This window comes from Primulina eburnea, chromosome 6 (genome assembly GCF_022965805.1).
Source record: "Primulina eburnea isolate SZY01 chromosome 6, ASM2296580v1, whole genome shotgun sequence".
Lineage (NCBI taxonomy): Eukaryota > Viridiplantae > Streptophyta > Magnoliopsida > Lamiales > Gesneriaceae > Primulina > Primulina eburnea.
Genome location: NC_133106.1, coordinates 24,305,259 through 24,440,361, shown reverse-complemented (window position 1 = coordinate 24,440,361; position 135,103 = coordinate 24,305,259). Strand labels below are relative to the sequence as shown.

Below are 135,103 nucleotides of genomic sequence, written 5' to 3'. Positions count from 1 at the left end.
GACAGTTAAGCTCATTCTCCGATAAGTTTAAACTCTTAGTTTTTGAAACTGCCAAAACTTAGTTTCCAACAAAAAATATTTTCCCTGTATATCCCCGATCTTCGTTCCTCGTTCGAGCGCGAAATGCAACTTAAAATCCTAATATATGAAACTTTAAATAAACCATGAATTAAAATACATATTTATGAAATAAACATGAACTTAATATATTAAAACAATTTAATAAAATACAAAAAAAAATTAATTACTTGCACGCATGTGGTTTAAGTAAACCTTCAAATTTTCGAATCGTTAGAATACGTGCATGCTGAGAGAGGGAAATCGAGGGACTTGGACTCCTACGGCTAAATGGGGATGCATGGTGCCCTAGACATGGTCTGTAGGGTTGGTTTAGAGTACCAAAGAGGTCAATCAAGGCTTGGATGGGCTGGAGCACCCCTTCGGCTGTGCGTCTACAAGCTGCTGTCGTGGGCTGTTTTGGGTTGCATGTGGTCCAAGAGGCTAGGGGACGATGGAAAGGGCCGGGCCAGGGGATTGGGACGTGCATTAGGGTCCTGGTGAGGGGTTGGTGTGAGCCAATAGGCAAACAAAGGGGCTATGACAGCTTCTGGATGTGAGAGGACAACTATTGCGCAAGAGACACGAGTGGAGGGCTGCAGTTGCGAGGGGTTTAGGGCTTGAGGCATATGGTTTGTGTCTAAAAAGGTCCAATAATGGTCTTTTTTAGGGTCTAAGGAAGAGGTCTAGGGCCTGGTTTGGGGTCGTTTCAAGCCGTGCTCCGTTCGGGGTCGTAATTTGTACGAACGTTTCAAAATAGGGACGAATTGAGCCTAGGTTAAAATTTTAATTCAAGTTTCAGTTTTGGCTAGGGCTTGGGAACTTCCAACAGCTTAAATTGGGTCTTAGGATGTTAATAAAGGTCTGGTATTGGGTTGGTTCAAGTCAGAAGGGTAGTTTTGTCATTTGTTTGCTAGAAAATGCGAAAACGGTGGTAAGCGAGTCATTCAGTAAGAGAACCGAGTTTTTTTTTTTTTTTGAAACTTAGGTCCTAACATTGAATTTCCAGCAATCTAATGGATATATTTTGTATTTTCAAAGCTTTGAAATCGAGTCGTTTTCGTTAAGTCGGGCTCCGGGGTCGTCCGGGTACGTATAGCGTTGAATCGTATGCGATGAGTTCAAGGAAAGTCAAGGGCGGTTTGCAACTTCCTAAAACAATTTCACATCATGTAAAATATTATCTTTAGAAGTTTTAAAGTATATGCATGATATATGAAATATTTAGAAGTTTTAATGTATTGCATGTATATGTTATTTTTAGCAATCTCCACGTATACGAATGATATGAGACATTTTTGGAAATTTTAAAGAATGTGGAAAGTTGTGATTGTTTTATGAAATATTAAAGTAAAGAAAAATATTTTTGAAGAATGTGAATTGATCGTGACGTAAAAGTAGTAAGAGATTTGTTGAAAACGAGAATGGTGAATTTGCAATGAAAAGGGAGTGAACTGTCGAAAACGGGGGGCATGTAATGGATCCATTGAAGAAGTGAACGGTAAAGTTATTTTATAATAGTCAGAGGGATCGTCGAAGAAGTGGAAGTTGAACCCGGCGGCCTTGTGTTATGCTTTATAGATTGACTAGTCGAGTGAATGTTGTCACTTTCGAGGATCGGACTTCACCTAAAAATGATAATTTTAAATAGAAAATGTTCATATATACGCATGATTTCAAAAGTTGCATATTTTTTAAGGTTTCATGTTTGCATGAAAAAAGACTATTTTTAGTAAAAGTAATTTTTATAGATGCTATAGTATATGTACGTACTTGCTATATTAGGTTTGAGCATGCTAAGTCATTATACTCACTAGGTATGAATGGTTGCAGGTAATGATGATGTTGAGTCGTGAGGTGCGGACTATCGAGTAATCCGGAAGGCTCAATGCATACCCGAGGACCTGGAAATTCCGCATATGTTAAAGACTTTTGATGATTTTATGAATTATCGCTTTTATTTATTGACTGTTAGGATGCTAAAATTTATTGAGTTAAATTTTAGACTTTATTGTTTATTTTACTTATTCCGCATGAATGATTATGGATAATTTGGAATTTTGTTATTTGACTATTTATGCTAGTTTATTTATGATGAATTAATTATGCATGGTTTAAGAAACAAAATCTACTTTAGTAAATAAATGAAGTTAGAAGTAGGGTCGTTTCAAAAAACCTTTCCAAAATGCACATGTCTTACTTTGGTCAGAGATTCTTTGCACTATTAAATAATCAAATCACATAGGATATCATTACTCGTAGGAAAACGGTGATCCCCCGAATACAAAGTATCAACTCCAACGTATTTTGAAACTAGACACAATCATGTCACATGATGACGCTCAATGGATCCGGTAAACGGATCAAAGTGCATGTTAGTACGTAAAGCTTCTACAATGTCTCTGGTCTAAGAGCTAATGGTGTACAACCATAATTGCGGTCTAATCCACTCAATAAGTGATAGGCACTTGGACGGTCCGAGAGAAGGTTGTTCAGTGCACCATCAAATGATCACACATCTGTACGAATGGACATCTCTATGCCCTTACCAACGAAACAAGACGTTTACATCACATATGCTAGTCTCAAACTCAACCGACCTTTATACTTATTTAGGCAGCTGATTCGAATACGAACTTGTTTAGAATATATGGTACAATTCTTAATAGAAGCAGACCTCATTGTACCTTTTGCATATTCAAGGACTTCATCTATGCAGCTTGCATAAATATACATCTAAAGTAAATGTCATGATTGGATAGAACTATAAAACATTATTAAAATAAATATTTTTTTTACATAAAAATCAATAAAGCCCAAGCCACAATTTGGCTCATTGTGTAGCTACACTAACAACGACAATGACAATATTTGTTTTTAAAATCTTCATCGGGCCATCTGAGATGATAAACCACATGTTATCATCTTGAGGACTAAAGTAAGGCTACATTCTAGTCTTCCAATCATAAAAGTCTTCGTTGGAGAACATCAGGATTTTACTAAATGAGACCATTTGACTGAATAATCTTCAAAGACAAGAATTAACCCATTCTGATACCACTTGTTAGGATCGTAAATATATTTAGAGATGGTGAATAATTTTATCTCAACAATGTAACAAATATTTCGATTGAGTTAGCAACACTGAAATATAATTCTTGTCAGATGGTTTCTTAGTAAGTCAACAGTGAGAACTGTGCAGAAATAGACTAACTAAAACTTGCTTGAACAAAATTACTTGTCAAAACTTAGTTGGGTTATCAAATGAGAGGTAAAGAAGGTATATTGAAAAGTAAATTGGCACTAGTTTATTTTTTGATGTTCGTAGACTTCAATACTAATATGTCACCCCTTCTTCCTCACAGAATGATTGCACTAAAAGACTTTAATAATTACAAGTAATTTGAAATTACCCGTTTCAACATAATTTAACACTGCCTAACTGAAATTCTTTGTAAACTTCGATCTAAATCAAAATGAGCAGCAAGACTTATTACTCTCAATTACACGGATTTCAAAAATAAATTCTAAGCACAAATTAGTTCTTTGATGATCAGGTAATATCTTATTGGTGTGTGCTTGCTTTTATTAGTTTCGATCGCAAAAAGCTTTTCCAAGAAAAATGATAGATTAGTTAATTCAGAGAGTTGGAGAGCTTCAAAAGCTTGTCAAACTGATCTATTTATATTTTTTATATGCAACACTAACCTTTTAAAATCATATATTTGTTTCCAAATATAGATGTCGTTCTTGACCTATCATCGTCTTTTCTGACATATTCTGGTAGTGCGCATGAATTCTTACATTCTGTTGAGAATCAGTTACTGTTGGTACGGAAAACTTTATCTGATATTTCATTGAACTCTGATTTTTAATAACTGATTATACTTATATTCTTCAGAAAATATTTGGATTTAAGCTGACTGATCAGCTGAAATAAAAAATCAGTTAGGCTTCATTAGTTGTCCTTACATCAGTTTTTCTATCAGTATCTCTCTAACACAATCAATTTAGCTAGATAGTCCGTTGGACTTCTTTAGAAAACTTTTGCATGGAAATATCATGTTTTTTTTCTTGAACTCAGTTAAATTAAACTTTATAATTATCTGTCGTATTAGCAGCTTTGTTAAATCACTAAAACTTAAAATTTTTAACAAAGTAACTTAATTATTTTAAGCTTCACTTTTCAAAATTTTTTTCCCGCTGGTAAAACCTTGAAACAATGTATGAAATAAAAATTAAATAAAATCGACAGCTTTTGGGCAAAAACTTATGTGGGACGGTCTCACGGGTCGTATTTTGTGAGACAGATATTTATTTGGGTCATCATGAAAAAGTATTACTTTTTATGCTAAAAGTATTACTTTTTATTGTTAATATCGGTAGAGTTGATCCATCTCACAGATTAAGATCCTTGAGACTGTCTCACATAAGACTCACTCCAGCTTTCGATAAACCTTAGTTTACAAATTTCACTACCTTACTTTTCAATGTATTTACCAATAACAATATTATAATTATTAAGAGGCCAATCAGATCGACCCAAACCCAACCCAACTAAGCATATTTTTTTGGATTTGATTTCAGGTCCAACCTGAACCGACCTAAAAATTCGAGTCAACACGGATCAAATTGACAAATTGGGTTCGTTTTGTTCACTCCTTCATGTGGCAAAGTAATACCCAAAAATAAAAGGTATCATCGACTGTAGCCCAATTGAATGGCCAAGTGGCAGAAAGTCTGCTCACACGTGTCAATTTCATAATTCCGTTCAATAAACGGTGTGAGGACTCTTCTCTAGGGTGTAAAGATTCAAATCGAGCCTAATAATAATAAAAAATTAAGGCTTGAGTATGGCTCGAATTAAGTAAATTCTAGTTTGAGCTTGGTTCGAAACTCAAAAATTTTAAACATTTTAGCTTGAGCTCGGCTTGAAATATTCGAAACTATTCGTGATTATTCGAACTATTACTCGGATATTAAGGTTCGAAAACATTGGTCGAAAGCTCGAAATGTTCGAAATGTATATATATTTATTATACAATTATATTATATTATATTAATAAAATGTCTAACTATTGAACAAAATTATTTTGATTCGAGTTCGGCTCAATGTTCGAATATGTTCGGGTTCGATCGAGTTCGATAAGTTCAAATACAAATCAAATATTTATCAAATCACCTCGATAAACTTGCGAACTAACTCAATTCATTTACACCTATACTCTTCTCCAAAATTAAATGTGTTTCTTATATTATATTACTATTAGTTGTTGGCATCAAATTTTAATAATTTTTTAGATTTTAGACTTGCCAAGATTGTTAGATTCGATAACTTAATGGTATATAATATAAGATGTGCGAGATACCTCAACTCTCAAGACCTTTTTAACAAACATGCATATCAAACCCAAAATTTGATTTACAATTTTTAAAATTATGATATTTTATAGTATTTTTATACAAGGAGTGATGAACTCATTTATTTTTTTAAAAAAAAAACAACAAAATTTTTTGCAGTACATTGTTGTATATCAGTGAAGGTTAATTTCATAATTTTTTCAATATTAAACAATACACAAGGAATTACGAAGAACGAGAATTTTTTCTATCATGACATCAAATTTAAATGCCTTTTTTTACATTCATTTACTCTATATTTTATGTACATTTATCTCATTTACCAAGTGTAAAAATTACAATTTGTCAAAATAAATAAATTCCAAATACATAAAATTTAACCCAAATTTAAACTCTAGAACTCACCCCTCGGTGCCTTGGCAAGTAGTAACATAATGGGAGCACATATAATTTTAGCAACAAATGAATTAACCTCAAAATTTATAAACAAATATTATTTCTTTGTTGCAAGTCAAACTTTACTTACAATGACTAAATATAAATGAGAATAAATGTCCCTAAAAAAATTATATGAATTAAATTATTGAGATACAAAACATAAGAATCCAGGAGAAAATACTCATCCATATTTCACCAACCCAATGCATATACCACCAGACATCCACCTCCATCAATGAACTTCCAATGTATTGACTGAATAAACCACCATACGTATATATATCTATACATGCGTGTATCATATTCTAAACGTTCGATTAGCCAGCAAATATCTCCGCCTCTATAGATCGCTATTCGTTTCTTGAAAGATGATGCGCCGGGATAGGGAGTAGCGGGTCAAGTTGAACCTCATATGAAGCAAGTCCAAAATGGACTACGGCGTAAAAGGGTAGACAAGAGCAACGGAAGAATGAATCATGAATGAATTAATTGGTGAAGAAGAGCAAAAGAGCTAGCCTATGTAGGTCTGGTTATAGTGTTGTAGCTCGAAGAACTGTTACAAGTAACTTCATGTACAAGGGTAGGCAATTTTGCAGCCATGTGGTATACCATGATCTAAGTACTATAATGTCTCACCGATGACTCCAAAACCTCGGTACTAGGAGATACCATTTCCTTAACTCGATTGCTGTTTCTGTATATCTTGAATGTTGGTACAATTCTAACATTTTCGGCATGAGCAATGGCAGGGCTCTCTTCAATATCCACCTTTGAATCAAATATAAAAATAGATTTTTAAAGAAACTGATTGATGATACAATGTAAGAGATATTGAATTAATAAAACAATCAAGTCAAAAGCATGAATCCACTACACTTCATACTTCTTCTGGTATTGAAACAGATAATCAAGAGCATTTCACTACAGCGAAACATAAAATCTGTAACAATGCAACTCAAATTTTTTATATTTTACGTAGGCTGACTATCTTGCTATATCGATAGACAAATGATGGTAAATGGTAACGATGCAAATCAGATTATTAAAACCTTAAATTACCAACTGTTGTATATAGATCATTGTGTCACATATGAAAATTTAGATTGTTGTACTATATAAGCACACATACATAACAATAAGGCCAATTATTGTTTTCCCACAAAAAATTCAGTCGGATGACCTGCAAATTTCAAAACCAAACCCAAAAGAAAAAGAAAGCCGAAGGTCGTTACCTTGAGAAAATTTACAGTTTGAAACTGGCAGCATAATGTATCCAAGAATGGAGATATCTGCTTGCATTGCAGGTTTGAACTATCTTCGAAATGGACAACAGATGCACCTGAAACAATTTTTTTCTTATGATGATCATTAACTCATTGTGAGTTTATGAAAATATGAATCAACACACTTACACTGTGAAGAAATTGCAGCTCGGAACTGCTCTAAACCCGAAACTTGCTCTACTTCCCCACCAAATTTCATGTTATGAACGTCTTCTCCCTGTGAAATCTTCAAAGCAATTTGGGCATGAAATAGAGATTCAGCCACCTCCTTGTCATCCGGGAGTTCCTTTCTCAACATCTCGTAATCTTTTATAGCTTCCTTCCAATTTCCCAACTATAGTAATAATAAAGCCAATTAAACATAAATAATCTATTTCCAACAATTCTGGATTTGTAAGGGGCACCCATTTGGTGCAATTTTACAAATTAAGAAAGGTTTTTGAAGTGGAATACGTACCTTGCCATTTGAAGCGGCCTTTCGAAGAACAGCTTTGACATAATGAGGCTGGAAACGGAGAGCTATGTTACAATCATCCACCGAATTTTCCCACTGCCCAAGCTTAAACCAACAAGCTGCTCTGTTGCAGTAAAGAACGGCATTCGACGGAACAAGCCTGATTCCTTCCCCATAAGCTGAACTGGCTTCAGTAAACCTTTCCGATTTGAATAGATCATTTCCACGAGCTCGAGCTCTGCCCACCAATCTTATATTTTTAAGTAGAAGCGAAATTTCAAAATTACGAGGGTCTATCTCCCCAGCTTTTTCAATGGTTATAAGTGCCACATCAAACCTGCAAAGATTCATCATTCATCACATATTCAAGACCCTTAATTTCTTTTTTCTTTCAACTTATGGAACCCAATTTGTTCGGCCTCTCACACTCACCTCCTCTTCACTCAAAATTCGTATATTTTACCTATTTATTTGTATAGAATATCCCTCGTCTTTAATAGCTTTAAATTTTCTATTTAATCATTATATCCCATTTGAAATCAACAATTCAAAAGGCAATCACTACAAAATCACACAATTTTTCAACCAGTAATTAATTTAATTTACTTTCACTCAATTATCAGAATGATATCAATTTCTTACATACATTTTAAAAGTAATTAAATCCACATTTACTCAGATCTTGTGAGTTAATAAGTTGATAACCAAACCAAACATCCCCGATGTTTCTAAACTCACCTTCCCCTGGCCAACTCAATTTGTGCACCAACAAAATAACTGTATGCCTCAAAAAACATCCCAAAAATCTTTGAATGCAATTGGGGACTGGTGGAGGGTTCAAACGAAGGGATTTTTGGCATGGCTATGATAGCGTCTTCTAGTTTGTCGAGCTTCAAGTAAACTTCTGCCCTACAGGCAAAAAGCTGTAAATTCAAAATTCAACCAGTTCAGAATCGGAAAATCGGCGTGCTTCATAATTACTGGTCGAAAAGTTATAAGAAGACAAGAATGATGGAAAGAAAGAGGACCTGAGGTGCCGCATCAACTCCAGAAGCTATGACAGCATCAGCTTCCCTCAATGTGCTTATCCAATCGCCAACTTTTCGGGAATCTGCACACCTGCTTAGATGCTTCTCCACCGATTCCAACATCTGCATTTCAATGGGGTCTGACTGATTTCCTGGAAAAGATATGTGCTTCTTGGCATTCTCAACCTGTCCTAAACTGTTCACATTCAAGGAATTAGACTGATCATGGAGTAATTGGGGTAAAGTACCAAGAAAATGAGACAAAACCTATTTATTAACATGAGATTTCCGCAAATAACCGTTCAATAAGAATGAAAAAAAAAATGCCACCATGTACATTATACATGACGTTTCACAAAATAGAATCCTCCTTGACCAAATTAAAATAACATGCAAAAAGAATCCCAAGTTAGTATAGACTGTCTAGTCAGATTATTTGAGTTTAGAAAGCATCCAAACCACATAAATCGACAAGGGCCTCCGTCCTGTAACCGCAATTGAAACCACGAACAAAAGGAACCCCACAAAAAGCATTCCAATAAGATCATCGAGAACAGATGTTAAACAAAACAGTAAAACACATATAAAGAAATCCAACCTGAACCAGTTCTGGCTGAAATAAACAAAAACCATTTCCGAATTACGACTGAATGACAAAAAAAATTCAGCGATTCAGGTAGGCATCACAGAATTACAAACACACAAACGTAAGTTACAACTAAGGGAACAGCAAAAGCTACCCAAATCCCAATACATACGAATTTTGATAATCTCGTTAAAGATTCAATCTTATATAACATTCTCACCGAAGCAGCAAAGATCCTAAGCGTTGGTGTGCCCTTGCGTATCCCTGATCCAACTTAATGGCCTCCTCACATTCCTTCACAGCATCAGGCAACCGCCGCAGCCCTATCAAAGCAGCTGCTCGATTGCAATGATATGCAGCATTGCCGGGAGATATTGCAATGGCCTTCTCATAAAGAGTCAAAGCCTTTTCAAAGTGACCTTTCTTGTAACTATCATTTCCCATTCTCTTTAAATCATCCGGATCAACACCACTACATGATCCCATTTTCCTCTCCGATTCTCCGCCAACCGTTACACCTCTGGAGTAATTAGCAGCCCCGGCATCGGCCGGTTTAGTCGCTCCATGGCCACGCACTATACTTCCATGTCCGTAATTCCCCGAACCAGACCCCAAAGTATCAGACTTGGTAGCTCGGCTCGCCATGCCGGTTCTCACGATCCGGCTAGAGAGGCAAATGTTCCCCGTTGGAAGCACAGTCGGGGCCGGCGAGCAGACGGACCCCACTCCGCTGGAAGTTAGCTGTTGGGACCCACAAGACTCCGAACGGGAATTCCCGGACAAGAAGGTTCGGGTCGCCGTTGGGGAACTCTCCGCCGAAAGCTCCCCAGAGTGGCTGTTGGGATTTGAAACTGACTTCCTGGGGACATTCGGGTTGAACCCAGAAGCGCTCCGACCCGAAACCGATCCAGATGAACTGGAACTGCTACTGGTGGTGACAGCGCCCGAGCCGGTTCGAGCCCTCAGCGGCGAAACCGGAGAACCCAGATCGAGCTCCCGGAAGTCCGTCTTGTTGACACTAACTTGCTCACCCCACCCATCATAAGCCAATGTATTCCTCATCCTATCCGACAAAGTCTCCAATCCTTGCTCCGACATAGATTTGAGATATTTAAAAATATAACCTCCATTTGATTGTCACTTAGATATATAACCTTATTTTTTTAATTAGATGGTTGTTACATCTTTGCCCTTTTCATAAATCCAATATAAGATATATGACTTTATTTTTTTTAATTAAGTTATTGTTACTTCTTTACCATTTTCACATAAATGCAATAAGAACATTTTAACATAAATCTAATAACAAACGAATGCCGTCCCAAATTTACTTGATTATTCTTGCACACAAAAATCCTATATAAAACAATGTTGACTGACTTAAGGTTCTGACCCGAAGACTTCCCAACTCATCATCGCATCTTTCTATTACCCCGTTACATCCAGAGGGTAGTATCCGACAACAATCCCACTTTTTTCATTCATTTCATTTTCATGGGATTAAATGTTTTCTGCAGTGCCCATTTGTTAATGTCATAAATCTGCTACTTCAAGTAAATCTGGGACGGCAGTTCTGGGAACATTCAGAAATGTCTAAGATTTTGGTCATGTTTTGTTTCATGTTCTTGAGTTTTGTCAGTGGTTCAAAACTTGGGTTTTTTGTTCATAAGATTTCAAGTTTTCACATGTTTATAATGTTGGAAAAGACCATTTTTTTGTTTCCATTTGTCGTGATAGAGGACTCATTGTTCTCCCACCTCAACAATGACTCTGGGTTAGTACTCTTAACAATATGGTACGTGCTTTACTATCCTATTATTTGATCATACAACAAGATAAGTTAAAGACCAGGTATTCAATTCAAAGCTGTTAAATGGGTCACTGTTCGGTGGCTCTATAGCCTGTTGATGCTATAATAGGCAATCATCCTAAAGAAAATTGGAAAATCCTAACAGACAAATTTGGTTGAGGGAGACTCAAATGTCTACTAAGAAGGCGGAACATTTATGTTTAGATATTTTTTTTTATTATATGAGTATGGGCTTTTGAGCTGCTATTCCCCACTGTGTTTGCCTCATGTACTCAATATCTGGTTCCAGTACTTGCTCAAACACATGCTGCGTGTATGTTTTGGCTTATTTAATAATTAGATGCCAAAAATACCAAAGAAATTGAAAAAAAAATAACAACTTCCAGCGTGTATGTTCTTCCCCATTAGCTCAAATGTCAAAGGAACATGTCATTGAAACAAAAGAAAAATATGAACGTGTAAGTTCCAAAATACCAACTTAACAATAATTAAAAAATTAAATATATATATTAAACTACTCATTTCTTCTTTCTACTTTTAAATTCACCAATGGAAGGAATCCTCTTTTTCTTTGTTCTCCCTTTGTTAACTCTAACCTTAGGAGGTAGTACAATCAGAGAATCAATGCCAGCAGGTATGTTCCATTCTTCAGAGGGGGGAATAGGATAAATAGTTTCCGTATATGCCAAAGCCCATACATTCAGTGGTATAATAATGTGAGCACAATTCATATATGTCTATACCATGGTGACCAGCAGCAGCAATAGCATGTGCACACGGAAGTCTATCAATATCGAAAACTCGACAACGACATGTTCTTCTATTTAACTCTACGACTGCATCATGACCAACTCCAGTGACGTGATATTCAAAAGTATTCATCTGAATAACTTCCATTTTCTGTGACTCAATAAATCTTGATCGCAAGGTCGTCTCAGCCCATGGAGTAAGATGTCGTGTTGAAGCAACGGCAGCTTTGCGGTGATTATTAAACCACGATGAGATAAGACTTTGAATTGCATCCAACAAAGCAATCATTGGTAGCTCTCGTGCAAACACCAACTTTGCATTGATTGATTCCGATCCATTTGTTGTCATAATATTATACCGAGAACCAGGAAAGTATGCTCTTGCCCATTTTTCTCTATCAATACTGCCCTCGAGATATTTTGTGATACCTGGATAGCTGTTTTTCATCTCCTCATACAATTCATCAAACTCAACCTGTTTATAAGCTTTAGCAGCTCGCATAAACAACGCAATTCCACCTACCTTGGACTTTGGCCCTAACTTGATGTTTTGTCCAAGATGCCAAATGCAATGCCCATGTCGTGCTTGCTTGTATACAGAGGCAAGACCATTGATGATTCCTTTATGTCTGTCAGAAATAAATACTAACTCAATATCATCAGATATCAATTCATGCAACTTTTCAAAAAACCAAGTCCAAGATTCTTCACATTCTGAATCAACAACTGCCCAGGCAATAGGATACTGGTGGTGGTTTCCATCTTGTGCTGTGGCTATCAGTAAAACACCTTTATATTTTCCTGTCAAATGAGTACCATCAACTGATATCACCTTCCTCATATATCTAAATCCTGCAATACAGGCACGGTAGGCCAAAAACATATATTTAAAGCTACCATCTTCGTTGACCTTCAAATGTGTTGTTGACCCTGGATTCACTTGTTCAATCATGTACAAATATGCAGGAAGTAATTTGAAACTTTTGACAGGATCTCCCCTCAGTTGATTTATGGCAAGTTGCTTCCCCTTCCAAGCTTTAAAGTAACTAATCTCGACGCCCTTATTTTGCATCATTGTCTGTATTGATTTCAAGGCAGGCATTTTTTGTTGTCCTCTGAAATTTTCCACCAACATATCTGATACTATAGCTGCACTTGCTTGTCGGTGCCTCCTTTTTCGATTAGTCAGATCACAAGTATGCTTATTGCAATAAGTTCGAACCGAAAACCGTGATGATCCTTTTTTTTGTGCTACACGCACCTTCCAGCTGCAATTATCATCTACACATCTTACTGAATACAGAGTCGTGGTGGATTTTAAAACTCGCATCTCAAATGAAGCTTTCACCGCAATATTATACAATTCTCTTTGAACATCTATTTTACTATCGAACTCTTTACCAACTGACAAATCAGACTCATCGGTAAAACTGTATACCTGCTCACTACTAGAACCAAGCAATATAAATTTTTGGCTATCATTGGCCACATGTTCACCATTGTCAGACTCCAATTCAACACGTTGTGTTACTCTACAATTCACATTCTCGTTCATATTTTCCACATCATCAGTTTTTTTATGTTCACTTCCACCATTACTTACTATAAAGACGCCATCAAAGTGTTCATCTCTATAAAGTTCTTCACCATTAGCATAATCACCGAGATCATCACAAATATTACCACCAAGATCATTATCTCGACGTATACTGAATTCAGAATCAACAAAATCATCACGACAATTGTTATTGATGTGTAAATGAAATTTAGAACCACCAGAATCATCATTACCATGTGAATATTCATTATCAACATTATTGTCACAAATAACTTGAACTTTCTTCTCAATTTCCACATGAAGTAAAGGCCTATGATGTGTATCACCAAGCAATAGATAGGTCAACAGACACTTTTCACTTCTTAAATATATCGGACCAAGAATATGATCACAAATATGTGTTGAGTAACTGAATTTTAATTCAAGCTCACTTTTGTTCAAGCCACAATTCTCGTATACTTGATCTTTCAGCATTGACATGGTTACTTCAGCGTCATCAAAATTTATGGCTCCATATCCACCATTCAACCCCGAGCACCATTCAGGTTCTTCTCGCTCATTATTTTTCCATTTTCCATCATATCGGAACAACACAATGATCTGCGCCATTTTCTTGTAGAAAAAAGAAAGAAGTATATTATTAAGTAAAATAAGAAAGATGATAGAAGGTACATTTGAGAGTGGCTTCCCATCGAGTTCTGTGGCTTCTATAAAGTCATTGATCGAGTCATTAAGCAACAATTAGGTGGGCATGTTCTATGTTATATGCGGTAAGATAATATAGTGAAATATTGAGTTTCCTATGTATACAAAAAGGTACTGTAATATTGAGTTTCCTATGTAAATTTGTAACTTTTCTATGTATGGTTGGTAACAAATATATTTGAATTTTTATGCACAGAAAAATGTTCCAATCTCTAAGACAATGAGATGCTGCTATTTTCAAAGGAAAAAATAAACAAAATGAAGCAAAATCAATACCAGCAAACCACTGAATTTGTGTCGATGTTCCGATATAGAAGCCACAGAACTCGATGGGAAGCCACTATCAAGAACCTTCATCACTATAACATCACTACATATCTTATTCTTTTAAAAATAAATAAATATAAAATCAATTCACATTCTTCTACTTTTTTTCGCTTTTTCACATAGTTTGCAGACAAATGAACAGAAATAACATTAATGATCAAAAGTAAACAAATAACAGAAATTATACATATAATCCTTACCCGAGATAAGCAAATGATATCGGACTGTTTTCTTTTTCGTTATGAAAAATATGTAGAAGAAAGCATGAGAAAGAAAATAATCTAGAATATGAGAAAAGAGATAATGATATAGAATAGGAGGGAAGATGCCTAAAAAAATATATCTAGAGGAGGGAAAATCAATATTTTAGATTATAATAAATGAGTAATTATGTTAAAATAATTATGTTTGACTATGTAAGGGTATTTTTGACCAAATTCATATAGAAACTTTAAATAAAGGTTAGTTTACAAATTAAAATGGTTAGAAGGTCAAAAATCTAAAAAATTATTATATGAAGGTTATATTTCAAATTATCCCCATAGATTTCCCCGAACGCGACATTTTCATCAGCAGCCTTCAATCCACACTCCAAATACAAAACAATGCTGACAAACAGAACAAGAAATGGAGATACAAAAAAAACCCAAAAGAAAAGAAAGAAGAAAAAGAGACGGGGATCTCGTGAACCCAAAAGGAAGAAGCAAAGAATGAATGTGAATGCAGAGAAGAAAGAGAGACGCAGATTAATTGAGGAGAGAGATGGTGGAAGTTTGACTTACAGAGAAAGATAAGAGAGGAGAGGAGAGGAGAAGAGAAGAGAAGAAAACTCTTTTTATACCTTTTTTCTCTTTACTTTGATTTACACTTACAGCTTCACGCGTCAGCCCCCCAGACATGGCGCACGGAATAGCAATGGGCCAAGTTTACTACGTCTTGGTATCAGAGATGACAATGGGTGGAGTCAAATCCAACTTTGTGTTAAACCCATTTCAACAAGGTAGATTTTGATCCGCTAAACAGAGTTTGCGATGAGGCCCGGTTTTAGCTATATAAATTTTGAAAATAAGTAATGATTAATTAAATAAATTTTTATTTTGTATTTGAAAAAAATTATAAAAAATAAAATTGGCGAGTTCACATGTCCAATCACTTCACGGGTCGAGTGGGTCGGGTTTCCGGTTTGGCCAAACCGGTCACAAATACGACTCATGGTCATCCCTACATTGCATACTATTGTCTTCAACCGAACATAAAATGGATATGATGTAGTTGTTTTCTTCTTTCTAATTGATTATTATCCATTTAATTTTTTAGTATAAAATAAAATGATAGAATTTTTTTAAAAAAATTTATTAGATTGTCTTACCTATCAATTTTGTGAGACGGATCTCTTATTTGACTCGACTACGCCGACTCTTGAAAAAATATCACTTTTGATTTCGAATATAAACCAGGTCGACTAATCTCACAAACATCTCACAGATATAGATTTTGAAATTCATTTGATAAAAGTGTATGGCATAATCATGAAATCGAGGAGGTGATTTGGGAACGAGATGAAGAAATCACACAAAAATATCATGAGCTATGAGACACGTCAAATTTCGAACCAGTTGAGCCAGTGGTAAAAAAAAGCCCGTTCCAGCAGCCTGCAGAATTAGTGCATGCGCCCAAGCAGCTAAAAAGACTCGCCCCAATGCCTGTTCTACGAAATTTTAACTTAAAATATGAAAGCTTCAAGGTTTTATTCATTTCTCACATCCCCTATACTAAAGGTTGAGAGAAATTCTAGGGTTCTTCACTTTCTTTCATTCAAATCAGTACATAATCCATCTTTATTTCTAATCGAATGAGTAGTAGCGTTGTACATGGAATTTGCAAATTAAGGCGGTAAGTTTTCTTCAATTATTAAGTGCAGGTTATCTAGATCATAGAATGTGAGGCCCAATAAGTTAGCCCAGCCCATTTACCATTTTATTTAATAATAACCCAACCCATTTCATAGAAGAAATCTGATCGCACTAATCCAGAAACTTTTCCCCAGCCTTGCCCGTCGTTTCCTTTCTTCTGCAGCGAGCGCACATCGTTTCCATCGGCCAGAGATTTTGTGCAGCAGCTTAGCAAATCTTCTTCCTCCTTTCTATTAGAGTATTTCCTACCTTGAATCGGAAGGTTTCAAGCTCGATCGGCCCTGTTTCCAGCAGCTGTGCGTGAGCTTCGATTCGGATTTAGGTAAGGTTTTGAATTTGATTCTTGGTTGTTTTTGGTGGATTAGTTTGTATAAGTGAAGTCTTGAGCTTTTCCCCTAATTTCCAGCTAGGTTTCCGGCGTGAACAGTATTTCCGGCGACTTTTCCGGCGAACCATTTTTCGCAAGATCACCGTTGTGTGTTTAAGCTTCGTTTCTTGAGGTTTTATCATTGGACGAGTTTCATTCGATAGCCTTTAAGATTTACCGTGGTATTGTAAGTTGTAATTTGAGGTACGCTCAAACCTATATCATTATGACGGTTATATTGGCGTGTACGAATATTCGGTGAATGTTGTTTGCTATGATGTGCATTGACTGTTTATTCTGTTGCATTCATGCATAAATTTTATTGGCATAACATATTGAGCCTTGACTCCTTTGACGGCTATTTATGTTGATTCTGTTGAGATATATTGAGTCATCAGAGGGACGAGTGGATTAGGATTAGCCACATTCCCAGATGACAGCTAGGGACGAGCGACTTAGCTACTCGCATTCCCGATGCTACGTGCATGGACGAGCGGCGATTTGATGCTGCATTCCTGGCACGGGTGGCCACTGTTACTGTTGATGATGCTATTCGTTTGGACTCCATTTGGTATCCATTATTCCGTTGTTACCATTCATGCATCGCATAGCATTGCATTTACTTGATATTATTACTTGTCTTTTATTTGCGTCGTGATTTTACTGGTTTGTCGTACTGGGGTCCGACCCCTGTTTTCTTTTGATGTTGTTGTTGTTTTTGATGCCATAACAGGTCACTCCAGGGGTTTTGACGCGTCTGGTGGAGCGTCAGCGAGTGGAACCCAGTAGTCAGTCGGTTTGTGTCAGAGTTCCCAGATATTTATATATTATACTGGTTTGATACATTTGCCAGGGAGATGCCCTGTGTAGCTGTATGGTGATGTCTTTATGTGGTTTGGATTTTATTTGTGGTTTGTTGTGTCTAGTCCTGGCCAGTGCGGCTGTAGGATATTTGTTTGGATGGTTGTGAACTCGACGTTATTTTCGAGCGTATATTACTGTTGTTGTGTTTTGAAATTTTTGGGATGTCCTACTTACGGGGAGGTCATGCCGAAATTTCTGTAGGCCCAAATGAACGTTTTAAAGTCGTTTTCGCTGTTTACACCATTTAATCCTTGTTGTGTGGTAATTAAATATTAATTAAGTGCACGGGCCCTGACATAGAATATGAGTGAATGTTGAGAATTTCCTTGAAATGATAGTATTGAGTGATGTTAATGTAATTGTGATAGCGCAGGATAAAGAAAACCACTTCAACCATTGTTCCTAAGCTTTGAGAATAAGTCGGGCTTATTGATGTAATTCATGAGCATAGTAATGAATTTTTTCATGATTGTCAAATAATTCATGTGTTTTGAAGATATATTTACATGTATTATATATTTAATGATTCATAGTACAATTATCATTGTTATTGTCTGTCACGAAAATTGCGGGACGTGTCAGGCACGTGTTCATGCCAAATGTGAATTATCCGATTTCGTTTACCAAGTGTTGCGAGTCTCGATTCGACCGTTAGTTATAGTTCCTTCGATATGACATCAAAGCTAAACGTATAAACTGAGGAAAATAAAGAAATTATAGAGAGAATCCATGAACAATATCAAACTTAAATATGCTGATATGAATATGGATCAACATTCTACAATAAAGTTGAAGAAATGAGAAAATAGACTGCTTGGAAAATAGAAAATGAGCGAACAATTAATGATAGAATTTTGCAGATCTTTTGCTGTAGCTTTTTTGTTGGATGTGTTTGTTGGTTTTTTTTATTACTTCTTCTACTTTTGTCACACACCACGGGGGAGTTTCAACCACATTCCACGATCACTCACGTTGGGTCATGGCTCAACTTCTCGTATCGTGCTTTTCTTGGTCCAACTGCCTGCAACTTTTGTGGGCTTGGCATCTGTTGGGCTGTGGCTTGGAATTCTATGGTATTCGGTAACTCTTCTGGGCTTGGCATATTTGGGCTGTGGCTTGGAATTCCATGGGCTTGTCTATTAGGTTCTTCATGTTTTTTAGGGCTTCCATTGTTAGTGGGTTTCAAATGATTTGAGATTTGCAAAATATGGGATCAACAATTGCCCTTCGTAGCCAATTTTGCATATGTGCCAATTTGGCTAATTATATGTTTAGCCCAGTTTGGCTCATATTCAAAACATGGCATGAAGACCACATTCTAGATCACAATATCCTTCAGAGTTTCCCAATAATAACCTTTACCGTGAAATTTTTATTTTCTACTCTTTCCATTCATTCTTCAAATAGACAAGCCGAAACACACATCAATCCTCAAAATTTCGCCTTCACATAAACAAACTTTGATTCCCTCATCGTGTTCTCACTTATCAGTTATCGATTATTTGCTATTTGCCACCGGATCGTGGAGTGACCTGGACACCATTCAACTTTCAATTAAATTGCCACCCTCAAACTCCTTTGCATTCAGCCATACCATCTCAAAAAGGCAAGTAGATTTCTATATTTTTTCTACTTCTTCATGACAAAAACATTGTAGAATATGTCACATTTCGTGTTGCACTCAAGGTGTTTGTGCATATGTCTGAATGAGTTTTTGATGACTAACACCTTGCAACACCCACTGCTTGCATCTCAACAGGGCGGCTCTCTTGGTGTGCAAATTTAGAGCTTGGTTTATAGCTTGTGCAACTTATGTAATCTTCCATGTGCTTATAAGAAATGCATCAACACGAGGAATTGTGATGCTCCACCAAATTCACTGAGGATGAGATCCCATTTTCTGGAACTTTGGCAAGCCATAAATTCAAAAATGGCAATATTCATTCCATCTCACAAAGAAGTGACGCGTGCCACATCAATGACAACATATAGCACACACAAAGCATAATTTTGTTGATCAACACTCCATTATTTCTCATGTGATCACATTTATTTCGCAGGAACATAGTTGGAGAAATCGAGGATTTATCTCAAAGGCCAATGCAAGCAGTACCTTATGTGGGGACCCGGGCTCTAACTCAATTCTTTTGGGATTTAATTGGATCTTTGCTCGAAAATGTGGGTCAAAAATTTGCTTTTAATATTAATTCAAATGTATAACTAAAGCATATCATGTATTTAACTGAAATAATTAACATAATGTACATACATGTCTGTCTAGTACAACCATACACCAGTGTTTAAAAGTTTCGGTACAAGTCTAGTACAAACAAATAGTAGCTGCAACGCCCGAGATCACCACTCTATCAACAATCTCTCATCTTCCTCGTGACCCAGATCCTGCCCCACCTGTTGCCATGCACACATACAGACACGACAACAGCCGGATAACTCCGGTGAGAACATATCCCAGTATAAAACATGGATGCATGCAATGTCATAAATCATGTACAAAAGCATAGCATATATCAATTAACATGAATGATAATCTAAGACATGTAAAAGAATACCAATCTGTATTCAACATTTAAAACTTGACTCGACTCATTTCTAATCTAGGGATCCCGGTGTGAATAAGACGGTCTGTCACCTACTCAACCAATCGGGGCGACGGTACGTCTTATTCCTAGACTTCGGTCAGCTCTGTATCGAGGGTCTACACATAGAGCAAATCTACTCCTATGCGTCGATACACCGAAACGTCTAGTTTTTGGCCAGTCTGCCAATATCTCCTATCTCAGGACTCGACTATAAATCAATAAACAAAGCATTACATAATGAAATGTAATAACAATCTAGTATGTGATTTAGGGAAACTCGTATCAAATCTGAATCGAGTTGTGCAATCCCGTGACCACATGAATTATACCTTTCGTCGCACAATGTCTGTCGAGATCTTGAAATCGGAATGTCGAGTCTGACAATAATAACTCTGAAAGGCAATGTAGACATACATTCTATCAATATACCATTCAAGCAACTCATATACAAATCAATACTCGGTTTTGATATAACTTGACGGCATAACGGCGTAGTCTCGCGATACCGCTAACTCAAACAATAATAATCTCTCATCAAAACCCAATGTGACATGCTCAATTCTTCCCAACCAATTCAATATACATGCTGGAATTTCGAAATAACCACGTACGGTATCCGAAAATCAAACCGGTAACGAATATATCAAACTCAACATGTCAAGAACACATCTTTTCAACACAATCATAATTTCTCCAACACATATATTTCGAAACATGCTGTAAATGAATAATACTTACATCCTTTGCTAGTTCTTATTGCAAGGATCACAAATCCGGGCTCGGAATTAAAATCAGATGAACAAATCTTGCACAATCTCAAATCTAAAATGAAAAAGCTTGAAGGAACAAGGCTTGCTCTCGGTTCTTGTTGTCTGAATGAAGGAAAATGAAGACAACACATTATATATATTGCATGTAATCTCATACGTGTCTTCTTTAAAATTTTACACCTTTCAGGCGGCGCTCGGGCGGTAAGAATGTACCGCTCGGGCGCGAAAGTCTCTGTCCAACACTTTTCGAATGACACTTTGGCGCTCGAGCGGTCAAAATGTACCGCTCGGGCGCGGAAGGTTCTGTCCAAAGCATAACATTGTTGAACAATGGCGCTCGGGCGGGACTTTTCTACCGCTCGGGCGCCACTGAATCTGTTCCAACATTGTACCCTTCACATTTTTAACATTTCCGGGCATTACACCTTAAATACCAATGGAGAAGAAAAATATTGCCTCATGGGAGTGCCGCCGGCCAATCCAAATAAATTTCCAAGCTTGGATGAATATCTTTGCAACTGACTGAGCATATATGTATGAAGTGTCATACACATTGAAAGGAAATAAAATACTTAGGCTAGGGACATTAGGTTTACGTTTTTACATTTGTGGGCCATGATTTGGCAAGTGTCTTTTCTGATGTGTAGAGTTGAGAAAGTGGCTTGAAAGCCAAACTTTGTTGTTGGAAACATGTTGTTTACCTTATACATGTTGCTTGGGATTTGTTTACATGTATTTGTATTTTTGGCATTTCACATTTACAAAGGAAACTCTGCCAAATTTTTTTAAAAACTAAACAAAAGGCAAAAAGCATGTTTTCTTCAACATTGATGCAAACATGGCGGGTCAACACTGCTTGTTATCAATCAACTGTTAAACAACATTTTTCAAACAATACTCCCCAAGGTTTCAAGATATGTCATAAACAAACTTCACTTTTTCATTAATTTGGCCAATCAACACAACAAATATTTCTCTAAAAATACATCAGCTACATCGGATTCCATGAGCAATCAGTTTATTTATCACACTGCTCCATCATTATTTACAAACAAATTCAGCAAGGAATGGCTTAAAATCATACTCCTCAAATATTTACAGAAAGTTCTTGTGAGTCAATATTACAAAATTAACCAAAGTGTCTATCCAGCCTACTTTGTACAATACTTCTTATCTATTTTATCTTTATTAAACATCTATCTCTGGCTGTCGATCTTTCATCTGAGCCGGAGATAAGATTTAAATCCTCAATTTGTGACTCTTTTTCCTTGCTACCTCCATATTCCTCCTCAAATACAACTTCAGCCCCATCGGTATCCCACAACTCCTGAGGCTGCACTTCGTTCACCAGCTGCTGCATTTTGGCTTTCCTCTCGTAAGTTGCAGCGACTTCCATCTCTTGTTTAATGAACTTAGTCATCGACCTCCTCGATAATAGGTCAGACCATAGGTCTAGGAGAGATCATGGCGGTGGTTTGAGAATTTTTTCAAATGTTTCTCTCATTTTTTTAGTATCCATGTAGACTGTCCCTTGCTGTCCATTCACCTTGTAGTCACGAATTTTAATAGGACCGAAGGCTCATTCATAATATCTAGCCTCTACTGCATTGGAATTAGATTGATACGGCTGTGAATCAGCCTGTACCACTTCCACCTCATCGCCTTTCCACATCAACAGTAACTGGTGCATGGATGATGGTACACAATGATTGGAGTGAATCCAATCCCTCCTTAACAAAGCATGGAATCTAGCACTGGAATCGACCACGAAAAAAGCTGATAGCGAGGATCTGGATCCTACAGTAACATTTGCTGGTAACACTCCCAAAGTTTTTGTAGATTCCCCAGTAAAACCCGCCACAGAGACTTCGGTAGGAATCAAGTCTTCCACATTCTTTCCCAACTACTGAAGGATTCTGTGGTGTAAAATATTCATAGCAGACCCATTATCTATCAATACCCTAGACAATGGCTTCCCATTAACATGTGCTATAATATATAGCGGTTTGATATTTTTAGTCATCTCATTGGTAGGTCGCTTTCATCAATACTCTTTTTTCTTCATCAACAAGAACACCAACGCAATCATTCGAAATGTTGGTTTGAATGGATTCTGTAACACTTTGGTTTCCAGTGGATACATCGTATTCAAACATCATTTTGAGTTTAAATTCCTCTGAAAACATTAACGAGCCAGTAGCACACTCGAATGAAACGAGAATCTGTCCCACCTTGAAAGTAGCCTTCTTAACTAGTTCATTGTCTTCCTCTGATAACAAGTCATCATCTTCTTCCTCATTATCCTCGGTGGTAGCCTTCCTCCCAAATTTTTTCTTCTCTTTGAATGACTCATCCATCTTAGATCTGCGCTCATCAGCTTTTTCTCTCAACACGCGTCGTTTTTGGGTCCGAGAAAGAGGTTTTGGGAACTTTGGATGTTCTATCCGCTTCCATATACCGTCGGGGGTCGCTTTGGGAGGAACAAAAAAACGAGGTTTCCTTTCATATTTTTTATCAGAGCTTAGAGGTGCTGGCCTCTGTATTATCTTTTGGACCAAATGTGGGTCCCTTCTTCTCTCACCATTCGCCAACCCAGGAAACGAGCTCCTTTGAGGTACTGGTTCTCTGGCATTTTGGCCATAGATTCCCTATCATACGTCATATTCCTCCCACTATAATGCACACCACTCCCCCTGTAATAGCGGTCTTTCTCATGAAAAATTTCTGTTTTCTTCTCCTTAACCTCAAATATCATTTTCTGAGACACCCAACACTTCTTTGAAGTAAATCTTGGCCTTATGGACCTGTCCTCACCTCCACTTTTTCTCCTCTCATTGATTAAGAAACGCAAGTCAGTACTACTCACATTCACATTTGCTACCCGGGGAAAATGATCTTCATCAACTATCATTGTTTCTTTTTTCTCGGGAAATTTCAGGACTCCCTTGTTGATTCTTCCCTGCAAGACATTTTTGAAAGCCCAACAAGAATTAGTATTATGGTTGAAGGAATTGTGATACTTCCATTAATCTCTTCCTTTCATCTCCTTCCTAGTGGGTAGCTTATGATCTGGGGAGAACGTTATAAAGTTTTCCTTCACCAAGTGATCAAATATTTCTTCCGTCTTTGACGCATCGAAAGTATATGGTGTTTGCACTGGAAGAATTTTTTCTTGGAAATTTCTTCATTCTTGCGTTTTAAGAAAGGACAGTGCGTGATCCGAAATTTACCACTTCTGTCAAGGCGACTTCCTCCACATCTTGGAAGTAAGAGCCCACTGTAGATTTTCTTTTATAACTCTTTTTCCGCAACAATTCCTCATATTCTGATACTTTGGCAGCAAGCTCATAAAAATCACGGAATTCCATCCCTTGGAACTTCTTTTGGAGTTCAAAATCCTGCCCTCGCTGAGCCATTTTCACATACTCTGATTCTGGAATGAAAACTTTTCACCTCTCACTCTTTTGAATTCGCAAATGAAATCATTAGAAGATTCTCCCGGCTTCTGGACCACTCTCGACAATTCGGCTATACTGATCTTAGGTACTGTTCTAAAAAAATGTGTATGGAACTAGCATTCCATGTCATGCCAATTCATAATAGAATTCCGAGGTTGTGTGGCATACCAAGTAAACGCAGTACTAGTCAATGAATTGGGAAACAGATGTAACTTGTAATTGGAAAAATTCTCCAAATTTGCTAATTCCCAACACTGGATTGTAAACCTTGCTACATGTTCCACACTAGATTGACCATCTTCTCCAAGAGTATAAAGTGAAGTCTGGAATGCGGTATCCTCGTGGATAAGGGTTGTCACGATCAATAATATCAGAATACGGTTTGTGAAACTCTAGTCGGTTGATTGGCCTCACTCCTGGGCCATACAACTCTTGAATAACATCACGTACCGTCTCAAAATCTAACACTGGAGTTTGTCGTAACTGGTGTGGAGAATAGATTGCCCCCCGAGTGTTATTCCCTGCATTTGGTACTGCATAACCGCAGCATTCCTCTATCACCATACATCCCCGGATGAAAGTTAGGAGACGTCACAGAGAATATATTACCAGCCATTTGTTTACTATTACCGCAATTTTTGCATTTCAACCCCAACTCCTCGTTCCTTTTTTGCGGAGGAGTATATCTTCCTTCCCTGGCAGATTCAGAAATCTGTGCTTCTCCCAAGCGGCGATTTTCACCTTCTTGAGAAATCACCGATCCCTGGCCTTGATCATTAGACGGTCTAGTGTCAGCTTCTTGAAGTTTATCATTTTCTGGTGTAATAATCTCGCCTTGTGCATACTTTCTCAATTCCTTTACTTCTGCCACAAATTCGATCATGACAGTAGTGAAAGTTTTGGTCATTTCTTTGAGATCACTGCAGGATATTTCTCTTCATGGTTAACATGAAGTTTGATGAAGCCCCATCGCCACCAGAAACTGCCAGTCCTTCCTTCACAGCCTCTTCTTCGGACTAGTGTACGAGACTTTCAACTGCTCTTCCATCTGCATCAGTTTCTTCTTTCTGTGAACAAAGACTTTTCCCCTGTGATGGAGGAATTCTTTCATTCTTCTCAGTACGCTTTGTAGGCATTGGGTCCCACTGGGCGTGCCAATTTGTTTGTCACGAAAATTGCGCGGCATGCCAGGCACGTGTTCGTGCCAAATGTGAATTATCCGACTTCGTTTAACAAGCGTTGTGAGTCTCGATTCGATCGTTAGTTATAGTTCCTTCGATATGGCTTCAAAGCTAAACATATAAACTGAGGAAAATAAAAAATTATAGAGAGAATCCATGGACAACATAAAACTTAAATATCATGTTATGAATTTTGATCAACATTCTACAATAAAGTTAAAGAAATGAGAAAATAGACTGCTTGGAAAATGGAAAATGAGCGAACAATTAATGATAGAATTTTGCAGAGCTTTTGCTGTAGCTTTTTTGTTGGATGTGTTTGTTGTTTTTTTTTTTGATTGCTCCTTCTGCTTTTGTCACACTCCACGGGGGAGTTTCAACCACATTCCACGATCACTCACGTTGGGTCATGGCTCAACTTCTCGTATCGTGCTTTTCTTGGACCAACTTCCTGCAAATTTTGTGGGCTTGTCATCTGTTGGGCTGTGGCTTGGAATTCCATGTGATTTGGTAACTCTTCTGGGCTTGGAATCTTTGGGCTGTGGCTTGGAATTCTATGGGCTTGTCTATTGGGTTCTTCATATTTTTTAGGGTTTCCATTGTTAGTGGGTTTCAAATGATTTGGGCTTTGAAAAATATGGGATCAACAGTTATATTGATAAAAATGCATATTGAAAGCAAATGATATACTATGGAAATGAAAACAAGTTATATGATAAAACGAGTATGTTGATGAATGAAATCAAATCTATTGGCCAATCATGATTACACACATGGATCATAGGATCCATCATATGAATCTAAGAGCATAATGGATCGTATGATCAACCACAGTAGTATACGAACATTGTAGTATATGATCAACCACAGTAGCTTAAAATACCATATAACTTGATCGTGATTTTCATATTATAAATGTACTATGTTTCCAAGAATTCATATTTTATAAAAATTGAATAGTATACCCCTTTATATGAATTGTGAAATGTATAAAGTCCAATTTTCCGAGTTTATAAACTCACATAGCTCATGTATTGCAGGATCAGGCAATAAGAATAATTAGGATGTCGATTCACAAGTGGATGTTTGGCATGTGTCTTACTTCGACGAGGACCTGGGCATTACATGGACATCGTTTTCACTATGTATATGTAAGACGTTTCTGCTATGTATACATAAAACTGAAGTAATTTGTAATGTGTGAAAAGAGTTCTTATATGTTTAAGGTTGTGGAAATGGATATTATTGATATTCCTACGATGAACGAATGTCGTTTTACATGTATCGTGAGGGAAATATGTTTTTGTAAATTGAGTATTAGGTGATATGATATTTTAAACTTCTGATTATGTTATGGGATAGGCTAGAACACGCAAAAACTCTGCTGAGATTTTATAGAACAAAAAAAAAATTTTGAGTATTTTTTTCCTATGTTGGTTTATCCTATAACATATAGTTGTAAAACTTTATTTTGATTATGAAACCAAGTAAAAGTCCAGTCATGTTATGGGAACATGCGCCACATCTACGTTTAGAAAAAACTAGAACCTAAAAATATAAACATCCCAAATTTGCTTCCACTTAAGTTTTGCAATCTTTCCTCAGCATTACATCCACTATCATTGAGGGAAATATATAACACAAAGACAATGCTGGATTTACCTCTGATTTCTTCCTAATATTTGATTTTTACTTCTCAACCAGGTTTGCATGATCAAAGCCTAGATTCATCAAGGGTTGCTTGCGTATCTTCACTTTTTTTTGTTGCACAATGGAAAAGTTTTTCAGAACCTTATGAAGATTTTATGCCACTTACCATGGACGTTAAATCTCTCATAGGTTGATGTTGACCATCTGCACAAGCAGGATCATAATTTTGGTGCATGTTGTCTCCTGCTAGAGCATTATACGTTGGGGATAATCCATAAAACACAAAATCTAACATACTAAATCATTAAGAATTTGACCGAAAACTTAAGCGGAAGCGTAACTAAATACCTAATTAGGGGTGTCAATCGGGTGGGTTGGGTCGGGTTGCGGGTCAACCCGCGATTTTTTTTTTTTTTTTTTCAACCCGAACCCAACCCGAACCCGAAGCAACCCAAAACCCCCCAACCCGAACACGAACCCGTCTAACCCAACTCAACCCGTCTAACCCGTCTAACCCGATTTTTTTTTATTTTTTTAAAAAAAATTAATAAAAAAAATCGAAAAAATAAAAAATAATAATAAATATAGAAAAAAATATAATCGTTTAGCTGCCTATATAGCGACGGTTTTAATAAAACCGTCGCTGTATAGCGACGGTTTTTATTTAAACCGTCGCACATGAAACCGTCGCCGATTTATATAGTTTAGGGTTTAGGGTATTAGCGACGGTTTTAGCAAACAGTCGCTAATAGTTTAGGGTTTAGGGTTCGGGGTTTTAGCAAACTGTCTATAAATTGTCGCGTTTAGAGTCGTTTTTAACATTTGCACTTAGTCATCCTGAGTGTTTATTAAATTGATATATCCGTTATCCTTACAATCAAAAAAAATGTCAGAACAAACCATATTTAGACGAAATTACAAACAATTTGTGGTTCCTAATAAAAAGTACAAAATTGTTGATGTCAATCGAAAAAAGAGTCTCGAATACTACGAACCATTTGTATTTCCTACGCAAGTCTCGCAAGTTGTGTATTTGACTTATCCAACAACAAAGAGAGCAGAATCAGATTGGATGCATGTGAGTACTCTACGTAGGCGAGCTTATGTCACTGATGTTGAGCCAAATACTGAGCATAATCAAATTGATGCGAACGATGCATTTCAAAATCATGGGAGCTATACGTTCATACACATCAACATGCAGATGGATCTTTCGTTGACACGCGATCCCGCCTCCTCCACGTAAGTTTATTAAATTTCGTTATTTTCATCAACGTTACATTAAAAAAAATTCAATTTGATTCATTTTAAATCAACATCACAGGAGGAGATGGAGCGTTACATGGCTGATTCATTTTGTATGAAACACTTGTATTATTATTTACAGATTAATAATATGATTACATTTCTCAAATTTTGTTAACTTTTTTTGGATTATACAGCACAATATATTTGTATTTCAGATTTAAATAATTATAACATTTAAAAAAAAAATATTTGCGACAGTTTTTGTTGAAACCGTCGCAAAATTAGCGACATTTTATACAAACCGTCGCTAAGTAGCGACAGGTATTAATAAAAACGTCGCCGATCTTGATCGGCGACGGTTTTGTTAATACCCGTCGCTATTAGCGACGGTTGTAGTCAAAATCCGTCGCTATTATACTCTGGGTCTAGAAAATAGTTATATAAATTGTAAAATTTTTTTAAAAAAAAAACATGATGGATTGGGTGGGTTGGGTGGGTCGGGTCATTGTGTGACCTGATATTTTTTTCAGGTCAACCCGGGGCAACCCGAACCCACCCGAGAAATTTTTTTTTTTCGGGTTTGCATTCAGGTCGACCCGTTTCGACCCGAACCCGAAAACCCCCAACCCAAACCCGATATTTTTCGTGTCGTCCCGTGTCAGGTTAGCGTGTCGGGTTCATTTTTGACACCCCTATACCTAATCCTAAATTCTTTAGAACATACCATGATTTTCCATATCTACGTGCTATTTTCATTGAAAGAATCCTTTAGTTTTATCTTCTAAACAATGTTCTTAATATGGGAGAGAATTGGAAGGTGATTGCATGTGATCTAAAACTATATCCCATATATAGATAATGTTTATCATTATCTTTTGATATTTTTGTTTTACTCTATCACAAAAGTGAAATTACACTTATGTCTATACACATTAAAGACCTACAACCTATTAGATACATTAAAGTTCAATAACCCGAAACATTAGTTGACAACTTTATATTGAGTTTAGCTTAATAAACAAACCACAACACATAATTATTCACATATAAGCTCATATACATAAAATTGATCCAGAAATCTCTCACTTGGGCTATATTTGTGACCTTATAATTATGTTTATGACCTTATGATCTCAATGATCACATATGCCAACAGAACTAAATGACATGGATCATGAATTGAATGTGTAGCACGGAAATTTCATGCAATGTGATCAGTACATGCCTATTTACAACTGGTCTTATTTAAACCTTACTGAAATCAAACTTTAAACTATAATTAGAGTGTGACTTAACTTGAAATTTATTTCTACACAATCAAATTATTGAAAGTTTCTATAAAACATTTAAAGTTACAAACTTCCACTGAAACTGAATATCTTTAATTGACCAAACACTCATACAAATAATTTAATGTATACCTCTTAAATACTAATATTTTTTTCTTTGAAACTATGAACGAAAATACTCAAATTCATAAACATATAAATAAGTTAATCATGCATTTTAATAGTCATCCAATCACTGAATAAAAATAACTGCAGTTAAATAAAATCTTAAAATGTTACTTCATCAAAGGAGTTACTGTTTAAAAATGACCACCATCGAATATCTAGAAATCTGACAATCACCAAAGCATAAAAATAAAGAACATTTTGAACTACTCTTTAAATCCCATGACTCCTAATCATATTATGCGGAAGAAATGCAAGGTCCTCAGGTTTCTTGTACACCACAAGGCCTAGTCCACTCAGTCCTCAGCACCTCCAGTATCCTCATCAACAAACTGTTCACCTGCATCAATCACACATAGTGAGTATAAAGACTCATCACACTTGAACTGTTATAACAAGTACACATACAAATTATACAACAGTGAAAAGTACTATAATTAAAATAAGTTTCATGATCTTTAAAAGTATGAATTTAAACATAACATAAACATCTTCAAATAATGTCCCATCATATCATCATATACGTGTTCATTTTCCTTTATCAAATTGAGATCATTAGTTGTGATTTTTGTATCAGCTCTAAGTCAATGGATCCATCTATGTATAACTGCGGTATCTGATGGTGGGGAGATCAGTGACAGTTTTATCTGTCCACTGAGCCTTGGCCTTACATATTGGTGTTCGTGTTCGTATTAGTCACAACCAACTCACCTTCTTCAAAAACATGTCATCATATTCATCACTTGTAAAATTCATGCATATACATACATTTCCTTAAAACCAAGCATGCAACGTGTTTTCCAGCATTAATATAAAAATGCATGTTCATAATAAACATATACATTTTAAATATGCATAAACAGTTGTCAGGGCACTACCATGACTGCTAACATAACTCGAGTGCAAAATGAACAATTCCCAATCAAACTTAACAAACGCCTTAAAAACATATTTGTAATCATTTCTTAGATGTAAACTCGAGCTCAGACTTTAACTTCTATAATCAGATTAAAACTTAGACCGGAGTCCCGGTTTTAACCCGAACCTACCCGAAACTTAACCATAGTTCAGAGACTCCTAACCAAACCCCGTATGATCCAATTAAACTCTAAATAACCTCGGACACAATGACATATCAACACCCAAAACAAACCATGTGTACTAAAATATCTAACCCTCAAGTACAGGACTAGCGCCTAGGCGCACTGGCTGTGTAGTGCTGCGATGCTTGGTTAGCACCTAGGCGCCAAGCACCAGCACTACGGTGCTACAAGGGCCAAAGCTCGAGCGCTATGGCACAAAAAGGGCGGTGTTGCGATGCCACACCTGCGAGCAAAAACCTCAATTCAACTTCGAAGCAAAAGTCTACCCTACTCCCAACCAGCCCAGAACAGACTCGAACCAACCTCTTCTAAACCACCACTGCTCCTTTTGAACTGCCCTAGCTGTGACCCTCAGCCCCATGCACTTGGATACACGTGAACCACCCGTACGCCCCAAAACCGAGCCACAAACTTGAAATTTGATCTGCCTCATACCAACGCAATCCACCTCTGAACCTAGTGCTTAACATTCTCAACCAGATGTGAGTCCTCTAACCCTCGATCTTGGCATCCCCTTGCAAGACATGTCAAAACGTGATATACATGAAAGCAAAAACCATATACATGAAGAAAAACGTGTAAAAACCGAGTCGAAACATTCGATCCGACATGTATCATGCATAATCACTCCAATAACATGTATTATTGTGTGAAAAGACGAGAAAAAAGGAATTGGGCGTGCCTTAGTATATAAACATTAAACACTCAAATAAATCGAACCAACGAAGCGAGGGACGAGCACCAGAGAGACGGGACAAGCTTCTACTGAAATTTTCTTGCAAAAAGTGAACCAAAGCTACTGCAATTTTTGAGAGGTGAGTGGTCGAGAGAGGGGAGGTGGGGGTGCGGTTTTGGGGAGTGAAAAATTGGTATAATAATTAATTACGATAATGGGCCTATGTTTAAAATATTAAAATGTAGAGGTCTAGGCCCAAAAGCCCAATAGAACAAGCCCATTAGGCCCAATGACACGTGCTTAAAATATTTCGTTTAGATATGTTTTCAAAAATATTAACCGAACCCTCAAAATGTCCTCTGCTTAGCTAAAAATCAACATCGGTTTAAAATAGGTTCGTTGCGTAAAAATATCTTTAAAATGCTCATTTTCGAAAATTCAAATTAAATACACCATATATTAAATAATTGAAGGTAATTATTTAAATAAAACATTTTTCTTAACTGTCACCGGTCTCTGTTCCTCGTTCACGCGTAAAATACTACTAAAAGCCAGTATAAATGAAATCTAGTAACTCATGAAGTAAAAGCATATAATCATGTCCTAATCGTATTAATGCATTAAAAATAATAAGTCAGACATTTTAATAAAACCCTAGATTTGCATTCAGTCAGATTACATCGTTCGAATTTCTAGACCTTACAATTCATCCCTTTTTAAATTGATTTCTTCCTTGAAATTTAAAACTTACCGAAAAGCTCTGGGTATCGACTTCTCATCTCAGCCTCGGTCTTCAAGTAGCCTCCTCCTCGGAATGATTCACCCACTTAACTTTGACCATTTGGATCACCTTATTCTGGAGTCTCCTCTTCTTACTGTCCGAAATCTGGGTAGGTATTTACTCGAAAGACAGGTTCAGCAGTCATAATTCAGCATATGTGAAGGGATTTGTAATGCCCGAGATTTTATCATTTTATTCCGAGATTATTTAATTTATGAATTTTGGAATGTTGAGTCATATTCCATGGTTTTACAATTCCATAGGATTGAAATTGAATTAAAAAGAGTTGTGAGGACCAAATTGCAAATAGTGAAGATTTCAGGGGCTTAAGTGCAATTAATGGGATTTGAGTAGGACACTTTGTCTACACCATGCGCTTTGATATATAAATGTACAATCCTTCATTATTACAGCCAAAAAAATTGAGAAAGGCTTCAGAGAATTTGCAAGTTTTCTTCGTACCTTAGATTTGTGATTTTGGCAAATTCGATTATCCGATTTTTAATCCGAACACAGTACCGTGCTCCTCTCGTCGAAAACTTCAAGAATATGTAAGTTTTCTTTATTTTCAGTATGATTTGAAATTATGATATTGGAGGAATTGTGATATGATTATATTATTATGTGTCCTGGATATATTAGACATTGTAGATTCGAAACCGGATTTAAGAACATACAGTCTATGAAATTGTTATGATTTTCCAGCTATTGGATTGAGATTATTCAGATTTTGAGGTTATAGATTGTATTGGCTATTGGTTGTGATTTGTAAACGATATCTATTGCTGTCTGAGTTGACGGGGATATCGAAATTGTACTGTTATGCCGTCGATATTGAATTAGATTGAGTATTGATCAGAACAGACTTGAGTTGAGTTGAATATTGATATTGTACCTGTCGAATATGTCATTTTAGATTGTATTGACAGCTTTGAATTCAAAACTTCCATTTCTTCAGACCGAGACTACGAAAAGAAAGGTAATAATCAATGATTGAACATGGAGAATGACTCGAGTGAGATGTAACTTGAGTTTCCCTAAACCACATACTTATTTTTATTCATTTGATATATTTGAATTCATTGAATCTATATGCTTGTTATATTGATTTATAGAAAGCATGATTTAGACGATTGATTTGAGATAGAGAGTCTTTGGCAGATGTGCCAAGTCGTGACAGAGTTATTGGCAGAGGTGCTAGGTCACTGGACATTTGGTTTATATCGATGTTGCTTAGAATGCAGATCAGCTTCTATTGCAGATATTCGATATAGTGTACCAAAGTCTGGGAATAAGAACGTACCACCATCTAGCTGAGGAGAGTAGGTGAGTTGTTGCGTTCTTATTCAACCGTGATCCCTAGACTAGGCCAGATTGAGTCGAGTCAAAGAATAAGAGTCAGAGCTTGATTTACAGACTTGTATCGATTATGTTTCATAGATTATGTTACATGTTTGTATCGAATTATGTTTCAGATTATGATTCATGCTTTTAATAAATGTTTATGATTTTATACATTGCATGTCTACATTGTTTATACTGAGAATTCTATTCTCACCGGAGTTATCCGACTGTTGTTGTGTTTGTATGTGTGCATGAAAACATGTGGGACAAGATCAGGGTCAAGAAGAGAATGAGAGATGATGATTAAAGTGGTGATTCCGGACTTAGACGTAGAACTAGTCATGGTTATGTGATTGAGATGACACTAGTTTATTTATGATTGTACTTTGAACAGATTTTGTACTTTAGATCATGTTGTAGATATTGCACTGATCGTGTATTTAAATAAAATGGAATATAACTTGTTGTGTAGATTTGTACACTTGTTTATACAGAGCCCAATTTTAAAATTTTTTTTAGACCCAGTTTAATTAATTGATCCAATTATTCTCAAAGAACGATTAAGAAGATGATTAGCGTCCGGGTCCCCACAGGATTCGACATGTACTTCCGCATCATCGAGATGTTGAAAACATTATGAATTCTCGCCAGATTTGGCGGCAATGCAACTCTATAGGCTAGTGTCCCAACTCTCTTGAGAATTTCAAATGATCCTATGAATCTAGGACTGAGTTTGTCCTTTTTCCCAAATCTCATTACACCCTTCATAGGCTCAACTTTCACAAAGACGTGATCACCCACTGCAAATTCTAGATCTCTGCGCCTGCTTATCTGCATAACTCTTCTGTTGGCTCTGATATGTCTTCATCATATCCATGATCTTGACTACTAGCTTTGCAGTCTGTCTGAAGAAATCTTAACCCAACTCTGCTCTTTCACCTACCTCATCCCAATACACATGTGATCTACAATTTCTCATATAAAGTGCCGCGTAAGGAGCCATACTGATAGACTCTTGGTAACTGTTGTTGTATGTGAACTCCACAAGAGGTAACTTCGGCTCCCAGCTGCCCTGGAAGTCGATCATACAAGCCCTGAGTAGATCCTCCAAGATCTGAATCACTCTCTCAAACTGACCGTCGGTCTGAGGATGAAAAGCCGTACTGAATAACAACTTGTTAACCAATGCCTGATGGAGACTCTTCCCGAATGCAGATCTAAACCTCGGGTCCCTATATGACACGATGGACACTGAAATTCTATGCAATCTGACTATATCTCTGATGTACAGCTCTGCCTAATGAGTCATGGTAAAAATCTTCTTGATCGGTAAAAAATGAGCTGATTTAGTGAACCTACTGACATGTCAAGCACTCAGACACAAAGCGCAAAATATCTCGCTTCATGCCAGCCACCAATACAAGGATTATGGATCCTTATACATCTTTGTACTCCCTAGGCGAATAGAGTACGGGGTGCTATGGGCTTCCTTCATAATGTTTTCTCTCAGTGAATCACTACTAGGAACCCACAGTCTGTCGAGATATCGAACTACACCATCCTCGACAGAATACAATCTCAGACCCTTAGATTCATCCCTCATTCTCCACTTTTGTAATTGCTCATCAGAAGATTGACCTGCTCAAATCCAGTCCTTTAGCGTCAATTGTATTGTCAGGGTAGAAAGATTACGAGCATCGCCCATAGCATAAACTGCAAGATCAAATCTCTAGATCTCTATCTACAATGGTATCTGAATAGACAAATTTGCAACCATTGCAGTCTTCTTACCCTGTGCGTCGGATACCACATTAGCCTTGCCCGGGTGGTAGCTAATGTCGTAATCATAGTCCTTCACTAGCTCTAACTATCAGTGCTGTCTCATATCTAGATTTCTCCGTGTGAAAAAGTACTTCAAACTCTTGTAATCTATGAAAATTTTGCACTTTTCCCCATATAGATAGTGTCTCCAAATCTTCAGAGCGAATGCTATTACTGCTAACTCAAGGTCATGATTCGGGTAATTCTTCTCATGAAACCTTCAGTTGTCTGGATGCATAGTCTATCACTCTTTCATGCTGCATCAGAACTGCGCACAAACCAAGCTTCGAAGCATATGTGTATAGCACATACTCCCCTTGCCCTAATGGCGTTGCTAGAATTGGCATTGAAATCAATGTTGTTTCAGCTTCTCAAAGCTCTCCTAGAACTCTGGTCCCCAAATGAATTTAGAATTTTTCTTTGTCAAAGTGGTCATGGGTACCGCCATAGAAGAAAAGCCCTGAATGAACTTCATGTAATACCAAGCTAGACCCAAGAAATTGTGGATCTCTGTCACACTCTTAGGAACTGGCAAATTTCCGATTGCCGCAACCTTGCTGAGATCAACCACTACTCCATCCTTGGAAATAATATGGCCTAAGAACGCCACCACTACAAGAAAATATGCATTCAACAACACATCAAAGACTAAAAAACCGTTGTGTTTTTTTCTTTCAAGCAACAGTTTAATCAAAAACCGTTGTCGTAGCCTAAAAAGACCCGCTCATAGACAACAATTTTTTAAGTACCGTTGTCTTTGATGTGTCTACGACAACGGTTTTCTAAAAACCGTTGTCTTTTAGCGTTTTATTGGGGGAAAAAGACAACGGTTTATAAACTATGAACCGTTGTCTATTAGCGTGTTTTTCGGACAAACAACAATGGTTATCTTAAACTGTTGAAATATTTTGCGATGATTTTATCTTAAAATTAGCGACAGTTTTTGATAAAACCGTCGCTATATTTAACGACAGTTTTTATAAAACCATCGTAATTTTTAAATTAAAATTTTTGCTAAAACCGTCGTTAATTTTAAAATTGGGACGATTTTTTAACAACAGTCGCTAATAGCGACGAATTTAGCATAACCGTCGCTAGTAGCGACAGTTTAATAATAACCGTCGCTAATGGTTAAACCGTGGCAAATTTTATATAAATATACACGTCCTCAGTCCATTTCCTTCACACAAAAATTTTTCTCTCTTAGACGATTTTAATTTCGAAATAGGATAAGTTTTTTCGCTTCAATTCATGGGTAAATTTCTAAGTGTTAGTTAAGATCATAGATATTACTAGCTTAGTCAGATTGTAATTTTTTTTGTAGATTTATTAATTTATAAAAGTAATTTTTTTATTTTACGTAAAAAATGGCGATGGATTTAGTCAAAAACTGTCGCTACTTAGCGATAGCTTATTCAATAACCGTCGCTAATTTTTGCGACGGAATGGCCTAAGACAACGGATTTTATCCATTGTCGTTTAGAGTTTTTCTTGTAGTGCACACTGTCGAGCTAGAATTCGCACTTGCTGAACTTGGCCTATAACTGTCTGTCCTTAAAAGTATGCAATGCGGTTCTCAAGTGTTGACTGTGCTCCTCTATGCTCTTCGAATAGATCAGTATGTCATAATAAAAACTATGATGAAACGATCCAAATATGGCTGAAATACACGATTCATGAGATCCATGATGATCGTCGGCACGTTAGTCAAACCGAAGATCATCACCATGAACTCGTAAAGCCCATAACGCATACTGAAAGCCTTATTGTGCACATCAGACTCTCTCAACTTCAGTTGGTGATATCCTGATCGAATATCTATATTTGAAAACACTGATGCACGCTGAAGCTGATCAAATAAATCTACGATCTTAGGCAGAGAATACTTTGTTGGAAACTAAATTCTGGAGTTTGACAAAACGAGAGATAATTGATTAACAAAATATGAACCAACTGATAAGCACAAGAAAATTCGGTCAACAGAAATCAGTTGATACAAAAATACAGAAGTCAACTGATAAGCTGGAACTGATCAGTTAAAACAATTCAGCTGAATGCTTTAAAGTCAAGCATCCCTCAACTGAAGACGTCTCGGGAAAGAACAAAGAAGACATAATAAGATTACAGAAGCAACGCACAACAACCAAGGTTGCTTAGAACAATGTATTCCAGACAAAGCAATTAAGACGCCGAATTTCAATAAATGAAGCAAACAAATGTTGAAGGAACAATAAGTGGAAACCAACGGATATCAAGAATTCAAATTTATCTTAAGTTACCGTTGGAAAAGAAGAGTATAAATATGGCAGAAGAAGGAAGGAAGAAGACAATAGAAAACGATCAAAAAACTTGCTGTTACTTTGTCAAAATCGAAGCTCACTCTTACTTGATTTATTCGTAGCAATCAAGGCTACAAGTTGAGCAAATTAGCACTATGTAATATTTGATTAATTCAGTAGTGCTAAGATCAGTTACGCACAGAGATCATTTTGTAATACTAAGAGTTTCAGTTTAGGCAGTGGATAAGTCCTAACTGAAGTGGGTCTGTACAAGTGTTGTATTGGATCAAAGTCTTTTAGTGGAGATCCTATCCTTGTGATAGAAGGGGTGACATAGGAGTAATTGAATTCTCCGAACATCCAGAAACAATTCTTGCGTATTTCATTTCAGTTCTGTATTCTATCTGTAAGTCAGTTATATTCCGCAACTACCTTAGTTTAACTGATTGACATTGACCAACAAGATTCCGAGGATCAGTTTGTCACCAAACTAAACTCAAATTCTCGAAAAGAACAATATTAATTGAGAGTGTTTATTCAACCCCCCCTTCTAAACACTCTTGACTCGTCAATCGATCCTATCAAGTGGTATCAGAGCAGTTGAATCTTGTTCTTGAATACTTCTAATCTATAAATCTGCCAGCATGACTTCAGTCAATAAAATTCCTATAGTTCTCAAGAGAAGATTTCGATGACTGGAAAATCAGAATGCAGGCTCACTTAGCTGCACAAGATCATGACATGTGGTATGTCATAACAGACGGACCCATGAAGATTCTGAAAGCAAATACAACAATTGCTATAACTGAAGGGGCACCACAGAGAATTCAAAAGCCCAGAGAAGAGTGGACAACTGAGGACAAAAGAAAAGCCAATCTTGACAATGTGGCCAAAGATACTCTATATAAAATACTGGATAAAGCAATGTTCAACAAAATAAAGATGTGCAAAACAGCAAAAGAAATTTGGGAAAAGTTGATTCAGTTATATGAAGGAAATGACCAAACAAAAGAAAATAAACTCTACTGTTGCTGTTCAGAAATTTGACAATATCAAAATGAAGGTTGGAGAATCAATGAACGAATATGATGAAAGGGTGAGCAGTATTGTGAATGAATTAAATGCACTCGGAAAGGTATATACTAACAAAGAGGTTGCACTAAAAGTAATGAGAGGTTTTCCAAAGGAATGGGATGTCAAAACTATGGCTATGAAAGAATCTAAAGACTTAAACCAGATCGAACTTCATGAACTATTTGCTGATTTAAAGGCCTATGAATTTGAAGTTGCAGAGCAGAGAAGGAGAACCACTTACTCCTACAACTACAACTGCTCTAGCAGCTAGAAGAACAGAACCAACTGGTTCAGTCGAGAAATCTGCCGATCAGTTAAGCAATGATGCTATGGCATTCATTATTCATCAAGAAGTTTGGGAGCTTCATGAGAAAGAACCAAGGAAACTTTCAGAAGCAATACCAGAGAAACAATTCCAAAGAATAAATAAATGCTTGCTACAATTGTGGCAAAACAGGTCATTATATTGCTGATTGTCCTAAACCTAAAAAGGACAATCAAGGATCAACTGACAGAAAAAAGAAATCATATGAGCATAAGAGAAGACCCAGAGATGATAAGAAAACCTACAGAAAGAAACATGAAGTTCTATTAGCTGAAGAAAACAAATCCAAATGGGCAGAGACTGATAGTGACGAATCAGAACCAGAAAGCTCATATAGCTCAAGTGATGAAGAAGAAGTCAAATGTCTAATGGAAAATAATACAAAAGAAGAATTTACAAGTCAACAGGTATTTGATTTCAGTTCAACTGATTTTACACGAGAAGAACTCATTTTAACACTGCATGAAATAGTAAATGAGTATCATAAACTTGCATCATCATTTGAGGAAATAAAATCAAAGCAAAATGATCCCATGGACAACAAAACCAAAACTGATGAATCAGTTGATGAGTTGAGTCTAAGAAGGGAAATTGCTGAGTTAAAAGCAGAAAGAAAGAAAGATCAGTCACTGATCCAGAAATTGATCCTTGAAAATTCAAAACAGACTGAACTCATTCAATCTTGGAATAAGTCATCTACTGCACTGAATGAGTTGCAGAATTCACAAAAATCAGTTTCTGATAAAACTGGTTTAGGGTTCAGTAATCAAGGAGAAACGCTTTCAAATGATACTCAACCAAAGCTGACAATGAACAAAGGGAAGTATATTCACTTTGTCAAAGAAGCAGTGGTACAAGAACAAACTGAGCCCAGCAAACTGATTGAACAACCTACTGAGAAGTTGAACAAGGCCAGAAGATATGGGATTGGCTATAGCCAAAAGCTTTCAACTGATTCACAAAGCTGGTCATAAAAAAGATTTCACAAAAACTGTTCGAATGGCTATGTCAATTACTATAACTGCAAGCCAGTTCAAAAGAGATACAGATTGAACAATCAGTTGAATAGGACTAAAACACATACTGTATCATCTGTATACTATTCACCAAGCACACAAAAGCCGAGAAAAACCACTTGATATACAGCTGCTGGAAAGTCAGTTAGACTAATCCAAGTATGGGTTCCAAAGGGACTAATAAACTTAGGACCCAAATAAATATGGGTACCAAATCATATTATGTGTGTGCTTGCAGGCAACAGGTACAGATAAAAATTCAATATGGTATTTGGACAGCGGTAGTTCACGACATATGACAGGAGATGCAAGTATGCTATCTCAACTGACCAAATATAGTGGTCCAAACATCAGTTTCGGAGATAATTCCAAAGGTAAAACCGTGGGTAAGGGTAAGCTTATCCATGGTAATTTTATTATTAAAGATGTTTTATTAGTAGAGAATCTGAAGTATAACCTGATTAGCATCAGTCAGTTATGCGACAATGGATTCTCGGTACAATTTGATAAAAACTCATGCTCAGTCAGAACATCAACTGATGAAATCATATTAACTGGCAAACGATGTGGAAACACATATAAAGTCAGTTGGAATGACTCATGCACCAGTTTGCTTTATTGCTTCAAAATCATCTCAAAACTGGTTGTGGCATAAAAGGTTGAATCATTTAAACTTTAAATCCATTGCCTATCTAACTAAGCATGAACTTGTAACTGGTTTGCCCAAAATAAATTTTTCAAAAGATAAACTTTGCTCAGCATGTCAGTATGGAAAACAAGTACGATCTTCTTTAAAAAACAAGGGCTGTAAATCTTCATCCTGATGCTTAGAACTATTGCACATGGATCTCTTCGGTCCAATACCAGTCATGAGCTTAGGGGGAATGAAATACACCTTAGTGGTAGTAGATAATTTTTCAAGATTTACTTGGGTTATCTTTCTCAAATCCAAAGATCATACTGCTGCACAACTGATTAAACTTTTTAAAAGACTTTTAATTGAAAAATCAGTTGGGATTTATCGAATCAGATCTGATCGAGGAACTGAATTCATCAATCAAACACTTTTCAAAATTTCTTGAAAATGCTGGAATCAAACATGAGCTCTCAGCAGCAAGAACTCCTCAGCAAAACGGTGTAGCTGAGAGAAGAAATCGAACCCTTAAAGAAGCTGCTTGAACAATGCTTGCTGATTCTGGTATCTCTCAAAGATTTTGGGCAGAGGCAATAAACACTGCATGTTATACTCAGAACAGATCAATGATTAATAAGAATCAGATGAAAACACCATATGAGATCTGGCATGGAAGAAAAAGTATAATCACTTACTTCAAAATATTCGGCTGTAAATGTTTTATTCATGATAATGGTAAAAATTAATTAAAAGCATTCGATGCCAAATCTGCAGAAGGAATATTCCTTGGTTATTCATCAGTTAGTATAGCTTATAGAGTATTTAATGAGAAAACTTTAAACGTTGAAGAATCTGCGCATGTTGAGTTTGATGAAACTGAACTAACTGATAAGCCAACTGATCAAGTTGAGCTAGCTGATCGATTTACAAATATCAGTTTGGAAGATGATGACAAAGATGAAAGTCATAATAAACAAAACATCTTTCAAACACCAGAACCAGATATATTAGAACAATTAAATGAGCAAGAAGTCAATGCTGACAATTAGTTATTAAAGCAAACTGCTAACATTCAAACACCAGCTGACGAGGCATCAATTGAAGCTGAAAACTACATTCAGTTACCAACTGAAGAAGTTTCTGATGCAACAAATGCAGAGTACAGATGGAAAAAATCACATCCACCACAACTGGTAATAGGAAATCCATCTGATCCAGTAAAAACTCGCAATCAAATGTTAAATTTATTTATTCATTCAGCATTTGTCTCACAAATGGAACCAAAGAAAACTGATGAAGCTCTTGCTGACCCTAACTGGGTAAATGCTATGCAAGAAGAGCTAAATCAGTTCACTCACAACAATGTCTGAAATTTAGTTCCAAGACCAACTTTAAAAACTGTTATAGGAACAAAATGGGTATATAGGAATAAACTGAACGAGGATGGTTCAGTTGTACGAAACAAAGCAAGATTAGTAGCACAAGGATACAGACAGGAAGAAGGTATCGACTATGATGAGACATATGCTCCAGTTGCAAGATTGGAAGTGATCAGAATATTTCTTGCTTATGCATCTCACAAAAACTTCAAAGTTTACCAGATGGACGTGAAAAGTGCATTCCTAAACGGTCAGTTACAAGAAGAAGTATATGTTGAACAACCTCCAGCTTTTGTAAACTACAAACTTCCTGATCATGTATACTATTTGAACAAAGCATTATATGGTCTTAAACAAGCTCCCAGGGCTTGGTACGAAACTCTTACGAAATTTCTAATTGATCATGACTTTTCCGTAGGATCAGTTGATAAGACCCTATTCAAATTTACTAAGAATAATCACATTTTATTGGTTCAAATCTATGTTGATGACATCATATTTGGGTCAACTAACCCCAAATTGTGCGAAAAGTTGGCTAAATTGATGCAGGACAAATTTGAAATGAGCATGATGGGTGAACTGACATTCTTTCTTGGACTGCAAGTGAAGCAACTGGAAACTGGTATATTCATTAGTCAAACAAAATATACAAAGGAGTTGCTAAAGAAATTTGGTATGGAATCATGCTCAGCTGCAACTACTCCCATGAGCTCATCAGTTAAACTAGACACTGACGAAGGGGGAATATCATTAGAGGCGACATTATATAGAGGACTAATAGGTTCATTATTATACCGAACAGCGAGTCGACCTGATATTGTTTTTGCTGTCTGTATGTGTGCTAGATTTCAAGCAAATCCCAAGCAATCACATTTCTCAGCTGCTAAATGAATTCTGAGATATCTTAAGAACACGCAAAATGTTGGGCTATGGTATTCAAAAGACTCCACCTTCAATTTAGTTGGATATTCAGACGCAGACTATGCAGGATGTAGGCTTGATCGTAAAAGTACAAGTGGATCTTGTCACTTCTTAGGAGACAGACTGATTTCTTGGTTCAGCAAGAAGCAGACGTCCATAGCGACCTCAACAACTGAAGCAGAATATCTTGCTGCTGGTAGCTGTTGTGCACAACTGATCTGTATTCAGCAACAACTGAAGGATTATGGAATCAAGTCAACTGAATCGCCCATATTTTGTGATAATACAAGTACAATTGCCATCACTTACAATCCAGTTCTTCACTCAAGGACCAAGCATATAGATGTCAGGCATCACTTCATCAGGGATCATGCGTTAAAGAAGGATATTCGACTAGAATATATTTCAACTGAACAACAAGCAGCTGACATCTTCACAAAACCATTACTCGAGGCTAAGTTTTCTTACTTTAGAAATATTCTTGATTTAATTGATTTATCTTAGAAATTATTAGTAATGCTGTTATGCTAACAGAATTATATGCAGAAAATAAAAAAAAAAAACACAACAAACTGAAAATAACATTTTATTTAGAAAACCAACGTTCCTATCTTACAGTAGATATCATGGAATCAACTGAATCTAACCAAGCCCTAACCCAATCATTTAATTCATAAATTCAAACTCTAGCAAATGCCCTAGACTTCGAAATTTTATCAACAACATGCCACTCCTTCCATAGCATTGCTTCCAAAAGACATTGGTCCTCGACCAAATCTCTAACATGCCTAACCTCAAAACGTTCAAGGTATTTCAGAGCTCTTGCCACCTGAGCACGAGTAGGAATGACACCACTGTCACTCACCATTTTCAACTCATGAATTTTTTCCCATGTTGTCAATACCTTCTGAAAAACATATCTTTCCATCTTTCTTTTAATTTCTATTAAGCGAGGGCTGACTGATCAGTCACATGAACATGAGTGCTACTACATGCATCAGAATCAGACATGTTATAATACTTTTGAACTGATATGGAATCACATTTTTATCACTATTGTCTTATTTATAGAAAAATGACGTTAGAGAAGCTGAAGAGTCTCAAGTCAATTAAAGCATATCTCACATTTACCGAGGATCTTTAAGATATCAGTTGTTCATTGTCAACTCACACCAATTTGAATTTTATTAATGAATGTTTAAAAGTATCAGTTTATGATCAACTTAGGACAGTTAGTTCCTCATCAATTCATTTAATTATTACAACTAATAAGATATAACATTTGCAGAAAAAAAAAGTAAAAATTTTATTAATTTCGAATAGTGGCTTGGATTACATCATTATACTTGTCTTCCACAACAATTATCAAAATTTCAGCCAAACAGATAAAGAAGAAGGAGCAGTCATGAGAAAGCTGTGAGAATGAGCTATGCGCCTCAGGATCTTCAATTCCTCGCGGAGCATCAGCTGATACATGTGACCGTCCTTGAAGACGTCCACCCACACAACAATATTCAAATGCTTTCGCACTTGATTCAGCTCTGCCATCAATTCAGGAGTGGTGGCCTCCCCAGAGTTGTATAAGAGCTCAAGCTCCTGCAATCGCTCCCAGTAATGCAGACTCTCATAGAAGACCTCGTCTTCTATCTCAGCCTTTCTAGCCTCCACAGAACAAGGAGAAGGACTGGAATCACTTGCATCTGCCATTTTATGATATTTAAGAATATGACATAAACTAACCGTATCACTTCTATTTATAGCAGATTATCAAGAAAGCTGAAGGGTCATTAACGCCTCAGCAAAACCGATAACCTCTCTGATTTTAAAAAATTACCTTGCTAATATACTTTATCTACTTTAATTATTAAATGCACCAATTTAGGGGGAATGTCAGTTTTTAAGAAGTTAACTGAGAAGACAATCATTTGTAAACTCTCAGCTGAATTAAATCAGTTTCCCAACTGATTACTCAGCTGAAAATTTTACAAATCTTCTCACATAAGTTAACAAATTAAAAACTTATTATATTTCAAATCAAATGATGTGACTGAACTTTTACGACGTGGCATATTTTAAAACCGTTCGTTATCATATACACACGTTCACAGCACACGAGCACACGTTTCTATTCAAATTTTTTTTGGGCTAACACGTGTCCAGAATTTGAACAGTCACGAACAAAAGTATTTTGCCCGCTTCAATTCAGCTCAATTCCTTACGATTGACATCGGTTTCTAAGAACATACAAATTTCAGAACTTACTTCTTCAACTTGCAGATTACCACACTTTTGGAAATGGCTAACCAGATCCCAGCCCACATTCTGAATGCTATGGTCATCGATTTTAACTCAGTTCTATCCATTCAAGAAGAAGACGTTAAGAATGTATTTCTAAAGCTTGAGTCGGCAGGTCTCAGGATGTTCTTGGGACAATCCTCTCAGAAAATATATCTCAAAGAAGTCAATGAATTATATCGGAAGGGATTTATCACTGCTAATAACACCATCTCTGTAACTATCAACGATCAGTTGCTACTCCTTTCAGAAGAAGCTTTCGGTGAAATATTTTCCTTGCCAACTGATGGTTATGTCAGTTTTTCTGAAGTAAGAACTCCAGACATTGAAGAAATGCAGTCTCGATTATCTGCTGATGGACGGAAAATTAAAGTCTCCGATCCAAAGAAGGAACTGAAACCAGAGATTCAGTTGTTAGCTGATATCGTGGCAAAGGGAATATTAGCAAAATCTGGTTCTTATGCTGCCCTCACACTTGAAAAATTCCAGGTAATGACCGTAATCATGGGTGAAAAGAAAGTAAATTGGAGATATATTCTTTTCAATATCTTGAAGAATATGCTTAAGTCATCCAAACTAGTCATGTGGCTTTACCATTCAAATTAGTTATCTGCTAAAACTGAAGGGGTTGATAGCTGAAAATGCTGAAACATCATCAAAATTCAAGATCTTTACTGCCAAAAATACTCTGCCATCAAAAACCAAACTAGAGATCGCACCATCACCACTTGTTTCAGAACCAGTCAAGAAAGCCAAAACTTTGGGCAAACTGAAGACAGCAAAAAGGAAACTGATTCTCAGTGAATCAGATTCAGAGAAAACACCTTCCCCTAGGCTTATTAAGAGACTAAGAACTCAAAGAACAAAACCAACAAATACAGGGGAAGTCATTTCAACCGAGAAAATTGTTCAGTCAGCTGCTCTATAGCCCATTCATGCTATCCCTTTGCAGGTAGTCTCACCTGATGATTCAGCTACTAAAGCAAAGGCACCAGTTAAGGTGAGAGCTCCCTTGACCCTCGTAAATCTTCCTACCATCTTGCCTCGAGCCAGACCTAAAGGTGTAATATTAAGGGAACCAGTGGATTCCACACATTCAGGAATGGATATTCCTCACATTCTATCAACTGACAAAGGAAAAGGCAAACTGGTTGAAGAACCCCGGCCATCTAATGTTATTCAAACACATATTGACCTAATTTGGGAACAGGTCAATGAATTTGCCACATCACGATTGAAATCTTTTGATTGTTGGAAAAGCTTCAGAACAGAAATCTTTTCTAAAGAGCTGAAGCATAGATCTCAACTGAAAAAGTTCATCAAACTGGAAGCAATTGTGATGAAAGTGGTCAAAGCTGCTACAATTCCCCAGGCATTAGAAAGGCAGAAATATTTTTTTGATCAAATTCGTGCTAAAAAGCTAGCAAGAATAGGTAGCAAAACTGAAGTCCAACTACAATCCCACAAGCCCAACTGCCTACAATGACAGGGCTGTGTTTACTCAACTGGACACAGATCTTAGAAGCCTGCAGGGTGAAATCAGATATTGGGAAGAAGATCAGGAACTAGTTCTCCATGACAAATCCACTAATTCAAAAACTGAAAAATATTTATCTTCCTCTCCACAAAAAGAACCATCCCCAATACAGGCAACTGAAGAACCAGTTAAGGGAATGCATCAATCCTCTCAGAAAGAACAACAACTATATTCTGAAGCAGAACTATCCCTGGCAAACATTGATGAAATCATTCAAGCTGTTTCCTTGGAAGCTCAGCTAGAGGAAATACAATCAAACTCAGTGGCCTACTCAACTGAACAACCGGAGCAAGAAATTAGGATACCATCTGAAGCACCAGCTGAGACACTCATTGCTGAAATACTTGTATCCGCTCAAACTGAAGATCAAACTGAAGTGCCAAACCAAACTTCAGAAAAAGATATAACTGATTCAGAAAAAGCTCAAACTGAAGCACCAGTTAACACAGAAAATTCTGCCACACAAGATCTTCAAACTGATGAACAAGCAAACCCTCTGAACAAGCAACTGATGAACAGGTAGAAGATCAGCTGCTCACTGAATCAAAGGAGCAAGAACAAAATTCAGTCCAATCTCCACAGGAGGCCCCTGTACATAAACCATCCATCTCCACCATTCAACGATCACCTTCTAACATTCAAGAAGACAGTCCAGCTCAGACTATGACTAGAACAATGGAAACTAATCAAGCATTAACTCTTTTTGGACAAACATCCAAGCAGTCAGAGACGCCTAGTCAGCAACCTCCAACTCAATCCACAGAAATGGATATTGTTCTTGAAGAAATTCAGAACATACAGTACAACATGCAAGAGATGCTCGCTGAAATCAAGAAAATTCAATATGATCAACTATCTCACACTGTCAAATTGGATTCTTTGACTGAATTTGATTCAGCAAAACTAAAATGTCTTCAAGCCAATATGGATTATCTTACCAAAACTGTGCTTGAAATAAAGAACGGACTAGCCAACTCACTCTTTACAACTCAAGGTGTAATCAGTCAGAGAGTTGAACGACTGGAAACTTCTGTCTCAAACAAAATAAAATTGCTGCAGACTTCCCTCACAACTGTTGCCTCAAGTATTTCATCAGATGTAAAACTTCTCTCCATTGATCTTCGAAAGTTATCAGACAAAATGGAGTCGTTTGACAAAAAGGGGGAAGAACAACTGAAGAAGAAAAAGATCAACTGAAGAAGAAATCAGATTATTAGAATCAACTGATATTTCTCAGAAATTTATGTTATCTACAAGGAATTCAGTTGTGCAATCTATTATTTTATCTACTAAGAGCTCAGTTATTCAATCTTAAATTACTTGGTTTTGTCAAACACATAAATGGGGAAATTGTTGGAAACTAGATTCTGGAGTTTGACAAAACGAGAGACAATTGATTAACAAAATATGAACCAACTGATAAGCACAAGCAAATTCGGTCAACAGAAATCAGTTGATACAAAAATACAGAAGTCAACTGATCAGCTGGAACTGATCAGTTAAAACAATTCAGCTGAATGCTTTAAAGTCAAGCATCCCTCAACTGAAGACGTCTCGGGAAAGAACAAAGAAGACATAATAAGATTACAGAAGCAACGCACAACAACCAAGGTTGCTTAGAACAATGTATTTCGGACAAAGCAATTAAGACGCCGAATTTCAATAAATGAAGCAAACAAATGTTGAAGGAACAATCAAGTGGAAACCAACGGATATCAAGAGTTCAAATTTATCTTAAGTTACCGTTGGAAAAGAAGAGTATAAATATGGCAGAATAAGGAAGGAAGAAGACAATAGAAAACAATCAAAAAACTTGCTGTTACTCTGTCAAAATCTAAGCTCACTCTTACTTGATTTATTCGTAGCAATCAAGGCTACAAGTTGAGCAAATTAGCACTCTGTAATATTTGATTAATTCAGTAGTGCTAAGATCAGTTACGCACAGAGATCATTTTGTAATACTAAGAGTTTCAGTTTAGGCAGTGGATAAGTCCTAACTGAAGTGGGTCTGTACAAGTGTTGTATTGGATCAAAGTCTTTTAGTGGAGATCCTATCCTTGTGATAGAAGGGGTGACGTAGGAGTAATTGAATTCTCCGAACATCCAGAAACAATTCTTGCGTATTTCATTTCAGTTCTGTATTCTATCTGTAAGTCAGTTATATTCCGCAACTACCTTAGTTTAACTGATTGACATTGACCAACAAGATTCCGAGGATCAGTTTGTCACCAAACTGAACTCAAATTCTCGAAAAGAACAATATTAATTGAGAGTGTTTATTCAACCCCCCTTCTAAACACTCTTGACTCGTCAATCGATCCTATCAAGTGGTATAAGAGCAGTTGAATCTTGTTCTTGAATACTTCTGATCTATAAATCTGCCAGCATGACTTCATTCAATAAAATTCCTATGTTCTCAAGAGAAGATTTCGATGACTGGAAAATCAGAATGCAGGCTCACTTAGCTGCACAAGATGATGACATGTGGTATGTCATAACAGACGGACCCATGAAGATTCTGAAAGCAAATACAACAATTGCTATAACTGAAGGGGCACCAAAGAGAATTCAAAAGCCCAGAGAAGAGTGGACAACTGAGGACAAAAGAAAAGCCAATCTTGACAATGTGGCCAAAGATGCTCTATATAAAACACTGGATAAAGCAACGTTCAACAAAATAAAGATGTGCAAAACAGCAAAAGAAATTTGGGAAAAGTTGATTCAGTTATATGAAGGAAATGACCAAACAAAAGAAAATAAACTCTCTGTTGCTGTTCAGAAATTTGACAATATCAAAATGAAGGTTGGGGAATCAATGAACGAATATGATGAAAGGGTGAGCAGTATTGTGAATGAATTAAATGCACTCGGAAAGGTGTATACTAACAAAGAGGTTGCTGATCGAGCAAAACTTGCACTATGAATTCCCCAAGAAAATATGATTTTGTATGCTCAAAATGTAATCGCAAGTGCACGATGTCAAGTAATAGTATAGTGTATATGAATACGAGTATCGTTCCACTGGAGACTGTATTTAACAAGTATTATTTTAGTTATTGAAACTTTAGCGACGAAGTTTGGTTGTTTGTTTATAACTACTAAAATGCAAGAAAATTAAATAAACAAGTTCAAAGATTAAATGATAAAATATGAATGCTAAATCAATGGATTAAATTTCAAATGATAAAAGAATTTGTTGGGAATTCTGGTTCACCTACCCCTTATTAATTAATTAATTCGTTCGATTGTGTTCTACGCTTCCGACAGGATTTCCTATTTAATTGAACACACTCTCTCGAGCTATGCCAAACTAATTCACTCAATGAAGTAATTAAATGTCTTTAATCATTTATCAAGAATGAACCGCATTTCGATTGATGAAATCCCCTAGTTTTCGACCCTAAGGACTATGACTATCGGCACGTATCCAATTTCATATGTCTATGCAAATTGTAGATCCGCAGATTATACTACTCGATCCTATCACTAGTTATTCTCTCGAACTCACTCGTGATATAAAATCGTCGTAAAAGTTAGCTACGCTCAAACGACACAATAACAATCGTAGTATAATCAAGAATAAAGCACAACTCAAAATATGAATTAATCAACTAAAAGTTTGGGGTAGGATCCCCTTTAATCCCAACAAATATGAAAGTTAGCTACTAGAATTCATAATTAAAATAAGCAAAACAATGTTTAAACAAAGGAAAATAAACTAGAAATACTAGACGTGACGAAATCTGCGAAGAACGATGCCCGGAAACCGTCGAATCTTCAATCCAAGTGCAAAAGTTCTCCAAAATCCCTTTTTTGGCTCTCAAAATATGTCTGAAATCTCTGAATCCTCCCCCCAATTCGTCCCCAAGACTTACCATATCGTTCCCCATCATCAAATCAGGCAAGAAATCGCGAATAACACTTTCCAAAAATAGGTGGCGCTCGGGCGGTAGAAAAGTACCGCTCGAGCGCCACATTCTCTGTAATTTTCCTTGGCATATGCAGCATTCGCGCTCGGGCGGTAGAAAACTACCGCTCGAGCGCCGACCTTTCTGTCGAAGTTCCTTTGGGGCTTTCATCTCGCGCTCGGGCGGTAGAATTTCACCGCCCGAGCGCCAATCCTTCTGTCCTTTTTGTCTTGACTTGGCACTTGGCTCCGATTTTCGCACTTCAAATAGATCAATTATCAAATCATGCGAGTCACTCAATTAACACTTCAATACGAGTCTTACTAGCATGCATCCCCGTGTCCATTTATCACTAGCCATAAATTGAACTTTATTCAACTTTTAAGTGCAGATAAGGGTGTTGAAAAGAAGGAAAATAAGCTCAAGCGGCTACAAGTTGGGAGTACACCGATCATTTTCATTGTGCAATCGTCAAGACTTTTCGTCTGACTTTCCTCGTCTCCTTACATCTCCAACTTTTAGCCTAGGAATAGAATTTCATTCCCTTTATTTCGGCTCCCCCCTCACTTTACATCTTCTTTTTTACTCAAAGTTCTTTTTGCAAGAAACTTTGTCATTTCAACATGTTGATGCACAATTTTCACACATGTACTCCCTAGGCTAAGAATATATGACTTTGGATTATAGCTGGTTAGGAGTATGATATTTGAACTCAGTGCATTGGACCGGAGGTAAATGTAAAGTTCAAGGCAGATCCATTTTTCGCATTCAAGGTCCCAGTTAGCGACTCATTTTCACGGGTTGACATGCTAAATCAACTCATAAATGGTGTCTTTCAAGTTAACCACACAAAACTTTCAAATTTCACCATTATTCCTACAAAATTCCAGCCCCCACACATGTGTGCTCAAAAAGTTCAAATTTTGCACCAAAATTCATGCTTTAACAATCAAGAGTATCATTCATGAAGTGACCCAATCAATACCTTTGTAACTATCATTTCAAATCATCATTGGCTCATAACGATGTCTTCTCACCATAAACGACCCCAAGCGAAAGACATGCGACGAAACTAAACCAATTAACTAAACAACCAAAACAATCTACCCACCCCCTCATACTAGACGTGTGCAATGTCCCCATTGCACAGAAGACTAAAACATAGGCATGCAAACACAAATGCAGACGAATAAACATGAAAACGAATAAACATGCTAGGCGGAAACAACGAAAAGAAAGAAAAAGAAAACAGGAAACAGCTAAAAGGAGAAAACAAAATAATAAAAAATAAATGTGCAAAAGAGGGGAAACAGTAAACTCCCCTAATCAAGTGTCGTCCTCCTCGTGCTCCGGCGGTTGCACTCCTGCGGCCTCCCCATGTTGAGAATAATCATACTAGAACTGGAATGGGGGAGGGGGTATCGGAGTCGGTGGAATGGTCGACGGGTCCACGCCCCCGTGCACAAGCATCGAGCGCATCATGTAGTCCAGGTGAGACAAATGGTCTGCGACGTACGAATTGAACTGGCCCTGATGAGCTTGAAAGGCTAGATTTTCATCCATTTTATCATTCGTCGTTCGCCTGCGGGGTTGTGGTGGTAGGCGGCGTGGGGCGGCAGTGCTGGGTCCACCCGTGTTCTCGGCCGGAGTTGGGAAGTCAATGTTTCGTTTGGCGCGTTTCCGCTGGATGTCATCCATACAAATAGCCTTCATAGGCTGCAACCATTCCTCATCATCACGAAATACGACTCCTGCCCCGGCGCACAATTCAGAGATGATGGTGGGGAAAAAGAGCCCGATATGCCGGTTGTGAGCACTCATGGTAATCTGAGAACTGATAAGCTTGCCCACATCGATTGGGTACTCGTTGGCCAAAGCGAACAGCAGTATCGCCCGCTCTTTCTGAACCTCGCTCTTGTGCGAGACGGGCATCATTCGTCGCGCCACAAACAGATACCAAATAGCCATTTCAATTTTCAAATAGCTCTCCTCAAAACAACTCGGCGGTCCGCCCATCGGTTTCCATGTTGCGCCCGGATGGCAAAGGGTTTCGAGAATTAAATCATAGTTCGGGTCGGCGGCCATTGCCTCGTAGAGAGAATCGTCAACCGCGGCAGTCCCCAAGAGTTCATTGATTTTAGTCGCGTCGTACGATACATGTTTTCCCCGAACAAACACCCTACCATCACGCGCCTCGGGGGCATTAGCATAGAATTCACGCACCACCGAGACTACCGCCGCATGAGGTTGATCACAGAATTGGTCCCATCCACGCCTGCTCATATCGACAAGAATATCTAATTGGAGGTCCTCATATTGTTTCCGAACCCCCCGCTCGGCTATAGGATTCCTATGAATTTTAGCATGCTCGTATCGAGCCCTAGCCTCCACACTAATAAAACGATGTCTATCAAACGCGGGAGACGATGAAGAAGAGCCGGGGTTACCTTTTTGTCTTTTAGGAGCCATAGGAGTGGAAGGATGGAAGAGGAAGACGATGGCCGGGGCAAAGACCCGATTGATGAACTAGGGGTGTGTTCCTACGAAGAAGAGTCGCCTTGCCGAGGTTTGGAGAAGAAATCGACCACCTGCACACAAAAATTGAGGGAGAGAGTGAAGAGGAATTAGGGATTTTGAGGGTAGGGGCGTGCAGAAAATGAAAGGGGGAAAGGGGTTCGCGACTTAAAAGGCAGTCGCGCTCGAGCGGTAAAAAATTACCGCTCGAGCGCCGAGTCCTCGGGAAAAAATATTTCAGAGGCAGATGTTCGCGCTCGAGCGGTAAAAAATTACCGCCCGAGCGCCAAGCTCTCTGGACATTTGTATGAACTTCGCGCCCGAGCGGTAATAAATTACCGCCCGAGCGCCGAGCTCTCGGGACAATTCACACTTTTTTTTTTTGTATAAAAAAAACATAAAATTACACTAAAATCAAATTGAATGCAAGATGAAGGAAAAAAGAATAGTTCTCAATTTATAGTCGAGAGCTTGACTGTCGGTCCGTCTCAGTTCAGATGATCTTGGAACCGTGTGATTCCAAGTTGTGGCTCAACTGTGCCACCCATGTAGTGCTTGAGGCGCTGGGCATTGACCGTGAATGTCCCGTCCTTCCCATCTTTCAATTCTACAGCTCCCGATGGATAAAATTTTGCGATCACGAATGGACCAGACCATCGTGACTTCAATTTTCCGGGAAACAGTCGCAACCGGGAGTTGTAGAGTAGGACACTTTCGCCTTCTTTGAATTCTCTCTCGATGATCCTCTTGTCATGAGCCTTCTTTGTTTTCTCTTTGTATGACAATGCAAGATCATATGCCTGATTCCGGAACTCCTCCAATTGGTCCAATTGAAGCAAACGCTGTTCACCTGCATCAGTAAAATTAAAGTTCAGCGCTTTTGTTGCCCAATATGCACGATGCTCCAACTCGACAGGTAAATGACATGCTTTACCAAACAAAAGCCTATACGGTGTAGTGCCGATAGGTGTTTTAAAAGCAGTCCTATACGCCCAAAGAGCATCATCTAACCTCACCGACCAATCTTTCCTACTGACACCTACTACTTTCTCCAAGATTCGCTTAATCTCACGATTCGACACTTCCACTTGACCACTCGTCTGAGGGTGATAAGGGGTAGAGATCTTATGTGTGACACCATATTTGCTTAAAAGTTTTTCAAAGAGTTTGTTGCAAAAATGAGTGCCACCATCACTAATGATTGCTCGTGGTGTTCCAAAGCGGTTAAAAATATTTTTCTTCAAAAATCTTAGAACCACTTGAGCATCATTAGTGGCGTATGCTTCCGCCACTACCCACTTAGACACATAATCCACTGCCACCAAAATGTATTTTTTTGTGAAAGAACTAGGAAATGGTCCCATGAAATCTATCCCCCATACATCAAAAACCTCACACTCAATGATATTATTTAAAGGCATTTCGTGACGGTTAGAGATGTTACCTGACCGTTGGCATTTATCACAATGTAGCACATAAGAACGAGCATCTTTAAAGAGGGTTGGCCAATAAAAGCCACATTCGAGTACCTTAGATGCCGTCCTCGTTGGTCCAAAGTGACCACCTACCTCACGGTCATGGCAATGGTTTAGAATCTTATAAAACTCTTCCTCCGCAACACACCGTCTTATCATGGAATCTGCACAAATCTTAAACAAGAACGGTTCCTCCCAAAAATAGTATTTCATGTCAGAAAAGAATTTCTTTCGTTGGTGAAAAGATAGGTTCGGTGGAGGTGTGCCTGTGACAAGAAAGTTAGCGAAATTTGCATACCATGGACAATTTCTCACCTCAAATAGTTGCTCATCCGGGAACCAATCATCGATAGCATTATCAACAGAATCATTACAAATACACTCTAATCTAGATAAATGATCTGCAACCACATTCTCAACACCCTTCTTATCTTTTATTTCTAAATCAAATTCTTGCAACAATAGAATCCACCGAAGTAGGCGTGGTTTTGCATCTTTCTTCGCAAGTAAATGTTTCAGTGCAGAGTGGTCAGTGTAGACAATGACTTTAGACAAAACAAGATATGCATGAAACTTGTCAAGTGCAAACACTACTGCAAGTAACTCTTTTTCGGTGGTAGCATAATTCAATTGTGCCTCATCTAAGGTCTTACTTGCATAGTATATAGTGTGGAATACCTTGTTCTGTCTTTGGCCGAGGACAACACCTACCGCAGTATCACTAGCATCGCACATGATCTCGAAAGGTAGATCCCAATCCGGTGCTACCAAGACATGAGCCGTCACCAAGCGCTCCTTCAACTTCTCGTATGCCTGCAAGCAATCAGAATTAAAGTTAAAGGATACATCTTTCATGAGTAAAGAAGATAGAGGTTTGGCAACTTTAGAAAAATCTTTGATAAAACGCCGGTAAAAACCGGCGTGGCCTAGAAAACTTCTAACTCCCTTTATGGACGCCGGAGGTGGTAAGTTCTTAATCACTTCAACTTTCGCCTTGTCCACCTCGATTCCGTCCCCCGAAACCTTGTGCCCTAGGACAATTCCCTCTTGTACCATGAAGTGGCATTTTTCCCAATTAAGCACCAAGTTTGTCTCCTCACATCTCCTCAACACTACCGTCAGATTCTGCAAACAATCATCAAAAGAAGAACCAAATATCGAGAAATCATCCATAAAAATTTCAAGAAAAGTTTCTATCATATCATGGAATATAGCGGTCATGCAACGTTGAAATGTGGCAGGGGCATTACAGAGACCAAACGGCATGCGGCGAAAAGCAAAAGTGCCGTAAGGACAAGTGAAAGTGGTTTTCTCTTGGTCCTCCGGCGCAATCATAATTTGGTTGTACCCCGAATACCCATCCAAAAAGCAATAAAACTCATGACCCGCTAACCTCTCAAGCATCTGATCGATAAAGGGAAGGGGAAAGTGGTCTTTACGGGTGGCATCATTCAATTTTCTATAATCAATGCACACACGCCATCCCGTAACAGTCCTAGTGGGTATTAATTCATTATTTTCATTTGTGATAACAGTAATCCCACCTTTCTTTGGCACACATTGAACGGGACTTACCCATGCACTATCAGATATAGGGTAGATAATACCTGCATCGAGAAGCTTAATCGTTTCAGCTTTCACTACCTCTTGCATCTTAGGATTCAATCTTCTCTGAGGTTGCACAAGAGGTGAGTACTTCTCTTCCATCAAGATCTTGTGCATGCAGACTGATGGATTGATCCCTTTGATATCCGCCACCTTCCACGCAAATGCACCCTTGTGTGCTTTCAATACTTCCAACAGTTTGTCCTCCATCACATCTGTCAAAGCAGCAGAAATAATAACAGGTAAAGTGTTATTCTCACCTAAATACACGTACTTGAGGTGTGGAGGCAACGGCTTCAGCTCAAGTGTTGGGGGATCCTCGATGCTTGACCTTTGAGGGGTCAAATCTCTTCGTTCTCCCAGATCCTCTAGTCGCATCCTCATTGACCTTCTCCATGGTTGGTTGGCATTAAAGTGTGCCACAATTTCGGCTCTTTCCTCATCCAATTCCTCTTCTCCCAATTCAGTATCGATAGTGGCCTCCAAAGGGTCCCTAAGAGCATCCTGTACATAGTTAGACGCAAGAGAGTCAAACGCATCAATTCTAAAACAACTATCAGAATGCAGTGTGTGCTTAAGTGCATTAAACACATCAAAAGTAATCTCTTCGTCGCCCACTCTCAATCGCAACTTCCCTTCTTGCACATCAATCAGTGCCTTGCCAGTCGCAAGGAACGGTCTACCCAAAATCAGAGGCATCTCCTCATCCTCATCCATATCAAGCACCACAAAGTCCGCAGGAAAGATAAACTTGTCCACTTTCACTAGCACATCCTCAATCACTCCGCGGGGGTACTTGACAGACCTGTCAGCCAGTTGTAAAGACATCCTCGTCGGCTTAGGCTCTCCTAATCCGAGTTTCCTGAAAACAGATAAGGGCATTAGATTAATATTTGCACCAAGATCACACAATGCTTTACAAAAAACAACATCACCAATCATGCAAGGGATAGAAAAACTCCTTGGGTCTTTTAGTTTCGGTGGGATTTTGTTTTGCACCAAAGCAGAGCAACTCTCAGTCAAGTTCACTGTCATGTGATCCTCCAATTTTCGCTTGTTAGCTAAGATGTCCTTCAAGAATTTGGCATAACTAGGCATTTGCATTAAAGCATCGGCAAAGAGAATATTGATATGCAATTTTTTAAACACCTCAAGAAATTTACCGAATTGTGCATCTAGATTTGCCTTTTTCAATGCTGCAGGGAAAGGCGGGGGAATAACAATCCTAGGATGTGCCGTGGGTGCTGGTGTAGAGTTAGATGACTTACCTTTTGACGCCTCAGCCTGCTCATCCGGTACTTGGCTTTTCTCTTTCTCTCTAGGCTCCAAAATCTTTCCACTCTTCAACTCAATGGCCTTTACTTGCTCTTTTGGATTAGTCTCGGTATTACTTGGCAAGGTGCCCGGCTCTCGACTTGCTATCATCTTGGCCAACTGTCCAATTTGATTCTCGAGCCCCTTTATTGATGCATCTTGGTTTTGGAGTCGAGTTTCAGTGGATGAGATAAACTTAGACATCATTTGTTCCAAGTTGGACTTTTCTTCTCTAGGAGGATCGGATCTGTACATCGGTTGTTTCCCATATTGTTGTCCTCCTTGCGGCCTATTCTGACTGTTTTGACCGCCCCATGAGAAGTTGGGATGTTGCCTCCACCCAGGATTATATGTGTTTGAGTAAGGGTCATTCCGTGGACGGTTTTGGACTCCCACTTGATGCACAGGTGCTCCTTCGGGCACATAGAATGGATTGTCATCTTGACAGTCTTTCACATAGTGTTCACCTCCACATTTCTCACAGAATACCTCTTGCAAACGCATAGCCGTGCCACCCAAGTTCAAGCCATCTATTTTCCTGTTTAAAGCATCAAGTTGTGCAGTAATAGCAGAAAAATCAGTTACCTGGTGCACTCCTGCACTTCTCCGCTGGTTGTTTCTGTCAGATTGAGGATGATAACTGCTAGCAGCCATCTCCTCCAACAACTCATATCCTTCTTCCGCAGTCTTCCTCAATAGGTTCCCACACGCTGCAGCATCTATCATAGTACGGTTAGGAGTAAGCAAACCGTAATAAAAAGTTTGAACGACTAACCCAAGTGGTAACTCGTGATGTGGGCATCTTCGTAATAGATCCTTGAAACGCTCCCACGCCTCATATAGTGACTCTTGATCGAACTGAGCAAATGTTGTAATGTCAGCTCGCAGCTTCATGGTTTTTGATGGAGGAAAGTATTTGATAAGAAACGCCTTCGCCATGTCCTCCCATGTAGCGATCGAACCTACAGGTAAACAATTCAACCAAGCTTTAGCTTTATCACGCAAAGAGAAAGGAAATAAACGCAGTCTAACAGCATCATCAGAAACTCCATTAAATTTAAAGGTATCGCAAATCTCAAGAAAATCCGCGATGTGTGTGTTTGGATCGTCCACAGTAGTTCCTCCGAATTGGACGGTGTTCTGAATCATCTGGATAATGGCTGGTTTTATTTCGAATTGGTTTGCCCGCACAATCGGCCTCACAATGCTGGGGCGTGCACCATCCAAAGAAGGTTGGGCATACTCTAACATGGGTATGCGGCGTGGCATCTCAATTCGTCTCTCGTTTTGGCGCTCTGCCTCCTGCTCTTGTTCGTGCCTCTCCATCAGTTCCTTAAGTCTTTGCTGTTGTCTTCGCCTGCGGAAAGTCCTTTCAATTTCAGGGTCACACTCAAGCTCCAAGTCAAGTGACTTTGGCATGCACCGGAAGAGATATCTGAATCAAAATATGGAGTGTTAGATCAGTAAAAATAAAATACACTAAAGAACATAACTAAGAATATAATTGTAGATTAACAGTCCCCGGCAACGGCGCCAAAAACTTGATCGAGCAAAACTTGCACTATGAATTCCCCAAGAAAATATGATTTTGTATGCTCAAAATGTAATCGCAAGTGCACGATGTCAAGTAATAGTATAGTGTATATGAATACGAGTATCGTTCCACTGGAGACTGTATTTAACAAGTATTATTTTAGTTATTGAAACTTTAGCGACGAAGTTTGGTTGTTTGTTTATAACTACTAAAATGCAAGAAAATTAAATAAACAAGTTCAAAGATTAAATGATAAAATATGAATGCTAAATCAATGGATTAAATTTCAAATGATAAAAGAATTTGTTGGGAATTCTGGTTCACCTACCCCTTATTAATTAATTAATTCGTTCGATTGTGTTCTACGCTTCCGACAGGATTTCCTATTTAATTGAACACACTCTCTCGAGCTATGCCAAACTAATTCACTCAATGAAGTAATTAAATGTCTTTAATCATTTATCAAGAATGAACCGCATTTCGATTGATGAAATCCCCTAGTTTTCGACCCTAAGGACTATGACTATCGGCATGTATCCAATTTCATATGTCTATGCAAATTGTAGATCCGCAGATTATACTACTCGATCCTATCACTAGTTATTCTCTCGAACTCACTCGTGATATAAAATCATCGTAAAAGTTAGCTACGCTCAAACGACACAATAACAATCGTAGTGTAATCAAGAATAAAGCACAACTCAAAATATGAATTAATCAACTAAAAGTTTGGGGTAGGATCCCCTTTAATCCCAACAAATATGAAAGTTAGCTACTAGAATTCATAATTAAAATAAGCAAAACAATGTTTAAACAAAGGAAAATAAACTAGAAATACTAGGCGTGACGAAATCTGCGAAGAACGATGCCCGGAAACCGTCGAATCTTCAATCCAAGTGCAAAAGTTCTCCAAAATCCCTTTTTTGGCTCTCAAAATATGTCTGAAATCTCTGAATCCTCCCCCCAATTCGTCCCCAAGACTTACCATATCGTTCCCCATCATCAAATCAGGCAAGAAATCGCGAATAATACTTTCCAAAAATAGGTGGCGCTCGGGCGGTAGAAAAGTACCGATCGAGCGCCACATTCTCTGTAATTTTCCTTGGCATATGCAGCATTCGCGCTCGGGCGGTAGAAAACTACCGCTCGAGCGCCGACCTTTCTATCGAAGTTCCTTTGGGGCTTTCATCTCGCGCTCGGGCGGTAGAATTTCACCGCCCGAGCGCCAATCCTTCTGTCCTTTTTGTCTTGACTTGGCACTTGGCTCCGATTTTTGGTTGTTCCGGCCTTTTTTCCTGCAAATTAATCACGCCCGAGTGAGATAGGATAAAATGCAAATATTTACTCTAAAATGAACAGAAAGTAAACGAAATGCATACATGCACCATGCACACAACTAAACCAATGCAATAAAACACGTAAAAACGACACATATCAGTTGCACTAAAAGTAATGAGAGGTCTTCCAAAGGAATGTGATGTCAAAACTATGGCTATGAGAGAATCTAAAGACTTGAACCTGATCGAACTTCATGAACTATTTGCTGATTTAAAGGCCTATGAATTTGAATTGCAGAGCAGAGAAGGAGAACCACTTACTCCTACAACTACAACTGCTCTAGCAGCTAGAAGAACAGAACCAATTGGTTCAGTCGAGAAATCTGCCGATCAGTTAAGCAATGATGCTATGGCATTATTCATCAAAAAGTTTGGGAGGTTCATGAGAAAGAACCAAGGAAACTTTCAGAAGCAATACCAGAGAAACAATTCCAAAGAAGAAATAAATGCTTGCTACAATTGTGGCAAAACAGGTCATTATATTGCTGATTGTCCTAAACCTAAAAAGGACAATCAAGGATCAACTGACAGAAAAAAGAAATCATATGAGCATAAGAGAAGACCCAGAGATGATAAGAAAACCTACAGAAAGAAACATGAAGTTCTATTAGCTAAAGAAAACAAATCCAAATGGGCAGAGACTGATAGTGACGAATCAGAACCAGAAAGCTCATATAGCTCAAGTGATGAAGAAGAAGTCAAATGTCTAATGGCAAATAATACAGAAGAAGAATTTACAAGTCAACAGGTATTTGATTTCAGTTCAACTGATTTTACACGAGAAGAACTCATTTTAACACTGCATGAAATAGTAAATGAGTATCATTTTAAAGCAATAAATGTCTATGATATGAATCCTTGAACATAAGAAAGGCAAACACGAATAATTGGAATCTTTTCCTCAATTCAATAACGAACAAGGATCGGTGTTGCGATGTCCCGATATTTTTGAATGAAGTATTGCATGACCTTTACCCCTAAACTACGAGATTTAGTAATAAAGTACCACAAAGAAAAACAACCAAAACTCGAACAAACCTTCAAAGTGTTAGAGTAGGTTCACGTCGAGCCAAATGTTGGCCGAGTGTTCACAATGAAACTCTATATATAAACAATCTTTATTTTAATAATATCTGAAATTATTGTTTTGGCACATCTTTATCTGTATACTCATGCTAAATTCATAGATAAAGTCCTTGAATATACAAATAGTAGAAAGAATATGAGAAGCTCATATGATGAGTATCATGAAACTCATATTTGGAATACTGTATATTCTAAACAGTTCCTGGTCGATTCAGCCGCCGCTAAGAAGGATATAGGCCGCTCGAGTTCGAGACTAGTATCTGCGATGTGAGTACCATGCTTCATTGGTAGGGGACATTGTGATGTCCGAGCATGCAGATAGGTGCTCCTTGTAGAGTGCACTGAACAACCCTCCATAAAGGACTTTCCAAGTGGTTCTCACTTATCGAGTGGAAACGTCTTAGTTTATGGTTGTACACCATTAGTCCTTATGACCCGGGACAACATTGAGACTCTATGTGTTAGTATTACACTTTAACTTGTTTACCGACTCTCAAGGGGTCATCAGGTGGCAAGGTTGGGTGTTTTGTCGAAACATATAGGAGTCGATGCATTGTAGTCGGGGATTCACCGCTTACCTTCGGGTATGGATATCCTATGTGTATGTAGTATGAAATCTCTAATCAGAATATGGTGGTAATTATGAAAGGGGTTTCATAGATTACACCATCGATGCAACTACAACATGACACATAGTATCGATTCATTGACAACTCTCGATATACCAATGGTGGTCGAATCGGTCGAGATATATGAGTTGAAGGGACCGTACTGTACGCTAACCATAATTGAATGGTTCTTGCAGGCACTATCATTTGATACTTAGGGAATCATGTAAGCGATGCTGCTAAGCAATTAACATGATTGGTTGGGTACTATCATACTTGAGTTCTGACGTTCTTGTTATTAAGGTGTTGATAAGTAAGAATGGAGCAATTGGGGTATGCTCGTATAAGGACATGTTTAGTCCGAATCACATGGAGATGTGAACCAACAGCTAGTTGTATCAATGAACCATTGAGGGTCACACAAGTGCTAACTTTTTAGATCCCGTTGAGAAGTAAAATAGTTCAATGTGTTGAACGGCTTATAAAGGAGTTTATAAGTGTAAATAAAAATAGAAGTATGACTTCTATAAGGAGAATGTAACTTTTAATTTGAGGAAGTGTTCCTAAATTAAAAATTGGCCAAACAAATAATATATTTGAAAATTGTGATTTTCCTAAACATTATTAGGGACTAAATTAAATTAATTCAAGTGTTGAATTAATTAAATACTTGTGGGCCTAGTAGAGTCCAAATAATTAAATTAATTCAAGTGTTGAATTAATTAAACAATATTGGGTCTTGTAGAGCCCAATTAAAAATATTTATTAAACTAGTGGGCTTGAGAAAAATCAAGTAAAGGTTAAATGGTCTCAAATGTGTTTGAGACAATTTAAATATAAGTCCATGGGCCTTGTAATTGTTACAAGCTCAAGTAAAAAACATGCTTGGAATGTGAAGGGTTAGAGACAACTTTTGAATTAATTGCATGGCATGCAATGCAACTTTTTTATTATACTTTTTCCACAACCAAGAAAAACGCTTCTCCCACGCTCCTCCCCTCATGTTGGACGAAATTTGATGCCCTATTCTCCTCTATTTTTGCTTCTTCAATTGTTGATGAAAGCACACACTTATCAATGAAAAATGCTCTAATTTTTCTAGTGCAAAATTAGAGTGGTTCTAGCTTGTTGGTGGTGGACCTAATTTTGAAGGAAAGATTCAAGAACAAGGGGAAGCTTGTAGATTGTCATCCTTTGAAGAGCTTATATGTTTGACAACTAAGTTGGAGCCATCATCAATCTTTTAAGATTGATAGGTATATTTTCTAAACACACTATGAATGTCATATTTTGTGTTTTTTTGTATTTGCTACATATTATAGAATTAGGGTGCTCGGTTTTCTTGTTGAAAAACATTTTTAAAACTTCCGTTGTGCTTTCGGGCACCTTAATCGATCCCCTTTCAAGTGGTATCATGAGCTAAGGATACTATTTTGTATAGCATATACATAATATTATATTGATGTCGATTTCTAACTACATGAGACAAAATTTTGCATCAAATCGTGGCCGGTTTTGGGGACAACTTTGGGCAACAAGTTGCTGCCCATTTCGGGCACCTCGGGCTGCCCGAGGGGCTGCCCATTTCGGGCAGCAAGTGCGGGCGGGCTGCCCGAACATCCCCTATGTTTTAATTAAAAAAAAATTTTGTGCTTGTTGGCCGGAATCCGGCGACGGTGATGACGACTAGGGTTTCCAAAAGTGTTTTGGATTATCAAAGTGTCATGGGTCTTGATGTTGTTGGGTCATTAGATGGCTAACATATTTGTGAAATTTTAAATGGGTCAAAATGTTTTTGATGAAAAATTATTTTTGGGTCCTTAAGTTTAAATTTACAAAATTTTCAAATATTTTCTCATGAAATAAATAATTGAAGTTGGACTTTAATTATTTATAGTAAATGGTGATTTACAAGAAATTCGGTTATAAATAAATTAATTAGAAAGTAGACAAATGTGTTTGTATACTTTGTTAATTTAGTTTATAATCGTGGCGGTTAGTGATTGGATCAAGATATATAATATTGGATCAATTAATTATTGTGATAATTAATTGATGGTGTATGATATGTGATATTATGCATGAAGGATTATCAAAAGCCCAAGCCCAATTTGCTAGGTGTATGCTAGGATATTTTATGTTGAGTGATTGTAATAATTATCAAATTTAAAATGAGCTTGGTTTATGGCCCGTTCCCACCCGATGAGATGTATCCCTATTTACTATGGATATTTATTTGTAAATATTAGTATAGTGGAAGATTAAGATTGGAAGATGGTGGCCTTGATGATTATGAAGATCGAAGACATGTAAATATAGGAAGCATATGTAATAGTTGCATTTGCATCCCATGCATTTCCCTAGGATTGGACCTAAGCCCGTGTTTAGCTCACACAGACCATTAGTATTGGGGCGATTGATCATCCTTGTTTTGTTTACTGTTTATAATATATGCATGATATGTTATAAATAATGAGTATGTGCATTATTATTATGATAATAACAAAGTTGCATGAATCCAGCAAACATACGATCAAACATGGCGAGCATTTAAATAAAATTAATGATGAGACCTTTCAAAATTAAAAACCCTCATTTTGAATAAGATTTAAATTAATATCAAGCCCGAAAAGGAGAATTATAAGTTTGTTTATAATTTCCATGTTTTCCATCGACAATGGGTGCATGATGAACGCTACCCGTGCTCGGGGCTCGGCTCATATTATTGGGGGGGCCCTGGGTGCCGGAAAGCTGTGACATCCATTGACATGGTGATGTGAACTACGTGGAACTCCCATGATTTCGGCTCATATTATTGAGGGAACTCATGGCGACCGTCCATTAAGGTTCAACATCGTTGGGTAAGGCTTGACACGTAAAGATGAACAACGTCATATTATTGGGTCCTAATCAAACGTGAGACAAAATTTTACGTAAAGGATTGCATTGTGATGCAATTGGAAACTACCTTTTAGGAATTGTGATTGGCTGATATTATTCGGGATCATAATTCGCTAATTGGACCTTACGTACCTACTGAGGAAATGAGTTTCTCGTTTTCACTAGAGGGTAGTGAAAGATGTTAAAACAGTGGGAGTAAAAATTTATAAAGTAAAAGTCCATACTTTATATCTTAATAAATATTTTAAAATAGTCACCAACATTTATCTGTTTTATTTTTCAGTACAAATTGACAATGTCTTTGATTTGCAATCCGCTATCTGCAATACTCGACAAACACGTATTAACTGGATCTAACTACCTCAACTGGCTAAGAAACCTGAAAATAGTCTTGAATTCGGAAAGGATAGCATATACACTTACTGAGTCGCCCCCTGTTGAGGCTCCGACTGACTGCACTCCTGAGGAATTGCAGACTTACAAAGAATGGTGTGACCATGACTTGAAAGCCGAGTGTTATATGCAGGCTTCCAAGAATGATGAGAAGTCGGTTATTTATGTGGATTCTTCATCTGGTACGAAGATTGGTCCACATAAGAAGGGAAAGAAGCGTTCTTTCCAACGTCCCAAGAAGAACGTAACCTTGAAGAGGCAATCTCCGAGTCCCGCTGTGGCAGCCATACCAGTGAAGGCTGACAAGACTGTTGACATATGTCATTACCAGTGTTTTTATAACCGGACCGTTAATCGAACCGGTCAAGCCTTAAAAAATGGTTCAACTAGTTCAACCGAACGGTAGAACCAGATCAATAAAATTAATATTTTATTTATTTTATATAATAAATAAAATAGTAAAATATTGATTATTTATGTTTTTATAGTTTTTACTTAATTTTTATGATGAAAATTACAACAAATATCCAAATAAACATCACTTTTCAAATTCAAAAATCCAAATTACACCTAACATGTAACCAAATAGTGAAATTTCTGGGTTTTTACTTATCTCCGGTTTTTTCCGGTTTTTTCTGGTTTAACCGGATTTTAACTGGTTTTTTCCGGTTAAACCTGTTTTCCGGTTTTTTAATTATCTCCGGACCGGTCTGGAGGCCGGTTCGCGGTTGAACCGGTCCGACTGGCCGGTCCGGTCCGGTTTGGAGAACACTGGTCATTACCGCAAGAAGCCTGGACATTGGAGGCGTAACTACAAAGAATATATTGCCCAGAAAAGTTTTGGAAATGGTATGTTATACATTGAAGTAAACATTTCAATTAACTCTACTTCTTGGGTATTAGATACTGGTTGTGGCTCACATCTCTGTAATGAGTTACAGGTGATGGGAAGAAATAGAAGGCTTAGTGAAGGTGAGACCTTCTTGAGAATGGGCAATGGAGCAAGAGTTGCTGCCAAGACCGTAGGAGATGTTTACTTATTGTTGAACAATGATTTTAAGTTAATGTTAAGAGATGTCTTGTTTGTACCTGAATTGGTGAAAAACATTATTTCCATTTCTATACTTGATAAAGATGGATTTTCTTGTTTATTTAGCAAAGGTGTTTGCAACATTTACAAGAATGAATGTTTAATTGGTACTGGAGAACTTGAAAACGATCTCTACACCTTAAAATTGAAAAATATTCCACTAAACAATGTCCAAGCAATAACAACAAACAAGCGAAAACAAGATACTCTAAATTCGGCACAATTATGGCATGCTCGATTAGGACATATTTCCCTAAGAAGGATGAACAAGCTAGTGGAAGTAGGCATGTTTGATATGTCTGATATTAATGCTCTCACGACTTGTGAATCCTGTCTGAAAGGAAAGAAGAACAAAATTCCGTTTAAAGGGCCATGTGGAGCGAGCCAAAGGGTTATTGGATTTGATCCATACCGATGTGTGCGGTCCGCTTAGCATCACAACTAAGCATGGACATGCCTACTTCATCACCTTTACCGATGACTTCGAGGTATGGGTATGTGTATTTGATGAAATACAAGTCTGAAGCCTTTGAAAGGTTCAAAGAATTCAGAAGTGAAGTAGAAAAACAGTTGGGACGAATCATCAAGACACTTCGATCGGATCGAGGTGGTGAGTACTTGAGTACCGAGTTCCAAGAATATCTTAGGGAGAATGGGATTCTCTCGCAGTGGACTCCACCCGCTACATCATAGTTGAATGGTGTTTCGGAGCGTCGTAACCGGACTTTGATGGACATGGTTCGGTCTATGATGGGGTTCACAGAGTTGCCGCCATCTTTTTGGGGATATGCGCTTGAGACAGCGGCACTGTTGTTGAACAATGTCCATTCAAAGACAATTGACAAGACAACATATGAGATATGGATGGGTAAGCCTCCCAAATATTCTTGTCTTAGAATATGGGGGTGCCCTGCTTATGTGAAGCAGGTAGTGGGAGATAAATTAGATAGTCGATCCATTTTATATTACTTTATGGGATATCCAAGGAATTCTGTTAGATATTATTTCTATCATCCCCAAGAAACAAAGGTATTTGTTTCTAGGAATGCGGCCCTTTTGAAAAAATAATTTCTATTGGATAGAAAAGGGGAGATGATAGAACTCGAAGAGGTTCGAGAGACACCCACAATTATAGAACCCACACCCGAAGAGCCAAGAGAAGAGATACAAGCTCCTAGAATATCCGAGAGAGTCTCGAGACCACCTATGAGCTATGGTCTGCTTCTTGAAGAGGGCCATGATGAGCCTTACCATGGATGTGATCCAAGGACCTTCAAGGAAGCGTTATCTGATGCCGATTCATCCAAGTGGCTTGAAGCGATGGAATCTGAGATGAATTCCATGCATTCGAACCAAGTGTGGAATCTCGTGGATCCACCTGAGGCAATTGTTCTCATAGGGTGTAAATGGATTTACAAGAGGAAACTTGGGGCGGATGAGAAGGTATTGACCTTCAAGGCGCGATTGGTGGCAAAAAGATATACTCAAAGACAAGGAGTTGACTTTGAGGAAACCTTTTCTCCAGTTGCAATGTTTAAGTCTATAAAGATATTGCTAGCCATAGCTGCATGGTATGACTATGAGATATGGCAGATGGATGTCAAGACAACCTTTCTTAATGGAGATATTAAGGAAGAGATTTACATGTCTCAACCTGAAGGGTTTACATCTGTCGGAAGTGAGCATATGGTATGCAAACGTCATAAATCTATTTATGGTCTAAAGCAGGCATCTAGGAGTTGGAACCTCAGATTCGACAGTACAATCAAAGATTTTGGTTTTACTAAGAATCCTGAGGAACTCTGTGTGTATAAGAAGGTCAGTGGGAGTGCTGTGACATTCCTGTTGCTTTATGTTGATGAAATTCTACTCATTAGGAATGATGTAGGAATGTTGCAATCAACTAAAATATGGTTAGCAAGTAAGTTCTCGATGTAGAACTTGGGTGAAACATCTTTTATATTGGGAATACAGATATATAGAGATAGATCAAGAAGATTGCTTGGTCTCACTCAGTCCACATACATGTATACCATCGTGAAGAGGTTCTTGATGGATGATTCCAAGAGAGGACTTCTACCGATGTGTCATGGCGTGTCCCTATCATAGTCTATGTCTCCCAAGACTGATGCAGAGATAGCGGCGATGACATGCATTCTGTATGCATCTGCAATTGGTAGCATCATGTATGGGATGATATTTACACGTCCTGACGTGGCTTTCTCACTAAGTGTAGTGAGTAGATATCAATCGAACCCTGGTCTTCCACACTGGAAAGCTGTGAAAGATATCCTCAAGTATTTGAGAAGGACCAATAGATTGTTCTTGGTCTATGGGGCTGGAGAAGTGAAATTTGAAGGCTATACCGACTCTAGCTTCCAAAGCGATATCGATGACTCGAAGTCAACCACTGGATTCATATTCATGCTCAATGGTGCTGCTGTCTCTTGGAAGAGTTCCAAGCAAGACAGTACAGCGGATTCCACCACTGAGGCAGAATACATTGTTGCATCACCTGCAGCAAAGGAGGCTCTTTGGATAAGGAATTTCGTCCAAGATTTGGGCGTCATTTCTAATGGAGTTGCTCCTATCCCGATGTTTGTGACAACACGAGAGCCATTGCTTAAGCAAAGCAGCCAAGGTCTCATCAGAAGTCCTAACACGTTTTGAAAAAGTACCACATCCTCCGAGAGATTGTGGAAAGAGGAGATGTCTCGATTGACAAAGTCGGCTCCGCAGATAATGTTGCTGATCCGCTAACTAAGCCTTTACCTAGACCATTATTCGAGAAGCATCGCGAATCGATGGGTTTAAAGTATATGGGTAGTTGGCTCTAGTGCAAGTGGGAGATTGTTAGAGTAGGTGCATGTCGAGCCAAGTGTTGGCCGAGTGTTCACAATGAAACTCCATGTATAAACAGTCTTTATTTTAATAATATCTGAAATTATTGTTTTGGCACATCTTTATCTGTATATTCATGCTAGTTGCATAGATAAAGTCCTTGAATATACAAATAGTAGAAATAATATGAGATGCTCAGATGATGAGTATTATGAAACTCGTATTTGGAATACTGTATATTCTAAACAGTTCCTAGTCGATTCAGCCGCCGCTAAGAAAGATATAGGCCGCTCGAGTTCGAGACTAGTATCTGCGATGTGAGTACCATGTTTCATTGGTAGGGGACATTGTGATGTCCGAGCATGCAGATAGGTGCTCTTTGTAGAGTGCATTGAACAACCCTCCATAAAGGACTTTCCAAGTGGTTCTCACTTATCGAGTGGAAACGTCCTAGTTTATGGTTGTACACCATTAGTCCTTATGACCCGGGACAATATTGAGACTCTATGTGCTAGTATTACACTTTAACTTGTTTACCGACTCTCAAGGGGTCATCAGGTGGCAAGGTTGGGTGTTTTGTCAAAACATATAGGAGTCGATGCATTGTAGTCGGGGATTCACCGCTTACCTTCGGATATGGATATCCTATGTGTATATAGTATGAAATATCTGATCAGATTATGGTGGTAATTATGTAAGAGGTTTCATAGATTACACCATCGATGCAACTACGACATGACACATAGTATCGATTCATTGACAACTCTCGATATACCAATGGTTGTCGAATCGGTCGGGATATATGAGTTGAAGGGACCGTACTGTACGCTAACCATAATTGAATGGTTCTTGCAGGCACTATCATTTGATACCTAGGGAATCATGTAAGCGATGCTGCTAGGCGTTTAACATGATTGGTTGTGCACTATCAGACTTGAGTTTTGACGTTCTTGTTATCAAGGAGTTGATAAGTAAGAATGGAGCAATTGGGGTATGCTCGTATAAGGACATGTTTAGTTTGAATCTCATGGAGATGTGAACCAACTGCTAGTTGTATCAATGAACCATTGAGGGTCACACAAGTGCTAATTTTTTAGATCTCGTTGAGAAATAAAATAGTTCAATGTGTTGAACGGCTTATAAAGGAGTTTATAAGTGTAAATAAAAATAGAAGTATGACTTCTATAAGGAGAATGTAACTTTTAATTTGAGGAAGTGTTCCTAATTTAAAAGTTGGCCAAACAAATAATGTATTTGAAAATTGTGATTTTCATAAACATTATTATGGACTAAATTAAATTAATTCAAGTGTTGAATTAATTAAACACTAGTGGGCCTAGTAGAGTCTAAATAATTAAATTAATTCAAGTGTTGAATTAATTAAACAATATTGGGTCTTGTAGAGCCCAATTAAAAATAATTATTAAACTAGTGGGCTTGAGTAAAATCAAGTAAAGGTTAAATGGTTTCAAATGTGTTTGAGACAATTTAAATATAAGTTCATGGGCCTTGTAATTGTTACAAGCCCAAGTAAAAAGCATGCTTGGAAGGTGAAGGGTTGGAGACAACTTTTGAGTTAATTGCATGACATGCACATGCAACTTTTTGATTCTACTTTTTCCACAACCAAGAAATACACTCCTCCCTCTCTCCTCCCCTCATGTTGGACGAAATTTGATGCCCTATTCTCCTCCATTTTTTCTCCTTCAATTGTTGATGAAAGCACACACTTCTCAATGAAAAATGTTCTAATTTTTCTAGTGCAAAATTAGAGTGGTTCTATCTTGTTGGTGGTGGACCTAATTTTGAAGGAAAAATTCAAGAACAAGGGAAAGCTTGTAGATTGTTGATGAAAGCACACACTTCTCATTGATAGGTATATTTTCTAAACACACTATGAATGTCATATTTTGTGTTTTTGTATTTGCTACACATTATAGAATTAGGGTGCTCGGTTTTCTTGTTGAAAAACATTTTTAAAACTTCCGTTGCGCTTTCGGTCACCTTAATCGATCCCCTTTCACAAAGAACTCGTCTTTGACAATCCGCAAAAGGAATAATCGACAAACGCCACAAAGTAAAACTATGATAAGTTTGATTTTCAATACAAAGTTAAAGTCTTGAAAAGTTTGAGAGAAAAATCAAAAGTTCGTATTTTATCAATGAAAAATAAAAAAATGTCCCAAAATTTTCGTGCAAATATGTTTAAATAATATTCAAAAATCTAGTTGCCAAATACTTTGGACTCTAAACTAGGAAAATAAATTTCTTCACGCAGGTGGCGTGCTGGGGCGATAAAGTTTGAATGCCCTTGCGCGGAGGATTTTGGAATTTCGCAGCTTGGACAATGTGTGGGGCGCTGAGGCGGTAATGTTTGGCCGCCCTAGCGCCAAACTCTCTGGACTTCACCTTGAGCAGTACATGGCACGCTGGGGCGGTAATGTTTGGCCGCCCTAGCGTGGGAGCTTTTGGTCCGAGCTCATTCTCTTCATACTTTAGCACTTTAACCACGTTCCTCGGACTCCAAACTTACTCCCGTGACTCACGAGCCCCTCAGGACTCGGTTCCTTGCTTGCAAGTTCTTCTTGATTGCTCATAAGCCCATGCAATACTTCCTTGAATCTCTTCAGTCGTCCCTTTGTTATTCGTCCCATCCGAAACTCTAACGGGTCCCATGCTTTAATTGGAGCTTGACCTACCATGATAGCATCATCCTCCCCTTCTTAAAAATTATTTGTCCTCAAATCATTGCCACCTACACAAAAATTAAACAAATTAGTAATAACAAGGATTATATGATCAACATGCTTACCTTTAAGCTCAATTTTGTAGGTGCTATCGCCACCGTGCTCCATCAACGCTTTGAACCTTATCTCCATGGTTGCCTTCATTATCAACTAACCAATTTCAACATACACCAAATAACAAACGAAACCAAATGATAAAATATAATTAACTATCACAAATAACAGATTCCTTCCCTTCTTAGGCTTAGTTAACCCAAAAAAAAATCCATATAGTCGTTGCGGTGTCAAATACTCTTAACTCACAATGATTGCTCTCAAAATCATATGAATCACCCCATTGCACTTTTGTACCATCAACATTTGCTCGCCTCCTCATCACGACTTATCAAAATCCCGCAAAGGCGAAATAATAATGCTCGGGATTGTAACGACTATATCATCACAATGAGAACAAACCACTTTGTACAAAGGTACATGAAATGGATTATAGAAGAATAAACAACAGTCTGTCGAGATATCAGACTACACCATCCTCAACATAATACAATCTCAGAACCTTAGATTCATCCCTCATTCTCCACTTTTGTAATTGCTCATCAAAAGACTAACCTGCTCGAATCATTTCCTTCAGCGTCGATTGCATTGTCAAAATAGAAAGATTACGAGCATCACCCCTAGAATAAAATGCAAGATCAAATCTCTAGATCTCTGTCTACAATGGTACGTATCTGAATAGACAACTTTGCAAGCACTGCTGTTGTAAGGCCCGAGAAGTTGATTACCGTAATCTGAAATGTTTTGGGTATATTTACCGTAATCTGAAATTAATCTGAAACGATTTAGTGATTAATTAAGGTAAATATGGACGGAAAGGATTAGACCGGGAAAGACGAGAAAAGACGCGAAATATAAGTGCGAGGGTGGCATTCGCGCACATGCGCGGCGTGTAAGCGCGCACATGCGCGGAATGTCCAGAACCTCTCGCGCATAAGCGCGAGACAGGGCGCGCATATGCGCGAGGGGGGTGAAATGTCGAGGGAGAACTCCCGAGAGTCCGACGCATATGCGCGACGTAGATGGCGCATATGCGTGTGACAGACAGAAGGTTTGGCGCATATGCGCGGGATTGATAGCGCATATGCGCGAGTGGTTGAAGGCACGAGGCAGTAGGTCTCGCGCATATGCGCGACGACTTGCGCGCATATGCGCGAGTAGTCCAGTAGCCCGGACAGTACTTCCGGCGCATATGCGCGGATCTTGGGCGCGCATATGCGCCAGTCATGCAAAACGAAAAAGAGCCACGTTTCACTTGCATGCAACCGGATGTATATGTATGTATGTATATATATATATATATATATATATATATATATATATATATGTAGTAGCCCGAATTCCGAATTGGGTAATTAACGGATTATTGGTGATTAATCATGATCGGAAGGTCTGAAGATGGTTCGGAAGCACCGAAGAGTTCGGAAGGTCCGAAGTGAGTTCGGTGGATCCGATCATTAGGTGTCAAGAGTTGATCGACACGTGCAAGTTCGGACGGTCCGAAGTGTATGTTCGGTGGATCCGAACATGAGCTGTCAAGAGCCAATGGACACGTAGAGTTCGGACGTTCCGAAGTGGTGTTCGGAGGATCCGAACATGGCCTATAAATAGTGGTCGGATTTCCTCATTTTGACTCGCCAATTCAGAGAGTTCCATAGCATTTCAGTCGTTTCTGACAGGTTCTAGTCTTGTTCCGAGATTTGGGCACTAGCGGAGAGCTGCCGGGATTGGTAGCATAGCAGCGCCGGAGTTTCGAGGCAATCGACATCAAAGGGCTGTCGACGGACGAAGGTAAACCCTAAACCTTTGGTAGTACTAGGGAGTACTGGTTTTGCTAGCCGAGCATGGTAGTATTGTTCATTGGGTATGCTTTTGATGAATAGGCTTGGATTAGACCTGTTGTCTGGTTGTTCCAGTGGATTAGGATTGCTGTGATAGAGGTACGAAAGTACTATCCGAGATATCCTGGTTGAGTATACATTCATATATGTGTTGCATGATTATGTGGTGCATTGATATATGTCATATGATGCATGCTATTGTGTCACGTTTATTACTGCACGTTGCATTTCATGTTGAGCCGTATCTTCTTCGAGATAGCCTTTGCTGTTGAGCTGTATCTCTTTCGAGATAAGCTATATCTTGGGACCGCTCAGCCCTGTCTTGTGGACGCATGGACACCGAGAGTACACAGTGGCCGACGGGTCGGGAGGGCTTCGGTGGTCCGGGACATTTTAGGTCCACGTCTGTCTTGTAGTGGATGCAGTGACCCAGAGGTGTACCGCGCGGCACTATCCACTTGGCGCCTCTAGACTGAGCATTGTTGAGATCCTTTTGTGACTCCTGTTTCTTGACTACCCCGGTATCATATCATAGCATGTGCATTTCATATAGGTTTGTATACTCATACTTTTGTACTGGGCGTTCTTATCGCTCACGTCCTCGGTTTTGTTTATCTTGGACACCCCATTCCCACGGGGCAGGCCTCAGGTTGGACAGCTCAGGAGGAGCAGGAGGAGGACGTTGAGTAGCTGGTTGGTTTAGTTTTCGGTATTGTTCTATTCGATATGGTTGTACTTGTATTTTTTAGTTGAGTTATTATAGACTTCGATTGGATTGTATATTTATAGTTTGTTGACTAATTCCGCTGTTATTTCTGATTACTGTTATTAAGTAAAGTGCATGCTTAAGTTCTTGCTTAGTAGGTGATCCTGGAACGGGTCACTACATTTATGGTATCAGAGCATGCAAAGATTTTTGGGACATTAGTAATTCTGTTTTGAGGATTTAGGAGTTGATTTTAGTTTCCTTTCAGATGTCAGGAGATGGAAGCAGTCACGGTAGTGTGGGACATGGCCGTTATGGCGATGATGTGGCTGGCCGAGAACATCGTCGTAGAGATCGTGACGGAGGACGTCACCGAGATCATGATGAAAGGAGATGTAGGAACCGTGTCAACATTATGGATTTAATGAAGATTGGCACCAACAGAGATAAAAGAGTTGAAACAACAGTTAGCAAGGTTAGCTAACGGAGACAACACATCTGGTTTTGCAATCCAAACAGATGGAACCTTGTGTCTGTCAGAAAGAATCGTAGTTCCAGAAGATTCTAAATTGAGAGACGAGATTTTATCTCAAGCTCATAGGAGTAAGTTGAGTATCCACCCTGAAAGCATGGAAATGTATAAGGATTTGGAAACCAAGTTTTGGTGGAAAGGTATGAAGAGAAGTATTTACCAGTTTGTAGCCAAGTGTTTGGTGTGTCTGAGATGTAATAACAATGATTGATATTTCATTTTGTTCATCCTCTAAGCCTGATTTCGAGAACGAAATCGTTTTTAAGAGGGGGAGAATGTAGTAGCCCGAATTCCGAATTGGGTAATTAACGGATTATTGGTGATTAATCATGATCGGAAGGTCTGAAGATGGTTCGGAAGCACCGAAGAGTTCGGAAGGTCCGAAGTGAGTTCGGTGGATCCGATCATTAGGTGTCAAGAGTTGATCGACACGTGCAAGTTCGGACGGTCCGAAGTGTATGTTCGGTGGATCCGAACATGAGCTGTCAAGAGCCAATGGACACGTAGAGTTCGGACGTTCCGAAGTGGTGTTCGGAGGATCCGAACATGGCCTATAAATAGTGGTCGGATTTCCTCATTTTGACTCGCCAATTCAGAGAGTTCCATAGCATTTCAGTCGTTTCTGACAGGTTCTATTCTTGTTCCGAGATTTGGGCACTAGCGGAGAGCTGCCGGGATTGGTAGCATAGCAGCGCCGGAGTTTCGAGGCAATCGACATCAAAGGGCTGTCGACGGACGAAGGTAAACCCTAAACCTTTGGTAGTACTAGGGAGTACTGGTTTTGCTAGCCGAGCATGGTAGTATTGTTCATTGGGTATGCTTTTGATGAATAGGCTTGGATTAGACCTGTTGTCTGGTTGTTCCAGTGGATTAGGATTGCTGTGATAGAGGTACGAAAGTACTATCCGAGATATCCTGGTTGAGTATACATTCATATATGTGTTGCATGATTATGTGGTGCATTGATATATGTCATATGATGCATGCTATTGTGTCACGTTTATTACTGCACGTTGCATTTCATGTTGAGCCGTATCTTCTTCGAGATAGCCTTTGCTGTTGAGCTGTATCTCTTTCGAGATAAGCTATATCTTGGGACCGCTCAGCCCTGTCTTGTGGACGCATGGACACCGAGAGTACACAGTGGCCGACGGGTCGGGAGGGCTTCGGTGGTCCGGGACATTTTAGGTCCACGTCTGTCTTGTAGTGGATGCAGTGACCCAGAGGTGTACCGCGCGGCACTATCCACTTGGCGCCTCTAGACTGAGCATTGTTGAGATCCTTTTGTGACTCCTGTTTCTTGACTACCCCGGTATCATATCATAGCATGTGCATTTCATATAGGTTTGTATACTCATACTTTTGTACTGGGCGTTCTTATCGCTCACGTCCTCGGTTTTGTTTATCTTGGACACCCCATTCCCACGGGGCAGGCCTCAGGTTGGACAGCTCAGGAGGAGCAGGAGGAGGACGTTGAGTAGCTGGTTGGTTTAGTTTTCGGTATTGTTCTATTCGATATGGTTGTACTTGTATTTTTTAGTTGAGTTATTATAGACTTCGATTGGATTGTATATTTATAGTTTGTTGACTAATTCCGCTGTTATTTCTGATTACTGTTATTAAGTAAAGTGCATGCTTAAGTTCTTGCTTAGTAGGTGATCCTGGAACGGGTCACTACAATATATATATTCATTCCTTCCTTATCAACTGAAAGAATCGAGAAAAGGGTCGAAGAAGTTTGCCAGAAATCCTTACGCCTTTTTATTTTGATCCGTCCGTCTGATTTTGAATCCGACTTCAGTACCGAGTTCCTAGCGACGTAGGCTACAACTGGACGTAAGTTTTTCTACGTTGTGACATGTTTTGAAATTATGCTATTGTCAGAATTGAATAGGATTCATATATGATGTTCTTGTTATGTTAGACATCATAGAATCGAAGTCAGATTGAGAAACGGACTGTTTATATAATTGTTATGATTTTCAGAGTCGATTGGACTGCGATTTCATATCATAATTATATTATTATTCAGATTTTGAGTTGTATCGATATTGATTATGAGTTCTGATATTATATCTGTGATGTTTGGATTGACGGGGTTGCCGAGACAATATTGTTATGCCGTGGAAACATCAGTTGATTGATATTGATCAGATTCGGTATTAATTTAGAGGATGTTACGATACCGTATGTCGATTGACATAGATCAGATTGTATTGTGATTTGAATATTGATCAGAACATGTATTGAATTTAGTTGTTTATTGATATTATATCTGTTCGGTATTGTTATTACCAGATTGAGAATGGACCGAGGTAGATTCGGGACTTCTTCTTCTTCTTCTTCTTCGGAGCGAGAAGATAAAGGTATAAATTAATGTTGAGTTGGGATTGCACAACTCGAGTGAGGTTTGGCTCGAGTTTCCCTATATCACATACTTTATTTTATTGCATAGATATTTGCAATGAATGAATTAATCTGCTTGATTTCTTGATTGATAGATAGCAGGTATTAGAAGAGTGATCTTGTGACAGAAGTACCTGATAGTGGCGGGATCTCCACGGGCACATTGCGTGATGTTACAAGATAGTCTATTGGCGATAGAGCCAAAGTCTTTCACCGGATGTTTGGCTATCGATGTGGATAGAATTAGAGATTTTTCTATTACTGGTGATCGATACCGTATCGATGTGGATAGCCGGAGCTTTTTCTATTACTTTTGATCGATGTTATATCGATGTGGATAGAATCGAGCTTCTTCTATTACTGGTAATCGATACTATCTCGATGTGGATAGAATCAGACCTTTTTCTATTACTGTGATCGATACCATATCAACGTGAATAGAACTGGAGTCTTTTCTATTACTGTTGGTCGATATAAGAATGCCAACATTTGGAAACCGGGATCCCTAGGCCAAGAATGAGTCTAGTCTAAAACGTAAAGTCAAGAGTCTGATTGACAATTATATTGATTTATATTAATTGATGTTGATTATGTTCCTGAATATGGTACATGTCGATTTATGTTCCTGATTAAGGTAAATGTTTAGAATAGAATTTATTCTTGATATTGATTTATGTTCCTGATTAGGGTACATGGTTTAGAATATGATTTATTCTTGTTAGTGATTTATGTCATGATTTTGATATATGATATGATTTTCTGTTATATGCTTTTATATTGTTTATATGATTGCATGTATACATGATTTATACTGGGAATATAATTCTCACCGGAGTTATCCGGCTGTTGTCTTGTTTGTATGTGTGCATGACAACAGGTGGGATAAGATCAGGGTCAAGAAGAGAACGAGGCTGGACTAGATAGCGTGGAGATCCGGGCTTCAGAAGCAACTTAGGATCAGTACTGATATATAGTTGAACCTAGTTGAATTATTGTAGATCACACAATAATTGTATGTTATGTTTAATATGTAAATTGAATTTAATTACATTACGTTTCCGCTTTGCATTTTAAAAAAAACATTTAGACCTTTTTTATTATAATGGTTTGAATTATTCCTAAAGACGATTAAGGAATGAATTAGCGTCCGGGTCCCCACAGCTGTCTTTTTACTCAATGCGTCGGCTACCACATTAGCCTTGCCCAGGTGGTAGCTAATGTCGTAGTCATAGTCCTTCACCAGCTCTAACTATCTCCGTTGTCTCATATCCAGATCTTTCTGTGTGAAAAAGCACTTCAAACTCTTGTTGTGAGGCCCGGGGCCGAAGAGGGCGGGGGGTGATTGCCAGTGCCATCAGTTGCACGGACAATGAGCGGCTCCTGGTAGGCTTCTAGGTAGAGGGAACATGAATGAAACGACCCACACGGGAATGAGAGGGATTCCGAGACTGTTCAATGTAATGGACTGTACAGTTGAAGACGGCTTTAAAGATTTGATTGGTAATGCTCATATCACGAAGGTGCATCTTCTCTTCGGTAGCTCCTCACATAAGAACTCCAAAGTTAAGCGTGCTTGTCTTGGGGCAATTTTTGGGATGGGTGACCTACTGGGAAGTCTCCCAGGGTGCGTGTGAGTGAGGACATAAGCACGCTGGAAAGACCCGTCTTGGTACAGTGAGGACAGTCGTCGAATCTGAGGCGTTACAGTTGGTATCAGAGCCGACCTCTCTTAGTACGGTGTGGTTCGGGGACGAACCAAGCGGAAGCTGGTGGGCATGTGAGGCCCGGGGCCGAAGAGGGCGGGGGGTGATCGCCGGTGCTATCAGTTGCACGGACAATGAGCGGCTCCTGGCATGCTTCTAGGTGGAGGGAACATGAATGAACCGACCCACACGGGAATGAGAGGGATTCCGAGACTGTTCAATGTAATGGACTGTACAGTTGAAGACGGCTTTAAAGATTTGATTGGTACTGCTCATATCACGAAGGTGCATCTTCTTTTCGGTAGCTCCTCACATAAGAACTCCAAAGTTAAGCGTGCTTGTCTTGGGGCAATTTTTGGGATGGTGACCTCCTGGAAAGTCTCCCAGGGTGCTTGTGAGTGAGGACATAAGCACGCTGGAAAGACCCGTCTTGGTACAGTGAGGACAGTCGTCGAATCTGAGGCGTTACAGTTGGTATCAGAGCCGACCTCTCTTAGTACGGTGTGGTTCGGGGACGAACCAAGCGGAAGCTGGTGGGCATGTGAGGCCCGGGGCCGAAGAGGGCGGGGGGTGATCGCCGGTGCCATCAGTTGCACGGACAATGAGCGGCTCCTGGCATGCTTCTAGGTGGAGGGAACATGAATGAACCGACCCACACGGGAATGAGAGGGATTCCGAGACTGTTCAATGTAATGGACTGTACAGTTGAAGACGGCTATAAAGATTTGATTGGTACTGCTCATATCACGAAGGTGCATTTTTTTTTCGGTAGCTCATACATAAGAACTCCAAAGTTAAGCGTGCTTGTCTTGGGGCAATTTTTGGGATGGGTGACCTCCTTGGAAGTCTCCCAGGGTGCGTGTGAGTGAGTACATAAGCATGCTGGAAAGACCCGTCTTGGTACAGTGAGGACAGTCGTCGAATCTGGGATGTTGTACTTGTGATCTATGAAAATTTTGCACTTCTCCCCATACAGATAGTGTCTCCAAATATTCAGAGTAAATACTATTGCTGCTAGCTCGAGGTCATGATTCGGTTAATTCTTCTCATGAAACCTTCAGCTGTCTGGATGCATAGGCTATCACTCTGTCATGCTGCATCAGAACTGCGCACAAACCAAGATTCAAAGCATACATGTATAGCACATACTCCCCTTGCCCTAATCACCCTTAGATTCATCCCTCATTCTCCACTTTTGTAATTGCTCATCAGAAGATTGACCTGCTCGAATCCTGTCCTTTAGCGTCAATTGTATTGTCAGGGTAGAAATATTACGAGCATCGCCCCTAGAATAAACTGCAAGATCAAATCTCTAGATCTCTGTCTACAATGGTATCTGAATAGACAAATTTGCAACCACTGCAGTCTTCTTACTCAGTGCGTCGGATACCACATTAGTCTTGCCCGGGTGGTAGCTAATGTCGTAATCATAGTCCTTTACTAGCTCTAACTATAAGTGCTGTCTCATATCTAGATCTTTCTCTGTGAAAAAATACTTCAAACTTTTGTGATCTATGAAAATTTTGCACTTTTCTCCATATAGATAGTGTCTCCAAATCTTCAGCCAATGCTATTGCTGCTAGCTCAAGGTCATGATTTAGGTAATTCTTCTCATGAAACCTTCAGTTGTCTGGATGCATAGTCTATCACTCTTTCATGCTGCATAAGAACTGCGCACATACCAAGCTTCGAAGCATTAAAGGCACGCTGCTCAAATTCTGGTTTACTTTTTGTTTCAAACATACATCCAAGAAAACGAAGGAAGATTATGTATCCTGTGCTGACTCACCAGCTCAATTGTTGACTTCTTCCAAAAACGTTCCTACTAAATTAACGAATTAGATGAAATGACACCAGAAAATTTGTACCTGAAGGGTTACATAGAACTTCAACCCTTCATTGATGTTCTCCTTGATCTCTCGGTATTTCGCGATGGCGGCTTCAATCTGTTTATAGCTCCTCTCACGAGATGCTGAGAGATCATAAACAAAGGAATATCATACAGAGTTTGTACTGGAAAATAGACTACATTTGCTTCAAGTAATTTAATAACTGAGTGTCGAAGATGTTCCTGCATGAGAAAGAAACTTGTTTTCCTGCTTATTGGTACTATAATGGTAACCTGTTTGGTTCATCAAGTAAAAGCTAAATACATCCTCGGATCATCACCCATCGGAAAGAGGACGCAATAAAAATAAGAAATACTGTAAGAAAATTGTATACATGGGTAATTAACATGGACACTCCTTGAGTGATGTCTAATTATAAAACACCAACTGAAATTTGAATACTACAGCGAAAGCTCCACAAATTTAGCTAAACAATAGGGACATCCTCTGAGGTTAATTTGCCTTACATTTATGACACTGTTTGAAGGGGTTTAACCTTAGAATTAGAAAATGTAATCAAAATTACTTAAATCCAAGGAACGTTTATATAATTAGATCCAATCTCAAGGGTGTTGGGGTCTGTCATTTACCCTAATAAATAGGTAATAAGCCTACGTCCTACATAATTTATTGTCCCTTGGGATACGCGTGAAATGCACTTGGTTTGATTTAGAAAGAGCTCATATTTATTCTTTGATAAAGTTGAGACCCATGTGATTTAAGACTAAATCATTAGACACTAAATTACTAAACAAATAACTGAAAGGCCACTGCTTAATCTCTTCGAAGAAAAATGCATCAAATAGAAAAAATTATTTAGATACATTAAGAAAACAGATTTCGAATAAACTCGGAGTTCTTGACAAGGCAATTTACAAGTTCCCCCCAACAGCATATCTAGAACAAATAGCACAATCCAAATAGTATGCAGAATGGCATACCTTTATAATCTTCAACGTTAAAGATAGCGGCAAACTCATCATTTTGGGACTGTAGGGGGATAAAATACCACGTTAGATGTTTTAATTTTTTCAATATGTGCAACAATCCATGGGAAATGATTTCTAAGATAGAAACAAATAAATCAGATGAAAGCAGACAACGCTTGAAATATAGCTTTGGGTATGATAAAGACTGGTAAATGATATGGCAAATTTAAATAAATAGTATCAGCATGAAATTGGATAAACGAGGAATGAGCACTTTATAAGCAGTCTGACTAACTAGTGTGCCTATTTTCCTTAATGGGGAAATGATTTCTACGATAGAAATAAATCAGATGAAGGCAGAAAACACTTGAAATATAGCTTTGGGCATGATAAAGACTGACAAATCATATGGCAACTTTAAATAAATATCAGCATTAAATTGCGTAAACGAGGAAGGGATGCTTTATAAGCAGTTGACTAACTAGTATGCCTATTTTCCTGATGGTTCAACCAACGACAAAACAATCTTCATGACAATGAAGGAGAACAGATGTAATCAAGTATATTCCATGCATTTTCACCACAAAAATCATGATGGCGCTACAAGCAAGCATAGTAAGCCAACTAGCCACAAAAAGTCCTGATGAATCAACAAATTTTAATTTACAGGTCGAAGAACCTACATGAACACTACCACAATTTTAAGATTGCCATTGATATGGCAACAAAATTTAGACCTGGATGTGCCTTAACAGTTGTTCTTGGGCTTCAAGGTTTTGAGCAATTTCTTCACAAATGTGATTGTACTTTGATATCTCCTTTCTAAAAAGATCCTCGTGGGAACCAGTGGAGTTCATCAACTTGGGCAGTATATCATCCTACGTCACAAACCACAAGTACATCAAGCCAAACTAAATACTCAACATGTTTCAGGGTAAAGAGCAAAATCAATAAAGCAGGTAATCAAAGAGAATTGAAGGGTTGAATCAAACATTACTATATAGGTGAACTCCAAACATAAACATTTGTAATGAACTCCATCATTTATGCAAAAAAGCTATGAGCCAAAATGCACAAAACATCTGATCCACAAAACTGAAAAACCTAAAAAAATAAATAACGATATCATAAGAGTAGATGTAATTTCTAAGCACCTCCACATAGCTAACCGACCAAATACACCGGCAAGGGTTTAAATTGAATGCACAAGCTGGAGATGGAGAACAAAAGCATCACCACCCAGTGCAATTTCACTATGCAAACTTAACAAAAACATGATCGTTAAAAAGCCAGCCCCATCTTACCTTCCTCTTCATCTCTTTCAGCATGTCTTCAAGACCTGCCCTCTGAGCTCCAAGGGTTTCCAGTTGCCTCTGCAAAAACATGAAATCAATCATAAGCATTTTAATACTGCTCAGTCCACAAAAAGATTCTAACATCATTCTGAAACATTCGAGGAGCTACAAGAATAGTTTTATTAAAATAATACATAAAGTAACAAAGAATTATTCATGCATAGAACTAATATTTCTAACAAAGTTAATTGCACAATTGAAAATTTCATTTAGTTTTAAAAAGTGAATAAAATTTAATGGCAAGGACAGTACAAACATAAATAACAAATCATGTGAGACATCAATAACAACAAAATGAAAGCAGTCCACAACACTAGACAGTTTTCTGCATCTAACAACATTTGTTTCATTTCAGAAGCATGTCCAGAAATAACACCGCTGAAGTAAAACGCCACATTGAATTTCATCTTTGAAGGAAGATATTCGATGCTACACGACACACATATAAAAGGCTAATTGCACCAAGGCCCCTTCTAAAAAGTTTAAAAATTATAAAACCCGTTAAAAGTATTAATAGACTAATACATCCTCCATTTTTTTTAAATCAAGCACATTTAACCCATGTGTTAAAAAAAATTCATTCGCATTTACCCCATATGTAAGGGGTTTTATGGCTGATTTTAAAAAACACTGCGTTGTAAATGCACTAGATTTTTCACAAGGGTTTCTTTGTTTTTCTGTGTCACGCCCCGAGACCGGGGTTAGTCGACACCGGCGTTGTTCAACAATCACATAATCGTCAAACAACAAGCCTCGTAGTTCAGTATAAACCAAAACCAGTCTATTTCATAAATAACTCAAAATAATCTTGTCTTACAGTGATAAATTCCAAAACGAAATAAAATGTGCGGAAGCAGTGTACAACTTGAATCGAAACTTAGGAAGAACATAAGCGAGAAATCTTCATATCTCAAGACTTCCTCACCAACTCCAAAGCATGTCTTATTTCATCCTCGTCTACTTGATCTTCATTCTTATCTGGGGAGAAATGTAAGGGGTGAGTGTTTGGGAAACACTCAGCAAGTGGGGGCCGATCGATTACCACAAATACATATAAATATAATTTAAAACCCATATTGCAAACTGATTTTTCAAAACATAGTATCTTATATCAGATCAGAATCGGAATCGAAGTGCGAAACAGAGATTATCAGACAATTCAGAACAGAACGAATCAGAACAAATGAAAACACTGTTATTCATCTCGTTATCCATGGTCAAATTGTCCCCAATATGTTAGTCCTCTAAGGGGTGAGGCCAAAACACAGTTTTATACCCACTGATGGGGGCCGAAACACAGTTTTATACCCACTGATGAGGGCCGAAACACAGTTTTATACCCACTGATGGGGGCCGGAACACAGTTTTATACCCACTGATGAGGGCCGAAACACAGTTTTATACCCACTGATGGAGGCCATATATAATTTACAATCGTCGTTCCATATCCCACTCGAACCATAACAGTGCACCACAAAATCAGATGTATCAAACAACATTTATCGGAATTTTTGAATGAACTCAGCAGAATCAAAGAACATTGGAAATAGAAGAACATATCGTACATCGATCGAGATTTTATAAAATATATAATAGCATTTTCCGAAGATGATTTGACACACATAGACGCATGTCATGAAATACTTATACAAAGTTTAAGTTACAAAGAAATACATATCAAAAGCCCACTTACCTGATTTCGTTTAGATTAAGGCGCTAGAAGGACATGCTAAAAGAACTTCGTTCGAACAAGGTTGCGGTAGAGCTTCGACTAGGCTGCTGCAAAATGCTAAATTTCGAATTCTTGAAATTATGGGGAGGGAGTTTGCTTCTTATATAGGCTTGAATAATCAACTATAAAGGTAAACCCGGATCACTCCAAGAATGTCGCTGATTGCTTAATCAACGTGATGATTGCACTTTTCTCTCCCGAATGAACGTGGCCTCTTCTTGATTCCAGATACACACCCCAGATTCATGCTGTAATGGTGAGTGATTTTGGCTCCCTTAAGTGCAAATGGAGAGTGATTTTGGGCTGCATGAATCTCCTCCAAGATTGGTGTCCTTCCATATTGCACGGTCTTCACATTTGATACCACTTAAATGTCATTACTCATGGTCATTAACCTCCTCTTAATAACACCTATTCATGGCCATTAGCATCATATTTAAAATGCCTATTAATGATCATTAACCTCTTCTTAATTATCATTATTTTTCTTTTAATATAGCTAGTTTAATGGTTCATTTGTTGTGGTTTAGTTTAGTCATTAAGAATAGTGATAAAAGGTCAATAATGAGGGAAAAAATGATTATACGAATTTCCAAGATTATGATTGCATGGAATGCGAATAATGTTGTGCCAAAAATGAGCTGAAATTTCCTATGACATATATCGATTTTCTCGTTGCAAGATTTCGGGTTTTCACATCCCTCCCTCCTTATTAGAAGTTTCGTCCTCGAAACTTGAGTTAACTCGATGTAGATATGAAATGATTGATAAATTCAAAATTTAAATCCATGTTGAATAATCTATGGTTCGAGTTCAATTGATTCAAGGAAAAATTAAACTTGAATTCTATAATACGAAGACGATAGGTTTCAAAACACAAGTAGTTAGATGTAAAAAAAAAATATGGACAAGGGTGTCCTTATTCCAAAAGACTTATGGGAGCTTAATCTAATCAATAACGTTTCCGTCTCCTAACTCCTCGTTAGCTTCTTCTCCATGTGCATTTAGTGGTTGTTGCTCATACTCGAGTGCAATTTGCTGGTTGGCGATTTCTACACTCAAGTTTTGGTTGTTGAGCTCAAGTTGTTGCACATAGTTTTCCATTTCATGACGATAGACATTGAACTCATGTTGAAGTTGGTCACAAAACCACTTCTTAGCGTGATAGTGGTGGCACCAAGCTTCGGAGGTGGCAAACATTTGTTGACCATACTTTTGCGACTCTTGCAACTCTTCTTTGTAATCTTTGAGTTGCTTCTCCGCAAATTTCTTGTCGAAAGTGAGTTGTCTCCCTTTCTACTTGAAGGTGATCCCTATCTTTCTTCAACTCCTCTTTGTCATAAAGCAAACTTGTGATGGTACCCCTAAGTTGCTCGATTTCGAGCTCGAGTTCCCTAACGGTCTTGGCTTGCGTCGTCATTTGCTAACACGAAATTTAGAATCTTGCTTGAAGGGGGGAACGAAAATATGAGAGGATTGTGATTTTTTTTTTTTTTTTTGTGAGTGACTTTCTTCATCTATGAGGAGATATTTATATAGCTATTTTGGAGAAGATGTAAGGTAACAATTTTTTTAAGGCCATTGATTCATTTTAATTTGTACTTAATTGTGTGCCAAATTCTAGGTCAATGAATGTCTCACGTTTCTATAATAAAAAAAAAAATTTAATTGCATGACAATGATCATGGGATGAAATTTTCGAAATTTGAGCTAAGAAGAATTCAAAATTTCAAAAATATAGGTGAATGTGATGGCTAAATTCTAGTGTTTAAGGTAGCTTTCCAAATTTAGAGATCGATAATGATGTTACAAAAATTGAAGGTAGGTAAAAGATGAGGCTTGATTAAAGGATGCATCATTGAATGAACAATTTTTGAACAATATATGAAAATTCTAAAATATAGGTAGGATTGTATAGGGACAAGTAGATGAATAAATAAAATTTTAAAAAGAGACATGATATATGATCTACCCAAGAAATGTATTATAATTTTAGTTATTAATAAGTAATTGACAAAATAAAAATTGGGATGCGAATGGTTCCTGTGTTCAAGAAGAATTAGATTAGATATTGAAGGCCGAAAGGTGATATGTTCAATCAATTACATTGATATGTACGTGAATTGATTTGATTGCAATTAATTCTATTAAACAAGAAATTAGTAATAGTTTAAGACCATACTAAAAAAAATGAAAATTTATTATTTGACATTAAAAATATAATTGGGAATGATGTTTCAAATCAAGACCATATATTCAAGTCAAGAACATAAATTTATATGTTCACATAAATTTGCTTAAAATCCTAAATATAATTTTTTTTTTTAACTCTATTAAAATTTAGTCATGACCTCCACACTTAAAAGTCAATCTAACTTAAACTCAAAAATTAAAATCTCAAATTTTCTATTGACCTATTAATATAAAGACTAGTCCCAAATCGATTTCATATAAATCTCAAAAAGCATATCTTAAATTTTTTTTTTTTTTTGAAACATGCCTATGCATATGGATATTAAATTTCCGGTGACGAATCGATGGAATATTCAAAAAAAAAAAAAGTCAGAATATTTTCATATAAATTAAAAATAATTCATGAGGATCAAGGAACAATTGGCAGGATAGGATTTCAATTTTCTACGCAGAGTTGTAAGTTCTACGAGAATTTCAAAAATTGGCAAAAACCGAGCGTTGTTACGAGGGGCGTATGAAGCCATTTCCTGAAAAACAATGGAAGGCTTACAAAATGATAAGGTCATCAAACAGTAAATGTCAGAGTCATCTCATTCGAGTTTTGATTCAAAAAGAGTTCCAAGATTAAAAATTCGAGAATTGACGTATGGTTTGAAGATTATACATCGAGGACGGTCCAGAATAATTAATGGAATCGAATTTTTGAGTTTCCTATGGGAAGTCACAATTTTCGAATAAAAAACGTTGGGGTGGATATGAATGACTAAGTTTTTGTCAAAATCTAACTTCATCAAAATTTGTCCATTGAAATCCCCAGCCGGATTATGAACCTGGCGGCTCTGATACCACTTAAATGTCACGTCCCGAGACCGGGGTTAGTCAACACCGGCGTTGTTCAACAATCACATAATCGTCAAACAACAAGCCTCGTAGTTCAGTATAAACCAAAACCAGTCTATTTCATAAATAACTCAAAATAATCTTGTCTTACAGTGATAAATTCCAAAACGAAATAAAATGTGCGGAAGCAGTGTACAACTTGAATCGAAACTTAGGAAGAACATAAGCGAGAAATCTTCATATCTCAAGACTTCCTCACCAACTCCAAAGCATGTCTTATTTCATCCTCGTCTACTTGATCTTCATTCTTATCTGGGGAGAAATGTAAGGGGTGAGTGTTTGGGAAACACTCAGCAAGTGGGGGCCGATCGATTACCACAAATACATATAAATATAATTTAAAACCCATATTGCAAACTGATTTTTCAAAACATAGTATCTTATATCAGATCAGAATCGGAATCGAAGTGCGAAACAGAGATTATCAGACAATTCAGAACAGAACGAATCAGAACAAATGAAAACACTGTTATTCATCTCGTTATCCATGGTCAAATTGTCCCCAATATGTTAGTCCTCTAAGGGGTGAGGCCAAAACACAGTTTTATACCCACTGATGGGGGCCGAAACACAGTTTTATACCCACTGATGAGGGCCGAAACACAGTTTTATACCCACTGATGGGGGCCGGAACACAGTTTTATACCCACTGATGAGGGCCGAAACACAGTTTTATACCCACTGATGGAGGCCATATATAATTTACAATCGTCGTTCCATATCCCACTCGAATCATAACAGTGCACCACAAAATCAGATGTATCAAACAACATTTATCGGAATTTTTGAATGAACTCAGCAGAATCAAAGAACATTGGAAATAGAAGAACATATTGTACATCGATCGAGATTTTATAAAATATATAATAGCATTTTCCGAAGATGATTTGACACACATAGACGCATGTCATGAAATACTTATACAAAGTTTAAGTTACAAAGAAATACATATCAAAAGCCCACTTACCTGATTTCGTTTGGATTAAGGCGCTAGAAGGACACGCTAAAAGAACTTCGTTCGAACAAGGTTGCGGTAGAGCTTCGACTAGGCTGCTGCAAAATGCTAAATTTCGAATTCTTGAAATTATGGGGAGGGAGTTTGCTTCTTATATAGGCTTGAATAATCAACTATAAAGGTAAACCCGGATCACTCCAAGAATGTCGCTGATTGCTTAATCAACGTGATGATTGCACTTTTCTCTCCCGAATGAACGTGGCCTCTTCTTGATTCAAGATACACACCCGAGATTCATGCTGTAATGGTGAGTGATTTTGGCTCCCTTAAGTGCAAATGGAGAGTGATTTTGGGCTGCATGAATCTCCTCCAAGATTGGTGTCCTTCCATATTGCACGGTCTTCACATTTGATACCACTTAAATGTCATTACTCATGGTCATTAACCTCCTCTTAATAACACCTATTCATGGCCATTAGCATCATATTTAAAATGCCTATTAATGATCATTAACCTCTTCTTAATTATCATTATTTTTCTTTTAATATAGCTAGTTTAATGGTTCATTTGTTGTGGTTTAGTTTAGTCATTAAGAATAGTGATAAAAGGTAAATAATGAGGGAAAAAATGATTATACGAATTTCCAAGATTATGATTGCATGGAACGCGAATAATGTTGTGCCAAAAATGAGCTGAAATTTCCTATGACATATATCGATTTTCTCGTTGCAAGATTTCGGGTTTTCACATTCTGAGTTTTTACAAGTGGTCTCGATGCAATTTACCCGCACGAATGAATTATATTCCATCTGCTAAGACTAAAAATGTTTGAATTTCATGCTTTCTATATACTAAAGCAAGCATCAGTAGCTATTGAAAAAGATACCATCAATAAATAAATAATAATAAAATAAAATAAGCAAGTAGAGAAGTTGCGAGAATATCTAATAGGATATATATAGCCTCGGATGGATTGAATTACCAAGCTATGCTTCAGGGCTCCCACTATGGCATCTTCATTAGCATCCAGTGACATTATAGGCCTGGCAAGACTTGGCAGGGCAGATCCTATCTATCAAAAAGTAAATACCCAAACATATAAGGACATGATGTCATTGGTTTCAATAGGAAAACTGCATATCATCAGTCTTAAAATAATGAAGTACTGCATAGATGCACTGCCAAATATGGTAGACTAATATAACAGACGAAAGCATTAATCAAAGAACACAATGACAGACAAGGATTTCATTATTTCTATCTTTCAATATTTTATTTTAATTGATTGTGATACCCGTGGAAAAGTAGTGTACATTGGACAGAATCACAAACTAGATAATGATTGTATTAGTTATGGACTGAAACAAAAATGCAATTGCAGTCCACGGTCGTAGCCTGGATAGTTAGCCGACAAACAATCTAGTCCAAAGTGCATTTATAGGGTCTGAAAAGGATCCAAAAACATAGTAAAACTTTGGTAATTTCAAGTAACCATATCGAAAAGGAAAAAAAGCTACACATTTACAAAAATAATCGAATGTCATTTAGATTTCTATGATTTCCTATTCACGAACAGTACAACATCAATTCACAAAAGCGGAGACAACGATCAAGCTGACCTAAAACTTTGAGCATTGTGAAGCCAATTAAATTTCACCTAAGTGAAGTTCACAAGCTTACCGGACGGCAGTCAAGGATTGACAAAAGTGCTGAATGTTCTCTTGCAGATCTCTCAATTCGAGCATCGCTTTCAGCAGCTTGCTTCAAATTTGCTGCAAACCTATTTAACCTGTCCTGTAAATTTTTTGTCAAGGTACTAGATTGTGGCCTGGTCCACCGAGTTCCAAATTGATTTCTGAACTGCACATCCTCTGCTGCCTCTTTCTGCAACTGCTCCTCCGTCTGAACCAACAATTCCTGGTTTACTCTCCTTAGATCTTTAAGTTGCTGAAGTTCGCCTTCCAAAGCAGCTGGTCCCCCACTAATCTGTACAGCCTCTACTTCTTCTGTTAAAGCCATTGGCAGGTTGGAATTCCCTTCCAAAGCAAGGAATCAGGCAAATCCATTTCCTTCAATCTCACGCGAGCTAGTTCACTTCCCTGCTGCAACTTCTCAGCCTGCGTCCTAATGATATCGTCTACCATTTCAGTATACCTAGAAAGGGATTTCGTACTACTGTCAGGAACAAGACTCGCAAACATCTTCCCGCTGCTAGCATCCAACACCTCATTCATTGGCATTGGCTTAACCATGGAAAAGGTAGGAAGTGGTGGTAAAGAACTAGCAGGAGGAACCCTCATTAGGTACACTCTGTCATTCTCCTTAATGGCCCTCTCCAAGTTTTGGTTTAGAGTAGTTTCTAATTTATTTATTGCATCCGACAGCTGCTGAGCTGCCCCTTTTGGAGATGACTTTTTTGCATCAGACAGAACATTAACCCCGCTTTTCAACCGTGCAATTTCCTCAGCAATCTCTTCTTTCCCATGTAGCTCTAAACTATATCTATAGCAAGCCTCTGCATAAAATAAAGCTGCCTTAAGATGAACATGAGCAATCCAGGGCTTGTCAAAGTGCTGGTTCAAAGGAGCAGCATTCAATGCTGCTAAATCTTCCTCGTAGAATATCCCAGCCTGCAATCATGATAACACAAATTCAATTTAACGGTTCCATAGATAAATCGAAACCAAAAAATGAAAACATTGTGCTCTCATTGGGCGTGCAATACATCTACACTTAAATCTTGAGTCAAAATCAATATAAAGTCAGTTGAACAAGGATTCCAGATCATCAAACTTGCACATTTATTAAGCAACATTCTGCTCGAATATATAACTAAAGATGAAAACCAAGCATTTCCTTGAGAGACCATGATTATAAAAGGGTGTTATTTGACTATAATACACCATGAAAACATCAGGAAGCATCCACATTGATCTTTAACACAAGAAACAAAGGATGAACACAGTTTGCACACCGACCTGTCTTGAGATCTTTGCACAGACACCGGCACTGCTTCCCTTTGCAATGGTATTCTCATATACACATTCCTGAGCCTGAGCTAACATCAGCCGCTCCAACATTCCAGCACACTCTACTGACACATCCAGCGTTGTAGAGCTTCCTACTTTTGCCTTCATAGCTACATTGTCCCTCAAAAATGCAAACACGCCAGCTGCTGCAATAAATGAATGTGAAGCCTGTCTCCTTCCCTCTACAGCAGACCTATCAGAACTTAATCCAATTTGGCTGTGGACAGCACCCAAATTAAACAACACTGCAGCTTTTTCTACAAAATAAAATAAATGTTAAAGTTAATGTAATCATTTTACAATTACAAAATATTTATTAGAAAAATAATAACTATTTATTGCACGAGGAGTAGGCAGCTGCACTCATGTCTTCAAGCACAAAAATCAAAGCATATCAAACTATCCGAGTTTCCATTTCTAAAGGCTTCATTTCATACTTAAACACCGGACACTTAAGACTCCTTGGGCAAAAAGAGAACCTCATCGCGGTAACCTGGCATTAGATTTTGCTTTCTTTTCGTGGATGACCAGTGCATTACAGATAGAACCATGAAACTTAGGCATCCCGAATGTCGTGAAAATCAATCAGTGCCTATATCAAAGTGCACCAAATGTACTTTATTTCAAAAGAAAGTTCACCGTCATCCAAGGTTATAAAATTCGCTAGGCGTTAGTCGGGCGCCAGTCCAGCGCCTAGCGCCTAGGCCGCCTAGGCCTAGGCGCCGCTAATCGGATTCTACGATATTAAAATATAATAAATCACAAACTAAAACTTCAATACAATAACATCAAATTTAAAATACGTTCAAAATATTCCCAACATAGTCTAATGTGTCATATCAATAAAATAAGAAATAATTCAGATTTCTTCCAAAATTCACAATAAAATAGTCTAATGTGTCATCACAAATTTACTCCACTTCTTCTTCTCCAAAATTTTCAACAACTTGTTCATCATCGGACACAAAATCAATATCATCATTGTGATCATCATCATCTTCTTCAGATTCAAAATCATCCTCATGAAGTTCTCTAACTCTAGAGCTTCTTCGGGGTTGTAGATTTTCATTTGCCCCAGTTGCTTCATCAACTAATTGCCAAGTAAGCCCCGAACCTGGTTCAACTTCATTTTCTTCCCCGCCATCCACAATCCAACCTTGTGCATTTGAAGCATCTTTTTCAAGAAGGACGTCGACGTTCCTTTCTTTCTCTCTTTTTTGCTTGTTAAACAATCTAGCATTAAATTGGACAAATACTAGATTGTTCAACCTATTGACATCCCACCTATTTCTTTTCTTTGTATGAATCTGTAAAAAAAAAACAGAGAAAATAATTAGTATAGTTAGGAATATGAACATACACTTTAAAAATTATTAATAATTTATTTCAATTAAAGTTTAAACTTACTCCTTCAAATGCACTCCAATTTCTTTCACACCCAGATGAACTTGTAGTTAATGAAAGAATCCTCAATGCCACTCTTAGCAAGTTGGGTGTGTGAGCACCGTAGGTACTCCACCATGTACATGGATCAAATGTATCGTCATTTTTTTCACATGCTTTTGCAGCCAATGCTTTCCCAAATAACCCAGTCTTATCTCTATATTTTGCAAATTCATTGTTAATAATTGTATCTTGCAGTTCAAACTCATCGGCATGCAAAACTTCCATGCATTCAAAAATCCCTGCCGCGACCTCTCCATAAAGAGCAATAGAACTATCTTTGTAGTAGAAGTAGGGATTCAACAAAAAGGCCGTGGTATGCAATGATGTATCCAGTCTATACTTCATTTTTGACTCAATAATCACTATGATAGGTTGATAATTTGATTCGACATTGTTCAAGGTCACCTTGATATCTTCTTTAGCTCGAAGAAGCTCCCCATATAGAAACCCCATGGATGGCTTTCTATCTCCATCAACCAATCGCAGAACTCTTACCAAAGGGGCAAATATTTTCAAACAAAGTGACACACCATTCCAAAAACTCATGCTCATCACAGTGGAGTAAGCCAATTTCCCTTTGTTTGTCTTTGACCATTTACAGTTCTCCCACATATCACTTGTAAACATGGCCCTTAAACTAGATTTTTTCTCAATCAAACTTTGCAATGTGAGGAAGTTTGATGCAAACCTGGTAACTCCTGGCCGGACTATGTCTCTTTTCTTTGTAAAACTTTTCATCAATGACAAAGTTTTATGGTGAGCATAAATGAAAATTGTAAAAGACTTGGCTTGGTCGATAATCTTTTTAAATCTTGGAAGCTTGCCAATACTTTCAAGCATGAAATTAACAGTATGAGTTGCACATGAACTCCAAAATATCCCTGGCCGCTTTTCTTTCATCAATTTAGCTGCAGCCATATTGTTGGTGGCATTGTCTGTTACAATCTGAACAACATTATGAGCTCCTACTTGTTCAACACACTTGTCAACATACTCAAAAATAAGTCCAGCTGTATGTGCCTCTTCTGAAGAGTCCTTAGACTCTAAAAATACTGTACCCTCCTTGCAATTAACACACAAATTTAATATGCTTCTTCTTTTTCTATCACTCCATGCATCTGTCATAATCGAGCACCCATTCTTTGCCCATTCTTCTTCGTGCTTCTTCAACAATTGCTTTGTTCTTTCAACTTCAGCTTTCAAAATTGGCTCTCTAAGTTGATATTGAGTTGGAGGCTTGAACCCTGGCCCAAATTGACCAACTGCCTCCATTAGTTGCTTGAAGCTATCATTATCAAGAGCATTGAATGGGATTCCATTTTCATAAGCCCATCTCCCAACATATTGTTGAACTTGTTGAGTTCTCTCTTTGAAAAGAGCCTCATTTATATTTTTTTGGCGAAGCACTTTACTCCCACTTGAACTTACATTTTCTGGAGCAATCATCGATGCATATCTATCCATGGGACCAAGTAGATGAGGCTTTTTAATTCCATCTATCCCTTCAATTTCAGCATCTTCTTCTTCGTCTAGAGAAATATTCACCTCCGCTCTACAACTTTTTTCTTCCAGTATTTTGTTTTTCTTTTTGTTCTTCCCTTCTAAAATAGCCTGTTTGCACTTATTACGATCTTCTTGAGATGCGATTCGACACCCAGATACATTTCCAGGTATATTTCCTATGTGCTCCTTGATTCTATACACTCCACCAGACATAATTTTTCCACACAACTTACATTTAACTTTGTCGAGGTTCTTAGGATCAATCAACATACCAAACTCCCATCCAATGTCATTCGACTTTCTCTTCAAAATCCCAGATTCAGGCTGAGTGATGGATGCAGTTGACGATGGATTGCTTGCCATTGAGCAAGTAATGATATAGTCACAATAGACCTGAAAATTTAATGTGATAACAACAAACAAATATTTTGGAAAATTTTAATGTGATAACAACAAACAAATTTAGTCACAGTAGGTTATAAACAAATATTTTGAAATTTAGTCACAGTAGGTTATAAACAGTAGGTTATAAACAAATTTAGTCACAGTAGGTTATAAACAAATATTTTAATGTGATAACAACAAACAAATATTTTGAAATTTTGTCTTCATTTGCATACACCAACTCTAATTGCCACACTCAAGGTTATAAACCTACTGCCTCTACCATAGACCACCACACAATACGAGTGAACACCTACTGCTTCTACCACAAACCTCTTGCAAGTTGCGCCAATAGCCATCCCAAACACCCACGTTCACAAAAGTTCTACTTTCATGAACCATATAATTATGCACACAAATCACAAGGGTCATAAAAAAATACACAAACTGAAAATCAAGCCTCACTAATAGAAACCACACAACTTTCTCAACATTCTGTAAAAGACAGCAACATTAAAGTAACAGCAACACTAATACAAACTGCACAACTTTCTGAACATTGTGTAAAATCAAGCCTCACTAATAGTTTCTTCGACAATGGCCACCCATTAAAGTAAATAAAAAACCAAACAGCATGCATGCCTAGTGGGAGAGCGAAGAGTGCTTCTGGAACGGCCAATACAGCAATACTTATTCCAAATAATTAATGCACGGCCAATACCTTGAACGAGGAGTGCTTCTGGAACGAGGAGTGCTTCTGGAATCTGGAACGAACACCTTGAACGAGGAGTACTTTTGGAACGAGGAGTGCTTCTGTGGAACGAGGAGCGCTTTTGAAAAATAACGTGAAGAAAGAAATGCAGCAGCCCAGAAAGACATCAGCATACCTAGTGGGCCGAAATTTTATTTTTTAAAATGGGCTTTTAGCGGATCATTGAATTTTCAATTTTGAAGCCCAATTTTTTTTTTTAATTCAGGCCCACCTAGGCGCCCAGCCTCCGCCTAGGCGCGCCCAGGCCCGCCTAGCGCCTAGGCTGGCCGCCGAGCACCTTATCGGTGCGGTCGGCCACCGCCTAGCGCCTAGGCGGGCGCCTAGGCCGAATTTTAGAACACTGCCGTCATCACAGTTGTATATCAGCTGCACTTCCCGGATTACGTTTGCAGATAGAGAGGGGCATTAGAGGGCATCAATTTCTCCCCAAACACATATAGAAAAACGAATAAGCCTCAATGATACATTAAACAAGTACCTACCTAAGTGGATATTCTGCTGCGAAGCCTTCTGCTTATTCTTAAAGGCGTCAAACCACGTGAACGACACCGTATTGACGTGATCCTTATCCGCAGAAATAGGGAACCTAGACTCCACGGCACAAAGAGCTTTATAGTAGTTCTGCAACAGGTCACGACGCGCCGACGGCGAATCGGATGCTCCGCCGCGCTCGATGTCGGAGCGGAATTGCTTCAATGTTTGAAGATCGTCTTCCAGATTCTGCGCCTCGCGCTCGGAATAGTTGATCACTACGAAATTGCGTAGCGGCCTGTACAAATCGAGCGAGTTGGTCTTCTTCTCGAAGATCGCCAGCATGATATTGGTGGTGGACGACGGAGCCGCCTAGAACGGTGGCGGTGAATCCGAGTACAGAAACAATCGAATTTGTGAAGATCCGATTTTTTGCCTTTACCATACAATTAAATAATTGTAAGGAAGTTATAGCATAAGATTTTATTGTGTACACTTTGGAGAATATTTTCTATATGAGAATAAATTGGAGATATAAATCAAGTCATTAGATTGGGCATATCAAGGCATATTTTCGAAATTTGAGAATATATTACAAAGTTGTGATATCCTACAAACATAGAAGATAAATCATCAAACTTGGGCACAAAATCCCCTCCTTTGGCCACCATATTTTCGAAATTCATGCTGGATTCTTGCCTAAGTATTGCAAGGCATGGTTACAAGGGAAGCATACCATGAAAATTGGAAGGAAATCCTCAACCTTGCACCAAAACCATTAGATCTAGCCACCTAATTTTCGAATTAATCTAGACCATTGGATTAGGGTGTGAATCTCCCAACTTTGGTAGCCATATTTTCGAAATCAGCAAGAAATTGTAGCCAAAATTAAGGGATTTGATATGATCTATGGTATGATTTTAGTGCCTAATTTAGCTCCCACCCCTTGGCCTATAAATACCACACCCTACCTACTTATTCTTCACACCCCATTCTCGAAATTTCAGAGCTGAAACTCTCGAAATTTTCAGCAGCCACCCTAGCAAAACTCTGCCCAATTATCGTCCTGAATTCGTCCAAAGATTCAAGCCGAAGAAACGCCCGATCGAAGAACGAGTAGCAATCCATCCCGAAGCAAGCAACTTACGTTTTTCTTAGCATCCAAAAACACGGTAAGTGGGCTTATTTTTAAACTTAAATTTCGAATCTAAGGTATGCATGTTTTTCGATTTTTACAAGAAAAATAAACAGTCGAGCGCAATCTTCTTTCTACTCCTTTTCTTGTATTGTCATACGATTTTAAACGCACTGTGAGGAGTCAACCGTATATGGGTGGGAATCCCAACCAAGACGTACCCTTACGCGGTGGGGGATATAACCGCTATACGGCCTCGCCCCCTTAGAGGAGTAAAAATTAGGGACTGACGTCAGTAAACCATAGAAGGTCGATAAATTGCAGTGCTTGATATATGTTTATGCATGTGGTACGAAAATTTTATGCAAGTCATGTGGTATGTTCGAAATTATGCATGTTGTAATTATTGTGCTCGATTTTCCCCCATTTACTGAGTATTCCCAAAATACTCACCCCCTTACGACCCTCCCCAGATAAGCCCGAGGAACAGATTGAGGAGGAAGAATCCGAGCAGTTTTGGGGATGGTGAATGCTCGAGAAAGATTTAATATGTTTAAGCTATTTTATTTCAGTCTTACGTTTCCGCATTGTAAACTCTGTCGTTTAGTTATTTTGGTGATGGTAAAACGATTGTTATTTTATTGAGATTATGATTTATAAACTGGATTCGGTTTAAACTTTGCTACGAAGGCTTGTCGTTTTAAATTGTGTGATTGTAAACGACGCCGGTGTCAACTCCGAGTTTCGGGGCGTGACAGAATTGAATCGAAATCGAACGAATATATGTACAGACAGATCAGATATAAGGATATTTTATCATTCAATCAATCTTTTCCTTCGTTAGAAAGTAATAAATCGGAAAATAATAAAGATATATTTTTAACTCTTCTATGCATAAGTCCTGTACTGTTCATATCTAATACTATTATAAATATATGAGTTTGAATTGTGAATTTACTTGGTTACCCTTTTCCAACTATTACTTAATTAATGTCTTATTTATTTATTAGTTTGAATTGTGAATTTACTTGGTTACCCTTTTCCAACTATTACTTAATTAATGTCTTATTTATTTATTTAGGTGACTTTTCAATTTTCTTATATGAGTTTGAATTGTGAATTTACTTGGTTACCCTTTTCCAACTATTACTTAATTAATGTCTTATTTATTTATTTAGGTGACTTTTCAATTTTCTTATCTAATTACCTAATTTGTTTAATTAATACATTTTACTATGCATTATTTCACATCAATATATTTTCTAAGCTTTATAATCAAAAATGGTTTGGATTTAATTTTTAAAACTTCAAGTTAAAAAAACATATATGTTTTATATCTAAAAATAGTTCAAACTTTATATTTTAAACTTCAAGTTAAATGAACATATATATAAATTTTTTGTTAGCAATTCGGACTTAACTTTTTAAACTTTAGGTTAAAAAAACATATATGTTTTATAAATAAAAATAGTTCAAACTTTATTTTTTAAACTTCAATTTAAATGAACATATAAATTTGTGGTTAGTATTTTTTAAACCTACAATATATTTTCTATTTTTTAAATATATTTTCTATGTTTTTTTAAACTTCAAGTTACATTAACATATAAATTTTTGGTTAGCGGTTCGGACTTAATTTTTTATCTATCTAATCTAATCTAATCTAATACTATTATAAATATATGAGTTTGAATTGTGAATTTACTTGGTTACCCTTTTTCAACTATTACTTAATTAATGTCTTATTTATTTATTAGTTTGAATTGTGAATTTACTTGGTTACCCTTTTCCAACTATTACTTAATTAATGTCTTATTTATTTATTTAGGTGACTTTTCAATTTTCTTATATGAGTTTGAATTGTGAATTTACTTGGTTACCCTTTTCCAACTCTAATACTATTATAAATATATGAGTTTGAATTGTGAATTTACTTGGTTACCCTTTTTCAACTATTACTTAATTAATGTCTTATTTATTTATTAGTTTGAATTGTGAATTTACTTGGTTACCCTTTTCCAACTATTACTTAATTAATGTCTTATTTATTTATTTAGGTGACTTTTCAATTTTCTTATATGAGTTTGAATTGTGAATTTACTTGGTTACCCTTTTCCAACTATTACTTAATTAATGTCTTATTTATTTATTTAGGTGACTTTTCAATTTTCTTATCTAATTACCTAATTTGTTTAATTAATACATTTTACTATGCATTATTTCACATCAATATATTTTCTAAGCTTTATAATCAAAAATGGTTTGGATTTAATTTTTAAAACTTCAAGTTAAAAAAACATATATGTTTTATATCTAAAAATAGTTCAAACTTTATATTTTAAACTTCAAGTTAAATGAACATATATATAAATTTTTGGTTAGCAATTCGGACTTAACTTTTTAAACTTTAGGTTAAAAAAACATATATGTTTTATAAATAAAAATAGTTCAAACTTTATTTTTTAAACTTCAATTTAAATGAACATATAAATTTATGGTTAGTATTTTTTAAACCTACAATATATTTTCTATTTTTTAAATATATTTTCTATGTTTTTTTAAACTTCAAGTTACATTAACATATAAATTTTTGGTTAGCGGTTCGGACTTAATTTTTTAAACTTCAAATTAAAAAAAAAACATATATGTTTTATAACTAAAAATAATTCAAACTTTGTTTTTTAAACATATATGTTTTATACCTAAAAATAGTTCAAACTTTATTTTTTAAACTTCAAGTTAAATGAACATATATATAAATTTTTGGTTAGCAATTCGTACTTAATTTTTTAAACTTTAAGTTAAAAAACATATATGTTGTATAAATAAAAATAGTTCAAACTTTATTTTTTAAAATTCAATTTAAATGAACATATAAATTTATGATTAGTATTTTTTAAACCTACAATATATTTTCTATTTTTTAAATATATTTTCTATGTTTTTTTAAACTTCAAGTTACATGAACATATAAATTTTTGGTTAGCGGTTCGAACTTAATTTTTTAAACTTCAAATTAAAAAAAAACATATATGTTTTATAACTTCAAACTTTATTTTTTAAACTTCAAGTGAAATGAACATATAAATTTATGATTAGTATTTTTTAAACCTACAATATATTTTCTATTTTTTAATATATTTTCTATGTTTTATAACCAAAAATGGTTCGAACTTAATTTTTTAAACTTCAAGTTACATGAATATATAAATTTTTGGTTAGCGGTTCGTACTTAATTTTTTAAATTTCAAGTTAAATAAATTTTTGGTTAGCGATTCGGACTTAATTTTTTAAACTTCAAATCAAAAAAACATATATGTTTTATAACTAAAAATAGTTCAATCTTTATTTTTTAAATTTCAATTTAAATGAACATATAAATATATGGTTAGTATTTTTTTTAACCTACAATATATTTTTTATTTTTTAATATATTTTCTATGTTTTTTTAAACTTCAAGTTACATGAACATATAAATTTTTTATTAGCTATTCGGACTTAATTTTTTAAACTTCAAATTAAAAAAACATAAATGTTTTATTATAACTAAAAATAGTTCAAACTATATTTTTTAAACTTCAAGTTAAATGAACATATAAGTTTGTGGTTAGTATTTTTTAAACCTACAATGTGTTTTCTATTTTTTAATATATTTTCTATGTTTTATAACCAAAAATGATTCGAACTTAATTTTTTAATCTTCATGTTACATGAACATATACATTTTTGGTTAGCGGTTCGAACTTAATTTTTTAAACTTCAAGTTAAAAAAACATATATGTTTTATAACTAAAAATATTTCAAACTTTATTTTTTAAACTTCAAGTTAAATGAACATATAAATTTGTGGTTAATATTTTTTAAACCTACAATATATTTTCTATTTTTAAATATATTTTTTATGTTTTTTTAAACTTGAAGTTACATGAACATATAATTTTTTGGTTAGCGGTCCGGACTTAATTTTTTAAACTATAAATATTTTCTATATTTTTTAAAACTTCAAGTTACATAAACATATAATTTTTTTGTTAGAGGTTCAGACTTAATTTTTTAAACTTCAAGTTAAATAAAGTTAATTTATTTAATTGATAGATTGATACATAATTATGCATTATTTTCCCATTATTAGTTAATAATTGATATATTTTTAATTTAATTTAATTAATTTATTTATTTATTTAATTGATACATAACTATGCATTATTTCAAATAAAAAGTTGAATACTATTAATATTTCTTACATATTTTTTTATTATGCATTCTTTCACATAATAAAGTAGACTACTATTAATATTTTTTAAATGTACAATATATTTTCTATGTTTCATAACAAAAAATAGTTCGAACTTAATTTTTTAAACTTCAAGCCAAATAAACATATACGTTTTATAAGCAAAAATGGTTCGAACTGTATTTTTAAAACTTCAAGTTAAATGAACATATAGATTTGTGGTTAGTGGTTGAGAGAATAAAATATAAATCAAACAAAGAGAAGCATTTTGTTTTCTGTTATATATTTTATTTATTCAGCAATGAGCCTTTTATAGGCAAATACACATATGGAAAGAACCATAAAAATAGCAACAGTATTTGACCACTAAACCATGAAATAACAAATATGCTAAGATAATTATTTTCTGTAATACTTTGTTAATAATAAACAATGACTAACAAACTTTATTTGACAAGACAGATAACTAAGTACTTCGACAAACCTTTAACAATTCAATAATCTCTCCCTTAAACCGATAAGGTCAACATCGGCTTAATTAGAACATCATCCCTCAAATTTGTTTTGTAGTATGCTAATACCAAGTAGCTCCCTTAGTTTATGAAATGCAGGCAGTTTCAGGGACTTGGTAAACATGTCAGCTACTTGGTTTTCACTTCTGCAATAGATGAGATCAATTGTTTCATTCTTTGTGAGGTCACTTAAAATTGATATTTCACATCAATGAGCTTGCTTCTTCCATGGAGGACTAGATTCTTTGATAGTTTTATGGCTAAACTATTATCATAATAAATTGCAAAAGGATCATGATTCTTGAATTTAAGCTCTGCAAGAATTTTTCTCAACCAATTAGCTGGACATGCACGTTAAGTTGATGCAACAAATTTAGCTTCAATGGTTGATAAAGTAACAATTGATTGTTTCTTCGAAGTGCATGGAACAACCGCTTGATCTAAGAAAAAAATCATATCCTTAAGTTCTTTTTCTATCATCTCAATCTCCTGCATAATCACTATCACAAAAAATCCATCAAATCTGATTGTTCTCCTTTCTTATAGTAGAGACCAAGTTCTTGTGTTCGTTGCAGGCATTGTAAAATACTAAAATCCTCTTAACAGCTTAAAAATGCATTTCTGTAGGATTCTCAATGTATCTGCTTATGAGACTGAAAGAATACATAATATCCGACATTATTGCTGTCAAATACATTAAGCTTCCAACAATTTGCTTGTAAAATGTGTTGTCAATCTTCTTTCCTTCACAACTTTTTGTTAGCTTCAAACCATACTCTACGGGAGTACTTGCAGAATTACATTTCTTCATATTAAATCTGCACAAAACTTTTTGAACATGTTTCTTTTGTGAAATAAAAATCTCATAAGTAGATTGAACTACTTCAAACCAAGAAAATAATGCATTTTTCCAAGATCCGACATATCAAACTCAACCATCATGGACTTCTTAAATTTTTCAAACATGACACTATCATTTTCAGTGAATATAAGATCATTAACATATAAACAAACAATGAGATTTTTCCTTCATCTTCAATTTTATACTCATATGGACTTTTTTGAAAACATACCTTAAAAAATAAGTCTCAATTTGACTATACTAAGCTCGTGGGACTTGCTTTAGCCCATACAAAGTTTTTTTTCCAATTTATACACTTTATGCTCATTTCCAACTTAATATAACAAGCAGGTTGATGGATACATATATGTTCTTCCAAGTCTCCATGTAAGAACGCCGATTTCACAGCCAAATAGAAGATAGACCATGAATATTGCGCTACTAAGGCAATTACCAATCTGATCGTATCATGTCTTGCAACTGAGCAAATATTTCTTTATAACAGACTCCAAACTCTTGTTTGTAATCTTTTGCTACCAACGGTGCCTTGAATTTGTCGGCTTTCCATTTTCTTTCAATTTACTCTTGTGAATCTACTTCACACATCATTTTTGACCTTTTGGAAGCTCGATGAGTTCCCAAGTTTTATTTTTATCGATGGATGTGATTTCAGCATCCATTGACTTTTGCTATTTTGATTCTTTGACACCTTCTTCGAAAGCTGCTGGATTACAATATGAAAATAGAGCAAAATGAACAAATTAATCTTTAATTTGGTTATTACCAGTTGCCTCATAATTTGTCATCCATGTTGCTCTTCTTTTAAATCGTTGAGATCTTTGTTCATTTTCTGTCTCATTGACTGAAATATGTAGATTGATTATTGGTTTTATTTTTATCGATGGATGTGATTTCAGCATCCATTGACTTTTGCTATTTTGATTCTTTGACACCTTCTTCGAAAGCTGCTGGATTACAATATGAAAATAGAGCAAAATGAACAAATTAATCTTTAATTTGGTTATTACCAGTTGCCTCATAATTTGTCATCCATGTTGCTCTTCTTTTAAATCGTTGAGATCTTTGTTCATTTTCTGTCTCATTGACTGAAATATGTAGATTGATTATTGGTTGTTGCTTGTACTCTACAGATTATGCATTCTCCAAAGGATGCTGCATTTCTTCTCCATTTTCACCATCAAAATCAGCTTGAATTGGTTGTCTAACAGTATTTTCATCAACGAAAAACTACTGAACACCATGAATATTTTTGGCATTGGGACAACTGCATCTGCCGATTATCGTGTTAGTATCTATTTGGTTCAACTTTGAACACAATTCTTTTTCTGCGCATATATTTTACCTTGTTGACTTGTAACTCAACTGAGTTGAGATAAAGCGATTGTATTTTGTTAGCTCAAACCAATCATACCGAAAGTTTTAATAGGTATTCATTCATCCCCTCTAAACATCTAGCCGGTCCTAACAACATATGAGATTGAGTATATGCTGATAGTCATAGACTAAAAAACGAAAGCTAGAGAAATCCACCATTCATTGTTGTAATTTCAATTATTAAATAACAAAAGGACACTTGGTTATTGTATGTTGTTGAATTAGTTAAATATAATTTGACATAGTATATTGATAAAATAATGAATTCCTTCAAAAGCATTGATTAAGAATTGATATGTGCGTTAACCGATATTCAAACAGTCGTTTATTAATTATTTAATTTAAGTTATTTAAATTGTGTTTGTTTCATCCTTTTATTTTAATTTAAATTTACTTTATTAATTTATTCAAGTTTTTGTTCAAGTTAATTAAAGAATTGTTTTTAATGTAGATTTGTAATATATCAAGTTCTGTCAGACGATATCCGTACTTGTTATTAAAACTTGACATGTACACAGAAATAACAAACAAAATTATATAACGAAAAGTAAATTAATTAAAATAAACATGTGAAAACATGTAAATTTCATATATGCAATTAATATGAATTTATAAAAAATATAATTTTCATTTTTATTTATTATATCAACTAATTTTATCTTAAATAAAATCGTTTCCACGTGCAACGCACGTGCACTTTTCTAGTATATATATATATATAAATATATATATATATATATATATATATATATATATATATATATTAAAATATTTGTGAATAAAAAAAATTATAGCATTGTCTAATTCCATTTTTCCAACCATCATATTGGAGCAAAAATGGTAAATAACATATTACCCAATATATACAAGAGATAAAGGACCGAAAGATCTCTCGATCTTTCGATCCACTCGCTATCGTCCTGGAATAAAAATGTCATCTAGGCGTCCCTCTTGCTCTGATCTCCCCTGCGCCTAAGAAGTTGTCGGGACCAAAAGCCATAGTTGTTCACAAGACTGTACGTTCAACCAAAAAACTTATGTTATCCATCTGTTTGTTTATATGCCACTAGATATTTATTTCTTTTATTTTAAATCAACGACATATCACAGCTTGAAAATATATTTTCTGACCTACTAAATGCTTGGTATGTTAGGAAGGAGGAATCTATTAGAATGACTGGTATGCAAAAATGTTTAACTACACAAGTGTGTTTTTCTGATCGCTTCACTTTGGAGTATGAGCTGAGAACCACCCTAATTATCCACAGGACTCAAACTAGCTACAGAAGTTGTAGTAGGAGCATATACATTGAGAAAAGAGCTCAACCAAATCAATTTCGTTTCGATTCTATTCAGTTTGCAAATGGCAAATTCTAGCTCATACTTCATTAATATATTTGTAGCATTCATGGTACTCTTTCGAGCTATTCAGTTATCAACTGATAGTGAAAAGAAATGCTAAGAATTTCAGTTTCGTATTGTTTTAGTCCAACTAGGTTATTACATTACATTGTAATTAATCAAAGTTTTTTTAGAGAATTCATATCCTTGAGATAGAAGAAATGACGTATGAACGCTTGAAATATCCGAACATCCATAAAATCTTCGTGTGCATCATTTCACTCATTTAGCTATCACGTTATCTTAGCCATAATATTCAATATATATTTCAGTTTGTTTTCACATTTCTATTATTAGTTAACTGATCGATATAGAAATATAAGATTTCAGGATAAGTTCCTTAAAGAACTAATTCATATTTGAAAAATATTTCAAAAAACCCTAGTGTTTATTTAATCTCTTTCTAAACACATCACTCATATTAACCGATCCTAACACAATAAGATATAATTGTAAGATTATAGTTGATTCAATAAAATATATAGAATTAAAAATATCATACCTAAATACATACATAAAAAAATGGATATTTTGCCTATTATATTTGACCAGAAATTTAGAAAGTTCGAGTAATGTTTTTTTTAATTAAAAAAAGTAATTTTTAAAAATTATTAGAGAATTTTTTTTTACAAAATTAAATTCAATCTCACACAAAATATATTGTCGGACCTAGCCCTGGTCTTCAGCTTCTGTAAGTTCTTATCTCTCTTCCTCCTCTTCGCTGTGTCCACTGTACATTTCGGCGGTGGCTGGTGGGCCTCTTGCTCTCTCTCACTCCGATCAACCCAATCAATTTACGATTCGGCGCCGTGAACGTGAAGCACCTGAGTAGAGATCTCGGGTTTCGCTTGAGTCGCCTCTGGCTCTTTCTCACTCGATCACTTTCTCGGGTTTCACGCTCTCTCTCGCTTTGTTATACTTTTATTAAGTTTGTTGAGTGATTATATGTTCTCTTGATGGTTTTTCTTCGATATCATGTGACCTTTGTGTTGGAAAACAAAATTAGAGGAAAGAGTACAGATGACTCTGGAGGAAATCACATATTATTGAATCACAAACTTGGCTATTATATAGCCTTACAAAGCAAATAGAAATAACTGAACAAACTTGAAAATAGCTAACGAATGAACAAACCAACAAAGCTGAAAAACCAAGTCAACAAATAACAAAACCCAAAAGAATATTTAGAAACGATCTTATCTCGGATCTTGTTAGGGATTGGTGTTACATACCGATATTTAGAAACTATCTTATCTCGGATCTTGTTAGGGATTGGTGTAACATTCTCTGTTGAATTATTAATTTGCTGTAGGTAGACGTCGAATTTCGTGGATGGCTCATCCACTTTATTTGTAATCTTAATTGTAAGACTACCACTAAATTATTCTAATAATATTTAGTTTCTTAAAAAAAAAAACAGTACAAGCTTCAGTTTACATCAATTTCAGAGCAGACTCCTAATTGTTCTCGCAGCTTGACAAAGGTATTCAACTTGAGCGGCTTAGTCATTATGTCAGCTAGTTGTTCTTGTGTATCACAATATACTAATTCCACAATACCATCCTTTGTAAGATCTCGAAGAAAATGAAAACGCACATCTATGTGCTTACTTCGACCATGCATTACTGGATTCTTTGAGAGTTTGATTGCAGAGCTACTATCACATTGAATAATACATGACATGCTTTGATTTTGATCTAGCTTTCCCAACACCCTTTCTAACCATACTGCCTGGCATGCACATGAAGTTGCTGCAATGAATTCTGCCTCTGTGGTGGATAAACTCACTACTGGTTGTTTCTTTGATGACCAAGAAATTGCCCCTGAACTTAATAAAAAAACATAACCTGAGGTGCTCTTTCGATCTTCCAAGTCTCCGGCATAATCACTGTCAGTGTAAGCAACAAGTTCATCTTCTCCTCCCTTGGCAGTGGCCAATAACACAAACTACAAAACCCAAAATTTTCCTGAACAAATGACCAATCGAAATCTACTGAAGTATGTAAAAACCCTACACACAAGAATCCCAAAGCACCGCATAAACAAAACGTTTAAAAAGTCAACCTACGCAAAACCATCAACACTGTGATTTTGTACCCAAAACATGTGATTTCGACGTTCCAAAGGACGAACAAAACATAGATCGAGCATTCAAAAAACATGTCGAAGAGATATGCATCCAAATCTTGAAACAGAGCCCACAAAACTCAAAAGTTTACCAAAAAGAATCGCAACAAGAACCGAAATTCAACACGAAACTATTCGAGAATCCATACCTGATCAACAGATCTGAGTTGAAAGAGAAGGAGCAAGATTATGTTGTAACTAAGATTTTGCGAGTTTGAGCTCCTCTCCAGATTCTTCCGCGATAGGGCATTGACTAGTGCGTAGTCGCGTGTACTTCTCGAGGAAATAGTAAAAGACGTGTTTTCAACGTCAGGAAAACGTTCTCCACACGCCAAAAGACGCGTAAAATTTTCTTCTAATATATTAATTATTAATTAATATTTAAGAATTTATTTATTCTAACCAATTTTAAAAATAGTTCTATTTATTTATCATTAAGTTGCAATATTTAATCCAAAAAATTATTGAAAATATCATAATCATAAATCTTTAAATAGAAAAAAAAATAATTCTAATTAGCTATTAAAACTATTATTTGATCTGTCAACTATCCGAGATTTCTCGATTGGGTGAATCACTACATTTTCGATATTGAACTTAAAACTAGAAAAATAATGTCTCATGTCTCTTAAATTGATGCTAGAAAGAAAAAGGTTAAGCTGCTTATCGGAACGAAATTGATTTGGTTGAGCTCTTTTCTCAATGTATATGCTCCTACTACAACTTCTGTAGCTAGTTTGAGTCCTGTGGATAATTAGGGTGGTTCTCAGCTCATACTCCAAAGTGAAGCGATCAGAAAAACACACTTGTGTAGTTAAACATTTTTGCATACCAGTCATTCTAATAGATTCCTCCTTCCTAACATACCAAGCATTTAGTAGGTCAGAAAATATATTTTCAAGCTGTGATATGTCGTTGATTTAAAATAAAAGAAATAAATATCTAGTGGCATATAAACAAACAGATGGATAACATAAGTTTTTTGGTTGAACGTACAGTCTTGTGAACAACTATGGCTTTTGGTCCCGACAACTTCTTAGGCGCAGGGGAGATCAGAGCAAGAGGGACGCCTAGATGACATTTTTATTCCAGGACGATAGCGAGTGGATCGAAAGATCGAGAGATCTTTCGGTCCTTTATCTCTTGTATATATTGGGTAATATGTTATTTACCATTTTTGCTCCAATATGATGGTTGGAAAAATGGAATTAGACAATGTTATAATTTTTTTTATTCACAAATATTTTAATAAATAAATATATATATATATGAACAGTACAGGACTTGTGCATAGAAGAGTTAAAAATATATATTTATTATTTTCCGATTTATTACTTTCTAACGAAGGAAAATATTGATTGAATGATAAAATATCCTTACATCTGATCTGTCTCTACATATATTCGTTCGATTTCGATTCAATTCGATTGTTTCTGTACTCGGATTCACCGCCACCGTTCATGGCGGCTCCGTCGTCCACCACCAATATCATGCTGGCGATCTTCGAGAAGAAGACCAACTCGCTCGATTTGTACAGGCCGCTGCGCAATTTCGTAGTGATCAACTATTCCGAGCGCGAGGCGTAGAATCTGGAAGACGATCTTCAAACATTGAAGCAGGGGCGGATTTAGTTTAGGGCGAACGGGAGCCACGGCCCCCCCAAAAAATTTAAAAAATTTTTTAGTATATATATTTATATAGCGACGGTTTAGTATAAACCGTCGCTACTAGCAACGGTTTAGTATAAACTGTCGCCGATCTACAAGCGACTGTTTTTTGTAAACCGTCGCAGATCTAAATCGGCGACGGTTTATGAGAAAGCCGTCGCTACTGGCGACAGTTATACTTTATTCCGTCGCAACCAGCAACGGTTTTCTCTTAGACCGTCGCTATGATTCTATTTATACCGAGGTTCTCGAACAATTTCCTGGAGCGATTTTCACCTATCTCTGGTAGTAACCAAACTCTATAAATTTTTCGAGGTTTCGATTTTATATTTTGGACTAACTATTTCGTATTTGTTTTGTAGATTTAGTACTCGTGCGATTTTCCAGCGTCACGTGGAAGCAGCTATATCTTCGCGCAACATCAGGTTTTCAATTTTTTTTTTTGTACAGAAAATTTAATACATGATTTAATTTTTACGTATTAGTTTATTTGTGGAAATTTAATACATTATTTTTGTTTAAATTTATTATCGTCGCGGTGCATCAGGTGGACTCTTTTTACATACCGTCGCTATATTAAGCGGCGGTTTTTTTAAATTCATGTTATTGAATTTATGGATTATTGAACTTATGGATTATTTTCTACATCCTCTTGAACTTATGGATTATTGAATTCATGTTTGATTTATGAGATTTTATTGTGTTATGATGTTAGTTGATTTAAACGATTAGATTTTATTTATTGTTTCAGGTGTAGTTTTATTTCAATATATATTTCAGTTTGTTTTCACATTTCTATTATTAGTTAACTGATCGATATAGACATATAAGATTTCAGGATAAATTCCTTAAAGAACTAATTAATATTTGAAAAATATTTCAAAAAACCTAGTGTTTATTTAATCTCTTTCTAAACACATCACTCATATTAACCGATCCTAACACAATAAGATATAATGGTAAGATTATAGTTGATTCAATAAAATATATAGAATTAAAAATATCATACCTAAATACATACATAAAAAAATGGATATTTTGCCTATTATATTTGACCAGAAATTTAGAAAGTTCGAGTAATGTTTTTTTTTAATTAAAAAAAGTAATTTTTAAAAATTATCAGAGAATATTTTTTTTACAAAATTAAATTCAATCTCACACAAAATATATTGTCGGACCTAGCCCTGGTCTTCACCTTCTGTAAGTTAGTATCTCTCTTCCTCGCTGTGTCCACTGTACATTGCGGCGGCGGCCGATGGGCCTCTTGCTCTCTCTCACTCCGATCAACCCAATCAATCTACGATTCGGCTCCGTGAACGTGAAGCACCTGAGTAGATCTCGGGTTTCGCTTGAGTCGCCTCTGGCTCTTTCTCACTCGATCACTTTCTCGGGTTTCACGCTCTCTCTCGCTTTGTTATACTTTTATTAAGTTTGTTGAGTGATTATATGTTCTCTTGATGGGTTTTTCTTCGATATCATGTGACCTTTGTTCATTTCGAGATGAAGAGAAAATGAATGATTGGCTGTGACTATGTTTTCCGAGTTCATTGATAGTTAATGTGCAATTTTGTGAAAATCTAGATGAAAGGAATGATTGATGAAAGAATTTGATGAGTTTGTAGTCGGTGGGCACAACTTTATGTTTTCGTTCTGGTTTGAATTACTGAATTATTACTGATTGTCATGTTTGTTATGGTGTCACGTTTATTCTCATGTAAATAATCGTGTAAGCAATTTAGAATCCAGTGTATTAAGCAATTTTGCTTTGGAAGACCGTGACGATGATCCATATGATACAAACTATAACTCTGGGAGTAGAATAAAAGCGCAAGTTCATGTTACTATATTATAAGGAGTAAAAACTTGAAAATGGGGAATAAGAAACTTAAATTTTATCTTATAAGAGAAATAATTAGGTTTCAACAATTTTAAGCAATCAACTCTCATTGATCTTGAACAAGAATTTTTGATAAATCATTTTAGTTAAATTATTGAACGAGTGAATATGGGTTTTAGACCATACTAAGAAATTTGACTCATCTTACAATCGAGGTGGCAAGATAAGATTTTTCAAGAACACATTCTAGAATTTTTAGGAAGTTGACTTTCATACTAGAAGTTTTTTCTTTTTCCCAAATATTCGTTCGCCTCTTCCGAAAGTTCTTGTGGCACGTTCTTAATGAAGAATCTGCCATGATAATGATGAATATCTGATATAGTAATTCAATAAAGGAGTAAGATTTGATTTTATTGAATGTAATTGCAACTTTCAAGTTCTAACTTTTGCTTTATTGATTAGAAGTGGCTTCATTATAATGAATGAAGGAAATCATGTTTTAGTTGGTATATTGCAATTTTTGTGCCAGGAAAACTGCTTAGAAATGACTACAACAAATGGGCTGCATGATTTGTCATCAGCAATGGAGCTTGATGCTTTTAGGCGCCTATTTCCTCTACGTTTCCATGAGCGCCACCTTCTCGAGTCTATAAGATCTGATGGCCGGCTTCTTGAAAGAGCTAGAGACACGACAGTTGTGCTTGGTTAGTGAATAAATGGTTCTTTTTGTTTTATTTTGTTGCCTCCCTTTGTCAAAAAGTCAAGCCATGCTCAAGTCAAACCTTCAAAATCTAGGAGCTGCTGCCTCTGCCGATGGATCAGCTATGGCGAAGATAGGTTGCACTGTGAGTTTTTCGTTTAGTGTATTGTTGATTTTTCTCTCATAGATAATTTGTGTCGTGATGCAACGTTTCATATAAAAAAAACTTTGTGTCGTGGTGCAGAATAATTGAGCTGAGTATTGATTTCTTAAGTTTTGCTGCTCAAATAAAAGGAATTAGGAATTAAAGACTTTAATTCTGGGTTTGAATGCTATAACAATTGGAAAAACTTTCAAGTAAAAGAAAAGAGTTACATTAAGTTACATGTTTGTTGAAATTGCAAAAAACAATTCTAATACAGTACCATTTTTTTGTGAAATTTTGGAGTAATTGGCAAGGTTGTAAATGGCGGTCGGCGGTGGCGAGGCGGTCGGTGACCGCCTACCGCCTCGGCCGCCTAGGCGGTGCCCAGGCGGTGCCTAGGCGGTTGAATTTTTTTAAGTATTTTTTTATAAATAATTATGCAATATAATCATTTTCATGTAAAATGTGCAATTAAATAATGTTTAAGCATAAAATATAATATCATTTAGATAATGTGCAATTAATAAAGATTCATCATCATATTAATGTTATTATGCTAACAAAGTAATATAATTTTTTTCACCAAAAAACTAAGTTCCAATCAATTATCCATCATTAGAACAAGTAGTAGACTAAACATAACTAATCTTCCAAACCATCTACATATGCACCATCTACATCTACATCCATGATCCTCTCATCATCGGACTCAAAATCAACATTTTCTTCATTCTCCTCCTCCGATGTATGTAAATCTTCGTCAAGTTCTCTAATGGGGATGTTCCTTGCACTCCTCCTTGGATGTAGCACTTCATCCGCTCCCGAGGCCTCCGCTACCATTCTCCAAGTAAGTCTTGAACCCGGCTCGACCTCATCTTCATCACCATCATCGACAAGCCAACCTTGAGCTTCACTAGCTTGAGAGGATAGAAGCAAATCTCCACCCATTTCTCTTTTACTCTTCTTCTTCGTAAGATTAGCATTGAATTTGACATATACAAGATCATTCAATCTTGATGTCTCAAGTCTATTCCTCTTCTTAGTATGTATCTAAAAATTTAAAACCATTGTTAAAAACAAAATGATAGATAACATAATTTATGAATTAGTTCTCAATATTTACCCCTTCAAATTGACTCCAATTTCTTTCACACCCCGATGAACTACTTGTCAAAGAGAGAAATCTCATTGCCATTTTTTGTAAGTTTGGAGTGTCACCAGTAATTGGGCATACAGCAAAATTGAAAGCCTAGGAGTATACGTGGCTTTTGAAGAATGGAACCTCCCAAAATAATTCTGTAATCTTGAAATCAAGTAGATCTCATATTCAATTCCAAGTGAAGTTTTTTACGAAACGATTTGGAAAAGCTGGAATAAATGTTAAGAACAATCAGTGTTATAAAACTCGGGCTAGGCGGCCGCCTAGGCGCTAGGCTTCGCCCAACCACACTGAAAAGATGCTAGGCGGCAAGGGTGCATAGGCGGGTCTAGGAAGGCCTAGGCTGTCTTAGGTGTTTAGAGTGTTTTTGGGAATTTTTTTTGGGCTTTTAATTTTTTAAAGCCCGATTAAACCAGAACACGACATAAAAAAGAATTATAGGTTTCTGCTTTTAATTTTTTGTGATTGAAAGACCAATTAAAACCACGATTTGTTATCTTGCGCTTGCCCTAACACAACACTCTCGTCTTCTTTGTCTGCTTACTTCTACACACAACACACATAAGAAAATCGAACAAGGCCCTAGGTAATTTTTTTTCTTTATTTTGATTTTTCATGCATTGCCTATGGCTATTATCCTGACCCGCCTTAAGAAGAACAAGGAGGAGGAATGAACCAGGTGTCAATTGGATTTTAACATAATTTGGGTCGAAATTTATTCTAAGAACTATTACAACTCTCTTGATACCGTAGAATATGTCTAGCGGCGCTTAGTGTTGGTCTGGCGCCCGACTAGCACCTGGAGAATTTTAGAACCTTGAGAATGATATCTAAATCATATATTTACTGTTTTGGGTGTGTTCTCCAAGCTCATTTACTTTATTTCCTTTTTAGATCAATATCATTATGGTCTCATTAACATGACGGGTGGACTTCTGTTTTGTCACAATCTTTTGTATCCCATATACTTTCTAATTTAAGTTTCTTATCATTAACAGACCATGTTGGCTGCCATTAAGTTGGAGGTCATGACACCGAGCATGAATTCACCAGATGAGGGATGCATAGGTTGAAATTTGTTTGCGCTGTCGATAAAAATTCTCCCCCCATTGTTTTTCTTTAAATGCAGTTTATCAATAATTATTTCTTTTTTTCTTCAGCAATTGATTATCATATGCCCCCAATTTGTTCTCCTCTGGTTCGTCCTGGCAGGCCAGCAGAGTTAGCTCCAGTAATATCAAAGCAATTATCTGACAACATTTTGAGGCAAGATATATGTGACACTCTTGGTTCCGATGTCTTCAAGAAGATATTGTAACTTTAATTTATAATACATCTTACATTGAATATATACTGCATCAATACATCAAAATGACGAAAGCATCTTCCAGTAAGACGATAATGAGCTAAATAAAAGCAAGATACATCTTTAATATTTTTTCTCCTGAATTCTTATTGTTAAAGAGACTCCAGAGAGTAGCCGATTTTTTGCGAATCCCCTCTGCTAGAAGTTTAATGTGGGTTCTTTGAAATTTGAAGGGAAAAGGCCACAAGCAAAACGATTGGCTCCTCTACCTTGGCCAGCATTTTTTCCCTTGATAAATCTTAGTTTTTCTTATATTCTATAAAGATGCTATTGGTCAGCAGTTCTGAAGGTTGAGTTTGTTACATGTCCAATTAAGAATACTATAGTTGGAAATTCCATTGGTTAGGGAAAGGCCACACGATTCACTTAGGTTGTGTCTGGATATTATTAATTATTAAAAAACAAAAAACTGAAGTGAGCCCTAGAGAGAATTTTTTGAAAATGCTCTCTCCTATCGTTTGGAGGCAGCTTCCTCGTAACACATCTTTATCAACCAGTGTCATCATATTTCCAATCATCGCTGACTGCATCTCTTCGCGGGCCGTCACTGGCCGTCATGGGCCTTTCTCGTCGGCTTTTTTCACCACTTCCTCGTTTCTTTTTCCGCTGAAATCCCTTTCGCTTTCACGCCACTTGAGAGCCAACCTTAGCCCTGGGACCAGATACTCATCTTTGTTAAAATGCACTTCACTTTCAAACCAAATGAAGCGCGAACTTTAGCCCTGCGACCTACCCAACTTCAGTTGAGAGATTCTTAGTCTTCTGAACCTAAATATGTGACACTAAGTTCACGAACCATAATGTGTCTAGCTCTGCGAATCCAACATGTCGAACCTGACCCTGTGAATCAAGGTCTATAACGAACCCAGACATGAACAGGCGGGAGTATTGTGGGTCAGAACCATTGTTTGGAGGTGGACAAGTTAAGATTCTTAAAAGACTTTGTCCAAAAGAGGCTGCTGAATTTTAAAGAGGGACTATCAATTCAGGCAAAAGGATTAGGCGGAAGTGGCACAGTGATCTAACAGTGGGGCGGAAAGTAGGAAGGAGGTGAAGAAGTTTGAGATTGTTTATGACAAAAGGAAATCAAACAAAAAAATAGGATGGGTTAATCTACAAGATGATGGAATTTTAAAGGAGGATATTTGGAGGTTGGAAGAAGAGAGGCTAGATGGTGGGGACTATGGACGACGGAAGGTCAAGTAATTGAGGAAGTGATTGGAGGTGACTCCTAGATGGGGTGTGGTTCTAGTGATTTGGAGTCATATTTCAGCAAGTTCGGACGTGTCGGCACCATCTTCTTTGAGGTCGGAGGACATATGGGGCTTGTTTGCATCATCTCCGGGCAAGGTATGTACTTCCATTAAATCTTTCCGCTTTGGTCATTCTTTTTTTTCCTTCATTCCATTGTCGGTCTCGTCAGGGGGTGAGTTGGGAAGTGGGGGTTTTGGGGAGGGGTGGAAGCCATTATTGGGTGAAAATTCGGGTTTGTCGGGGAATAAATTAATAGGGCTTGAGCTGAGGAGAAGCAGGTTAGGGGGGATGAGGGGTTGTAGTCGTGGCTGGAAGATTCAATTGGAGAAGAAGATTGTCTTTTTAAACTGGGAGTAGAGAAGGTGGACTTCTTGCATAGAAAATGATGCGGGATAAGTATGAGCGAAGCAAGTGTCTTAAAAAAAATGGTAAGTGAAGCAATATTGAGAAAGGATCGTGTCAAATGGGTTGTACAGTGATTGAACGAAGATTTGTTCTTGGAATATTAAGGGAGGAGGGTCAGCTACACGAAGGAGACTCATTCGAGCTGTTTTATGCAAGCAGAGGCCAGACATAGTTGTTCTCCAAGAAATTAAAAGAGAGGTGGTGGACAGAAGATTTATTGCTAGTGTATGGAAATCACGGTTTGTAGAATGAGTTACCTTCCCTGCAATCGGTCGGTCAGGGGGGATATTGGTTATGTGGGATCCAAGAGTGGTTTCGGTGAAAGATGGTTTGATTGGGGAATTTTCGCTATCAGTTTGCATTGAGAATGACAGTAATAACAACTTGTGGTTTACGGTCGTATACGGCCCATGCAAACCACGAGCGAGATAGAATTTTTGGGATGAATTGGCCAGATTGAGAGTTGTGTGGAGAAAGATGATGTTTAGGGGAGATTTTAATGTTGTGAGATCGCTAAGCGAAAAAATGAACGGTATGACACAAACAACAAGTATGTTTTGTCTTGCTTTGACTCATTGATACATGAATTGGAGCTGTGTGATCCACCATTATTGAATGGAAAAATTACTAGGTCAAATTTGGGAGCCTTACCCATTTGTTGCAGATTAGATATATTCTTATTCATGGGAGGATGGGTGGAAATATACTCCTTTTATAGACAAAGAGTTTTACCACGAATTACTTAGGATCACTATCCAGTTATCCTGGATACAGAAAAGTCTAAATGAGGGGCATTTCTTTTTAGATTTGAGAATATGTGGCAGAAGCACAAGAAGTTTCAAACCATCATTTTTGTCATGGTGGAATAATGCAGAATTTCAAGGATGGGAGGATTACAAATTTATGAGAAAACTCAAAACTATTAAATGTTATATTCGAAGATGGAATGAGGAGGTTTTTGGGGTGGTGGAGGTGAGGGAGGCTGAAATGAGAGAAAATTAGAAGGTTGGATGAGTTGGAAAGTGAGGGGCGATGATTTGAGGAGATAGCAACCGAAAGGAAGGAAGCAAAATGGGTGTTAGAAGAAATGGCGTGTCGAAGAAATCAGATGAACAATCAAAAAGCGAAGGTCAATGGGTTAAGGAAGGGGATCACAATACAAAGTTCTTTCATTCTCTCTTGAATCAACGGAAGAGTAAGGCTACTATCAATAAATTGAAAAAGGATGACGGGTGGGAACGGTTACCGTTGATGAGGATCAAATAGAATCAATCATAGTTAAATTTTTCGAGGAGTTGTACAGTAAAACAAAGACGAGAAGATGGGGTATTGAAGGAGTAAAGTGGTGCTCCATTGATAGTGATTTCTGTCTAGAACTTGAGGAACCATTCTTAGAAGATGAGGTCAAGAAGTATTTATTTAGAGATTGAGCTCTTGTGTATTATTGATAAGACGAAGGTCTTGTCTAGTCTTTTGTCGTGAGTGGATTTCTAGTCCGCTTATTGTAATTAAAAGCTATTAAGTATTTAATAAAATATTGTTTCTTATCTAAAAATAAATCCATTGGTTAGAGATGCATCATTTTATGCTCTCCGTATCAGAATTGACTGTTGCAATATTTTCCTGGAGAATAATTCAATGTGCAGAGAGACCTTGGCAAATCTCTTAGTGGAATACTTTACTTTTGTTCTTTCTGTATGGTTAAAAGAATGGATGATATTCATTTTTCCTGATTGTTAGGAACCACAATAAATTTTACGTCATATTCACCCGTACGCAAAATAACTTTCTGAGTTCACTTAATACTTGCAATTGATGCAGTTCTGGCATGTTTGATTTGAAAGAATTATGTTTGGTCAAAGGTAAAGCTGCTTGGATGGCCTACCTGGTAATGTATTTCAATATGGCACTTTCTGTCACACCCAAGCGGGAAAGTATCTTTTAGTTTTCATTGTAAGTTTACTCTTATTTCACCCTACAGAGAATGCCTTTTGCAGGATGTATACTGCTTGGATGCAGATGGTGCTCTCTTTGATGCTGCTCTACTTTCTGCAGTGGCGGCTCTCTCGCATTGTGTGTCTGCGATGGCTCCTTATTTTAAATTCACTATAGTGCCTATTATCAATATGATGTTTTTTTAGTTTCGCTTCGCTAAATGCCTGGACATTTCTCTCTTTCAAATACTGTGTAATACCACTGGACAAGGCCTGTTTTTTTACTGTCAACTTTATATTTTTTTCCTGATTCTCGTCTCCCCAGGAAAGTTTTATGACTGGATCAATTTTATGAATAGATTGAATGAAATTGTAGACGATAAACCTGAGCCATTGTCTGCAACCTCTATTCTTACATCACATCTGAATATTTTCTTTGCTCTGATGCCGACCATCATACAACTTGATGAGACAACACCCTCAATTCTTTGCAGTGCAAATTCCGGCAGTCGCTCTCAATGATAATGGGAGAGTAGTTGTTGTCTCGGAGGAAAATGTTGGATCAAGGAGTGAGAAAGAGCCTATCAACAAAGAGAAGCGAAAGCTGCACCTGACTACTTCAATATTTTCATTGACCTGCATAATTCACAAGAACTACATTCTGGCCGACCCGTCATCTGAGGAAGAGTCCGTTATGGAAACATATCTAACCGTGGTACTGGATTCATCATTTCATCTTGTGTCTCTTAATAAACCAGGTGGACCAGGGCTCGCTTATGAATCAGCCATCCAAGTACATTTCACCTTTGTTAACTTTTCCCCCTATTATTTTTTATTTTCTGTGGGAAACACTTTAATATTGCTCACCTACAGGATTGCATAAGATTAACAAGACGAAGAGTGAAAGAATTGCAAGAGATCTTGAATGAAGCAGTTTCTGATATGGAAGTGGACTAAGAAAGAAACCATTGATGGTCAATCGACTGGTAGCCGTTATTGCTCTCCTTGGGTTGTCTTGGATGATTCTATACTAACTCCCGGTTCTAGTCTTCATCATTGAACTCCATGCATGTGGGGACTTTGTATTTCTAAATCATTCAACGGCTATGACATCAGGTGGGCATACCATTTCCTGGCTGTCTGTCATTTCAAATAGTTAGTTGCACGCATTTCAGATTTGACTTTCCAAAATTCAATTTTAGTAGAAAGTAATCAAATTGTATTGTGGTCATGAAATACTATGTTTACAAGACGAATTACTATTTTTACAAGACTTAAGTGTTCGATCCTACTATTGATATTAGAACCAAATATTTGTTCTGTTCCCGTTCATGTCAAGAAGTGCAACTATTGATATAGGATAGTGATAGTTGAAAATCAATAAATTTTCCAGTTGGGAAACCAATTAAAGTGTGATGATCTTGTTGGATTGAAAAGATTGATAGTTGCATAGTTTTTATTAGTTATAACTTTTTTTGTAAAACGACAATCGTTTGATCCTACATGCCACGTATTATTTGATTATTCATAAGAACATTTAGATTTAATTTATAATTTGTGTATAATATTTGAAAAATCTCGAAAAAAATTGTGGATTGTATTCAATCTAGGAAAAAAAAGGGTGGAGTTTTAGTTTAATGGGCAGTGCGGTTGGCAAGATTAGCATATACCTTCGGACAAAGTTCCATACTCCTAAGAATAGTCAAATTCATAATTTTTATTCCTAATTTTTCTAAAACATAAAATATTCTCGAATTAAAGACTCGAGTTTTTCATAATATTATTTTATTTTTTCAGTTCTGAGATATTAAATGATTAAACTCTTGAGTTCTATTGAATATGGATGGATACAAGGATTGAAATTATAGCAATACACATATTTGATAATGCCATCTTCATTTAATTATCATCACATATAAATCACACTACCATTTGCCCACCATTAATTAAAATTTTTGATATCTGGATGATGATGTTTTGTCCATAATCAAGTATAAAAAATATAAGAATTTCAAATATAAATAAAATTATCCAAATTTATCATAATGCACGAAGACCAAAAACATTGTATGGATACGTTTATCCAAATCAGCACACACAAAGTTTGACTACATAAATTCTTGTGATACCGCCTCATAGGTAAATTTTGTGATATGGATCTCCAACCCGTTCCAATTAATGAAAAAATATTATTTATTCATATTAAATATGAATCAAGTGGATTCGTACAATAAATATATATTGTGAGACTATATCATACGAAAATACGACTAACTCAAGTTTGACTTCCCAACTAGCCAAAGATGATCCTAACTAGGGATGGCAATGGGCCGGGGAGGGTTTGCCATTCCCATCCCCATCCCCGAATGCCATCCCCACCCCCATCCCCGCCCCCATCCCCGTTTTTTCGGGTTCGAGGAATCCCCAAACCCGAAACTTCGGGGATCAACTTACCATCCCCGTCCCCATCCCCATTTCAAAAATATTAATATGGCAAGACGATGACGGATTCGGATATTTTCTCAAACCAAAACTTATTATTATATATTATTATTAGATATAATTTTAATATTAATATTAATATCAATATCAACAATAATAATATTATTAATATTTTAAAAATTATATTATTAATACTAATAATACTATTATTTTATTATTGATAATATATTTTCGGGGCGGGTTCGGGGATTTCGGGCATGGGGATAGTAATCCCATACCCGTCCCGAACTACATCGGGGATTTAAAAAAATCCCCGAACCCGAACCCAAACCCGAAAAAATCGTGGATCCCCATCCTCGTTTCGGGTTATCCCTGCGGGGCCCCAAACCCGCGGGGGAAATTGCCATCCCTATCCCTTACTGTAGAATATCCCAAAATCGGTTGTTCTTTTTAGATACCTTAGCACTCTTTTTGCTGCCTGTAAATGTAACTCAGTAGGATTCTCCATATGTCTGCTAATTATACTCACTACAAACATTAGATCTGGTCGAGTAGCTGTGAGGTACATGAGACTCCCTACTACCTGTTTATAGTAAGTCTTGTCTACTTTAGCTCCCCCTTCATCTTTCACAAGCTTACAACCAGGAACAATAGGACACAATTCACTTTCGATTCTATTCAGTTTGCAAATGGCAAATTCTAGCTCATACTTCATTAATATATTTGTAGCATTCATGCTACTCTTTCGAGCTATTCAGTTATCAACTGATAGTGAAAAGAAATGCTAAGAATTTCAGTTTCGTATTGTTTTAGTCCAACTGACATAGGTTATTACATTCCATTGTAATTAATCAAAGTTTTTTTAGAGAATTCATATCCTTGAGATAGAAGAAATGACGTATGAACGCTTGAAATATCCGAACATCCATAAAATCTTCGTGTGCATCATTTCACTCATTTAGCTATCACGTTATCTTAGCCATAATATTCAATATATATTTCAGTTTGTTTTCACATTTCTATTATTAGTTAACTGATCGATATAGACATATAAGATTTCAGGATAAGTTCCTTAAAGAACTAATTCATATTTGAAAAATATTTCAAAAAACCCTAGTGTTTATTTAATCTCTTTCTAAACACATCACTCATATTAACCGATCCTAACACAATAAGACAAAATTGTAAGATTATAGTTGATTCAATAAAATATATAGAATTAAAAATATCATACCTAAATACATACATAAAAAAATGGATATTTTGCCTATTATATTTGACCAGAAATTTAGAAAGTTCGAGTAATGTTTTTTTTAATTAAAAAAAGTAATTTTTAAAAATTATTAGAGATTTTTTGTTTTACAAAATTAAATTCAATCTCACACATAATATATTGTCGGACCTAGCCCTGGTCTTCAGCTTCTGTAAGTTCTTATCTCTCTTCCTTCTCTTCGCTGTGTCCACTGTACATTTCGGCGGCGGGTGGTGGGCCTCTTGCTCTCTCTCAATCCGATCAACCCAATCAATCTACGATTCGGCGCCGTGAACGTGAAGCACCTGAGTAGAGATCTCGGGTTTCGCTTGAGTCGCCTCTGGCTCTTTCTCACTCGATCACTTTCTCGGGTTTCACGCTCTCTCTCGCTTTGTTATACTTTATTAAGTTTGTTGAGTGATTATATGTTCTCTTGATGGGTTTTTCTTCAATATCATGTGACCTTTGTGTTGGAAAACAAAAGTAGAGGAAAGAGTACAGATGACTCTGGAGGAAATCACATATTATTGAATCACAAACTTGGCTATTATATAGCCTTACAAAGCAAATAGAAATAACTGAACAAACTTGAAAATAGCTAACGACTGACAAACCAACAAAGCTGAAAAACCAAGTCAACAAATAACAAAACCCAAAAGAATATTTAGAAACCATCTTATCTCGGATCTTGTTAGGGATTGGTGTTACATACCGATATTTAGAAACTATCTTATCTCGGATCTTGTTAGGGATTGGTGTTACATTCTCTGTTGAATTATTAATTTGCTGTAGGTAAACGTCGAATTTCGTGGATGGCTCATCCACTTTATTTGTAATCTTAATTGTAAGACTACCACTAAATTATTCTAATAATATTTAGTTTCTTAAAAAAAAAAAACAGTACAAGCTTCAGTTTACATCAATTTCAGAGCATACTCCTAATTGTTCTCGCAGCTTGACAAAGGTATTCATCTTGAGCGGCTTAGTCATTATGTCAGCTAGTTGTTCTTGTGTATCACAATATACTAATTCCACAATACCATCCTTTGTAAGATCTCGAAGAAAATGAACACGCACATCTATGTGCTTACTTCGACCATGCATTACTGGATTCTTTGAGAGTTTGATTGCAGAGCTACTGTCACATTGAATAATACATGACCTGCTTTGATTTTGATCTAGCTTTCCCAACACCCTTTTTAACCATACTGCCTGGCATGCACATGAAGTTGCTGCAATGAATTCTGCCTCTGTGGTGGATAAACTCACTACTGGTTGTTTCTTTGATGACCCAGAAATTGCCCCTGAACTTAATAAAAAAACATAACCTGAGGTGCTCTTTCGATCTTCCAAGTCTCCGGCATAATCACTGTCAGTGTAAGCAACAAGTTCATCTTCTCCTCCCTTACTAGGGATGGCAATGGGCCGGGGCAGGGGGCGGGTTTGCCATTCCCATCCCCATCCCCGAATGCCATCCCCACCCCCATCCCCGTTTTTTCGGGTTCGGGGAATCCCCAAACCCGAAACTTCGGGGATCAACTTACCATCCCCGTCCCCATCCCCATTTCAAAAATATTAATATGGCAAGACGATGACGGATTCAGATATTTTCTCAAACCAAAACTTATTATTATATATTATTATTAGATATAATTATAATATTAATATTAATATCAATATCAACAATAATAATATTATTCATATTTTAAAAATTATATTATTAATACTAATAACACTATTATTTTATTATTGATAATATATTTCGGGGCGGGTTCGGGGATTTCGGAGATGTGGATAGTAATCCCATACCCCTCCCGAACTACATCGGGGATTTAAAAAAATCCCCGAACCCGAACCCAAACCCGAAAAAATCGGGGATCCCCATCCCCGTTTCGGGTTATCCCCGCGGGGCCCCAAACCCGCGGGGTAAATTGCCATCCCTATCCCTTACTGTAGAATATCCCAAAATCGGTTGTTCTTTTAGATACCTTAGCACTCTTTTTGCTGCCTGTAAATGTAACCCTGTAGGATTCTCCATATGTCTGCTAATTATACTCACTACAAACATTAGATCTGGTCAAGTAGCTGTGAGGTACATGAGACTCCCTACTACCTGTTTATAGTAAGTCTTGTCTACTTTAGCTCCCCCTTCATCTTTCACAAGCTTACAACCAGGAACAATAGGACACAATTCACTTTCGATTCTATTCAGTTTGCAAATGGCAAATTCTAGCTCATACTTCATTAATATATTTGTAGCATTCATGCTACTCTTTCGAGCTATTCAGTTATCAACTGATAGTGAAAAGAAATGCTAAGAATTTCAGTTTCGTATTGTTTTAGTCCAACTGACATAGGTTATTACATTCCATTGTAATTAATCAAAGTTTTTTTTAGAGAATTCATATCCTTGAGATAGAAGAAATGACGTATGAACGCTTGAAATATCCGAACATCCATAAAATCTTCGTGTGCATCATTTCACTCATTTAGCTATCACGTTATCTTAGCCATAATATTCAATATATATTTCAGTTTGTTTTCACATTTCTATTATTAGTTAACTGATCGATATAGACATATAAGATTTCAGGATAAGTTCCTTAAAGAACTAATTCATATTTGAAAAATATTTCAAAAAACCCTAGTGTTTATTTAATCTCTTTCTAAACACATCACTCATATTAACCGATCCTAACACAATAAGATATAATTGTAAGATTATAGTTGATTCAATAAAATATATAGAATTATAAATATCATACCTAAATACATACATAAAAAAATGGATATTTTGCCTATTATATTTGACCAGAAATTTAGAAAGTTCGAGTAATGTTTTTTTTAATTAAAAAAAGTAATTTTTAAAAATTATTATAGAATTTTTTTTTTACAAAATTAAATTCAATCTCACACAAAATATATTGTCGGACCTAGCCCTGGTCTTCAGCTTCTGTAAGTTCTTATCTCTCTTCCTCCTCTTCGCTGTGTCCACTGTACATTTCGGCGGCGGCTGGTGGGCCTCTTGCTCTCTCTCACTCCGATCAACCCAATCAATCTACGATTCGGCGCCGTGAACGTGAAGCGCCTGAGTAGAGATCTTGGGTTTCGCTTGAGTCGCCTCTGACTCTTTCTCACTCGATCACTTTCTCGGGTTTCACGCTCTCTCTCGCTTTGTTATACTTTTATTAAGTTTGTTGAGTGATTATATGTTCTCTTGATGGGTTTTTCTTCGATATCATGTGACCTTTGTGTTGGAAAACAAAAGTAGAGGAAAGAGTACAGATGACTCTGGAGGAAATCACATATTATTGAATCACAAACTTGGCTATTATATAGCCTTACAAAGCAAATAGAAATAACTGAACAAACTTGAAAATAGCTAACGACTGAACAAACCAACAAAGCTGAAAAACCAAGTCAACAAATAACAAAACCCAAAAGAATATTTAGAAACTATCTTATCTCGGATCTTGTTAGGGCTTGGTGTTACATACCAATATTTAGAAACTATCTTATCTCGGATCTTGTTAGGGATTGGTGTTACATTCTCTGTTGAATTATTAATTTGCTGTAGGTAGACGTAGAATTTCGTGGATGGCTCATCCACTTTATTTGTAATCTTAATTGTAAGACTACCACTAAATTATTCTAATAATATTTAGTTTCTTAAAAAAAAAAAACAGTACAAGCTTCAGTTTACATCAATTTCAGAGCAGACTCCTAATTTTCTCGCAGCTTGACAAAAGGTATTCAACTTGAGCGGCTTGGTCATTATGTCAGCTAGTTGTTCTTGTGTATCACAATATACTAATTCCACAATACCATCCTTTGTAAGATCTCGAAGAAAATGAAAACGCACATCTATGTGCATTACTTCGACCATGCATTACTGGATTCTTTGAGAGTTTGATTGCAGAGCTACTGTCACATTGAATAATACATGACCTGCTTTGATTTTGATCTAGCTTTCCCAACACCCTTTTTAACCATACTGCCTGGCATGCACATGAAGTTGCTGCAATGAATTCTGCCTCTGTGGTGGATAAACTCACTACTGGTTGTTTCTTTGATGACCAAGAAATTGCCCCTGAACTTAATAAAAAAACATAACCTGAGGTCCTCTTTCGATCTTCCAAGTCTCCGGCATAATCACTGTCAGTGTAAGCAACAAGTTCATCTTCTCCTCCCTTACTAGGGATGGCAATGGGCCGGGGCGGGGGCGGGTTTGCCATTCCCATCCCCATCCTCGAATGCCATCCCCACCCCCATCCCCGACCCCATCCCCGTTTTTTCGGGTTCGGGGAATCCCCAAACCCGAAACTTCGGGGATCAACTTACCATCCCCGTCCCCATCCCCATTTCAAAAATATTAATATGGCAAGACGATGACGGATTCGGATATTTTCTCAAACCAAAACTTATTATTATATATTATTATTAGATATAATTTTAATATTAATATTAATATCAATATCAACAATAATAATATTATTAATATTTTAAAAATTATATTATTAATACTAATAATACTATTATTTTATTATTGATAATATATTTTCGGGGGGTCGGGATTTCGGGGATGGGGATAGTAATCCCATACCAGTCCCGAACTACATCGGGGATTTAAAAAAATCCCCGAACCCGAACCCAAACCCGAAAAAATCAGGGATCCCCATCCCCGTTTCGGGTTTTCCCCGCGGGGCCCCAAACCCGCGGGAGAAATTACATCCCTATCCCTTACTGTAGAATATCCCAAAATCGGTTGTTCTTTTTAGATACCTTAGCACTCTTTTTGCTGCCTGTAAATGTAACTCAGTAGGATTCTCCATATGTCTGCTAATTATACTCACTACAAACATTAGATCTGGTCGAGTAGCTGTGAGGTACATGAGACTCCCTACGACCTGTTTATAGTAAGTCTTGTCTACTTTAGCTCCCCCTTCATCTTTCACAAGCTTACAACCAGGAACAATAGAACACAATTCACTTTCGATTCTATTCAGTTTGCAAATGGCAAATTCTAGCTCATACTTCATTAATATATTTGTAGCATTCATGCTACTCTTTCGAGCTATTCAGTTATCAACTGATAGTGAAAGGAAATGCTAAGAATTTCAGTTTCGTATTGTTTTAGTCCAACTGACGTAGGTTATTACATTCCATTGTAATTAATCAAAGTTTTTTTAGAGAATTCATATCCTTGAGATAGAAGAAATGACGTATGAACGCTTGAAATATCCGAACATCCATAAAATCTTCGTGTGCATCATTTCACTCATTTAGCTATCACGTTATCTTAGCCATAATATTCAATATATATTTCAGTTTGTTTTCACATTTCTATTATTAGTTAACTGATCGATATAGACATATAAGATTTCAGGATAAGTTCCTTAAAGAACTAATTCATATTTGAAAAATATTTCAAAAAACCCTAGTGTTTATTTAATCTCTTTCTAAACACATCACTCATATTAACCGATCCTAACACAATAAGACATAATTGTAAGATTATAGTTGATTCAATAAAATATATAGAATTAAAAATATCATACCTAAATACATACATAAAAAAATGGATATTTTGCCTATTATATTTGACCAGAAATTTAGAAAGTTCGAGTAATGTTTTTTTTAATTAAAAAAAGTAATTTTTAAAAATTATTAGAGAATTTTTTTTTTACAAAATTAAATTCAATGTCACACAAAATATATTGTCGGACCTAGCCCTGGTCTTCAGCTTCTGTTAGTTCTTATCTCTCTTCCTCCTCTTCGCTGTGTCCACTGTACATTTCGGCGGCGGCTGGTGGGCCTCTTGCTCTCTCTCACTCCGATCAACCCAATCAATCTACGATTCGGCGCCGTGAACGTGAAGCACCTGAGTAGAGATCTCGGGTTTCGCTTGAGTCGCCTCTGGCTCTTTCTCACTCGATCACTTTCTCGGGTTTCACGCTCTCTCTCGCTTTGTTATACTTTTATTAAGTTTGTTGAGTGATTATATGTTCTCTTGATGGTTTTTTCTTCGATATCATGTGACCTTTGTGTTGGAAAACAAAAGTAGAGGAAAGAGTACAGATGACTCTGGAGGAAATCACATATTATTGAATCACAAACTTGGCTATTATATAGCCTTACAAAGCAAATAGAAATAACTGAACAAACTTGAAAATAACTAACGACTGAACAAACCAACAAAGCTGAAAAACCAAGTCAACAAATAACAAAACCCAAAAGAATATTTAGAAACTATCTTATCTCAGATCTTGTTAGGGATTGGTGTTACATACCGATATTTAGAAACTATCTTATCTCGGATCTTTTTAGGGATTGGTGTTACATTCTCTGTTGAATTATTAATTTGCTGTAGGTAGACGTCGAATTTCGTGGATGGCTCATCCACTTTATTTGTAATCTTAATTGTAAGACTACCACTAAATTATTCTAATAATATTTAGTGTAGAACCCGTAAATCAGTCTACGTATAAGCCATGCATAATTCTAGTATTTTAAATTTAATTGACTTCATTGCATGATTTTTTTTAAATGCTTTTATATGAAGTTAATTTTTTTTTGCCAGCAGTTTAATTTTATTCTTTCAGTTATTTCAGTGAGGCCGGACCGGAGTTGGAGTTTAGAGATAAATTTAAGATTTCAATAAATATTTCCAGACTTTATTTTAGCTAGCAAGTAAGTTCATCTAAGTTAAAAAGGAGGTTTGAGGATTTAATTTAATTACTTGAGGTGATTAAGAAATAAGTTCATTTAAGTTTCTTAATTAAGGAATTAGTTCACTAAATTATTTAAAGAATAAGTGAGGCTTTAAAGGTTTAAAATTTAGCAACTAGACAACATTTTCCCATCATTTTAATTGCTTAATTTCGGCCACCTTAGGATATTAAGCAATTCAATTGCCAACTCTTAATCTTTGACCCATTCTTTATTTAGCTAGCATGTAAACCTTTTAAATATTGAGCAACCTTAATTAATGAATTAATAAGTATTATCCTAGTCTAGCTAGCATGAGAGGAATCGGTCATAGCCTCCATCAAAACACCCCAACAAATATTTGATATCAACCAAAAATTCAAATTTTGAAAGGTGGAGACCTAGTCTTGTTTTTCCCATTAAATTTGCAACCATTTCCTTCACTCCCCTAACCAATATTCCTCCTCCTCACTCACGAAATCTGAGAGCAATATCAGAGGTAAAATCAGTGGAAAAACCGTGAGCCTTAGCTAGAGGAAAAGAGAGAAAAATCGAGAGCCAGGGGAATCAAGAGAAAGCGCTCCACCTCCTCTGTGCCGCGTCGTCGTCGTTTCGTTCATTTCCTTTCGAGACGAAACCAGGCATGTCTAGATTCTTTGAAAACCTCAATCAAGTCCTATTATCATCTATTTAACGTTACATGATCATCTTTTTGTGCATTAAACCGAAACATGACAGAATTTTCAAAAAACAAATACATGCAGAATTTTTGATACTCCATGGCAAGCTTCACGTTTTTCTTGAGTTGTGAGTTTCAGGTGATTGGTTCGACTCCAGGCTCCCAAGGCGACATCTATACACATAATAGGATGCATTAGGATCAGATTGGTCCGTTCGTTCAAGCCCCTGGTTGCTGGAAATTCAGAAACAGACAGCAACTTCTTATTTGGTCCATTTGAGTTTCGAAATTTCAGTTTTGATGGCAAGGAGGAAGGATCTGATCTTGGCTGCCCCAAGGGCCTATAGCCATGGTTAGATCACTCCCCTAGCATGTCTAAGACGTGACTAAGTCGCCCTTTTGGTGGCTTGGTCCATGGTGCATCGGTTTTTAATCAAAATGCAAGAAAAGCCCCATGTCCCTTCGGCCCCTTCCCATTTCAGCATATGTATTTCGGTTTTTGGTTGCTTGGTATGGATCTTGGTTGGCCTATGGCCCATAGCCACGGTTCATACCATGCCCCTTTATGTCTAGATCGTGCCATGGTCAATCAAATGGCCACTGGAACGACGCAAGACATCGATCTAAGCAAAACACTACACACGCATGCACGTTGGTTCTCGGTTGGAGTTTCAGTTGAGTTATGGTGTGATGCGGATTGTGGCTGGCCTAGGGCCCCTAGCCATGGTTCAAATCACTCCTTGAGATGTTGGTAAGAGTCTCTGGTCGGCGGTTCACGCCCCAATGGCCGGTAGTCTCGAAAACAATACAAGTTACGCGATGGTACAGCTGCTGGAATTTTACAGCAAGTTTCTGTGTCGGTTTGGTGGTTCGTTCGAGTTCTCGGTTGGCTTTTAGCCTATGGCCTTAGGACTGGACAGTGCCCCTTTGAGTTGGGAAGGTCATGTTTTTGACCGTTCGTGATTCGGATCATTTTTGAGGTCGTACATGAATTTACGGTGCGATGTGCCAAATTGACTCTCGAAAGAGCGTTTCATGTTTTGGCCTCCATTCCACCTAGATTTCGACCCTATCATTTTAGGAGCATTATTTTATGATTTTCAGCGTATTTTAATCATGACTCTACGTTGGTTCAGTGTCGGTTCAGGTTGGCTCGGAGTCATGATTAAATACGAAGTCATTAGGCGTCATAGTCGCATCTTTCAAACGTAAATTGCATAGTTGGTCAAGTTTAATCCATTGCATATTTTTCATGGCATATTTAGGTTGCAGCAAGCCTGGGGACGATCCAATCCAATCCAGTTGGTAAAATATACAGGAATTTTCATTATGCCAGTTAATTATTTTACGTGCATTAAATAGAAAATGATTATTTTTGAGATTTATGCGATATGGCTTGTGGTTCATTCACTATGTGGGAGTATTATTTTTTACGGTCGCCAGTGACCGATCAGTTCAGTTTGGTACCACCCGGTCGCCAGTGACCGGCCAGCTCAGTTCAGTTTCAGACTCCCCGGTAGCCAGTTACCGATCAGTTCAGCTTAGTGCAGGGGCCACAGGCGTAAAACATAATCTCAACAGAAAATTTTACCAGTTATTTCAGTACAGGGCTCCAAGGAGCAAATATTTTTACTGTGATTTTCAGTTCAGTTATGCACGTATTATAATTGCTCAGTACAGATTATTTTCAGCATGTCTCATGACAGGATATTTTATCCCATGCACATTTTACTTCAGTTTTTACTCGTTACCTGCGATATATGCATGCTGAGTCTTTAGGCTCACTAGACTTGATTGTTGTAGGTACTGATGAGGCTAGGGCCGAGGGCGGGGACCAGTGAGCCAGCTTGGGTCGGCAGTAGTGGCACCCGAGGACCTCAGTGCAGCAGTTGTTATTTTATTCCGCAAACAATTTTTATCAGTCATTGGATAATTTTCAAATTGTTATTGTTGGCAAAACTTTATTTTCTTCCGCTGCTATTATTTTAAACTTTGAACTGGATTTATCAGTTGATTTTATGAATGAGGCCATTTAAGTTCTTTAAGAAAAAAAAAAGAAAATTGTAATTTTCCGCAAATTTTCAAGCAAAGATTTTCGGGCCTTCACAGTTGGTATCAGAGCCTATGTTCTCGTAAAGGGTTACACTACTACTGACCATGAGAAGCTCACGAAGTCACGCCTTCGGTCTGTAAGTTTTACAGTTCAGCATTTTATTTAAAGCATGAATTATTTTGCCAGCATGCTTCCATGAAATAATTTCGACCAGATTTTCAGTAACTCAGTGTTCATTTCAAATAAATTATGGAATTATGCATGTTAGTTACGTATAGGTTATGTTGGAACAGTATGCCCCCTAGACGCCAAGTAGGACGCCCGAGAGGTGGTCGCGAGCACCGTCAAGAGGACGATGACGATCAGAGACAAGAGAGGCAGACACCTCCTCCTCCTCCACCTCCACCCCCTCCTGACATGAGTGCCCAGATGCTAGCTAGGATGACACAGTTCTTCATATCGTTTGCGGGGAACAATGCTGTGGTGACTAGGCCGACAGGGCCAGAGGCCGTTTACGAGCGATTCATGAAAATGCGTCCAAAGGAGTTTGCTGGGACGTCTGACCCCATGATTGTTGAGGGATGGATCAAATCCCTCGAGGTCATCTTCGAGTTTATGGAGCTGGGAGACGCAGACCGAGTCCGATGTGCCACCTATCTGTTCAGTGGTGATGCCCGCTTATGGTGGGAAGGAGCGTCGGTAGCCCTGACCTTGGCTACACTTTCATGGACCCGCTTTACGGAGGTTTTCTACTCCAAGTATTTTGCGGAGGAAGTTCGCACCAGGTTGACCACCGAGTTCATGAGCCTGCGACAGGGTGATATGACGGTTACGGAGTTCATCCGTAAGTTCGAGAGGGTCTGTCACTTTGTGCCCCTGATAGTGAATGATGCCAGAGCAAAATTGATGCATTTCCTGGTGGGTCTACGGCCGATCTTGCGCCGGGATGTTAGGGTGTCTGACCCTGCTTCTTATGAGATTGCTGTCTCCAAAGCCCTAGCCGCAGAGCAGGATCTGCGGGATATCGAGAGGGATCGCCAGGGCAAGCGCCCCGTCCAGGTACCACACCGCCCTCCTCCTCATCAGCATCAACAGCAGAATAAGAGGCCATTTCATGGGCCGCCTAGAATCAGAGGCCAGTAGCCGCAGCAGCAGCAGGGGCGCCCAGCCCCGAGGACTTTTGAGCACCCAGTCTGTCCCAGGTGCTCACGCCGCCATCCTGGAGCGTGTATGGCTGGCTCAAGAAAGTGTTTTAAGTGTGGCAGTCCAGACCACGTGTTGCTGCAGTGCCCTCAGAGACATCTGCCTACTCAAGGCAGAGTTTTTGCTCTCCATGCAGCGGAAACAAACCCGGAGACTATGTTGTTGACATGTACCTTTAAGCATTGAGTTATTATTCGAATTTCAGCGTTTTGGGAATCGGGACTTAGATTTTGAACTTAGAACTGTTATAGGATTGCATGCTCTACTCAAATTTATTTCGGGGGAATTAAGCTAGAAGAACCTTGACCTTTGCATGTCTATAAGTTTAGATCTTGTAGTGGGATTCAACTTAGAGTTCCGATCTTTCAGGGAGAATTTTTATATCTGGTTCCGCTACCAAGGCCTTGATAGATTCAGGGGCCACTCACTCGTTTATTTCGGAGGTCTTTGCAAACTTTCTCAAGATCAAGACCATTGGGCTAGACATAGCCTTTTCAGTAGTGTTGCCGTCAGGCGAGGAGATGGCAGCCACCAATGTTATCCGAGATATAGATATGGAGCTGCACTGGTAATCTTGTTTATGCGGATCTGATCGTGCTACCGATGCCAGAATTTGACATCATCCTAGGGATGGACTGGCTATGGAGGAACAAAGTGTTGATAGACTTCCAGCGGAGATCTGTTCTTGTCCGACCGCCTGGGATGGAGCAATTCTTATTTGAGCCGGAGAGGTACTTTCCTTTACCGCGCATTATTCCATAAGTTCAGGCTAGGAAGCTCATGCATAGAGGGTGTCGGGCATTTCTAGCGACCTTTTTATCTGTCCCCGAGGAACCCAGCCAGTCAGCCTCAGACGTTCCGATTGTCAGAGATTTCTTAGACGTTTTTCCCGAAGACGTCTCTGGTATGCCACCTGAGAGAGAGGTGGAGTTCTCCATTGAGCTTATGCCAGGTACGGCTCCGATATCCAAAGCGCCGTACCGATTAGCACCGACAGAGATGGTAGAGCTTAAGAAGCAGATTCAGGAACTTCTCGACAAGGAGTTCATTTCCCCGAGCTTTTTTCCATGGGGCACGCCAGTCTTGTTTGTTAAGAAGAAGGATGGCTCTATGAGGCTTTGCATTGACTACCGGGAGTTGAACAGGGTTACAGTGAAGAACAAGTACCCACTTCCGAGGATTGAGGATCTGTTTGACCAGTTGCAGGGAGCTTCGATTTTCTCCAAGATTGATCTGCGTTCTGGTTATCATCAGTTGAGAGTGAGAGATGCTGATGTCTCGAAGACAGCTTTCAGGACTCGTTATGGTCACTACGAGTTCCTTGTGATGCCGTTTGGTCTGACGAATGCGCCAGCGATCTTCATGGATCTCATGAATCGCGTATTTCAGCCGTATCTTGACCAGTTTGTGATAGTGTTCATAGATGACATTCTCGTCTACTCCAAGAGTCAAGAG

The 135,103-nt window shown here is 37.2% G+C and overlaps 5 protein-coding genes, 1 long non-coding RNA gene and 1 other non-coding gene across 9 annotated transcripts; 2 read left to right on the top strand and 5 right to left on the bottom strand.

Moving 5' to 3' along the window:
* Nucleotides 1-5,903: 5,903 nt before the first annotated feature.
* On the bottom strand, nucleotides 5,904-10,305 carry LOC140833932 (TPR repeat-containing thioredoxin TTL1-like). Its single transcript, XM_073198461.1, has 7 exons — nucleotides 9,428-10,305; nucleotides 8,622-8,817; nucleotides 8,332-8,516; nucleotides 7,597-7,930; nucleotides 7,269-7,473; nucleotides 7,089-7,195; nucleotides 5,904-6,624 (listed from the first exon to the last, which is right to left on the bottom strand). Exons 1-7 carry the CDS (start codon nucleotides 10,303-10,305, stop codon nucleotides 6,472-6,474), a joined length of 2,058 nt encoding a protein of 685 aa, XP_073054562.1. The 3' UTR covers nucleotides 5,904-6,471.
* Nucleotides 10,306-30,014: 19,709 nt separating this feature from the next.
* LOC140835405 (vacuolar-sorting protein BRO1-like) lies at nucleotides 30,015-97,870 on the bottom strand. The gene is given in 11 exon segments (XM_073200897.1): nucleotides 30,015-30,201; nucleotides 81,510-81,613; nucleotides 82,472-82,520; nucleotides 83,197-83,337; nucleotides 83,764-83,832; nucleotides 90,577-90,666; nucleotides 91,275-91,645; nucleotides 91,648-92,224; nucleotides 92,573-92,880; nucleotides 97,211-97,571; nucleotides 97,796-97,870. Coding segments are annotated over 11 exon segments (2,223 nt in total). The 3' UTR covers nucleotides 30,015-30,123.
* On the top strand, nucleotides 58,647-58,752 carry LOC140835617 (small nucleolar RNA R71). Its single transcript, XR_012118939.1, has one exon. It is a non-coding gene; the product is annotated as a small nucleolar RNA R71 (small nucleolar RNA).
* Nucleotides 93,375-96,002, bottom strand: LOC140833931 (uncharacterized). Its single transcript, XM_073198460.1, has 2 exons — nucleotides 94,031-96,002; nucleotides 93,375-93,930 (listed from the first exon to the last, which is right to left on the bottom strand). Exons 1-2 carry the CDS (start codon nucleotides 95,933-95,935, stop codon nucleotides 93,535-93,537), a joined length of 2,301 nt encoding a protein of 766 aa, XP_073054561.1. The 5' UTR covers nucleotides 95,936-96,002; the 3' UTR covers nucleotides 93,375-93,534.
* Nucleotides 97,871-107,586: 9,716 nt separating the features above from the next.
* Nucleotides 107,587-120,635, top strand: LOC140833928 (uncharacterized). Of its 3 annotated transcripts, none has more exons than XM_073198456.1 (10): nucleotides 107,587-107,607; nucleotides 110,874-110,936; nucleotides 112,878-113,052; nucleotides 113,144-113,193; nucleotides 115,351-115,420; nucleotides 115,513-115,618; nucleotides 119,199-119,265; nucleotides 119,375-119,450; nucleotides 119,806-120,104; nucleotides 120,185-120,635. In XM_073198456.1, the coding sequence occupies exons 3-10, from the start codon at nucleotides 112,893-112,895 to the stop codon at nucleotides 120,266-120,268; spliced, it is 912 nt and encodes a 303-aa protein (XP_073054557.1). In that variant the 5' UTR covers nucleotides 107,587-107,607; nucleotides 110,874-110,936; nucleotides 112,878-112,892; the 3' UTR covers nucleotides 120,269-120,635. The 3 variants fall into 3 exon arrangements, with proteins under 3 accessions (XP_073054557.1, XP_073054556.1, XP_073054559.1); XM_073198455.1 differs by lacking the exon at nucleotides 107,587-107,607 and adding an exon at nucleotides 110,777-110,796; XM_073198458.1 differs by lacking the exons at nucleotides 107,587-107,607; nucleotides 110,874-110,936 and adding an exon at nucleotides 111,735-111,902.
* Nucleotides 113,200-115,344, bottom strand: LOC140833929 (uncharacterized). The gene is made up of 2 exons (XM_073198459.1): nucleotides 114,317-115,344; nucleotides 113,200-114,243 (listed from the first exon to the last, which is right to left on the bottom strand). Exons 1-2 carry the CDS (start codon nucleotides 114,386-114,388, stop codon nucleotides 113,836-113,838), a joined length of 480 nt encoding a protein of 159 aa, XP_073054560.1. The 5' UTR covers nucleotides 114,389-115,344; the 3' UTR covers nucleotides 113,200-113,835.
* LOC140833930 (uncharacterized) lies at nucleotides 115,662-119,192 on the bottom strand. The gene is made up of 2 exons (XR_012118611.1): nucleotides 117,036-119,192; nucleotides 115,662-115,779 (listed from the first exon to the last, which is right to left on the bottom strand). It is a non-coding gene; the product is annotated as an uncharacterized lncRNA (long non-coding RNA).
* Nucleotides 120,636-135,103: the final 14,468 nt, after the last annotated feature.

Bases quoted from the DNA above. Each gene is read 5' to 3' on its own strand.
- LOC140833932 (XM_073198461.1), bottom strand. From the start codon at position 10,305: ATGTCGGAGCAAGGATTGGAGACTTTGTCGGATAGGATGAGGAATACA. The intron at 7,931-8,331 runs GTGAGTTTAGAA...GAATCTTTGCAG, and splicing joins ATTGAGTTGGCCAGGGGAAG to GTTTGATGTGGCACTTATAA. The intron at 7,474-7,596 runs GTACGTATTCCA...TTATTACTATAG, and splicing joins AGGCCGCTTCAAATGGCAAG to TTGGGAAATTGGAAGGAAGC.
- LOC140833931 (XM_073198460.1), bottom strand. From the start codon at position 95,935: ATGGCAAGCAATCCATCGTCAACTGCATCCATCACTCAGCCTGAATCT. The intron at 93,931-94,030 runs GTAAGTTTAAAC...TTTTTTTTACAG, and splicing joins ATTGGAGTGCATTTGAAGGA to ATTCATACAAAGAAAAGAAA.
- LOC140833928 (XM_073198456.1), top strand. From the start codon at position 112,893: ATGACTACAACAAATGGGCTGCATGATTTGTCATCAGCAATGGAGCTT. The intron at 115,421-115,512 runs GTTGAAATTTGT...TTTTTTCTTCAG, and splicing joins ACCAGATGAGGGATGCATAG to CAATTGATTATCATATGCCC. The intron at 119,266-119,374 runs GTAATGTATTTC...TGCCTTTTGCAG, and splicing joins CTGCTTGGATGGCCTACCTG to GATGTATACTGCTTGGATGC.
- LOC140833929 (XM_073198459.1), bottom strand. From the start codon at position 114,388: ATGGCAATGAGATTTCTCTCTTTGACAAGTAGTTCATCGGGGTGTGAA. The intron at 114,244-114,316 runs GTAAATATTGAG...TTAAATTTTTAG, and splicing joins ATTGGAGTCAATTTGAAGGG to ATACATACTAAGAAGAGGAA.